The sequence below is a fragment of the Lissotriton vulgaris genome, chromosome 2_1 (assembly GCF_964263255.1).
Source record: "Lissotriton vulgaris chromosome 2_1, aLisVul1.2, whole genome shotgun sequence".
NCBI classification, from domain to species: domain Eukaryota; kingdom Metazoa; phylum Chordata; class Amphibia; order Caudata; family Salamandridae; genus Lissotriton; species Lissotriton vulgaris.
This window is the reverse complement of record NC_141687.1, coordinates 842,326,520-842,470,698: the sequence shown is the minus strand read 5'-3', so window position 1 is coordinate 842,470,698 and position 144,179 is coordinate 842,326,520. Positions and strand designations below refer to the sequence as shown.

The following is a 144,179-nucleotide window of genomic DNA, read 5'->3' as shown; positions in this document are numbered from 1 at the left end:
GTGTTCATGGGAATGGATATCTACCACAGTTTACGCTGCCTTGAAGCAAAGGCTTACAAATGGGAAACAGTGTTTACAACACTGACATTACATCGCGTTCCTTTTACAACGTGGTCATTACAACGGCCGCATTGTTAGAACGCGATACCTTTACATCGCAAGTCATTAGATTGACTTGCTGTAGGGGGCGCTCTAACCCAAGGAATAGTATAATTTACTATTACAACACCTTCCCTACTGCTGCGCAGGCTGGAATTAGAATAGTAAATTTTACTATTCCTAAGTCCAGCCCACCCCCTACAGCAAGTCGATCTGATGACTTACGATGTGCAGGTATAGCATTCTAATAACGCGTTTGTTGTAACGACCGCATTGTAATAGAACGCAATGTAATAGCATGTGTAGTAACATGCTATATTCCTTACAAAAATTAAGTTTTACGTGTTCATTACCAACAACATTGTACAAATTGTGGTTTCGTTCCACTTGCCCCTCTTCTAAAAGACAAAACAGTTCATGGTTAAGTTTGTCATGCCACAAATGTAACATCTCTTTCTCACATATTCTACCTCACAAAACTTATTCTTAATGAAACATTTAACTAAGATTTTAACTACATTTCTATTTTATTTTATGGGTTAGGCTTCTTGGGAAGATTGAAAACTATCCTTTCTACTGGATCAGGACATTTTATCATTGAAGTCTTCACTTATTCACATTACTAAGAACGTAGACCTTAAGCGTAGACCTTAAGTCAAGAAAAATTGAAAAGTAAAACTGCATCCTAAAGAATTTCTAACTTGACTTGCACATATGAAAGCCTAGTGCTCCTCTTTTGCCTTTATAAATGCGGCTTCTTGTTTTAGGCCTACACATTATTTCTACACGCTAATGGCACAAATTGCCATTTATTAAAAACACCCTATCAATATATAAATATATACCGAAAGGATTAAAACAGTCCAATTAGCAAAACCCCATGGGCAATGACGGGCACAGAAAAGGGTGGGGCGGGGAGGAAAAAGAGATGAGAAAGGGATATATAAATGAACCACAGGAATAAAAACAACACAATTGCAAGACATCATGCATCCTAATCAATAGTCAGTTACATGACAAGACATATTCCTTAAATCCTACTGAAGTTCATGGTGCTCTTATGGACAGCCACATCTAGTCTATTTCTACAAGGAATTCAGACAGAGGCAATTGCAAATTGTTCTTAAAGTAGACAGACAAATCCTCTCCATTCTCCAAAAACAGTTCAGTCCATTTAAAAATGGAGGCACACATGGTGATCCTTGTACATTCAAGTCTTTGTAGGATGAAAGAGAGAAAGATCCACTCCTCTCTCAGTCATCTTCGGCACATCCAGTGGTTGCCATCTGATATCATTGGTTGTGTGTTTTTCTCAATGTAGAGAGATGCCAAGGGGGCAGTAGATACCCCACAGAGAAGTCTGCTTCTATGTTGCCTAAGTTGTGTTTTTACCTGCTGGGCTGTCTCTCCAATATAGACTATGTACAGTAGACCACATTAGTAGTATCACAATTGGAAAAGTTTCTTAGTTAGAAAAGTGATAGCAAAATGTTCAAAAACGTTTGTATTGTTTGTAAATTGACAAACCACACACCCACTACACTCTAGTGTCCTCTCATAGGTGGAAGTCCCCATAGACGATTCAGGATATTAGCTATCAGTATTAATATTGGATACATTGGGGCCAGTTGTATGCACTAAATGATCTCAAATATTTTAACCTATTTTAAAAGAAAGCATTTGACATTCAGCAGTAAGTTGTTCTCTAGATACTGATTCTATAAGGGATCGCCCCATTCATAATAACAGTGGATTGCTCACTTTATCTTGAGTATTATAGCTCCACAGGCCATATCCTCCAAGTGAGTATACAAGTTCTTAATTGCACTAGGGTGTACATGTGTGTGTTTCTGTCAATACCCTTAAGAGTGGCTAATAATTCTCCTATTAATTAGGGACATGGAGGTAAATTCCTCAAATGCGCTCTGGGGACACATTGCCTTATGTTTGTATGAAATTGTTTTGTATGTGTTTCTATGGACATGTTGAAATGTAATATTTGAGACTAAACGTTTTTCCCTTATGCTTCATCTAATGCAGTGGTGGCCGTTGTTGACCTATCTATAGTATGTCATTGATTGCATCAGGTTATTTAATGTTCTAATTTAATACTACACTTTAGAATTGGACAGCACCCTTCAAAGTTAAATTCCCAATTTAAGGTAGATAACAAGTATGATATTTCAACATTTATTCAATTATATATGATAGCATCAAGATTGTTTTCCCAACAAATACACAAGCAAGAGAGTCTTTGTCTTCAATTTTCTGTCCTTTATTCAGTTTTTCTTTTTTTTTAATCGCTGAAAGCCAAATAGCTAGCGTAACGATATGGTCTTCTCGAACCAGAAGACCATATTGTTACGCTCTATCATGTGGTGTCTCTGGCTTACTTTTGCCTGAATAAAACCTATGTCAAAGTGATCTACAAATCCTTGCGAAATACTAAAATTGACATATGAGAAAAAGAAAAGTATATAAATTCTATTAACAACTGGACAATAAGCATGAACCATATGTGAACCTGATAACAATACGACCTATTCAGCCCTGAAGAAGTCCGGTAACGGACGGAACGCGTTGGCTATTTGGCTTTCAGCGATTTAAAAAAAAGAAAAACTGAATAAAGGACAGAAAATTGAAGACAAAGACTCTCTTGCTTGTGTATTTGTTGGGAAAACAACCTTGATGCTATCATATATAATTGAATAAATGTTGAAATATCATACTTGTTATCTACCTTAAATCGGGAATTTAACTTTGAAGGGTGTTGTCCAATTCTAAAGTGTAGTATGCCAAGGAAGTAGGGTTCTCTTACTTTCCCTATTAGGTACGTATAGGGATTACGTTCCTGGTTCTAGCACCTTCTACCTGGACATAGATACGGTACTCAAATAGTGGTGCAAACGTTTTGCCTTAATCCCCAAAAATTTGTTTTTTTGTCCTAATTTAATACCCTAATCAAATGATGACAATGGAAACCACTGTTACATTAATATTATGAAAAAAATGAAGCAGACATACCATGCTTACAAATGGCATTCTTGGTATTATGTATAGATAGTAGAATTGTGCATTCCTCCAGTGTTACTGCAAATAGCCCATGTCTGGAGGTGGATGGAAGGGGAGTCATGATTACATCAGAGATATTGTCTGCTTAACAGAGGGCAAGTGTGGCAGTCTTGAGAGATGGTTCAGAAAAAAGCAGCATCATATATATAGACGCCCTGTTCAGTTGGAATGTGTTGTGAAAAAAAGTCAAGTTTAAGTCAATCTGTGCTTGAGATAAAAGTCGCAAGAGTCCTCAACTTAGCTAATGGGACAGCCTGTTATGGATGACCGCACAAAGCGACTAGAATCTGTAAAGTTGTCAGCGTTAGATTTACACTACAAATTGCATATTAGATATTGCAACTCGCTGCACATATACTGCACTGTTTGCTTATGTTTATTTGTCAGAGTGTGTGGAGCCAGGAAATGTACGATTCACCGTCTTGTTATTTGTCATTTTCAAATTAAATACTGTAAAATAAATATCTGAACTAGAAAGTGTCCTCCGCACACAGCTTATCGTGTCGATATCCTTCTGAAATGAGCACAGCAGATGAATATATTAAACTATGTCCTTCATTGGAGAAAAGGGGGAAACATCATTTACTACAAAGGCATTACCACGCGTAACGTTTACTACGGCACACTTACCACGCAAACGTCTTTTCAATGCGGGTGCATTCCACGATCGTCATTACCATGCAAATTTAATTACTTCAGGATTTCGTTCCTTCGTCTTGCGTGTCGTGTAAGTAAAAGGTCCAATAAAAAAGGTGGCTTGGGGGGGATCTCCCCCCCACAAAAAACAAGCGGATATTAATAAATAAATTAGAAGAAAACTTAAAATAACGCTCTACAATGCCTCAAAACAAACAAGGAAAGAGCCTCACCAACAAGGAGATGTGTACGTCATAATAGAAGTCCTTTATCAGTTTTGATAGACGTGTTTTGACGCTTGTTTTCGTGGAAGGTGGAAGAAAGGGCTGATGGTGAAAGACGTACAGGGGTCAGATAAGAATCTAAACTTTGTTAATAAAGATATTATTTAAGCGCATTATGACAAAAAGAAATTTAAAATGTAAGGGAATCTGTTGTTTTTTATTGTTTAAAGCATCGATCTTTTCCTTCGTACTGCAGTTTTGAATAATTATGTAGCCTATCAGTACCATTATGTAAATGTCAATGGGACGTGAGATGTTTCGTAACGTTATTATTGCGGTGTAAAAACATGCGTTAAAAAATGCTGCTTGGTAAAGCCACATGCGAAGTAAAATTCGGGTAGTAATGCCATGCGTGGTAATTGTTAGCGTTGTAAGATCATATATTCGAGAAAATGTACCTAACAGAGGTCATCTTTTTAGGACTTTGTATAGTAAAATGGTAGTCATTCTGCCTTGCATAATGTTCCTAATGGTTTGGCCTTCAGCGCAACCAAAAGGGTTTCTTGCATATTAGATGCCACAAATGCATTTTGGAGCTCTAGGTAAAATATCATGATTAACACGGTGCTTCAGTCGATGTTCATCAACAAACAAACATGGTTGCATTTCCTGCACCCACATGAATGATTCTGCCAATTGTCAAGTCTGTGGATTCATGATCGTTTCTTAATTACACCAATCTGTTTTAGTTTGTTATTTTTCCAGGTACAATAACCTGTTTTATATAAATGTACAGGTGACATGGTACATGTTGAGTGCATTCTGTGTATGAGAGGAAGATGCTACATGTATCTTTCTTCTTTTCCAGAAAACCCTTTGTGGGGTCCAGTATTGTGGCTGGAGATCACTTCTTATTTACTGTGTGAAACTTGGGGGCATCTCTATAACAGAATGGCGGTGCGCGGTGTTACGCCACAATTGGTAACAACGTGCTCCGACGTTCTGGAAACGCAGAGATGCGTCATATTTACAATATTATGGTGTAGCCCTGTGTTTCCCCTAGTGCTGGCGCTACATTTAGCTGCCTAGTGCCAATGCAGGCACGCTTGCATCATCTTGCAAGGGTGCCTACGTGGCAGGGAGTGATTGTTCATGTGCAGGAAGGTGCTCCTTCCTGGACATGAACAATGACTGCTGGTGATTTGCTCTTTATATGTGTGCTGCAGAATTCAGCACACATAGAAACAGCAAAACCTAGGCAAAATGAATCATTTCTCCTCGTCACACCAGGTTAAGACCAGGCCTTCCCTGGCCTTATTTTTGGCACTGCCCCATATTTACGCCACCCTTGTAAATAGGGGGCAGCATCAAAAACCAATGGGTGTTGTGGTGGAACGCCCACTGCAACACCCAATGCCTTCCCCTTTCACGCTAAGTGCTGCGTGAAAGGGACATTATTTACAAGGTGGCATTAACCCACGCTTTGTAAATAAAGTGAAGGGGTTATGTGACGTTCTGGTGGTGATAAGCCCTTGTAAATATGCCACATAAGTTTGTAAACTACTCATGCCTTCTGCTTTTATTAAAAATAATTACCCAGGTCTCTGTTCTGTTCATCAACCCAGTTTTTTCAAAATAGCGTTAAAGGTGGAGAGCACAAAAGTGATTGGTATGTGTAGGAAATGTGTATTTTTTGCATGTTCTCCGCTGATTTAAATTTGTATGCACCTAGATTACTACCATTTGGAATCACTGGGAAGTGAGAGTCTGATGCCCAGTAGTCAGTGTATAAGTGGTATTTAACCTAAAACATGGTGACCGTTTTAAAAACAATGTGTATATTTGACGTTCATGTAAGTCCACTGTAATGTGCACATAAATGCGCAGGTTAGTACTTCATTTGTGCCAGTGCTTGCTGGTGGGCACTACCAGTGCTTATTTCACTGGGCTGGTCTCTTTGCCACCTCCGCTGCTATTCCTGTCCTGATCTTCAGTTGTCTTTGTTTATGGAGTAGTGGAAGACAGCAGGGTCAGTCCTTTATGATTTACTCTAAGGCCCTTAGCAATAGAAGAAGGACCACCAATATACCCATCCTTGACCATTCAGTGTATTGGCCGACATTTTTCTATTCCCACAAACTACAGTGAAAATCAAAAGAAGACTGCTGCTTTTCCTACTGGGCGGTGTGCATCATGTCTTCCCTCCAGGATGTTCAGAGAGGGGGCTTGTTGGTAGCCCACTGTTGAGACTTAAAATGGTTTGTGCCCACACCCATTTAGAAACTTATGCCTCCTCCTCTCCCTGCACCTGACTGCTCTGCTTGTAACTGTGCTCAGAAGATACAGTTGAAAAGAGCAAGAAAAAGAGAGCGGAAGGATCAGTGTGCTAGGCAGGTGCTGCCTCCTAAGAAACATTTTAAGGACATGAAGCATGGGTGTGATCATGTGAGTGAGGGTTAGCATCCTTTTTAATTAACGTCCAATAAAGGAAGAACAGAGCAGACAGAGACAGTAGTTTTCCCAAACCTGAAAGAGACAGGCCCATATTATGAGTCCCCTTCTAAACCTATGTTAGCATTGGCTGTTTCAGAAAACTTTCCAAGTCGGGCGTGCCTCCTGGCCCTGCCAGCCACACTTTTTCTGTATCCTAAAATTCAGCTTGCGGGCATCACTTTTCCAGAATGTTCTAAAAGCAGCTGACGCCCAGCCTCTGGGGTCAGGTGGGAGCATTGGACTCTTGCACTCTGTGTTGATGAAAACTTAAGGCAGACAAGTCGTGCAACCATTAGATAACTAAGTTTAGAAACGAAAGTGACATTTCCTTTGACATTACATGGATGCCAAAAGACTGCGTGGAATTATATCATTTGAAGGCACAAAAAGGGCATGCTGGTACGTGTAACCAATGGTAATAAATGAATCAAGTGAAAGACATTGAAGGTTTGGGACAGTGTATGTAGAAAACTGCAAAAGAATGATGGTAGTTGTGGACCTTGTGATTTCTGCACAGGAGCAGGCTGAATGCAGTGACCAAATCAGTAAATGTGAAGTACTGTACTTTCATTGGATTGACTATCACATGGAATTTTGGAAGTTTATACTGTGTACATGCAATACATCTGCACAGAATGTTTTTAAAGACCGACCCACTGTCACATTAAATACCTGGTGTAATGATTGGATACCTTGGTCCTTCCTCACTGTTTTGGAAGCTGGGATTAAATAAGATCAAACGAATGGTCACTCTCATTTACTGCTCTCTCTCTCTCTCCCTCTCTTTCTCTCCCTCTCTCTCTATATATATATGTATATGGTCCATCTCTTCATTTCGCCGCAAGGAATATATATATATATATATATATATATATATATATATGCAACAAGAAATCTCTGCCGATAGCGCAGAAAAGACGGGCCACACCAGGCTGCAGTTTGTATAATATGCCGGTTTATTCGGCAAGCAAAGGACAACACGTTTTCGATCGATCTATATATATATATATATATATATATATATATATATATATATATATATGTATATATATATATATATATATATATATATATATATATATATATATTAGAAAAAACAGAGGTTACAGGGATGCTACAGCTAGGCTCAGATTTCATTCGCACAAAACCATAGAAATTCAGCAGTTTATGAGTGTTAAACATACACACTTAGGTGCCACAAACGTTTATAGTTTGCTTACTACTGAGTGATTCAATTTTTAAACATAGATTGTGTGAGTGTCTGTGTAACTGTGTGTATCCATGTGTGAGTGGGTGTGTGTGTCTGTATGTGTGAGTGAGTGAGAGGGTAACTGGCTGTATTGGTGAATAAGGGTGTCTGTGAGTGTCTGTATAGGTGATTGGGTGGATGTGTCAGTGGCTGTATGAGGAAGTGAGTGGCTGTATGGATGAGTGAATGAGTGTATGGTTGAGTGACTGGGTATGTAAGTGGTATATGGATGAGTATGTGGGTATATGATAGACTGAAGAAGTGAGTGCGTTTCTGAGTGTCTGTATGGGTGAGTGAGTGCATAATTGGTGTAAGGGTGGGTGAGTGGGTGTGAGAGTGGTTGTATGAGTATGTGAGTGTGTGAGAGGCTGTATGGGTATGTGCTTGTCTCAGTGACTGCTTAAGTGAGCAAGTAAATGTGTTAGTATATTTATGAGTAGGTGTGTAAGGGTGTGAGTATCTGTATGGGTGAGTAAGTGGTTTTGTGTGTGGCAGTATGGGGGAGTGAGTGGGTATGAAATTAGCTGTACGGGTGAGTAAGTGGCTTTGTGAGTGGCTGTATGGGTGAGTGATTGGGTGTGTAATTAGCTGAATGGGTGAGAGAGTGGCTGTATGAGTGTTGTTTGGGTGTATGAATGGGTGTGTGAGTATCTGTAGGACTGGGTATGAGAGTGGCTGTTTTGGTGAGTGAGTGGGTGAATGAGTGGGTATATGGGTGAGTGAGAGGCTCCGCAAGTGGCTGTAAAAGCGAATACGTGAGGGTATGAGTAGCTGTATGTGTGAGTGTGTGGTTGAGTGAGTGTCTCAATGGGTATATAAGTACATAAGTATGGGTTTATATGTGTACTAGCGGCCCGTCCCGACGTTGTCCGGGTAAAAAAAGGCTAGGCAGCAATAGTTTCGGTATCATTGTACATTCGCCCCACATGATAAGAGACACATTTTGAAGCAGTGTCCCCAAAGGTCCGTTTTTCCGAATAGAGTATATTGAATCACTTTCAAGGGAAATTGTTAGAGGCAGTTCAAAGGTAGAATGTGCTGTTTTCCCAGCTGTTAGCAAAGTGGCAGCTATTCCAGATGAAGCAACAGCTAGAGCCAAATTCCCAGAAGATCGAACTTTGGCAAGTATGAGGTTGATTAGGTAAGTCTTTCCTGTGCCACCGGGGGCGTCTATGAACAATAGTTTGCCTTGCTTCTTTTCAACACTATCAACTATGGTGTTGTAGGCGAGTTGTTGATCGGGAACTAAGTTTGGCAAGTGTTGAGCAAGGTAGTTATTTAGCTCTGGAATATTGTGTGCGGTAGCAATGTTGTGGTATCCAGTTAGGTTAGTTCGGACTGCTGGCGGCAGGCTGAAATCTTGTAAGGACTTCTTGCTTAATAGATATAGTGTGTCTTCAATTTCTATAAGTCCTTAGTTTATGATTTCATTGTTGATAGCAGCCCGTGCCGACGTTGTCCGGGTATGAATTGCTGCCGGCCAGTAGTATATTGTTTTGTAGGATTTCGTTTTGATAGCATTTCTTATCTGTGACAGGCCTGTGAAACGCTCCGATTCACAGTGCATTGCTGATGCACTTAGGAGTGCGCGTTCAGTAGTGTGTGAACTCGAGTTTCCCTACTTTATAGTTCTTTGCAATATTATATAGCGCAAACTCGACAACATGGCATGAGCACAATTTATATTACAGAAGAACACATTCATTTGTGGTAGGCACGGGGAGACAAAGCGATTTGCCTGGAATCACAGGATGTTGAGCTGATGCCGAGATTCGAACGTAGCTCCCCAGCTCTAAAGTTCGCAATTTTAGAACTTGTGGCGGGAGGTTTGTCTAAAAGTGTATGTTGGTGCTGGCCATCAATGAGAGAGACCTGTGCATTTTTCAAATGGGTGGTGAAAAAATATGAGTATGTTGCTGGAGATGTGAGTCGCCGTGCCACCAATGTACTTACCGGGGGAGGGTAAACACCGATTATTCCGCAACTTTCTTTCCGCATACCATCACTCCGCATACTTTTATTACGAAAGTACCATGACTCCGCAATGCCATCATAACGCATGGCATTATATTTTATATGCTTTTACTACGCATACATTTACAACGAAATTCGTTGTCAATGCATGAATGGTAAAAGCATGTTTTTTTTTAATGTTTGGATAAGGTAAGTATGGGTATAGGGGTATATGTTTTGGGGTACTGAGGTATATGTTTTGGGGTGTTTTAAGGGTTCAGATATAGTTTTGGGTTATGGGGTACAGGGGTAGTTTTAGGGTTCAGGAATAGGTATGGGTTTTGGGGTACAGGGGTATTTTTAGGGTTCAGGGCTAGGTTTGGGTTTTGGGGTATAGGGGTATTTTTAGGGTTCAGGGGTAGGTTTGGGTTTTGGGGTACAGGGGTATTTTAAGGGTTCAGGGCTAGGTTTGGGTTTTGGGGTACAGGGGTATTTTTAGGGTTCAGGGCTAGGTTTGGGTTTTGGGGGTACAGGGGTATTTTAAGGGTTGAGATATAGTTTGGGGTTTTGGGGTATAGGGGTATTTTTAGGGTTCAGGGGCAGGTTTGGGTTTTGAGGTACAGGGGTATTTTAAGGGTTCAGGGCTAGGTTTGGGTTTTGGGGTACAGGGGTATTTTTAGGGTTCAGGGCTATGTTTGGGTTTTGGGGTACAGAGGTATTTTAGGGTTCAGGGGTAGGTTTAGGTTTTGGGGTACAGGGGTATTTTTAGGGTTCAGGGCTAGGTTTGGGTTTTGGGGTACAGGGGTATTTTTAGGGTTCAGGGGTAGGTTTGGGTTTTGGGGTACAGGGGTATTTTAAGGGTTCAGGGCTATGTTTGTGTTTTGGGGCACAGAGGTATTTTAGGGTTCAGGAGTAGGTTTGGGTTTTGGGGTACAGTGGTATTTTTAGGGTTCAGGGCTAGGTTTGGGTTTTGGGGTACAGGGGTATTTTTAGGGTTCAGGGGTAGGTTCGGGTTTTGGGGTTCAGGGGTATTTTAATGGTTCAGGGCTAAGTTTGGGTTTTGGGGTACAGGGGTATTTTTAGGGTTCAGGGCTAGGTTTGGGTTTTGGGGTACAGAGGTATTTTAGGGTTCAGTGGTAGGTTTGGGTTTTGGGGTACAGGGGTATTTTTAGGGTTCAGGGCTAGGTTTGGGTTTTGGGGTACAGGGGTATTTTAGGGTTCAGGGGTAGGTTTGGGTTTCGGGGTACAGTGGTATTTTTAGGGTTCAGGGCTCGGTTTGGGTTTTGGGGTACAGGGGTATTTTTAGGGTTCAGGGGTAGGCCTGGGTTTTGAGGTACAGGGGTATTTATAGGGTTCAGGGCTAGGTTTGGGTTTTGGAGTATAGGGGTATTTTTAGGGTTTAGGGATAGGTTTGGGTTTTGGGGTACAGGGTATATTTATAGGGTTAAGATGGGTTAGTGTTTAAGGGTGTTGGGGTATTTTAAGGAGTAAGGGTGGGTTATGATCATGGGGTGCAGGGGTATTTAAAGGGAGCAGGGTGGGATTAGCATACAATATGAGACATGGCATGAAGGGTGGAACGTACCACACGCCCCCAGTGTTTGTCACGCCCCCAGCACACGCCCCCAGCACACGCCCACAGCACAACGCAGACACGCCCACAAGGGACTACTTTGCTGGCACGGTTCTTTTACCTTTTAAATGTATATGGTGGGCGTCTGTATTGCCTATGTCCTTCTGCTGCAACTGCCCTTTCCAACGCTGTATTGGGTGTTGAGATTGGTGCTGTGGTTCCTGAGATTACCCGCCTCAAAGGTTTGGGCTCTCTCTTTATATTATTAGTATGGATGGCCCAGAGTATTGAATATCAATCCCGTAAACAGCCCGATAGCACTGGTTCTAATAGAGACCTTGGGCAAAGTGTGTGGCAATGGATATTTGCGATAATGGCTGGGTGGTTTGCTCATAAATAAAGAAGGACCAAAAACCTTAAACCTTCAGCTGATTTGAATTACTGAACACAGAAATTGAGAAACAGAAAGCAAAACGGAATGAACTGATGGTCATCCACTTCATTCTTTGAACAAGATATATTTGAAGAGAGTGGCGGTGGACATAAAACCCTTGTTAAAAAAATTGGATGTCAAAAATAAATTGAAACCATGGGAGAGATTTTCGAAAAAAGAGATAAACAAATGGTGGGAAGTCATCACCCTAAAAAAATATCTAGAGGCACAAAGAGTACCAAGAGGATTAAGAATCACTCTAATGCCTAGTCATCAAGATTCAAGCAATGAATTGTTACAGGAATGGAGTGAGCATATCTTGAACTTCTCATTGGGTCTAATGGTAATACTGGTCAAACATCGAAACTGCGCTTAACAAAATTAAAGAACAACTACATGATTTAGAAAAGAAATGGCCATAGTAGAGCTAAATCCGGAAATGAACAAATTTAAGGCAGAATTAGAAAAACAGATTGTAGGACATGAGGAATATGTTCAATTACGTAAGCGCGCTAAATTTCAGCGGGATAAGGAAGATTACGCTGAAGGGAGAATATTCATGTATGCTAGAAAATGTTATCTACTAAAACAGCAGGACAAATTGAGTAACATCACAAACATCTCAAATAGTATCTCCTCTTTACCTTCAACAGATGCCAGTGAAGGCGAGACAGACCCAATGGTGGGTACAAGTATGAAGAAGCTGCCGGCCCTCGTGGTGTCAGCGCCAGGGTTCAACAAGCATTTACAATGCAATAGGTCTTGCAGCATTAAAGTTTGAGTTATTGGCATTGTGTATGACAATGCCACTAGTTATAACTTTCGCAAATGTGACACCTATTGCATTTGTACTGCAATACGTGTTGAGAGTGGGCGAGTTAGTCAGTGAGTGAGCGAGTCAGTTAGTGAGTGAGAGAGAGTGGGTGAGTCGGTCAGTGAGAGTCTGGACAGTGAGTGAGTGAGTTAGTGAGTCAGAGAGTCAGTCAGTGAGAGTCTGGTAGTGACAGTGAGTGAGAGAGTGTCAGTGATAGTGAGAGAATCAGTGCGAGTGAGAGTCAGTGTGAGTGAGAGTCAGTGTGAGTGAGAGTGAGAGTTAGTGTGAGTGAGAGTGTCAGTGAGAGAGTGAGAGTGTGAGGGAGGGAGAGTGTGATAGTTAGTCACTCCTTAATTGAAGTTCTGGGATGGAAGTGTATTCTAAATTGAGAAAGTCAACTAGACAGACCTTTGTTTATGAGAACTGAACCAATCACATAATAACTCCGTGCTAAATCTGAGAAAAACGGGGGCAGAAGTAAACCTGCAGATTCCTCAAATAACTAGTTTATGTAATGGCCCCTCCCCATCCAGCAGACGTACGCTGACAGCCACCACGGAGAAACCTGCCCCCCAACCCCTTTCTAGGGGGTCTGTCTTTCCATGTCTGTTTGTTGGAATAAACAAGCACTATAAAATACCTTGCCGCGCGCTGCTGTGCCAATTCAGAGTAAAATCTCAGGGGCTGCATTTATCTATATTGCTTACAGCAGATGGACCTAAATAATGACGAGGTCTTGTTGTGTTTATTTTGTAGCGCCTTACACGCTAAAAATCTAAGTTTTCAGATTGACCTGCAACATTGTTTGGAAATAAAAAGGCAACAGCTGGGCTGTATGTTTGTACGATGCCAGTAGTGTAATTTAGACAGATGAAAGCAGAAATGCTACGGCTCTGTGGGTGTCTGGATCCGTGCCTACCCCATTTTTCAATGCAACAGAAGATCAGACACGCCCTTCCGCACAAAGACAGCAGACATTAATGAGAACATCCTTACTTGTAGGATGCGAGCAAGCTTCACAAAGTACCCCGGATGCGGCTGATTCATAAATTTGCAAAGCCCTGGGTCGCGCGTGACTCGAGTTACACCTCTAATAAACAGGTAATTCCAGATGTCGGTCCGTGACAAGCAAAACTGTGGGGACGAGCGAGCCGCAGCTGTGTGCAAGCCCTTCTCGAAGTTGTTAAAAAGAACATTCACCAGAATAATAAGCAGGGCGAGGGAGCAGGCACCGAAGAAGACGAGCCAGCTTCGTATGCATGTGTGGTGCATATTTGAGGCAGGTTTTTGTATGTAACGCGCCACGCCTTGCCGGATTCCGCCCCCAACCAATAGCCCCGCCCCGAAGTTATGACGTACGACGTGGACTGTGGCGCGCGAGGAGAGGGGATGCATAAACTGGTGTCCAGCGCAGCTTGTGTACGAGATGAGGGGAAAGACCGGACTGGCGGTAAGTGGGACGGGGGCGGTGCGCTTGTGTGTGTGCGACGGGGGAGCGTGTGTGTGTGTGCGCGACGGGGGTCTCTGTATGTGTGCGTGCGTGTATGTGCGCTCGTGTGTGTGTGTGTCTGTGTGTGCGCATGCGTGAAGGGGGAAGTGTGCCCGTGTATGTATGCGCTTCCCAGGAGACAGACACGGCGAGCGCGTTCGCCCGCGCTTGGCCTGCGCCGATCGCCTTTTGTGAGATGCGCATGGCCGGCACTGTCTCCTGGGAAGCAGAGTCAGCAACAAAAGATCTCTGGCGAGACACAGCGCTGACGCGCTGTGTTTTCGCTACGAGACCTAAAAAGGAAGACAGTCACAAGTGCATTTACATACAAGGCCCCCACGAATATTTAAAGATTGCCAATTTTCATTGAATACAGCGCCAGTAATATATTACAGTCCCTACTGCCAAATGCCTTATAGTGCCACTGCAAATAGCCATAGAAAAGAGCCAGATTTTAATCAAATGGCCTCAAAAAAGATTTCATTGCTAATCCAAAGGGAGCACCTAAATGGCAAAATTGCATTTTGCCAGAGTATCCACATCCCTTGCACTGGAGTTGATGGCATCACCAGGCTGTGGGGGATTGCTGAAAGTGCAAACATGCCCAACTTTTACAGTCTATTGGTTACTCTCTCCGTCATTTACGTACACACTCAAAACTACTCTTTCATCATCAAGCCTGTGCATGGATGTGAGTAAATTATGGGACATGATGAGAGCTTGATTTTTCTTCTATAGATTTATTACCAAATTAGATGCTTTTACATTGATTACGTCGAGATTCATAGATAATTGATGGCGTAAATTTCAACTACAAAGTTCAGTGTTCAATTCGGCCACAAGGTGGCAATAGAAAGCCAGGAATGTTGGATAGTTGGTTCGGAGAAAAGGTTGTTTCTTAATTGTATTTATTTTTGTGGTTTTGTGTAGAGTAGAAAACGCGCGAAGGTGATAGGGCCCTACAGGTATGCTACATGAGAAAAGAATAGCAGACGGCAGAGAAAACAATGGGAACAACGCACAACAGCAGAGAGTTCAAAATACCGATTTAATTGGGACAAGATCAGTTAGGGAAGTCGGGTTAAGAGAGAGTTGCAGTTGCCATTGTTTATCCTTGATAATACGAGAGACTGGACACAGTCCTAAGGTCGTTCAGCCGAGCAATAAATTGCTGAATCACCTAATGCAATTGCAGTGGTGAATAAGCCATCTTGGCCATTGCGTCAGATGCGGCCGGTCCATAGGAGCTGAGGGGCCAAGCCCCCCCTTCACCTTTTGCCCCTCATGAACAGTGTCTGTCAGGCTGGACAAAGGTCAGCCTGACAGACACTGTTCATTTTCAGCTCAGGCAGCCAGGAGCCGGACATGCGCTAATACGCAAGCTCCTGGCTGCCTGAGCTGAACTTTGCTGGGCTGAGGAAGTCACAGCTCCTGTGGGCATGACGACCTCTGCTCAGCAAAGGTCCCTGAGGCCCTCCCCTGAGTGACGAGGGGTAGCGTCACTGATTGCCTCACACCTGGGCGCTTCAGTTTTAAGCCCTGAAGCGCCCAGGGTTAAGTGTCAATCAGTGGCACTTCATCACAGTGTGGGGTGGGGTGGGGTCAGCAGTCTCACTGACCCTATCCCACTCTGTGATGACGTTGGGACTGCTGCCTTCCCTTAGGTCAGCCAATGAGGGAAGGCAGCAGTTCCAAGCCTCCTGGGACCTCCGAGACAGAGGTGTGTGTTTCTCTTTTAAATGTGTGGCGCGTGCATGCGTGTATGTATGAATGTTTGGTAAAGAGTGTTGTGAATGGATGTATGTGTGTGTGCTTGCGTGTGTTGTTGCTGTGAGTGTTATGTGCATTTGTGCGTCTGAGTTAGGGTGACCAACTGGCATTGGTGCAAATTCAGGACGGTGAGTGTAAAAATTCAGGACAAAGGGTCAAAATTCAGGACACAAATTCAGGACAGGAGGTCAAAATTCAGGACAAAACTTCAGGACAATTGGATAAGTTTTACAGACACATCAGAGGTCGCGCAATAGTATATAAGTAAGCCCAGCCATATCCAAACATATTCAACCATTTGCAAACCTATCCATCATGTATCCTTCCATCTATCCTTTCACTCATCCATCCTTTATCCATCCATCCATCCACCCTTTCACCCTAGCCATCTGTACACTCATCCATCCACTCTTCTACCCATCCATTCACTCATCCATCCAGCCATTTACCCTTTCACCCATCCAGCCATCCTTTCACTTACTCATCCATCCACCCTTTCAGTCATTCATCCTCCTCCCTTTCTCTCTCCATCGCCCCTTTCACTTAGCAGTCCTCCCTTCCATCCATCCTTCCACCCATCCATCTACTCATTCACTCATGAATCCATCCATTTACCCTATCACTCATCCATTTATCCTTTCACTCCTTCACTCATCTATTCATCCTTTAGTTCATCTACCATCCCTTTCACTCACTCATTCATCCTTACATCCACCCTTTCACTCATCTGTCCATCCATTCATCCTTGCACTTATCAATTCATCAATCCATCCATCATTTCACTCATCCATCCACCCACCCACATACTCATTCACCTTTTTACTCATCCATCCTTTCACTCATCCATCCACCCTTTTACCCATCCAGCTACTCTTCCACCCATACATCCAGCTATTTACCCTTTCTCCCTCCCATCCTTCCACCACTCACTCATCAATCCAACCATACTCTTTTATTATCCATCTATTCAATATTTATTCATCCATTCACCCTTTTTCTAATTCATCCAGCCATCCACCCATCCCTTCACTTACTCACTCGCCCACCTTTTCATATTAATTTTGAGCTGAGCCTTTTTGAGCTGCAGGAGCCATTCCTGGAATGGGACAGAAGCCACCCAGGCCAGAGACAGGATCCACCACAGGTGGGGGGGCGAGGGACAAGAGCCATCACTGGGGGGAGGGTGGGCAGGAGGGGGACCAGGATCCACCAGGGTGGGCACAGGGGTGGGCATGCGGTATTCTAGTATCATCTTTGTCTCTTCCAGGTTGGGGTAGGGCTCCTCACCCTCTCCTGGACAAGACAATGAGAAGTCATTCTCTCTTTCCAAAGTGTTACTTTTACACACCCCCACTGTGATGTACAGTACTTAAAGGAGATAATCCAAGAGGACTGATTTAACCGATTGTCCTCCATACTTTGTTAATCAGCGTGGGTGTGATTGTGCCATTTCTTTATTTTATTACATTAAAGACTTCATGTTTGAAGAATCGAGGTTTGTTTACAATTTAGTGACAGTAATTAAGCTGTGTGCTGTGAAGAGAACCACGTGCTGCCTCGGTGTAATCCAGACCGGTTGTAGGATGTTTGGGGCCCTGGGCAGAAAGGGAATGTCTTACACAAATTGCAGAGACATGACGCATTCATGGCTGTTTGCTTCTGAATAGATGCCCCCTGCTCCTGAAGCTTCACTCCCTCCCTCTCAGTCACCTTCAAGCACCTCTTAACAGCCCATCAAGGGCTGGAGGTGTGAGGGGTGGGGACTGCAGCTTCAAGAGCAGGGTGCATCTATTCAGATGGAAACAGCCCTGAATGCGTCAAGTCAAGAAGGGAGGTGGGTGGAAGCTGTGCCGGCTTTAGGGAGGTATGACCGGTGCCCGGTTAAAATTACGGACGAATGGCGTCCGTTAAAGAATCCTTCACGGACAACGGACAGATGGCCGAAATTACGGACTGTCCGTGAAATTTACGGACGGTTGGTCACCCTAGTCTGAGTGCGTGTCTCCCATCCGCCCCTCTCCCTCCAAAACTTACCGGCTGCCACTGCATTGCGTTGATTTGTATCTGTAGCTTAATGGGCAAAAATTGATGGACAGAGTACTCTGTTGCAAACGTGATTGAGTACACTGTTTGTCAAACTGACAGTCCGTTGCTCAATAGAGTCTGGCAGCCTATCACGTTTCTTATGGCATTGCACCCATTGGCTTTAACAACGCAAACTTTAGGCCGATGGCCAGATGTAGTTCAGTCCGTCGGTCTAAGTACATCAGACGGCCTGGCTGCCCTATTTACATTGGATGGTTTGACCTACTTTTCTCACTGTTCAGGACTGTTGGAAAGGCCTGAGGGTGATGACTTGAAAAATTAAACAAGTATTTGCAGTGCAATAGGTCTTGCATTTATGAAATTCTAGAAAATGTAAGACCTTTTGCATTGCAAATGGTTGTTTGCAGAAGCGCCTCATTGAGCGCTTTCAGTTTAACACCATGCGCGCGGGCCGTTTTCCGCTGTGCGCTGAGTTTTTGAAAAACCCGCGGTTCATGAGGAGCTCAGCTCGTCATGAGCGTATGACAGGCGTAACTCATGACGAGCTGAGCTCGTCATGAGCGTCGAAGGGGTTAATAGCAGCCACGCCCCTTTCCTTAGATGTGGCTTGTCTAAAGAAAGGGGAGCGACCTCCATTAACGTGATAGTGCAGCAGGGGGCGCTTTAACACACAAAAGTTAAATAACGAACAGGAAAAAAACATCATGTGGCCACGTTCACCGCCGCAAAGCACCCGCAAATAAACCAGAGGCATGGCCGCCACTGTGGAATGCCATGCTATGAGAAAAAAAAATAAAGCCTTACAAGATAGCATGGTGAATAGCATTTAACAAAATAGTGCTCGGAGGCTGTAATTAAAGCCTACCGAGCACCAACATGTTTAGCAGGGGTGTCCATGGAAGGTTACAAATGAAGACAAGGCAGTACTAAGGGGACTAACAAGTGTAATAACGAATTGGAAGGCATCATTCATCAAGGACAAGGACACGAGCCAATGAAAAATATGGGCGAAGAGTGGGCGTATCTTCAAGTTCCTACCTGAATACAGCATGCCTTGCAGAGCAACGCATGCGCTGCCCAGGCTCGACCTAAAAAGGAACCCTAAAACCTGGAAGAAAACGCCCAAGGGGTCTGGGTCATGGGTATTTTATTTTTCGAAAACAAACTTCTGCTTTGGGAGTTTGTTTTGGAGAAACAAAAAAGTTTGCTGAGCTGCTGCATGAACCATGGCAGCCGCTCAGCAAACTCCCAATGCCTTTCAGAGGAGGTGTTGTGGTGGCGACTGCTCTGAAGGTATAGACATCTCCAGGGGCATTGCTTGCTCATACGTGGGAAGCAGCGAATTTGGTGGTTTAAGAGCCAGTGTAAGGGGAAGGGAGTGCAGATTGTGAACAGTACATAACAGTGTATTCTGTACTATGACAATGTTTTAAAACTTTCAAGAGTGTGTGGGTGTTTTTTATCTGAGTTAGTATTTAAAAATACTACATGAAATCTGACAGACACCTTATCATACAGGACGGTAAGCTCCAGTACCCAATTATTTATTAAATAGTACAATTATTAGGTGGGTATGACGCCCCAAACACCCCTCCACACTCTAAATATGCTGGGCAGTAATACGTCAGTGTGGTAGAGAGTATGACCTCCTGATAGTGGGCTGCCCGCCAGAACTGTAAATAATTCCTTCAGAGACTCATTATGAATTGCCCAGAGAAGTATTCCTCTGGGGTGATGCCGCTCTGGCCAACTTAACAGTGTCCAGTCAACCCAGGCCCACTATTATCGAGTTCTCTAACTCTACACCCACTAGTTAAGGGCCCAGAGATACCAAATCTGGAGGCATCTTGAAAACTACTGGGGTTGTAGGCAACTGCTGTGCCTGAGCCCCACCTGCCTGCGTCCTTCAGCATGGGGGGAACAAAAGACACTCCCCCAGGTGAAGAAGAAAGATGCCTTTCATCCCGCCGTCCATGCCCCCAGTCACCCGTCCTAGAGAGAAAAGCTGAAGCCTCCATAACTCTTGCCACCCGCGCCAAGCAGGCAAGACATGTTTCCGTATTTTGGCCCGTTATTTCCTCCAGAAAGGAGGGATATACAGAAATTGATTCTGTATTAGGGTGGGCTACACTAAGAAATCCATTAGAGGCGACTGTATTCTGGTCACCTTCAGAGACCCGAACACAGCCGCATATATCTGTACCTGTGCTGCTGATGAAGATTTTGCTAGCACCATCCAACCATTACCCCTCTCATTTTTTTACCCCTCAAATTTGTACAACCTTGAGGACCACAGGTGGAGGTACCACCAGGAGCTGTTGAAGGGTTGGGTAAAACTGTCACAGGGAGAATAACAACTATCCGTCACACAGGGAAAGACCAACAGAGCAGTTCCCTACATACGGGGATGAGGCCGGCTGGGAAACTGTCACTAGAAGGAGGGGGGGAGGTGGTGGACACAGGAGGGGAATTCCAGGGCCACATAGAATACACTACCCCGCCTATTTATCTACCCATAACCGATACAGCAGTCTTGAAATGGTAGACTGACATGCGGTTGATGAGGGGAGTGCTACTCTAATAACTCCCATAAACGAGCCCAAAATTGTCACAGCTGCTGTTACTTATTCTGTAGCATCTGGCACAGTCGATCCCAGACTGGTCCCAAGCGTTACGCCTTCCTCTCCTTCCCCTGACAACAGACCCATGGGTACGTTCCCCGTCCCCACAAATCCACGGCTGCCCCACGAGTGTACTACTACCAACTCTGTTTCTATGGGCACGGCCTCCACCAAACCACTAGAAATAACAGTGATTTCTTGGAATGTGGCAGGCCTCGCTAGCAAAATAGACTGCACAGAATGGGGTACATACATCAGATCTAAAAATATAATTATTTTACAAGAAACTTGGGCGCGCGAGGAAATAGTATTCCCGGGTTTTGCCTCCTTCTTTAAAGCAGCTAAATGGGGGGGAAGGGGTAGGCCATCTGGGGGACTAACTACGTGGGTAGCCACGGACTTAGGTTGTCATGCTACTTACTTAGAGACCGCTTCTGATGATCTACTGGCTGTCTCACTTGAGTGGCCAGACTCATCGAAGTTGCTAGTAATAAATATCTATTCAAGGCCGGTTCCAATGCACAAAGAATCTGGCACAGTGGATGAGCTAGCTAAGCTCTTAGAAGGAATCCCAAGCGAACTTGCTTGCCTGGTAGGAGGCGATTTCAATGCTCAATACGAACCACTGCCTGGGCTACGTGATGGTCCTTCCCTGGAGGAAGATTCATGTTGGCTTATACCTGAGACGGTGGCACCACCCCCACGGGCCTGGACTCCTTTAGCCCTACAGATAATTGCCCTCACCCTCAACCTCGGTTTAAGGGCATGCAACGGTCGTACCAAATCAGATACACCAAGTACCCATACTTTTAATAAACCCGGCAGCGAATCCAGATTGGATTATATTATGGTCAAACTGTTTATGTGGCCAGCAATAGTCGACTTTAAAGTCACCCCAAGATTAGACAGTGACCACAATTCCCTGGAACTGACTTATTCCCTGCCTGGGAAAGAGGCAATAACTAATGGGTCGGACAAAGATAAAACGGGCCTCCTACTTGAAAACAATCGTAGGAAGGTCAAGTGGGAGAAACTGGCCAGCAACCCAGAAAGAATATCCCGGCTATATGAAAAGATAATCCCATTACTGGAGAATGCCTTTCAGCTAGGAACTAGGGTCTTAGACGATGCTACTAGAGGAGAGCTTGCACAAATACATGCAGGCATCATTACTACCCTAGAGCAGGACCTATTCTCATCTGCAAGGCAAAGGAATGGTCCCAAGCCGAAGACATCTTGGTACAATGCCGCTTGCAGGGAAGCCAAGGCCCACTTGCTACTTGCTATAAAGGAACATCATAACAAAGATGAAATCCGCGCCAGGAGAAGATCGTATAAAATCCTCCTGGAGAATGCAAGGGCAGAATGGGACCACGACTACTGGGAAAATCTCACTAACGCATTAACAAACAGAGATTCCCGTAAATTTTGGCGCATAGTGGCAAACGGCACGGAGGATTTATCCTCCGCAATAGAGCCCAATATAGCCCCTACGGTATGGCAGACCCACTTTGAGGCCCTGTACGCAGAGGGCGGGGGGGAACAGAACAGAGATGGTCCCACAATTTCATCCTGTCCTACTAGGGTTGTTTTCACCGAAAAAGAAGTGAGGGACGCCATTACAGGCCTAGCTGCCGGAAAAGCCCCAGGACTCGATGGGGTGCCCGGGGACCTGTTTAAGCAGGAACCTGGGATATGGGCACCCTATCTTACACTAATATTCAATGCCATTGCGGGGGGACTGGAGGTGCCCGATACTTGGAGGGGAGCAGAGGTGGTCCCAATTTATAACAAGCATTTACAATGCAATGGTTTCGCCTTTGGAAAAGTTAGAGTTATTGGTATTGCTCATGACTTTTTTTTTTTTACTTATAAATAAATGGCATTGTTATTTATATTGCCAACAGCTCACAGCCCACACAGCTCTCTCAGCCCACACAGCTCTCAGCCGACACAGCCCACACAGCTCTCAGCCCAACACAGCCCACACAGCTCTCAGCCCAACACAGCCCACACAGCTCTCAGCCCAACACAGCCCACACAGCTCTCAGCCCAACACAGCTCTCAGCTCTCTCCGCCCACACAGCTCTCAGCCCACACAGCCCACACAGCCCTCACAGCTCACAGCCCACACAGCTCTCTCAGCCCACACAGCTCTCAGCCGACACAGCCCACACAGCTCTCAGCCCAACACAGCCCACACAGCTCTCAGCCCAACACAGCCCACACAGCTCTCAGCCCAACACAGCCCACACAGCTCTCAGCCCAACACAGCTCTCAGCTCTCTCCGCCCACACAGCTCTCAGCCCACACAGCCCACACAGCCCTCACAGCTCTCAGCCCAACACAGCTCTCAGCTCTCTCAGCCTAGTGTACAGTGCCCCAGGACGACAGTAAGTCAAATGCATACATCCAAGGTTCTGCACCGTAGCGAAGATCCCGCTGATTGAGAATCTAAAAACGTTGAAGCCTAATCTGAATCACCTCAGAACAATGCAAGTACTTTGTGTAAACCTCATGTCTTCTACAACAGCCTTACTCATCAAGTCGAGGCTCACAATGGATCTTTATTATTGGCCATTTTAAAACTTCAAGCTGGCTCTAAAAGAGCCGAAGCTCTATACCCTTAATTTTGTCGATAAACTATTAATTAACACGTTGTCCAAGGACACAAAGTATCGCTCCTTAAAGACTTTGAACCACTAAGATGTGCACTAAACCAAGAGAACTTCAAATTGAGCGAGGCCAGGCGTGGGTGTATTCTAGTGGTAACACTGTAGTAAACACGGGTGGCTAAACTATGGGACTACGGCAATATTGTTTGTACAGAAAAAGTCGTTTAAAAAAATAACATTTTCAAGAAAAATTCCCGGCATAAATTGCGCCAGGGTTCGAAAGCAGAGAGGCATTTCGGTTAAGAAAGACGGTAACCGCGTAGAAACGCGGAGGGAAAACCCTGTTTCTTCGCCTCGCTTTTAACGAAACCCTCCTCCGGCAGACCTGCTAACGCGAGTCCGAGGATCCGGAGCTTTGTGCAGGCCTCACGTAGGCCGCGTTTCTCAGGCGACGTCGGCGCAGCGTTGACAAAATAGTGACCGTGTGGAGGTCACGGGTCTGTCAAAAATAAATATTTCCATTTACGTGGGGGGGAATGAGGCCGCTGGTCTACCGACAATCGTATCTTTTCCTTAACAGTTCAATATCTAGTAACTAAAATGGAGACTGCAAACATGCTCCTCAAACCAGATAAAACCAATGGGGGTAGTACACCGCGGCCACCGTCAAAAAGGGTTAAAAACGGCATTGAAGATCACATAACAAAACTGTTAATAATGCCCAACTGCCACACGTCTAAGGAGAAGGAAATGAAATCCTATGTACGACGGTTCATTTAAAATCACCACAAAATAAAGTACTACCGCCGTGGGTTTTCTTCATTTTGGTAAACTTGTGAGACCAGGGTGTTTACTACTATTAAATTAGGTACGGCCACCAATCACCAAAACAAAATATATGTCAATTCAAAAATATTTATAAAAACGTTCATTTTGTAAAATGTAAGCATAAAAACATGCGTCGCTAACAAACTACACACGGAACAGCACAGCGAGGTTGTTTAACATGGTGACAGATTTTAGGCAAGGCGGATGTACCATCCGCATGATTGCCGCAGCCCACAAAAACACACACATGCACGTTATTTTCTGAGGAAGAAGTGCCGGGAACACGTCGTAAACTGTTGTTTCAGACTGCGGAGGGTTAAGTAAACAAGCAGGGGAAAGACAGAAACAGCCACACCGGTGCAAATACTTACTCAATAGGGTGTTCCGGGTCATAGTAGTCCCCCATGTTCATCGGCCGCAGGGAGGACGAGGAGCTGCTGCTTCCGGGGGCCTGGACACATCCAGCATGGGAGAGAGGAAGAGGGAGGGGTGAAAGCAGAGCAGCTAAACACAGGAGACGAGCCACTTAACAACCACACGCACGCGAGGGGGTCACTATTAACGGCTGGCAGCGCTCACAGATTCTCGTCCATCCTTCCAGTTTAAAAAAAATGTAAAAGCAAGACTTTAGGACGTTTTCAAGCCATATTCCCGCTGATGCTGTTAACAGGGATGGTAAAGGGATCCTATCCTCCGTCTGTCTATGTAGGCCTCAGACCAGCTTCCCCTTTAGGAAAGAAAAATAAACACTTCCCATGCGAGCAGGTTCACAGCCAAACGATCGCTTTATTTTTCGCTTCTTTCTATTCCAGATAGTAATCCTCGTACGGAAGTAGCAGGTTTCCTAACGCCTCCGGTGGTACGGGCGCCGGTGAAAGGCTTGTCCCTTCCTGCAGCTTTCCCTTGGCTCAGCAGAGAGGTCCTCCTCCTCACCCTGCAGTGCACACAGAAACGGAAGTTGTAACAAGCACCTACGAGGACAGGGGGGGTGGTGGGAGAGGACACGGACGGCGGGAGGGGGCGGGAGAGGACACAGGGGGCGTGAGGGGGGAGGGGGGCGGGAGAGAACACGAACGGCGGGAGGGAGGCGGGAAACGTGCCGGGGAAAAACACTCACGATGCCCAGGACAGCAGCAAGCACGGCCCGGCCGGAGGAGACTCGGGGGCGTTCCCGGCTTTTGGCTGACGTATCATGACGTAGCCAAAAGCCAAAGAATCTCGGGAACGCCCCCGAGTCTCCTCCGGCCATGACGGACGCCTCTCTGTTCCAATGGCTAGCCTCCATTTATGGAGCTAGCCAATGGGACAGGGGGGCGTGTTCCAGAGTGCTTACTGTAATCAATAGATTTCTCTGGAGGCGGAGCCTAAAGGCTCCGTTCCCCAGCGAAACCTAAAAAGGGATCCCCCCTGCTCCCTTCCAACTATCGTCCTATCAGTCTAATCGACATATCCCAAAAATTGTTCGGTAGACTGATTCTGAACCGATTGCAGGCCTGGACCGAAGAAATGGAAATTTTGTCCCCTTACCAGGCAGGATTCAGGGAGGGTGTATCAACCATAGACCAAATCTTCAGGTTAAATCTCCTCTACTGGAGAACAGCTGTAATCGAGGGCGGCAGTCTATATACCATCTTTGTAGACCTACGCGCCGCCTTTGATTTGGTTCCCAGAGCGAGGCTATGGAGAGTCATGGAAGAATTGAATGTCCCTACTGACATCCTGACAATCCTGATGAGACTCCACCACAACAACTACGCTCGCGTAAGGTGTGGCAAAGGTGGCAAACTAACCGAAAGGTTCCCCGTTCGCAGAGGTGTGAGACAGGGTTGCGTGCTTGCACCGACCCTGTTCTGCATCTTTGTGAACGGGGTTGTTGCCCACCTAAACAGGATCCCCAACTCCGATGCCCCAAAATTGACCGGCAGCAGGGTGCCTGCAATCATGTTTGCGGATGACACCCTGCTGCTGTCTAAATCCCCCATGGGGATTCAGCGCATTTTGGACGGTTTTCTAGACTTTTGTTCTGATCGGGGATTGGAAATCAACCCCCAAAAAACTAAGTTCATGATTCTGAACCCCAACCCCCAGAATCGAGCCCCACCCAGGCTAGGCACAACACAACTGGAACGTGTACACAATATTGAATATTTGGGGATCACGTTAAACGAACATCTATCGTGGACGTCTCATCAGGCCAAAGTGACCATCAAACTAGCACAGTTGGCGGGTGGCACTATGCGTCTGGCGAACAAATCCTTTTTTCGTCCACTAACCCCAATCATCCACATATACAAAACTCAAGCACGGGCGGGTGTCACATATGGGGGTGAGCTCTGGGGTCACACTCATCTCCCAAAGTTACAGTCTACCGAAAATAAATTCCTAAGACAGGTCACTGCCCTCCCCCAGAGCACTCCATTACTCCCCCTCAGATTAGATCTGGGAGTAAGACCAATAACAGAGGAGCTAGGTCTTAAACCCCTAACCTTTTGGAGGCGTTTGTGGTGCAGCCCCGATCTCTTAAATTACAGAGAGGAACTCCAGGAATTCTTGCAGCTGCGGAATGCCATGAGGATCCCGTGGCTGACCTATGTCAAGGGAAGGCTCAAGGATTTGGGCTACCCGGAATTATGGACGGATCCTTTCAACTCCTGTACAAAGATTCCAAAGAAGGTACTCGCGAGAGCATACTACGAACTGATGCTCACAAGAGCTATCAACGACAGCCGTGAAGGATCCCTGACACACCTATTCCTGAAAGCGAAAGACTCTTACTGTCTTGAAAGTACTCTTGATGTGATCTCCCCTCGGCTAACGAGGAAACTATTCCTTCAATGGAGATACGGATGCCTCCCTCTAGCATTTTTTACAGCGTCTTGGTCTCCTTGCTCCACCGTAGCAACCTGCCCTGTCTGTGCTCATCCGAAGGAGGATGAAGTTCACGCTGTTTTCTTCTGTAAAGGCTACGAGAGGAGCAGGAAATGTTGGTTAGTCCCGTTACTCAGGAACTTGGGCTTCAGATCCTTCCAACCTGCCTATAGAGTCTTAAAGACAGATCTTTCTCCTACCGTAGTCTCTGCACTTTCCAAATTTTTAACCTCCCTGTGGTTTACACGTAGTCGCGCGCTGAAAAGACTTGTTTAACAGACCCCCTGAAAGATTTTAGCACATTACACTGTACCCTCTGTTCTCCTCTTAACGCATTTTAATGTTTTAACGATTGGATCACATCATGTTTAATACGTTTTTAACTGTGCATATATTGTCATGCATCTTTTATGATCTGTGATCGAAATAAAGATTTTTTGAAATGAAATGAAATGATTCTGTATTACCAGGTCTGCATGTCATTCCCCAGTCCAGGTTCAATCACTTGTAATTCCTTTTATCTCATGGTAAATTACTGCCAGATATCATTCATTCTGGGCTGGTATCTCCTGGGGGTGATGAAGAGGAACTCATAAAGGAGCCCTCGGTCTTTTGTGGCGATGGCACACCTCGATGTGGCACTGTCAATGATGGTAGGTTTACAGTCAGGAACACCAAGCATAACAATCCAGGAGTCAGGGGGTAGTGGCGCCTGAGATGATGAGATGAGCAGTAACTCCGTTTTTGCACGATTGAGTGTTATAGAGTGGGCCATCGTCCACTCTTGGACAGATTTTAACGTTTGAGTAAGATGTAGACATCTTTGGGGAACTCTTGAGATATACCTCTGTGTCATACACATAGCAATGATGTACAGCAACCCAAAGTTCTCAAGTATGACCCCAAGTGGGTCAATTTACAAACTGAAAAGAGTAATAGGTCAGAGCAGAGCCTCGTGGGACTCCTTGAGTTAAAGCAACCACATTTGAAAAACATGAGTCAATTTTAGTTTGATGCGACTGATTCGTCAAGTTAGAGGTGAACCAACTAAGGACAGTCATCAATGCCAGTGCATGCATTCCTTGAGAGTCTCTATCAGCATAAAGTAGCTCACTTTATCAATCACAGCAGAAAAGTTGAGAAGGACAAGAAAGCAAGAGTTGCCAGAGTCGAGGATGCTGAGTGTGTCATCAACTGCCTGTAGCATGGCAGTTTCCACACTGCTCCTGTGTCTGAACCAGGCTGGAGCTCACTGAAGTGGGTATTCGCTATGTTGTGAGTTGTAACGCAGCTCGCTGTACCTTTAGCGAGAAAGGGAAGATCTGACACAGAGCAAACGTTATTGAGGTCTGCCACATCCAAAGAAGGCTTTACTTAGAAGTAGGGTAACTTGAACAATCTTAAGGCAGTCAGTGAAAACTCCTTGACTAAGAGGATCACTAGGTCTCTTCAACGAGGCACAATCAAGTATAGCAAGTCTTTGGCAATGTTCCCCAGTGTGAGATCTGCTAAGTGGTTGGCTGATTTAGTCTTTATGATCATTTTTACAAATTCATCACCAAGACTGAGTCTAAGTGGTGCCACATCACCTTATATTTACAGGGAAACGTACCGTTCATTTGTGAGTCCAGCTCAGGTAATGACTACTTAATGGGTTTTGATTTTTGATCAAAGAACTTAGCAAACGATATGTAATAGCTGTATGCGGTTTTTGGCGTTGTGATTAAAAATGTTATATAAGTCTGCTGAAACATGGTTTAGGGATAATGTAAATTGAGTTGTACATTCGATTTTCCATTGAGATCGCCTCAACTCCACATACATAAAATAGAGGCTGTAGTAAATGTTTAACAGATGTGCATTTCCCTCCCTCCCTCTGCCATGGCCCTTGTGTCTGAAGTGCCCTGCATGTCATTGGCACAGCAAATATTTGCCTGTGGGTCAACGTTCTGACTGGGTTAGAAGCACAGCTGGGATAAAAGGCTGCTCTGATTCCAGAGATACCTGTACTGAGAGGGCTGCTGGGGGGCCCAATGAAAGGACACTTCCAAGGCAAGGGAATTCCCATGAAGATGCAGTTCTTACTACCCCTGCTAGCCCTCCTTGCTCCTCACTGCTCAGGTAGGCCTGCTTGTTTCACTGCTGCACCCAAAGCCCCTGTTGGTGGCTGATCTTGTCTGTTCTGCCTGCTAACTTCATCCTTCTGCGCCTGTCGTCCGCAGGATTCCCAGCCTGGATAAAGGACTATGACTCTTCTCTCTTCGAAGATGCCATCAATGCCTCCATAATGAAGGCGAACCGACAGTTGTACAGCCGCAACCTCTTTGGAGTGGTCAAGAGCTCCGTGAGAACAGTAGGTTTTATGACCTTTGACCAATATTGAGTGAGTTGAATGTTCACACTCATGGCCACTTCATTGAGTTGGGAAGTGATAGTGCTTGTGTCATCAAGGAGGATCCCCAGAACCCTTGCTTTTGGAGGGCTGCAAAGAGGTTAAGATATAGGCTTCATGTCATTTGAAGGGTACAGAGTCAGGTACTGTGTGAACCTGACGCAGTCTAGAGCAGAGGTCTTCAAACCTTTTTGATCCAAGCCCCCCTAAGCAAAACATTTTGCAGGGGGAGGCCTATCTTCATTGTGCTGCGTCACTCCTTACACCTGCTTCAAGCAGGCGTACGAATTTGATGCAGTGGCGTCCTAGAAATGGCGCAGTGAAATCTTGTAGATTTCACTGCGTCACTTCTACGAGGCTTTTTTTGCGTTGGAACGCCCACCCTGCATACATTATACCTGACGCAAGTATAATGTGATGCAGGGCTTTACAACCACTACATCTCCCTAGATGTGTCACTTTGTAAATGGGCCGCATTTTTACGCTGCTGCTGCGTCACAAAAGGGACGCAATGGTGGCGCAAAAATGACGCAAGGGACTTGTATATCTGCCCCTCTGTCTCTTTCAGAAAAAAAGGAACTTTTATGGGTTGTTCGCCTCTTTGCAGCAAGGATGCCTTAGGGCCTAGTACCAGCAATGAAAATGAGCCTCCATGCCTCTTTTTGAAAAGCGAAACCGTCAGAATTGTGATCAAATGGGCAACACACCCTTCTGGGCTCGAAAGCCACTGCACCTGCTTTACTAATGAGAAAGTTTCCTTTTAATTGATTTATACAAATATTTCCTGTAGGCACAATCTGCTTACCTATTACTAAATTGGAGTTTTTGAAAGCACCTATTTTAGCATAAACACTAAATCATTTTGTGGCAGCCTCTCTTATAAGCTGGAAACTGGATTTATGATTCTTTGGTTACAGCGTTTTCTGAATATGCCACATAATTCGTCATCCGATGTGTAATCTGCAGACCTTAACAAAAAGAAAATTGTTTGTTGCTCAAATGGAACAAAAGTTACTAAAACATGGTAATATGTGTTCTTGTGCAGTAGGAAGCCTGTCACAGAGGTTGACTGGTCATCTTTCAATTGCATATTACTATATTTGGATCTTTAACCGGTACTATCTTTGCCCAGGTAGTGCTACAATCACTAAAAGTTATATAAAAAAAATAATACTGTCACAAAATGTGCTGCCTTTGCTTTATAATTTGCCTTTTCCTGTTGTTTAATTCATTCAATCCTGCCTCATAAATTAGTCCTTTATTGCCACACATTCCAGTAACTCTGCTTATACTGTGCTTAATATAATGACTTTTATATTCACAAGGCTTGCTGTTACCTGTTAGAACGTCTTAGCACTGTAAATACACAATTCACTCTTCCCAACTGAGTTAACTAGGATTACCTTATGTGGCCATATAGTCTCATTGACAGACATTTGGAGCATTAACCAACTGAAATTTCATTACATAAAAGAGTACCCCTCTCACCAATATTTGAAATTGCTTTTTTTCCACTTAAATATTTGCGCATTATTTTATATGCCGTTGCCTACAGGTGAAAAAAACAACATACTTCATTTTAGCCGCCTCTTTGATCCTGCCACCACAGAGTTCTGGATTACGAGCGCCATGCTTGTTTTATGCAGTTGAAACGCTGGATGTAAATAAAGATGGCCTTTAATGGCAGCAAATAATCAAAGTCTGCCTATCCAGGCCATCTTCATTTAAAAATACTTAGAGGTATTTGAACCCCCCTGGGAACACAGCTACGCCCCCACACCCTGGGGGGAGGGGGAGGAGGGTTGCGCCTCACAGTTTGAAGAACTTGGTCTAGAGGGATGCTAAGTGGCAGCCACGGCCCGTGGAGGGAGTTACGGTGGGGCAGGAAGGTGGGAAGGCGGAGGGACAGGGTGGAGATTGCTAAAAACCGGCATATGGATAATTGCAGGTAAATAAACAATTTAATTAATAAAACGAATTTCGTAGCTCGCACTGCATTGCATTTTGCGATGCAAGGCGCGCTACGAAATTCGTTTTATTAATTAAATTGTTTACTTACCTGCAATTATACATATGCCGGTTTTTAGCAACCTCCACCTTGCCCCTGCCCCTCCCCCTCCCCGCCTTCCTGCCCACCGTAACTCCCTCCACGGGCCGTGGCTGCTAAGTGGGACGCCCTTCACCCAAAAAGCATTATTTGATAAAAAGCCAAGTCTTGACACACACCTTCCAAAATTTAGTAATGGTAACAAATCCTCAATTGACGTAAGTGTAGGGGTTTGTACAGTGGTTGAAGTGGGGACAAAAAAGTAGGGGAACTGTGGGCCGAGACTCAGGGGGCGGGAATAAGCAGAGGATTGGATTAGTGGGCGGAGTCGGAGGTGTGGCTAGAAATAGCAAAACATACCAATTTTTAGTGCTTCTGGCATTTCACTGACCAGTTACAGCTTATAACGTTATTTAATTCAAACAATCGATAAACATGTTTATTTTAGGTTTAATATATAAGTTGTTTATTTTTAATTCATTTACAATGTGGGACATGTTTCCAATCACAGAATATTCCAAATACGCTTATAAGTGGAATCATAAGTCATTTGTCTCCGAGCCATGCAGTTTCTTTCATTGGCACTTCTCCTCCCTTTTTCTAACCATTTCTGATCACTTTTCTCACCGCTGCATTTGCATGTTACACTGGGATTAATGAGGTGAAATCTTTCCAGAGACTGTTAGTATGTGTTGAAAACTTGCTCCTTTGGTATGCATGCAAATCCTGCATTGCAAATCCCTGGTGAGTTGCATCAGTACTACTGGAACAAGGCCAATGGAGGCACCAATGGGTGAGGTGGACTGGACTCAAGGGTCTGTGACCTCTGTGACAAAGTCACTGCTGCTCTAGGGTGTGCTGCTTTGTAGGCCTGTCTGCAAGACTGGAGGTGAACTTAAGTATGGATTGTGGTGGACAGGGCTTCAAGGTTAACCAACACTGGGCACCGGTAGGGTTCACCTGCTGGTACTAAGAGACCAGTTCTTCTAAGGTCTATCTTGGGAATGTGCTCCCTCAGGGGGTGGTCTGGTGGACTGGTCATGAAGGCTGAACCAGGTCCCCCAGCTCAAAATTCGGTGGCTCTGGCCATAGTGCCACATCCTCTCCCCCACTGAACACCCTTCTGCCCCACTGAATGAAACTCACACTGTCTTCAGCTACAACCCAATTCGACCCCATTATAAAAACACTTAGGAACTCTCTATCATATTGAACTCCAAAAATACTCTAGTGTCTCAGTTACAATTCCAGAAGCAAAGCAAGATAATTAAATTAGGTTAATAGAATTTTGGGTACGTAAAGGACACACAACTTAAATGCTGACATTTTAGTTTCCAGTTCTGATGTAATTGTCACAGGGCACCATGCCACACCAGCTCTCTGGAAAGTTGACCTGTGTGTAAAACAGTTTTGTCCCTTTGTTCTTGTTTGTGACCTATCTCATGCAATAAATTGGATGACACTGCTTGGATTAAGTATACTAGGACCCAAAAGACCCCACTCATCTCGCTAATCGCACTGAACTAAATTGTTTGTTGACCAGAAACACACCTAGCCTTAATGACTCCGGATTATGAATTACTGGTGGCAAGGACATTATAGGATCTAAAAGCATGGGTTTTTATTGGTCCACGGGTAAAATGCATGCCCAAATACTCCACTGTACACTCGCAGAAAAAGTACAATTTTATATACATTACATTTTTAACTAGGACCATTAAATGTCATAGATTCTGAGGGATTGATTTTAATGACAGAAGCACTAAAGGAGGGATGAATGGAGTGCAGGAATTAAAGGAGAGGCAGGAACAAAAGGAGAAGAAAGAAATGAAAAAAAGGAACTGAAAGAAGTAAAATGCAAAGTGAAGAAACAGAACAAATGTGAAAAGGAAAGAAAGAAAACGAAGCAATAAAAAACTGAAAGTGAGAATGAAGCAAAGGAATCAAAAAAATTAACAAAGAGAAAGTATAAAGAGAAGATTGAAGTAGACAATGAAAGAAAGAACCATATAAACAAACAAGACAGGAGCGGAATAGGCAGAATGGAGACCATAAAAGAAGTAGGATGAAAGAAACAAAGGAAATGAATGAAAAAGAAAACTGAAAAAAGAAAGCAAATAGAAAGGGACAGAAAGGAAGGAGGAGATGAAGAAAGAATGAAAAACTCAGGCAAATAAAGAATAGAAAAACGCATCAGTGTGTGTGCTAGGAAGCATTTGCTTGTTTTCAGGCTTCTTACCAGGCGGCAGCTAGACACTTCTTTTAACACGAGGGTATGCTGCTTCTGCTCTGTACCTTTTGGAGGATTCCCATAACCGGATGTAGGTGGAGAGAGGGAGAGAGAGAGAGAGAAAAAAAATACTCCTGAACTCCACCGACGGGCAAGCTCCTACAAGACATCCTGAGAGCTACTGGTGGGTAGTTCTCTGCAACTTAAATCCCTGTACAGACGAAACCGAATCTAAATTTGGCAAATTCACCTAAACCTCTGAGTGTAGATTTACTACTACCTAAACAAACCAATTGTGCCTTGTTCTTTTCTAGTACTATGATTTTTTAGTTTAAATGAAAGCACTTTAACAAGTTTGACTTATGCGTATTTGGTACTTTAGAGGCTTTCTGTTAGGTGTTTTAGTAAATGGCAATTGGAGTCTTACCTTTAATAAAACCTTTCTGCTTTTATTCAACATTTTGTAGTGCAGGAAGTGCTTGCTACAAAAGAATAATCTGTGGTTTTTGGACTATGAATGCCAGGTTACTGAAATCAACTCAGTGACACACTTTCATCCTTCTGAGACTGATAAAATGGATGATCAACCTGCTGGAATGCAAACTGCTGCAGTTTCACATATATGTCTGCAGGGGTGTCAGTACGGGCACACATGTCCACCTACTTAAAACTGAATATTACATGTTTGAGATAGAATGATTGATGCTTTTTAGCTCATGTAAGAAGAATGCAATCTTTCTTTTGCTCAGATTTTTTAGATTGCGCTGCTCACTATCAGTGCTCTTGCAGGTCAACAAAAAAAACACAATATTCAAATGTATGTTCAAGGGCGTCAGTATACTTCTTTCTGTCAGCTCCTTGTCGCTGTATTTTATTTGCCATTTGATTCTATCGATCAAGAAATTGTTGAAGGGCACCTCTATTGTTTATTTGTAACCAAAGGTTTGACATGTATGGATTTTAAGTGCCCGCAGTGAGCCTGGCATGGGTGGTGCCGCCATCTGCACTGGCCTCTGAGTAGGGCACTACGCATTGGGAAAAAATAACAAAAAAACAGCAGATAGGTGGTGTCTGTCAGGCTGCTTGACACCAAAGCCTCCTTATGTGACCATTGTCACAGGTCACAGTGGGGGCAGGCAGGCAGGCAGCGTCCTCACAAATGAGGTGTGAATCACCGCTCATGGCAGCAGCAGGGCCATCAGAGATAGCCGACACTGATGGCCCTTTCAGTCTTACTTTGCAGGCCCCTAGACACAGCGGGGAAGGGGAGGAGGTCGGGCGCACTGCAGAGGCCTTCCTTAATATGCACGTTGCACCAATAAAAGTGTCATTTAAAAGTACGGCTATTCCTACAGTACGCTTTTTCAAAACCAAGAAGTAGGGGAAAGGACTAAGATCATTTTTAAAAGTAGGGGCACACCGTGCCCTTCCGTTCCCGCCCACTTTATACACTGGGTTTGTACTAATAACATAGGGACTGATTTAGAATTTGTCCCAGTAGTACTCCTTCACAAACGTGACGAATATCCCTCCCAACTTTTACAAGTGCATTTGGATATATTGCACTTGTAATAAGGCAAACGGCACATCTGTTCCATTTGGGATGCAGTACCCGCCTGTCTAACTCCTTAGTATTCAGGGACCTACCAACTGGTGTATCCATATCAGTTTCTGCTGAGATATGAGAATAGGTCAAAGTGGCACCATGTCTCTTCTGATTTACATGTACCCCACAGCTCTTGTTTAATCTAGGACTAAACATACCATAGTGTTTTTGATCAAGTGCTAGCTGACCCACACTCCATCATACAGGCCACCTGAGACATATCTACCTGATAGTCCAAGCAGCAGCTCATTGATTGAGGACCAGGACACCGTAGGGGAGTGGCACCGCACACCAAAGAGGTTTATGACAACACATGAGGGACACTATAGGATAGAGGCCACACCAGTCACTTCGAAGATCTGCATTGACGGCTAGGCCACTCGGGACAGCACAGCAACAGACACCGACTGCGCCAGAGATTCCCTCCTGCACACACAGACACAAGGGCCACCTATAATAGGGGCACTGAACATTCAGGGTACCCCTGTGCCCTGTGAGGTGTCTCCTTTAACTCCAGGTAGAAGCCTTCACCATATCTCGTCAGAAACTGATGCTGCATACATCACTGGCGGGTTACTAAACACAAATCTGTTAGTGCAAAGTTCTACGCTTACATCAAGAGAGGAATTGTAACCATTACCCAAGTTCGCAAGGTGTGTGCCTAAATGGGGCTCTATATGAAATAACTGTGCAGCTGATCACCAGGTTCTCATTTTTGGCACCATTCATGCATGGGAAACATTCCTTCATCCATTGGAAACCAAGGTCCAAGCAAGAGCTGATATTGGCACATTGCCAGAACCCTTCTCCATGGAATACGGATGTGAGTTTCACCAACATACATTTGGAAGCTCAGCTTAAAGCTTTTCAAAGAACCTCGCCTGGAGGTATACCTAGATATTGAAAATAAGACATGGGAGGCCTGATCTTTGAGGACACTTGGTTCCCACGAGGTGGATTTCGGATTTTACAGACTTGAGTCTAACATTTTGGCTGCAGTTGGTGAGAAATGAGTGGTTCCAGTACAGCAGAGAACCTGATCTGCATGGCTAGTGTTATTACCTCTCCAGCAGAATTGGACGGTCAAGTATAAGAGCCCTTATCTGAGCCGAGGAAATGTTGGTGTCCCTCAGAGGCGGAATCCAGACCTATTGTTGTAGAAGAGGTGGTTTAGGGCCAGTCACTATTGGTGTTTTCTCATCACCGCCATTTCTCTGATTTTGCAGGGGGGGGAGGCACAGGTTGGTGATGGGCTAATAGATGACTAGTGTTTCAGGGTCGATTTACAAAAAGGGGGTGGTGATGAACAGATTGTCTGAGTTAAACAGACCACTCTTACCCAGTCCAAAGATCAGGGCTTGATCCATCACCGTTATTTATCTCACTGCCCCATCCCAGCTCAGAACCTGGCTATATGCAAATCAGTCTGTCCCTGGCCCAGTGCATCATGGGAACAGGGCAGACTAAACTACCAAGCCAATTCTTCACCAGAAAGGAGACAAGCTACCGGGGACCGGTTTCTGGCATTTCAGCCTTCTTCGGCCCGGCTTGCTTGAATCCTGATGGAGCAGTGAGAAAGGGACTCATGTCTGAGTATACCCTGCCACACCTATAGTGGCCAAAAACGATTTACAAAAAGGGGGTGGTGATGAACAGATTGTCTGAGTTAAACAGACCACTCTTACCCAGTCCAAAGATCAGGGCTTGATCCATCACCGTTATTTATCTCACTGCCCCATCCCAGCTCAGAACCTGGCTATATGCAAATCAGTCTGTCCCTGGCCCAGTGCATCATGGGAACAGGGCAGACTAAACTACCAAGCCAATTCTTCACCAGAAAGGAGACAAGCTACCGGGGACCGGTTTCTGGCATTTCAGCCTTCTTCGGCCCGGCTTGCTTGAATCCTGATGGAGCAGTGAGAAAGGGACTCATGTCTGAGTATACCCTGCCACACCTATAGTGGCCAAAAACGATTTACAAAAAGGGGGTGGTGATGAACAGATTGTCTGAGTTAAACAGACCACTCTTACCCAGTCCAAAGATCAGGGCTTGATCCATCACCGTTATTTATCTCACTGCCCCATCCCAGCTCAGAACCTGGCTATATGCAAATCAGTCTGTCCCTGGCCCAGTGCATCATGGGAACAGGGCAGACTAAACTACCAAGCCAATTCTCATTGCACCATCAGGATTCAGGCAAACCGGGCCGAAGACGGCTGTAATGCCAGAAACCGGTCCCCGGGAGCTTGTTTCCTTCCCAGTGTAAGAATGGGCTTTTGTAGTTTGGTTTGCCCTGTTCCCATCATGCACTGGGACAGGAACAGACTAATTTGCATACAGCCAGGTTCTGAAACTGGGATGGTGCAGTGAGCTAAAAAACGGTGTTGGATCTAGCCCTGATCTCTTGACTGGGTGAGAGCTTTCTGTTTAATTCAGAGACTCTGTACCTCACCACCCCTTGTTGTAAATATTTTTGTCCACCCTAAGCGTGGAAGGGTATTCTCAGATGTGAGACCCTTGCTCATTGCACCATCAGGATTCAGGCAAACCGGGCTGAAGACGGCTGTAATGCCAGAAACCGGTCCCCGGGAGCTTGTTTCCTTCCCAGTGTAAGAATGGGCTTTTGTAGTTTGGTTTGCCCTGTTCCCATCATGCACTGGGACAGGAACAGACTAATTTGCATACAGCCAGGTTCTGAAACTGGGATGGTGCAGTGAGCTAAAAAACGGTGTTGGATCTAGCCCTGATCTCTTGACTGGGTGAGAGCTTTCTGTTTAATTCAGAGACTCTGTACCTCACCACCCCTTGTTGTAAATATTAGTGTTTCAGGGTCAGCAGATGTTTTTCAGAAGTGCAGTGACGGTGTTGAAATGGGAAGAATTCCAGCCTGAAGAGAAATATTAATCCATTGCAAGGGGAAGGGGTGGGGGGTGTTTGAGGGAAGTGGCTGTGCAGAGGTCCAGGGATTTGGGAACTTTCATTTTGTGGGTCAGATTTAAGACCTCAGAAGTTTCCAAGGGTGTGACGGGGATAAAGTGGATTGTAATGAAGTAAGTGAAATGGGAGATTAGGGAATCAGTTGCCCGGCAATTGATGATGGGTTTACAGGCTTTTAGCCTACAGGACCTCAAAATGCATCTATTTACGATATGAGGCTGAAAAATACGACTTCTGATGTAAACGGATGCTTTATCACCTACAGGAATGAGCAAGCTATCCAATCGAAGAGATTCTTTGCAGGTCAAGAAATATTAACTTTGCAAATTTGAGGCAAAATAAACAATTTTAATAGAAGCACCTGTTTGAACCAGGTCAAAAATGTGAGCCATGGCTCCCGGTTGAGCCATTTTAAAATCTGATTCACCATGAAGTTGTAGGGGGTCGGTTCCATTAATACCGAAGACACTGTGGTATATTTATTAATATATATTCGACGTAAGGAATGGGAAAGCAAATTCGCATGTTAGATTGTAAAACTGTAAGTTTGGTGATTCAATGTACACTTGTTTACAACCATTCGTTCTATTTGATTGAAAAATAAATGACTTATAGTGTAGGATAAATCATCTCCAGCTTGTTCAGAATAGACAAGAAAATAACAAAAAACAGACTCGACCCTGAGGGACGTTCTCATTCACCTCTGTGGCAGTGGCCCAAGGATTTACATCCAATACGCCTTTTAATCTACTATCTGCTTTCAGGAAAGTATGTTACGTGTATTTGTAAAGCACCCTATCACCTGCGAGGGTATACTGGCAGTGAGCAGGTGTGGGTGCCCAGCTCTACCTAGGCAGGTTAGTTAAATAAAATAAATAAAAACTTCTTGCGGAATTCAAGAAGAGATAAGGAGGCTCTCATGTAGAGTGGGAGCCTGTTCCATGCTTTAGGAGTGATGCAAGAAAAAGCCTGTCCTGCTGATCTGGCTCTGCATATGTGTGGGATCTGTGCAAATAGAAGCCCTGAGGCGGGGAAGTGTCTGGGTAGTGGTTCAAAGAGATGCAACTGTTCAGGTAGGTGGGGCCTGAATTGTATAGTGCCTTGAATGCGTGTTTGAGGAGTCTGAATTGAGTAAATTTGTGTATTCGGAGCCAGTGGAGCTCCCTGATGTGTGGTGTGATGTGAGGTCTGTGTGGGAGGTTGAGGATGAGCCTCACTGTCGAGTAGTCTTCTAGTGTGTTGCTTGGTGATTTTGACAAAGAGAATAGCTAATTATCATTCTGCCTGTGTTTTGGAGGGAGAATGATGCGTGATAAACAAGAGACTTGTGAGTCTGCACAAGGTTCACTCTGCAACTGAACAAGACACTGCTAATATTTTCCTATGCTCATAGGTGGACTTCCAGTTCGATGACATCATCATTCTGGTCTTGGACTTGAACATTCAAGAAACGACCTGTACAAAAGCTTCTAAGCAGGATCCAGCTACCTGTGAGTTCCAGAGGGGGCCCTATGCGGTAAATATCATCCCATTTGTTTAATATCACATTGTTTTTGCACTCTCTCTCCTTGAGTTTCTTCTTTTGCACCGTGGTAATATTTGCACAGAAGATGAATTTGGAAAAGTCATATCTTTGAACAGCTGGCGGTGGAAGATTTCATATCTGGTCATGTTCCTTTAAATTGCTATACATTAGGCCCCATCATCTCCCATGGCACTTTATAAAGTTAAGGGGCTTAATTATGAGATGCTTGTGCTACCAGAGTGTCACTTTTTATAATGTTCCGGCAACGCAAGACTCCTAATCATATCTTTGAGGTGATGCAAAGCCACTTCTCGTGGCTTCATAGATATGGAGTAAGACAAAGCAGCGCAAATCACTACCTTGCCTTAGTCTCCATCAAGGAGATGCTCCAAGGTCGTTGTGGTGAGTTTTCCAATGCAACGCCTATAGATTTTGATGCTGTCCAAAGATTTACTCAATCACAGAAACCTGGGACAGCGACAAAATCTTATGCCTCCCCAGGGCAGGCATAACAAGAAAAATATTTTTATTGCTCCTCGTTTTTTGCTTTTTCTATGTGTGCTTCATTCTGCAGCACACATAGAAAGAGGAACAAGCTTCTCAGGGTGGTTTCTGTGCAGGAAGGCACCTTCCTGCACAAAAACAATCCTGGATGCAACTGCCTACATTGGCGCTAGGCAGCAAATTATGCACCAGTGCAGGGAGCAAGGACAGGAATTTCATAAATTGCACATTTCATAAACACGGTTCATCCCTGCACTTTCACATTGGTGTAGGGTAGCACAGCAAGAAGACCATCTGCACTGCCCTACGCCAATTCCTCATAAACGAGACCCTGAGTTCTGCAACAACACGCATTTTCTAGGATCAATTAGCAAGTTTCCTTGTTTATAATTCTTCGAAAATGTTGTCTGTCACATTTATTTAACCCCTTCCATGCGGCCGCGATTCCCCTGGTGTGCTGTAAACAACACGAACAGGGGCGGGCCGTGACGAACCCCAGCTGTCATCAGCACACGAGCACCGTAGTGCATGACGGCTGGGGTTCGTCATCAGCATGGAAGGGGTTAAACAATTATCTGGAGCAAATAAGCACTTTTAACCTGTGTTGGCAAGCAGACCAGTGGCAACTGATGGCCTTTTAAGGTTGGCAGTGATCGGTCAAACAAAGTATAGCAGTCCGATATGCAAGAGAGATCAGGGAATAGGATGGGGACTACCGCAAAACACATCCTGCGATACTTGGCCCAAAGCAGGCATCTCGTGGCATATTTTCACATTACATGCCTGAAATTTTAGGAAAATAGATGGAATGTGTGTATGATTCAGCACAATTTCCCAACAAACTTGCTAGAATGATACAGCTATCGATAACTTCAGAAAATCGTTAATGCAGTTTAAATTCTTCAAAATGTTGATAGAAACGTCCTTCAATACGTTATTTCTCTTCCTTTCGTTTTTCTTATATGTCCCTTCCAAGTAGATTTTCAGTCATATTGTAGGCAGGCAATCTACTTGTGAAGGTCAGACTCTGGAAAGTGAAGGTTACATATATGCCACAATCAGAGGTTCTAGTTAGAAGAACGAGGCAAACATTATTTGCATTTGCTTTGGTTACATAGAACTTATTAAGTAAACTCAGATTACACTAGTCAGACAACACAACTAAAAGTGATGTAAAAAGATTCATCAATACAGATAGTGACATATCTCCACATGGGTCATGGAATAACAGTTACACGTACAAGTTCCCTTCGTACCAAGGATCAGCAGTAGGTTTCCTTGAAGTACCTGCTATGTGATTTTAACTCCTCTGTGTGTCTGTTGCATGATATTGACTCCTCTTTGTATCTGTTGCTTGATGTTGACTTCTGTATATTTTTCCTTAATATTGACTCGTCTGAGTATCTGTCACCTGCCTGCTGTTGATTTATCTGCATGTTCTCTCATTTTTCTATCATTGCACAGAAAGTGGCTTACTGCAGGAGCTGGGTACAGGTGTCAGAAGAAAAGGTCCAGGGAGCCCGTGTGCAGTGTCAACCTGAAGACTCCAGTTCAGAGTCCTCAAGCAGTGAAGAGGTGCATACTGGGGGAGCTAGAGTGGCTGCCAACACTTCCTAGTTGCAACCGTTCGCATCCAATAAACATCAAGCTAGTTCCCGTAACGCTTCAGCCATCAGATGGCAGAATTCCTAAATATCGATATCTGTAAATTTTGATATTTCTCCAAAACTACTGAATGGATTTACACCAAATAAACAAAAGCCTGATTTCTAGACCAAGACCCTTCTCCCAGCCAAATTTGGGGTAATTCTGTTCACCCGTTCAACCTGCAGCCTTGTCTAAAGTTTCCTATGGAACTTGCATGGAGAAAACAAGTTATGGGACCCCTTTTTTTCTCAGCCCCCCTTGATAAATCACCCCCAAACTTTCAACATAGGAGCTGATATGAACAAAGAATTAGTTTGGAAAATTTCATGAAGATTCATCAAACAACGCCAAAGTTATAAGCAAAACAAAAAATGCTCTTCCTAGGGAAACTTGGTCTTAACTATAACTACCTACACACACACACACATATATATATATATATATATATATACATATATATATATATATATATATATATATATATATATATATATATATATATATATATATGTATATTTTATTTGGAAACCTTTGTATATCGAGTCCCATACAAAGAAGCACTCGCACTCTAGGATCGTGGTCACAACAGATTGTTATATTTGTTTTAATGGCAACGCATTCCGACCACAAGGTCTTTTTCAAAATTGTATTTATATACCACTTACTACCCATGACAGGTGTTGATATAACCAAGATGTGGAGTTAACAGCAGTAAATCTGTTCTTACCAATATGTACCTATATACTTATACTAAATGATATTAAGATAGCCGGTATTCTGGATATGATATTTAAACTCAATATTTTGTACCTCCTAGCTACTGGGGACAGTTTTAAAATGAAGAGTTTTCACCCATTTGTCTTTTTTTGTGGCAGATGTTTTGGGGAAGGCAGGACCTCAACAGACAAAGGAGTAACACAATGTTTACTTGTAAGTAGTGATTCCACAACCTCTCTTCACTATTGATCTGATTCTAAGTGTCAATGTACTCACATTTAGCTCTGCTTCTACACCTAGGTGTAGCTCTTCACTTTTTTCCAAGTGGATATTTACACCTAGATGAATACTTTAAAGTCTCCATCTCATAAAATGAGAGGGTGGATGCTTTATAGACCTTTTTACCACCATTAATGTACTATTAGTAACTATTTGTAACTTTCTGTCTATTTGTGGAGATCTCTGCCACCAGGGTGGAGATCTTGGTTTAGGAAACTGTAGGAAAATGATTAAAGTCCATTATAAAAATTAGCAAAATAGAAATGAAAATAAACTTAAATTAATGTACTTGGAGCTAATAAAAAAAAATACAACATATTACCGCCACATATTTATTTTAGATTATGTTTTAAAGTTATATAATTCTATTTAGACAGATTAACTTTTAAACAATAATGTAATAATAAAATCATCCACTCTCACTAATAAGTGTATTTAATTTGCAACAAACTGATTTAGTTCTTGGTGGACGGGTTACTCCATCACAACAGTGACAGATAACCCGTCCACTGAAATATATATCCGATAGGATATCATGGGGTTTATATTTCGGATGATGGAATATCCATCACCATTGTGATTGAGTAACTCTTCCGCTGAGATCTAATAAGGCCCTCAAATAAAAGTTACATTTTTAATTTATTGTGTACAGTTTTAGATTTTAGGAAATAAGTTACAAAGTTGAAGCCTTTTTAAAAGAATTGTAATATTAAGTGTATACTTTTTTTTATAAATTCTCAATATATAGGCTTATTGTGTGATCATTAAAAAATGTACATTATTTATAACATAACTCTAGAATTTCTTTAATTAATTTACCAGAAATCTCAATGAGGTTTTAGTTTAATTCCTTGCCTCCAATGATTTCACTGGAAGTGTGTTGCAGCACCAGCATTTGGCCATGAGAATTGCTTGATTTGTTCCAAGACTGGGCTGGAGAATTTTAATTGTTTTGAAACTATTAGTGCTGTAGCAGATTCAGAAGTGTATTTTGTAAACTGCAATAATCTTAATGTTTTATAGGTGTGTGTTTTGTGTTAGCAGGTCTTTCTCATTTTGTAGAAATTCTTCCACATTTTCCCACTATTTCCCCGGCCCCTCTGACTTTAATTAGTTAAATGTATACCTATGTGTACGGAAATCTCTGCCACTGGAGTGGAGATCTCCGCACAGTTAATCTAGGAGACATGGGAAGCTCCACCCGTAGGTTTCTGAAATACATTTTTAAGTGAGTAAAAAGTACAAATAGAGTGCTAGGTACTCCAAAATACAAATTGTGAATTGGGTTCTACAGTATTCTCAGAAAGTCCATGAGATGTGTGGTTAAAAGGGGGTGAGGAAGGGGGGTGTTCTAGTAGACAGATTTATCCAGCTCATCCAGACGTCGTGTTAAGCCCAAATATCAATTTCTCATCTCTGAGAGGACAAAATAACTCACTCATACCAGCTACGAGACCTTTATACCTAAATCCTGACCTACAGCACGTGCTGATATTCCAGTATTAGGAATCACCATACAAAACTCAAGATGAGCCATGTAATTTATTCCTCTCCTGCAGCACTCCAAGCGCTCCTTCTACTGGACTCACCGCTTAGGACCGGCCCGCCACTTTATTCTTGTATCTCCTTCTATTCCACCGCTGTGGTTCCTGCACAGTTTTAGCCTCGCACCCAAAACACAGACCCACTCCTGACCTCACGTGTATGGAAAATGGCATTTTGTATTTCATTTAAGTGGTTATTAGAGTGGGATAAATCAGGTATAACTCTCATACCCTTGACCTCAACCTCAAACCCAGCCATTTCTCTGGCATCCCATTCTCTCTTGGGCACCACCCTGCTCTTGCCCAAAAGAAAGTAACTTCCACAGTTCACCCCAAATCTCCAACGCTGACGTGGGCTGTCACTTTCACTTCCGATCTCCAGTGCTGACGTGGATTTTTCATGCCCTGTTGGAAATCTATCCCTATTAAGGCTTTCAACGTGGCTTCCCCGCTACCGCCCACACTCTGAATATGCCAGGTTGTGTCAGCAGTGCATAGGACCCACAAAGGGTGTTGTGAAACTTCCAACCTCTATATATTTTAGTGCCACCTGTAATGTATTAACTGAGTTCCTCGGGCATTATGGCTGCGCCCAGGTGCGCAATGGGATATACTAAATATCTAGGCCCTTATTTATGAGGCCTTGCGTCGGTTTTGCGCCGCCGGTGCGTCACTTTTTGTGACGCACCAGCGGCGTAAAAAATGCGCCTTGTTGCGCCATATTTAAAAAGTGATGCATCTAGGTAGATGCGTCACTTTTTAAACCCCTGCGCCACATTATACCTGCGTCAGGTATAATGTATGCAGAGGGGGCGTTCCCCCGCAAAAAGCCTAGTAATAGTGACGCAGTGAAATCTATGAGATTTCACTGCATCACTTTTAGGAAGCTGTTGCGTCAAAATCTTGCGCCTTTCTCACAGCAGCCGTAAGACTGACGCAAGCCTTTTCACATGGGGCTTTCCCCATGTGAAAGGACGCATTGCTGGGGTTGCGTCACTTTTGTGACACACACAAGCAATGCGTCACTTTTGAGCTTACAGATACGTCAGAAATACTGACGTATCTGTAAGTCTTTGCGACATGATGCGTCATACATTAAATATGGCGCATCATTGGTGTCGCAAGGAGTGCGCAGTGAAAAGTGACGCATCGCTGTTTTCACGCAGCGATGCATCACTTTTCATAAATGAGGCCCTTAACTTTTTAGAAGGTCATAGTACTTTGATCAGTTACTGATTGCTCCTTAACTTTTTTCTTGTGGAAAGATATTGGAAGCCATCCCTTTTTGGTAGAAACACACCTTCATGATAATGATATGGGATGGGGTTGAACGTGGAGTAAAACATTATTGGGAGAAAGAAGACCCGACGCCACAGATCACAAAGATAAGTTGGTCTATCTCTGTGAATACAGGAATCAGGTTTGACAAAATTGTTCGATGTGTAACACCACAGTACATTAATCTGCTACCGACAGGTCATCAGTTTACTTTTGGAAAGATCGGCAATTGAGCAGAACTATTTTTTGGCCCATTTATTAACTTTTGGTGTGTTTGAGATACAGGATTTTGTTTCCTAACATAGTGTGGCCAAATTGCATGTATGTGAAATGCTCTGTATAGCTATGTCGTACTCCGGACAGATCAGGAAAGGGCATCAAGGCCTGACCCCTCCATACATGTTCTATCCCAATTAGTTCCCATCTTGAGAAACCTGTAAGGCCCCCAACCTTCCTCAGCAAATCACTGTGCCACAGTGGGGTCTGATCTGTCAATTTACCTTGCCACCCTAGAAAGTGTGTGGACTCTGTACAGACCTAACAAACACCTGTGTTTGAGATGGCAGAGTCCTTTCTCTTTGTTGCTGATAGAGGATAGCTTTGTATCATCCTTCGTCGATCGTAATCCTGTCTGAGCGGTAGGCAGGTTCCTGTTGGTCTGAGAAGACCCAATCATTAACCACTATTAATTGCACCGCCCATTAAGACAGTTGGATATCAGGTACTCTCAGACCTCCCTCATAGACTCTCCTCTGTAGTTTACACATCGCAATTCTGGAGGTAGAGCCATTCCAGAGGAGTGTACAGAACTGTTCCATCCTCTTGAACATCTCCGATGGAATTTGGAATGGAGTGTTTTGCAATATATAAAATAGTCGCAGGAGGGTCATCATGTTATACAGTGATGCCCTTCCCATCAACTAAAGTGGTAAAATGTGTGATGCCCTTCCCATCAACTAAAGTAGTGAAATTTGTGTGAGTCCCGATGAATATGTACACCTAAATACCTAAAATCGTCCAGCACCACTGGCACCACCAAGTTCAATGGAAGTTGTGGCACACCTCCTGCTAGAGGGAAAACCACTGACTTAGACCAGTTTATCCGGTAACCCGAGTAGTTACCGTACTGATCAAATAATTGCAGTAGTCTACCTACGAACCGATATGGTTGGGTCACATACAACAAGACGTCTGCATAAAGAGATATGGATTTCTCCCATCCTCCAGCTGTCATCAACCCCCTGATCTATGGGTTCTGGTATACCCACACTGCCAGTGGTTTGAGGGCTACTGCAAACATCATTGGTGAAAGAGGAAACCTTGTTGCATCCCCCTATGCAGGAGAAAACCCCGGACTCCACTGCATTTACTCTGACTCTTGCCAGGGGAGATTGGCATAGGAGCCTGACCCATCTTCAATAGTTTGGGCCACTCAAAATGCCCCCTCCAAGTCGAGTGGCTCCGTCAGATGTAACAATCCATGTAGGAGTCTGAGGTTCAGACAAGTGCTCCTGTGCGGCATGAAGCCTGACTGATCCGGGTGTATCAGTGAGGTGATTAACCCTCGTAGTATAGTCGACAGGGCCTTGGCGAGCACCTATGCTTCTATATTGAGAAGAGATGTTGGTCTATGGGAGCTACATTGTGTTGGCAGTTTGCCCGTCTTGTGGAGAACCACAATTGTGGCAAGTGACTTGTCTCTTGGCAGGCAGCCCTCATTGCATGCCGCTTGAAACATGTCTAACATAGGCTTAGCCACTCCAGACGCACAGATCTTATATAACACGACAGGCAGACCATTAGGGCACACCACCTCCACAGACTGCAAATCTCAAAGGGCAGCTGTCACTTCCTCCTCTGTTAGATCGGTATCCAATGTATCCCTTTCATCTTGTGTGAGTGTTCACAGGTTAATATTTTTTAGAAAAGCGTACAGTCAGTGTCAGTCCTAGGCACTGCGGAGGTGTATATATCTTCGTAATAGGTACAATATGCCTCTGCTATGGCTGCGTTGGTCCTCTGCAGCATTCACTCTTTATCAATTACCTTAAGTACCTATGATCTGGCCTGATCTCGTTGTTTTAATCAGCCCAACAACTTGACAGCCTTATCTTCTAAGTTGCAGAGACAACTCTGTGTTGCATGTGCACAGTTTCTTGCCATGTTCTAGCCAAGGGCGTGAAGGACATCTTGTTAAAGTTGCAAATGATGGCCCAAACCCTCTGTCCTGTCGTCCACCACACTACCTTCCAGCTCCAGCACCTCTTTCTAGATGGCTTCACATTCAAGCTTTTGCTCTTCTTCTTTTCCCCCTATTAGGGCCAAAACTTGGCCCCTCAATACTATTTTGAAGGCTTGCAAAAGATCACAGGTGGAGGCCACCGAGCTCTGGTTTTCTTGAGAATAAAGAGCAGCCCTGTTTCTAATTTTGTCCCTCATGCTTTTGCATTGGAAGTACTAGATATCGATCATGGGGACCAGAGGAGACTCCCTGGTTAGACACTTCAGCAGAATCCCAGTTGGGGAATGGTCAGAGATGCCTCTTGTATAATTTGTTACATTTTGAAAGAATCTAGCAGTCAGTGTGTGTGTAAAAAAATAATCAAGTCAGGAAAAGCTTGTTTGTGTGGAGGAAAAGTGTGTAAACTGGTGTGAGGTGGGGCTGTATTTCCTCCATATATATAATGGCCCATCACTTCCACCGAGAAGGATAATGGGCCCTTTCCTCCCTAGGCACAGCACCGCTTAAGTTATCTATCTCTGGCTCCATAACATTGTTCATGTCTCCACCAAGAACCAGTGTTCCAGTGGGCAAGGCTAGGAGAAGAGTGTCTGGAAGTGTGCCAGCGTGAAGACGCAGTAGGATTTAGAGGGAGCAAAGGTTAACTGTTCAGCCATCCCACGTAACAGTAACTGGAACATATCTATCTTATGGTTCATTCCATGTACCCTGTACAGTAAAGGGCACTGACTGGTTTTGACAATATTCCCACTCCTCTTGAATCTATGGTGTAGCCAGCAGCGGCTCCTCCCCTGCATTTTGAGCAGTGGAAAAAGGAAAAAGAAAATCAAAATAACAAAATGTTATTATTATTTTTTTTCTGTTGTCAGGCTGGTTTATGGGGCGTCCGGGGCTTGGCTGTGTCACAACCAGCAAGGAGAGGAGTGGTGGGCACTTAAGTGCGCATGATGGTTTGCCAGGCTGTCTTGGACCGGCCAAACAGTCATGAACCCCACCAGGCTGTAATACAGAGCCTGGTGAGGAAAATGCAGACTCCCACTTCCTGTCTGAGCCCCAAACCATGTCTCTCAGAACAATCTCAACGCTGCATTGCAGCATTGCAGCGTTGTGATTGGCCTAGGCGAGCCTGGGTGTGCTTCCTGCTTCAAGCAGGAACAGAAGAGGACGACGCAAGGTGGTGGTCCAGCAGCAAGGTAAGCCATTCTTTATTTATCCCCCCCACCCCCCGCCCACGACCCACCTGTGATACTCAGTGGAAGCTGCCACTGAGTATAGCTTGAATGCGCTATCAACGTGTAGCCAAACCTTTCAAGGGTCCTGTATATTGCATGCCTTTAAGGTGAATTTTGTAGAGCAGAACTACATCCCGGGCTTGCTGCCGAAACATTTGTAGGACTAATGTACATTTAGTCTTCTGTCCCAACCCATTAACATTCCACGTCCACATATTAAGATCTCTTTGTGAGTGTTGTGCAAGTGTGACTTAGATGGTGTGTAGGTGAGACCATGTCTCCCAGAGAGAGCACCCATGAGCCGTACCAGTCATTTAGAGCCCCAGAGCGCCATCCCTCCACTTCCACACCTCCCACAGGTATCTATTTGTGCTGATGCATCCATGCAGCAAAAAGAAACAAACATACAAAGCATTTCTTATAAACCCCCGTAACACCCCACTTCCTGCTGTCCTGCATTGTGAGCCTATACATGCCCACCCCCCAACTTACAGAATGCCTGCCACCCTTTACGTAACATATTTTTGACAGTGGGAGGGCATCTCACCACAATTTATGAATGAATGAACAACATAACTAGATAATAACTATGATCAGGACTCCTGTAGGAGACCTGATACCAGTGCCAAATACATGACTCCATCTTTATCAAGGGCAGATCATACCTCATTCGCAAATTCTCCAAAGGAGCTTGAAATGGGACAGTCAACAAAGCGTCTCCAGATATTCATCAATCAAGGTACATGAATCAACAATATAAGACACATACGGTGTCTGCTCACGTGTCCACAAAATGATCTGGACATTGCTGTCTCTCAGAGGAAGCTTGTCATTGTGGTGTTGCCCCTGGCCTCGAATCACAGGCTCCTCTAGTCTTAGCACCTTTTCGATCCACCAGTAGCCAACACTCTACCCCGCTCTAAGCTTCTTATGGGAAGGGCAATTGCCACGTCTTGCAATACGCAATAACACGAAGTTTAGCTGGACAGTTCTTCATATACTTGATGTCATTGTCTCGTAGGGCTCTCTTTACTGCCTCGAACCTCCGTCTCTGTCTTTTTACCGATAAGGTGAAATCTGGAAAGAACCAGATATTCGCATTGTCCATGCATGGGTTCCTGTTGACTCGTACAGCCTGAAGGATTGCATTGCGGTCCCTGTAATTGAATATCCTGATGATTATTGTGTGTGGGTGCACCCGGTTTCAGTCGAGGGACCAGCGCCTTACGCACCTGTTCATTTTAGAAAAACTTTGAATAGTATCATGCTGCAGAGTGTGTTAAGAATTAAATCCTCTAGGAACAGGTCCACACTTGGTCCCTCGGTTCCCTCAGGGACCCCACAACCCTGATGTCATTCCTTCTGGATCAGCCCTCTTGGTCAACAATCTTGCTGGTGAGGATGGCATTGTTTTTTGTCAACATTTGAACTTGCTCCTCCAACCTTTTAGTTGTAGATTGTAGACCATTACTTTATTGGCTATGTTTCGGACATCTGCCTGCGGTAGATTGAAATCTGCCAAGAATGTGTCTAGTTTTGTCTCAAGCGTGCCCCTGAGGTCCCCTATTGTTGCCATTATTTCTCACAGGGTAGGTTCTTCCGTGGATTGATGGTCCTTCCTTTGCTTTGGGATGTTCCTCCTGGGGTGGCCATAGCAACAGCGTATTTATCAAGCTTATTTGATTACGTGGGCTTGGACCTATGATTTCTGACCATGTCCTTAACAGGCTTGACCACCTGTGAGTCCTGTTATTTGTCCCCAGGGTTCCACAGCATCCACTGGCTCTACTATAGAGACAGTCACTCGATCACTTGACAGCCAGTTTCATTTGCCCCAACTCTGGGCCGCACAGCAAGAACAGCTTGGCCCCTCAACCCACTGAGGCCTCCTCAGGCTTGAACGCTGTTAGACACTGGGCCTTTACAGTCACGGGGAGGCATTCAGCACAGGGCATCCCTCTCAATTGCCATTTCACCAGAAGGGTCTTTGGCCATATATTTTGTCCCTGGGGACCTGTCTCTTTGGGTCACTCGGTCTTCTGAGCTCAATTCTGTCTCATTAGTTCCATTTAAAAACCATACTGCCCATTGTGGGCCCAAATGGTTTTTGGGGCGCCCATGCTTCTACATACAGAACGAGTCCAGGAACAGCAGGGGTAGGCCTCTCCTGTATTGATGCCTGTAACTGCTTGCGGGGTCTCATCACTGCCCAGGCCTGTGTATACTTTGTCGGTCTTCTGCAATTGGGCACACAGCAGTGGCACTTTTGCCTGCACAATTTTCACCCTCTGTTCACCTGTTTGGGGAGGGCCATCACCTGTCTTCACTCCCCCAATGCTCCTCATTAGCCTTGAATGATGTCGAGAAGGCCACAGCGGGGAGCTGGCTGGCCTACTGCCCCCGGGCTGTAGTCCTCACTGAGCTGCAATTGAGCACAAGAACTCAACGCAGTTATAGGTACGCCTAAGCTCCCTCAGTAGGCCGCCAGTTCTTACCCCCCTCTGGAGGTACATTGGGGGATGCCGCTAATGAGGCTGCTCCCTCTTTTGGGCTATGCCAGTGTGCCCGGTCCTGCTCCACGCCTTTCTTTGCTCCGACCGCCAGTTTTTCCACCAGCCTACCGCTCTCTGCCAGGTGGCGTAGCGTGTCCCTGGAGGCCTCTCCCTCATTTGCAAAAAACACAGTTGATGGACAGAATGCAGAACAATGTCTTACATTCACCCCAGTACAAAGATCTGGGCCTAAATCCATCATTTTTTTGCACTCCCCAGCACCTTAGGTCAGACAATGGCTATATGCAAATCAGCCTTGACCCTGTGCCTCATGGGAACAGTCCAGCCCGAACTACCAAGCCATGTCTTTCCTAGACCGGAATCAAGCATCCAAGGACCGGTTTCTGGATATCGGCCTTCTTCAGCCTGGATAGCTTGACTCCAGTGATGTGGAGAGCCTGGGACTCACGTCTGAGCATACCCAGCCCACTCGGGGGGAAAATAGCAAAAAACACAGTTGATGGACAGAATGCAGAACAATGTCATACATTCACCCCAGTACAAAGATCTGGGCCTAAATCCATCGTTTTTTTGCACTCCACACTACCCTAGGTCAGACACTGGCTATATGCAAATTAGCCTTGACCCTGTGCCTCATGGGAACAGTCCAAGCTGAACTACGAAGCCATGTCTTTCCTAGACCGGAATCAAGCATCCAAGGACCGGTTTCTGGCTATCAGCCTTCTTCAGCCTGGAGAGCTTGACTCCAGTGAAGTGGATAGCCTGGGACTCACGTCTGAGCATACCCAGCCCACTCGGGGGGAAAATTGCAAAAAACACAGTTGATGGACAGAATGCAGAACAATGTCTTACATTCACCCCAGTACAAAGATCTGGGCCTAAAACTTTTCCCATGAGGCACAGGGTCAAGGCTGATTTGCATATAGCCATTGTCTGACCTAGGGTGGTGTGGAGTGCAAAAAAACGATGGATTTAGGCCCAGATCTTTGTACTGGGGTGAATGTAAGACATTGTTCTGCATTCTGTCCATCAACTGTGTTTTTTGCAATTTTCACCCGAGTGGGCTGGGTATGCTCAGACGTGAAAAGGAGACAGAACCTCTAGGGGGGCCTATATTTCTTTCAACATTGAATATATCCAAATGATTAGTCAAAAGATGCCAAAGAGAGATCTTTGAAATATTATTCAAACATGGAAAATTTTTATTAGACTATTTTGTCATTTTTTAAAAATTTTTAAAGACTCTTATATATAAAAATACATTTCATTATCACTGCGCAAATCAACATTTTTACATGCATTTGGTGATAGTCCTATCATTCAAAATGCCCTCTAGTAGCAATTGATCCTATTGATCAGGAACACAGAAACACACATTCATCACACAGTATCAATATACAATAATGGACATACCTAACATAAACAACTAAGCAAAATTGTACAAGACATTGACTGACATAAGTGATAGCTCTAAGGTGTATTTAAGAGGGTACGTATAGGAACCTAGATGGAGTGGTTCTGTTGGTTATGATGTACTTGACCAAAACGTATCCAAGACAGGGATGTTGGGCCGACGTACGTTTCGGTGGAAAGCCACCTTCCTCAGGGCCAGAGACAAAAGACTGACAGACAAGTGGTACAAAATCTTAAAAATGTGAGGGCAACATACAAAATTCTGAAAAACAGAGAATGGGAAAAATATAAGTATCATGATCTCTTTTACTTTTTACATTTTTACATCTTAGTTTTTAATCTATGGCATCATATATATACACATATTTGCTTTACAAATTTAGGAGTTTGCTGAAAACTCATAGCTAGCTAGACATCTTGCTAAGTAATGTTTAGGTAGACCAGAAAACGTTGTGAATCCACATAGTGAGGAGATAGAAAGAGAAGTCTAAACCGTTGAGCCCAGTAGGTCTAGTGCACCTAGAGTGACTGGCAGAGTGCCTAAAGCATGCAGTGCTTTTAAGGTCTGTGGTAATGTGCTGTTACCCCTATTTGAGAAATATATATATATATAGGGGTTACCTATGATTTGAAGAGTCTGCATATGTGGATGTTTATGATTCTAGCTGGACTCTTTGGAATATGTGCTGAAAAGTTAGAATGCAGAGAGTTTCTGTAGTTTTATGGTACAAAAAGGAGTTATATTGATAATGCTGGTGTTATTGGTTGTCAATTACCTTGAGCCACCCGGGGGATTTCTCAGGGCAGAGAGGTAGTTTCTGTATAAATGCAAATGTGAAGGTGAGCAGTAGGCTAAAGCCGAGCTTAAAATGAATTTATAGTAAGTGGTGGGTAGTTTTTACTGTCAATACATCGTGTACTTCCTAACAGGTAATGCAACCACCACTTACTATAAATTCATTTTAAGCTCGGCTTTAGCCTACTGCTCACCTTCACATTTGCATTTATACAGAAACTACCTCTCTGCCCTGAGAAATCCCCCGGGTGGCTCAAAAAATAAGGAAACCCCAAGGCATGAGCCTCTCTTTCTAAGGTAATTGACAACCAATAACACCAGCATTATCAATATAACTCCTTTTTGTACCATAAAACTACAGAAACTCTCTGCATTCTAACTTTTCAGCACATATTCCAAAGAGTCCAGCTAGAATCGTAAACATCCACATATGCAGACTCTTCAAATCATAGGTAACCCCTATATATATATATATATTTCTCAAATAGGGGTAACAGCACATTACCACAGACCTTAAAAGCACTGCATGCTTTAGGCACTCTGCCAGTCACTCTAGGTGCACTAGACCTACTGGGCTCAACGGTTTAGACTTCTCTTTCTATCTCCTCACTATGTGGATTCACAACGTTTTCTGGTCTACCTAAACATTACTTAGCAAGATGTCTAGCTAGCTATGAGTTTTCAGCAAACTCCTAAATTTGTAAAGCAAATATGTGTATATATATGATGCCATAGATTAAAAACTAAGATGTAAAAATGTAAAAAGTAAAAGAGATCATGATACTTATATTTTTCCCATTCTCTGTTTTTCAGAATTTTGTATGTTGCCCTCACATTTTTAAGATTTTGTACCACTTGTCTGTCAATCTTTTGTCTCTGGCCCTGAGGAAGGTGGCTTTCCACCGAAACGTACGTCGGCCCAACATCCCTGTCTTGGATACGTTTTGGTCAAGTACATCATAACCAACAGAACCACTCCATCTAGGTTCCTATACGTACCCTCTTAAATACACCTTAGAGCTATCACTTATGTCAGTCAATGTCTTGTACAATTTTGCTTAGTTGTTTATGTTAGGTATGTCCATTATTGTATATTGATACTGTGTGATGAATGTGTGTTTCTGTGTTCCTGATCAATAGGATCAATTGCTACTAGAGGGCATTTTGAATGATAGGACTATCACCAAATGCATGTAAAAATGTTGATTTGCGCAGTGATAATGAAATGTATTTTTATATATGAGTCTTTAAAAATTTTTAAAAAATGACAAAATAGTCTAATAAAATTTTTCCATGTTTGAATAATATTTCAAAGATCTCTCTTTGGCATCTTTTGACTAATCATTTGGATATATTCAATGTTGAAAGAAATATAGGCCCCCCTAGAGGTTCTGTCTCCTTTTTGCTTGGTTTGTCTCCCCCCTCTGGGCCTCAAAATATTTGGGAGAACTCTCTCTTCTCATATGCTCAGACGTGAGTCCCAGGCTCTCCACATCACTGGAGTCAAGCTATCCAGGCTGAAGAAGGCTGATAGCCAGAAACCGGTTCTTGGATGCTTGATTCCGGTCTAGGAAAGACATGGCTTGGTAGTTCGGGCAGGACTGTTCCCATTAGGCACAGGGTCAAGGCTGATTTGCATATAGCCATTGTCTGACCTAGGGAGGTGTGGAGTGCAAAAAAACGATGGATTTAGGCCCAGATCTTTGTACTGGGGTGAATGTAAGACATTGTTCTCCATTCTGTCCATCAACTGTGCTTTTTGCAATTTTCACCCCGAGTGGGCTGGGTATGCTCAGACGTGAGTCTCAGGCTCTCCACATCACTGGAGTCAAGCTATCCAGGCTGAAGAAGGCTGATAGCCAGAAACCGGTCCTTGGATGCTTGATTCCGGTCTAGGAAAGACATGGCTTGGTAGTTCGGGCTGGACTGTTCCCATGAGGCACAGGGTCAAGGCTGATTTGCATATAGCCATTGTCTGACCTAGGGTGGTGTGGAGTGTAAATAAACGATGGATTTAGGCCCAGATCTTTGTACTGGGGTGAATGTAAGACATTGTTCTGCATTCTGTCCATCAACTGTGTTTTTTGCAATTTTCACCCCGAGTGGGCTGGGTATGCTCAGACGTGAGTGCCAGGCTCTCTACATCACTGGAGTCAAGCTATCCAGGCTGAAGAAGGCTGATAGCCAGAAACCGATCCTTGGATGCTTGATTCCGGTCTAGGAAAGACATGGCTTGGTAGTTCGGGCTGGACTGTTCCCATGAGGCACAGGGTCAAGGCTGATTTGCATATAGCCGTTGTCTGACCTAAGGTGCTGTGGAGTGCAAAACAATGATGGATTTAGGCCCAGATCTTTGCACTGGGGTGAATGTAAGACATTGTTCTGCATTCTGTCCATCAACTGTGTTTTTTGCAATTTTCACACTGAGTGGGCTAGGTATGCTCAGACGTGAGTCCCAGGCTCTCCACATCACTGGAGTCAAGCTATCCAGGCTGAAGAAGGCTGATAGCCAGAAACCGGTCCTTGGATGCTTGATTCCGGTCTAGGAAAGACATGGCTTGGTAGTTCGGGCTGGACTGTTCCCATGAGGCACAGGGTCAAGGCTGATTTGCATATAGCCATTGTCTGACCTAGGGTGGTGTGGAGTGCAAAAAAACGATGGATTTAGGCCTAGATCTTTGTACTGGAGTGAATGTAAGACATTGTTCTGCATTCTGTCCATCAACTGTGTTTTTTGCAATTTTCACCCCAATTGGGCTGGGTATGCTCAGACATGAGTCCCAGGCTCTCCACATCACTGGAGTCAAGCTATCCAGGCTGAAGAAGGTTGACAGCCAGAAACCGGTCCTTGGATGCTTGATTCTGGTCTAGGAAAGACATGGCTTGGTAGTTCGGGCTGGACTGTTCCCATGAGGCACAGGGTCAAGGCTGATTTGCATATAGCCATTGTCTGACCTAGGGTGATGTGGAGTGCAAAAAAGCGATGGATTTAGGCCCAGATCTTTGTACTGGGGTGAATGTAAGACAGTGGTCTTCAAACTTTTGGATGCCGAGACCCCCCTGTCAAAATTTTCAAACGTAAGGACCCCCTCCTGACAAAAATGTCTAAACCTCTAGGTTATGAGGAATGTGAGGACCAAATTATGCGACAGGCTTGACTAAATTGTGTGAGTAGAAAATGTAAATAATGTTCTGTGATGCTGCGTATTTTGGGGTAGCATTGCTTTAATATTTAGAATTTTGTCAAACACAGTAATACTGAGGAAAGATTTCCCCCCATCAGTACCAGTTTATAACCAAAATACAGCAATTAACATCAGAAAGATGTCTATTCAACCTCTGTGAAGGGCCTCCCAATCCGCAGGAATACGTGCTGCCACATTAGAAGCTCACCTGGCCATGGCCGGGAGCAGCAAGGGTGCATTTAAACCGTTGCGGTCTTGTACAGAGTTAAACAGTTTACCCATGCCCCTTTCCTCTCAACCCCTTCCTTCCATCCCTCTCTTCTCTCCTCTCTCAACCCAGGAGCCCTCTCTCACATTCCATGCAGATGGTTATTAGCCCCAGGACACCTTTTGGTAACAGTAGCGCACTAAAAATGTAAATAATAGGCAGAAGCAGGGGATCCACTAGACCCGAACTTCGGGGGAGTTGTTAACACTCCCAGCCAGGGCTTGTCCAAGCACTGGTCGCACACGGTGCAAAAGTCTTTCCACCTTCTCCATGAATTCCCTCACTACCACTCACCAACAATACACCTCATCTCTCTATAGCACCTGTCTGACAAACATTTCATTTTTTTATAGCGTTACTCATAGTTTACTCACACTCAGTTCTGTGATGTGCATGGTACATCTTCTTTGTACCAGGCACTTTAACCTTCTGCACTGTGTGCGTGACAAGAGTGCCCATGTGACTGCATGGTGAGCAATGCAACAGTGTGAGAGTAGGGTAAAAGGAGTGACTGCAGGGTGAGTGAGGTGACCATATGAATTTGGGTTCGGCTGTAAGTTCAGAGTGGGACGAATTAGTGCATGGTTAGTGATGGCCTTGTTTGAGTGAGCTACAGATTGAGCAGTAAGGGGGGGGACAGGTGAGTGGAGTGTCACATGAGTGCAGGGTGAGAAGTGTGCTTGTGTGACTGCAGGGTGAGGTACAGAGTGAACAATGCAAGCAAATTCTTAGTGCAAAGTGATCACTGTGAGAGCAGGGTGAGCGGGTGAATGGCGTGAGTTCATGGTGATCACTGTGAGTACATTATGATCACTGAGAGTTCAGGGTGAGCGGGTGAATGGTGTGAGTGCATGGTGATAGGCGTGAGTGCATGGTGATCAGTTTGTTTGCATGGTGATCAGTGTGAGTGCATTGTGATCACTGTGAGTAAATTATGATCACTGAGAGTGCAGGGTGAGCGGGTGAATGGTGTGAGTGCATGGTGATTAGTGTGAGTGCAGGGTGAGCGGGTGAAGGATGTGAGTGCATTGTGATCAGTGTGAGTGCATTGTGATCAGTGTGAGTGCATGGTGATCAGTGTGAGTGCATTGTGATCACTGTAGGTGCAGGGTGAATGTTGTGAGTGCATGGTGTGAGTGCATGGTGATCAGTGTGAGTGCATGGTGATCAGTGTGAGTGCACTGTGATCAGTGTGAGTGCATTGTGATCACTGTGAGTGCAGGGTGAACTGGTGAATGGTGTGAGTGCATGGTGATTGGTGTGAGTGCATGGTGATTGGTGTGAGTGCATGGTGATTGGTGTGAGTGCATGGTGATCAGTGTGAGTGCATGGTGATCAGTGTGAGTGCATGGTGATCAGTGTGAGTGCATGGTGATCAGTGTGAGTGCATTATGATCACCGAGAGTGCAGGGTGAACGTGAAAGTGAAGGTGAGAATGAGAAGTGAGTAGTTTGAAAGCAGGGTGCATTCCCAGAAACTTGAAGCGTAGGGTTTCAGATATAAGTTAAACTATTACTATAATGGCATTAATCAGGGTTCGAGGGTGGAGGAAATCAATAATGTGCTGATCCTGTAACAAACTTCCAGTCTAATGATTAGGGTTACCAGCTCATTATTTTGATGGCCCAGAAATAAGCAGTCACCTACAGCTGTATTTTTTGCACTTATCTGTGAATACTTAGAACAGTAAATATAAATAGAAAGCCCTTTTAATTGTGTTGTAGGGATGCCTCAATGATCAATGACTAATAATTAAAGAGAATAAAGACAGAAAAGTCACATAACTAATTAATACCTACTTATTTATTTATAACTCAATTTAGTGTCAAGAGCAGGTCTCTGCAGGATCTTTAAACAATACATAGGCATTTTTCTTTTGGCAACACAACTTTATATTTCTTTTCATTAAATGCATTCTCACACTACAGCAGTAAGTGTAAAAATACAAATGTAAGGATTAGGCAGAGTGGGGGCCCAGGGGGTACTGAAACCATAAAAAAACGAAGCTTTGGTAATCAGTTAACAAAGGCATGTAAATATGCTAATGGTCTTAAATGACCTGTGAAAAACTCGGGCCGGAGAGAAGACTCCAGACACTGCCCAGCCGAGGCCCCAGGAGCGCGAGCTGCACTGCAGCAGCCCGGGCTGAGACACAGGATGGGGGAAGAGGGGGGCTGAAGCCCTGGAGGCCAGGGCAGAAGTGACACTGTGAAGGCGCGACCCCCTTTGCATTGCTCCACGGCCCCCCTGGGGGTCGCGCCCCACAGTTTGAAGACCCCTGATGTAAGACATTGTTCTGCATTCTGTCCATCAACTGTGTTTTTTGCAATTTTCACCCCGAGTGGGCTGGGTATGCTCAGACGTGAGTCCCAGGCTCTCCACATCACTGGAGTAAAGCTATCCAGGCTGAAGAAACCGGTCCTTGGATGCTTGATTCCGGTCTAGGAAAGACATGGCTTGGTAGTTTGGGCTGGACTGTTTCCATGAGGCACAAGGTCAAGGCTGATTTGCATATAGCCATTGTCTGACCTAGGGTGGTGTGGAGTGCAAAAAAAGATGGATTTAGGCCCAGATCTTTGTACTGGGGTTAATGTAAGACATTGTTCTGCATTCTGTCCATCAACTGTGTTTTTTGCAACTCTCCCTCATTTGCCCTCACATTTGGAATGACTCCGGACAGGTCCCTGCCAAGGACTGTTTGCTCTCGCTGTGATCATCATTGTTGGGCTTCTTCCCTCCTCAATGCTCGCCTCTCTCCTCTCGAGGCCTTAAAGTCTGAGGAGATCCCGGTCCATTCTCCGAGCATCGGGACCGCTATGATCCCGGCTCTAGAGGTGCTTGTAGTCACTGCTGTTCTTCTTTCTCAGGGGATTTTGACGGATGTTTAAGGATTAAGCCACTGGCAACTGTGGAGCTGTTTCAATGTGCCGCCATCTTAGTTCGCCGTTGGCCACGCCCCCGGCACACAATAGTTTTATACTGACTATATTTTTTCCACAATACTATGATAGCACTAGAGGGCTGCCATTTCACATATAAAACTGTCAGGTTGTGATTTCTAGGCCATTGTTGCAATTTTATTACATTTGAAGTCAGGCCCTAAACCCCAGTACACCCACAACCATATTACTAGTTGCTCCAGGTCCAAAGAAGATTGCAAAATATTCAGCCAGGCAGATCCATACTAAGACTGGCGCTCCTTTTCATCACTGAACCACATTAAGTCCCCTCCTCCACTGCCGACATATGGCCAAGCCTCACCATCTTCATAGTCGTAATTAGAAACTGCCTTTCGGTTATAGAATTGCCATGTTAAACTAACATGCCTCCAATATAATAATGCAGTATGTGCATGGTGTTTACTGCCACAAGTATGCAGTTCTGAAGAATTATAATCACAAGTGTTATTGTGACGGCTTCTTGATGGAGTGTGTAAGGATACAATTCATCCTAATGCACTTGTAATAAGTGGGATGTGATATCTGTCACATTTGTGATGGAGAACCTGCCTGCCAATGTCTAAATCAGGTCCTACCACTTTTCTCAGGGCTCTCTGACTCCCATTCCAGCTTAGTTTACCCTCCCTATCGCCTCTCTGTCAATCATCTGTCTTGTTTTCGGTCTCACTACCCTTCTCCCATTACTCTTCCTTTTAATCTCCCTCAGTCGGATGTATGACGTTACAACGCAGGCTATTACAACGCCTGACTTTACAACACGGTTTTTACATCGCATACCTTTACAACGCATAGCGCTTAGAGGTGCTGGATAGTGAAAAGTTTAATTTTCTATTCCAACTCCAGTCCCCGTGGACACTAGGGAAGGTGTTGGATAGAAAATTAAACGTATTCCCTATCCTACAGCGCCCCCCAGCGCAATGCGTTGCAATGGTTTGCGTTGTAATGACCGCGTTGTAATGGTAGTGCGTTGTAAAAGTTTTGTTGTAAAGGCTGTTTACCCCCTCAGTCTCACCCCAGCCTACCCCGTCTCACCACCACATTCCACAGCATCCCATTCCACCCTCGCACTCTAGAGTTTTTCTTACAGTTAAGTAACTCCTTTTACTTATCACAAATGTTTTTCTTTACTGATGTTGTCTATTTTAATCCTACTGCGAATGTTATTTTCTTAAACATAACCCAATAACAACTCTCACTCACAGAACTCCACACTTCACTACAACAAACCTTCAACAAAGGGATTTAACAGTTGGACAGAGGACCAATTGCTGTATTTTTCTTTTTGTAAAAACAGAGACTTTGCCAAGAAGAATCCATAATCTCATTTTTCTTTGCCTTGCAGCCAGAACCACCAGCCAGACCTATCCAGCTGGGAAAAAGAGCAAAAAGAGCCAAAGAACAGTGGGAAAATCCCAGAACCGATACGAGTTTGAATAACTTAATTCAGGTAGTGTAATCCTTTCGTGTTTTAGCAGAATATCGTGTTTTAAATACCTCCCTATAAAAAGAAAGTAGACAGAACTTCTACTACTGCAATATCACCAAGGTGAGTGCATATAGATAAGTATAGATTTGGTATTTTTAACTCCACATAAATTTACTTGGCAGTATATTTCTGGAAGGCGCATGGATGTGGAGTAAATCTGCACTTACCTATATTTAGTTACCTTCAAAATATTGTACTGGCAGATAATCGGGTGTCATATTTCTGTAGGTTGATGTTCTGACGTATGACCATTCTTTCAAAGTTGAAGTCTCTCTTAGTCAGACTGAGATTAAGGGCATAGTTACAACTTTAATGGTCCTCCAGTGGGGCCGCCACTGCGCCGTCCGCTGGAGGGCCACCAAGTCCGTGGTGCACCCGTCCACCAAAATATACGATTGTAGCCCAGTGTGGACGGTTGGTGCAGCAGCAGTCTGATGGTGGTGGTCTGTTAGGCTCATGGGAGAGCCTAACATGCGCAGATTGCATGTTCCTGCATGGTGTGGCACGCATGTCACACCATGCAGAAACTGGGGGTGAAACCAGGGGGGCACAACATGTGCCCTCCTGCATGCACCCTCTGGCCCAGGCGAGGCAGGGTGGCCTGTTAGGGCCTGCTTAGTTGCGTCTCCCTCACTCTTTTCATGGCGGGCTCACCGCAATAAAAAGAGTGGTAGAAAGCCAACTTGCAATACGCTTGATGGTGCAGCAGCGGCACTACCAGCATATTGTTGCTTCTGACCAATGCGCAACCTCAGCAGGATCTCCAGAAGACGTAGCTGTCCTGTCTCGCTCCAACCACCACACTTATAATACCACAGGCTGGCCCGAAGTGGTGTTGTGGTCAGACCACCAATGCGAATACAGCGGTCCTATGGACTGCCATACTCATAATAAGACCCATAAACTAATAGTCTGTCTCACCAACAGACTAGCTTCCAAACAGGAATAGTATTCCGAAATCAGAAGGCACAATGAAACACAAACTTTACATTGCCTTAAAACAAGACTGGGAAGCACAGCCATGTATCTGGTGATCTGTGGTGTCCTTCTCACTGCAGAACTAGTGAATGTGGACATCATTTTGGTGTTGGTTGATAAGAATCATACTCGATTTTGCTTTCATTTAAAAGTTTAAAGAATCTCATGCCATGTACCTAACGTAACCTATAGAATCTTCTCATTCATGCCAGTTCATGGACCACTAGGAAGAGCATCACTTTTCATTGCCTACTCTTTGATGCAGGATGGTCTGTTCACTGTCTCATATCAAACCAGGTGTTTATATAGAGTAAAACTGGCAACCAGAATGCTGAGAAGTGGGGTGGGTTTTAGGGAACGATTTAGATATTGTGTACAAAAGAATGATTAGAGGATGTCCAAGGCTCATGCTAGATTAGGCATTGGGCAAGGTCTTGGGAGGATGGGCTTTATGAGCAATCGGTTGGACCTGGCCCTTTTTGCAGGGTTATCCTGAAACTATGTGCCTTCCTCTGACTATTTTTCTGACCTTCTTTTTGCTATCTTTAGGGCTCTGGACACTTTACCACTGCTATTCGGTGCTAAAGTGCATGTGCTTTCACCTCTGAACAAGGTATGATTAATTTACACCTCTTTGGCATATTTGATTTATTTGTAAGTCAATTTTAAAGTGGCATTTCATAAACCCAGGGCCTGTAAATTGCGATTCTCCTATTACCATGACCAGAGAATCTGGATTTCATTAAAGACACGGAGGCTCACATTATGCATACAACTTTTAATGCGTCTCCAAGCAGCCGCAAACATCATAATAGAAAGGTTCCATTGAGAACATTCAAAACAGATAAACTCCAAGAGCCATCAGAAGACTGCCTCTTTTAAATGCGGCTCTGAGCAGATAAGTAACCCTTACTTCTTACTCTTCTCAGTGTTAGTTTACTATTATATTCTCTTATAGAAGGAGTTTCAGGGTGATTATCATTTCCCCACCTCCTCCTTCCCTTTCCTTTCCATACTGATTTCCAATTTACGGAAATCCCCTTTTCCCCCTTTTTCCCTCCTTTCTTAGGTCGGATTGGCGCTGTTTAGTAATCTCTTACTTGGGGAATTTGATTCACTTCGGTTTATATATATAAATAACCTTTCCCTTTCAGCCACGTAAGTATTTACACTCTATATGTACCTTTACTTCTAGATTTATTTCGAGACTTACTCTTATTATCTCTTCAGTTATCGCGACCTTCACGACGTTATTCCGAGGTTTTTATGCGTTTTCGCCTTTGCCATATGTTTTTATCCCCGTTAATCCATGCCGCTCGAGCCCCGTCGCGAGGCATGGAGGAAAGACCCTTAGGAGCAGCAACGTCGCGTACGCGCGTTGCTAAGGCTCTTTCTTCCCTTTACACCTCACGTCACGGTTGCTAGGCTTCGCCCGATCGCGTATGTGAGACGACGAGTCCGTTGCTCCTTCAACTGCGCTTCCACTCGTAAAAAAACGAAGATACTTTAATTTCCCGTTTTGGCAGAAATCATTTACTCCCGTTTTGGCAGAAATCATCTACCCATCCTGACATCATTAGCAATATCGCTTAAAATCTTTTGCCTGGGTCTACAACACTCCCAGCCTTACTACTAAAAACACATTTCCCCTATTTATTTAATTATAATAATTAAGAGAGGAAACATGTCTGATTCAGACTCCGAGGGTGCCTCTGCCCCTACCCCTGGTGCTGTATATGACACAAGTACTGTTACACATGACAAGACGCATTCACATCTGCGCAATCCTATGGAATCAGCTTTATCTTCTAAGAGGACCATCTCTCCTGATGAAGATGAATTTGTCAATGGTCATTTTCAAGATTCATATGAATCTAAAGGGGGTAAAAAAACCAAAAAGATTAAAAATGTACAAGACTTACCCCCTCTAAGCACTATGGGAGGTCCCCGCACCTCGCTATATATGGGAGGTCCTCGCACCTCAAACCAGATGGGTGCCCTCCGGGGCACAACATATCATGGTGTCCATCGCGGCACAACATATCATGGTGTCCACCGCGGCACAACATATTATGGTGTCCAACGCGGCACAAGATATTCTGGTGTCCCTAGCGGCACACAAAAACAAAGTGCTAATGACCCTAATATCCTCAATGATTTTGGAGATGATAACTCCGATAGCACCCCTGACGAATATGTACTAGATTTGAATGACGATTATGATGAAGATCTCTTTAATCCCCCAGAATCTTCTTCTTCTTCCATTCCCAAAGATATAGTTCTTGATCCTCTCGGAGAAGAGATGTTTTCACCCCTTAATCTTACACACCCAAGGAGCTCTCAATGGTGGCCCCACGATCACGTGGCTAAATTTATTGACAAATGGTTGAGGTTTCCTCTCGAGCGCAATACTCGTAATATCCTAAGAGCCGAGTGCGCAAGACCCACTATTGGCGATAAAGTTTGCCAGACTCCTAATTTGGACCCTGAATTAATTAAGTTTCTTTTCAAGCTTGGACGAGACCCCCGAAAAGGGATGGAGAGGTCTCTTAAAGGTTGTCAAGACCGTGTCCTAGATATCCTTGGCCCCCTAGCAAGGATTATAGATGCCGCAGAGGAGAGCCATCTTAATGGAACTCCACTCGACACTAATTTGATAAGAGGTCTTAGTCAAAGAGCCCTAATTCTCCTCGGAAATGCCAATTCAGGCTTGAATGCTGAAAGACGGAGAGTTGTCCTAACTAGGATTAATCCAAAGCTTTCGGATTTGGCTGACAAAGAAACATCTCTAAATCCAAAAGGCCTTCTATTTGGGGAAGAACTCATTAAAAATCTCGGAAAATATGTTTCCATGTTTACAGCCTTGGACAAGGCGCAACAGAATATGCGTAAGGTTTTTAACAACAACCTTTTTGGACGGGCCGGAACCAGGGGCCGCTCTTCCGGCCGATATAATCAAAGGTCCAATTCAAGATCAAGAGGTTTTGGAAGAGGCTCTCAACAATCCAACTCATAACCCAGGGCCTGTAAATTAAATGCTACTGTCCACCCTGCAGCACTGATTGTACCACCCACAGAAATAGCCTTTCAGTCCTCTCTCTGGCCTGCAACCGCAGGGTCTGTGTGTGCAGTGTACTGCCACTTCAACTTGGCTTTTAAAACTATTTGCCAAGCCGTAACCTCCTCTTATATTAAACATAGATCACCCCAAAGGTAGGCCCTAGGTAGTCCGAACGGCAGGGTGCTGTGTAAGTAAAAGGTAGGCTATATGCTTTTATGTGTGGCATGTCCTGGTAGTGACAAACAGCCTATTTCATTTTTCACCTCTGTGAGGCCTACTCCGCTCATAGGCTCGCATTGGGAATTCCCTTCTATATTTTTAAGTGATCATTTCTGATCAGAAAGGAGTGGCCTTTCCATGTTTGCTATGTTTAAAATAGTGGTGCTAAATCCGACTTACTGGTGTGGTTCGAATTTACATTACTATTTTAGAAATGGCACTTTTAGAAAGAGTACATTTCTCCGTACTTATGACTGTTTGTGCTTGCAGCCTGCCTCCAATACACATCAGGGCTGGGTGACAGCTACAATTTATTCATACTTTCCAGACAGCCATAACACAAGAAGGGCTGTGTGTGACAGGGGATACATCTGCATTAATCTGCATACTGATAGTCTTCCTCAGCTGGGAGAGGGAGAGCCCAGGTCATCAGTGGTCAGTGCAGGTAAGCGGGGCGGGTGGGGGATGTCGACAGCCAACAGAATAGGGAAAATTAAATAAATAAGTTGTCTGTCAACATCCCCACTGCCCCGCCCACTGTGCTTACCTGCACCGACTGCTGCTGTTATAGGTTGTGTTCTGCCCTCACAAAATGGGCTGATTAACCCCCTACTGCTTATCTGGAGCCAGGGCTGGGTTGAAAGGGATTCTTGCACACGTCTAAGAGTTACTGTGAAATCACCCCATGATCAAAGACATTTTTGAGTGTAAGTATTGGGGCTCTGACTCCAAGTTTGTAGACACTTCTGGATCTTCAGCTGGACCTCTGTCATAAGAACTGCTGTGCTAATCAAAGAACTCAACTGGACTGCTTTTCTGGAAGGACTGCTGCCTGTGTGTTGCCCTACTGCCTGATGCTCTCTGACTGCTGAAGGAGAGCTGAGGTTTACGTTCCATCCAAAGCGCTTGTTTAGCTTGCCTCCTGTTCTTCAAGAGTCTTCCTGCAATCCTGCTGTTGCTATTGGACTCTGCTGTCTATGGCTCCTGCCTTTGCTTGAGGTTCCCTCTCCAGTTCTGGGCTTCAAAAGGGGGTGGAACAGCTGTTTTTGCTACAAAATCGAAGCAATGACGACGTTGTGGTGATCGGAACCGATGCCTTACCTTTGATGAGGACACAGGTACTCATCATCGACATCGCCTCGACGGAGTGCGCAGCTCAACCTCGACGCATGCCGACGCTGTTAGCTGATCGCCAACATTGCTTTGACAGACTGTGCTGCTTGACCTAAATGGACAACGTGGGTTGACATGGATGCAGCACCTGTACCGAAAAGGGGTTAGACACTGAAGTTTCTATCAACGGTGTGGGTTGGCACTGACAATTATTTGCCTCCATCTGCGGGTCGACAACAACATGGCGCCTCCTCGACTGCTTGTCTCGAGTCTTTGATGTCCACATTTTGCTCCATCCAAGGTACTTTGTCAGGGGGACCTCTCTAAGTCCTGAAGCTGGCTTGCCCTCGATTGCAGTTCGCCTGAACTTTGGAGTTGCACCGGTTCCTTTGCGGCCTCAACTAACCATTTAGTGATCCATGCTTCCAAGCACTTTATTGCACTTATTCTTCTAAAATTCAATATCTCGACTTCTGGTTAATAAATGTTTGTCATTTTAGTCTTGTTTTGATTATAATTAAGGCCCTCGGTTTTACGTTTAAACAGGTTTTTACATATAAATGCAGACAGATTTTTTTTTCCTTTGTCTGCATTTATAAATATAAACAGCAAAATACTGACAAACCAGATTCAAACAATCCTGCAGAGCAGCCAAGCTCCTGCCCCGGTTTGCTTATCTTTTGCATAGAGGAATGCAGCTGCCCTTGGCACATGAAAGGTGCCTTACTAAGGAAGCAGACTCTGGTCACTGCATTTGGCACTCTCTCCCTGTAGCCATTCATCAGGAGTGGACCACAGTGGGGAGCCTGGTGTAGCCATCCTCATCCAGCGCGCTCTCCCTGTGGGGAGTGCATTGCTTTATAGCAGAGTTCTTCAATCTGTGGGGGGCGCCCCCCTAGGGGGGCGCAACACCATCTCTGGGGGGGGGGGGGGCGCGAACTCCACTGTAAGAGCTAAACTTTCATCTTGCTCTTTTAAAATAGTGCGAACCTAAACTTTCCCTCTTTTCTGTCTATTGCCAGTATCATCTATCATCATCACGCACGTGCGTGCACACAACTCCCGGGCTTTGTCTTACATGCCATCACTTGTCTTAGTTAGTGGCCAGCTGCAGCAACCTCAGTGGGTTCATTTAGCTGCTGAGATCCCTGCAGACAATAGGTTTAACTTCCGGGTAAATTAATTAAGCGGTAACTCCTTTGATCAAAACGTGTACTGCTGAAATTGTTTAACAACTGCTGTTTGAAGTGCCACAAGATCGTAAATCTGTCGAAGCTAGTGCTATATGACCAAACTCCCTGAATCCCCTTTGAGCGCTATACATCCTAATCAAGTGCGACCAGCAGCATGGAGATTAAAGTCACATGGGCTCTTAGCTCCTCCCCTAGCTTCCTATAAATTAAATTCTATTTGGACTTGGCCGATAATAACCTTGATTGACCGCCGACCAGGCCCTTTCTGTTGACTGGAGACACCTAAAAGTCTTCAATTTCATATTGTATTTATTGCTTGTCTCGTCAAATATTAAACTCTATTGTTTTTGTTATTTTTCAATTGTATTGTGCACAATCTGCCATCAGTAGCTCATTGTGTGTCTTTCCGGTTGCCCTGTGGTAACTTTTCAGACCCTTCTGTTACAGACTAGATTCTGATTAGACTTGTGGTGTAATTTTCAGGTCTGGCCTAGACACTGTCATTAGAGTCCCTCAATCTGCTACTAATGGAATTGCTGACATACGCCCATTTATTTATTTATTAGTAAAAGGCTGACCATCTACAGGTGGTGCGCGAAATTGCTCAATGAAATAAAAAAAATTTACAATTTCCTTAAACCTGTGACATTGAAAATACATTTCATACAGGAAACTTCTTGGGGTGTCGCAAATAAAAAATGGTCACGAGGTCAGACCTTGCGTTCAAAAGTCACTGAGTTACCAGCAAGGGGACTGGTTCCAAGAGAAAATGTCTCCCCAGTCCCCAGGCAAGTTCTCTGCGTGAACATTATCTGCTCATAGCCTTTCCCAGGCAAAGCGTGTGGAATTTATCACCTTGCATCTACTTCACAACACCAAAGGGGACTCGCAGGATTGGTCATGCTTACTCTGTTGTTTGGAAATCTCTATAACATGAGCCCCCAAACTGGCCAGGGATTTATTTAAAACAACTAACGACATAAAATTAAACAAGCATTTGCAATGCAATAGGTCTTGCATTTGTGAGAGTTAGTTATTGGTGCTGTAAATGATAATTTATGTCACACATATGTTTTGGTTTGGAGTGGAGTGGCTGTATGTGGTGTGGAGTAGAAATATGTGGGTTGGATTGTAACTGTTAGTTGTGGAATTGTGTGGTGTGGATTGGATTGGTGTAGTGGAATTATTTGGCATTGTGTGCAGTGGAATTATGTGGATAGTAATTATATGCTATTGAGTACTGGCATAATTTGGAGTGGAATTGTGTGTTATGGAGTGTAATTAAGTGGAATGGTATGTTGTGTTGTGGAATGGTATGTTGTGGAGTGGTATGTTGTGGAATTTAATTATGTGGTATGCTGATGCATTTTGTGGCATGATGTGAAATTCTGTAGTGTGGATGTATGAGATATGTTGTGTAATTGTGTTGTTGAATTATGTGGTGTGTTGTGTGTGTGTGTGGCTCTGTGTGGGTGGCTCTGTATGTGTGTGTGGGTGGCTTTGTGTGTGTTGCTCTGTGTGGGTGTAAATGCAATCGGTCATGCATTTGGGAGTGATTAAGCTATTGGCAAATGCCATTTATTTAACGATTAAGCTATTGGCAATGTAAATGACAATGCCATTTATTTATGATAAAAAAAAAAAAATCATGAGCAATGCCAATAGCTCTACCTTTAATAATGCAGAGACCATTGCATTGTAAATGCTTGTTTAAATAAATGAGCTAGCCTTTCCTTCCTTGCTTGCTATGGAAAGAAAGCTATTTACCTGAATTGAGGGTAATTGCTTTGGAGGTGAATGGGCTGCTCCAGATAACACTGTCCCATTATGACTCAACTGCATACGTAAATCCCTAGTAAAAATAATTTGCACACACTTTATCTTGGAAAAATTTGATTTGGAATGGTTAATAAGCCTCTGTCATTTAACCACACCCACTCACAAACGTGCAGTTTACTAAACACTCTTACTCTGTTTAACAATATTTTCCGGGTATGGCGTGGATATGCGGATGCGGATGGCAGTCGATTATGTAGTGTACCAGATTCCAAAAATTTCTGTCAAGTGGTGGAGGGGCCCGACATCTAAAAAAATTCAGCTGGGGGGGCTCAACCTAAAAAAGTTTGAAGACCTCTGCTTTATAGGGTGTGCATTTTCACAGCCCTGTTGTTCTTCAGGTACCGCAGCGGGGGTGGTTAATGTCTCTGTTACATTGCTACAGCACAGCATGTGAATCTATTCACAAGACTGCACAGCTTATGCTGAACCATCCACTGCACATTAAATGTAATTGGTGTGCACGGTGTGGTGCTTTGCAACTTTGATGGCCATCTAGGATGAGGGTGGATGGCAGTTTCAGGAGTGTTTTCTGGTGTCACTAAAAAGCACACCCACATTTACATTGAGGTCGTTGCATCGGCAAAGCATCATGTTATTCTAGACATATCACTTCATTTCCATATGCTTGTAAACAATGCATATGACAAGATGAAATTCAGCTGGCACTCAGGGAAAGTGCTCCAAGACATTTGGGTCGATTTTCATTGTTCTGCGTGTTCGCTCCGGGTGAAAATGTCCCTATGTTGAAACAATGCGTTTCGCACACTAATCTTACCCCTCAAAAAATATGAACACTCACCTTAGGTCTTAGTAATTTATAAACAGAGATTTATCATATTGTATGCTGGAAAGTAATGATCTCTTCCGCTAAAAGAAAAATAGACGAAAATTCTGCCAAAAAGGATTCCTATGCAGGTCTAAATCCCAGCAAAGTTTTTCTGCAATGAAAAAGCAGAATGGGTTGCTCCCTCAAAGACATAGATTGACATTTGACCTCTGTTTTTGAATTCACAGGAAATGTGACTAGATAAGAAAAGGATTAAAAAGCCTGTTTACAGAAAAGGAGTTATATCCTTCCCTCTGGTCCCTATGGTGTACAGCCCCACAGTAAAGGTTTCTTAATGCAAGTTACTCAAGGTCTGTTCAGGCCTGTGTTTACTTCAAATTATTTTGTCAAAGATTTCAGATTATTGTATTGTGTTTACCTAATTTGACATACATTTATATATATATATATATATATATATATATATATATATATATACATATATACATATATATATATATACACCAACCTCCGTTCTCCTGTCGCAATCGCCTTAGCTCTCGATCGCGCTGGAAACAGACACGGACCAAACAGTGAGATGCTGGTTTTCAGAGTATATTCAGCTGTCGCCATAACGTTTCGGCACAAAGCCTTGATCACATGACAGCGTAACCACATTTTCAAAGCGTATTTAAAGTGCACAGTGCAGTATAGTGATTGGTTCATTTAAAATTACCAACATTAGGCATTAACATAGTAGGCGGACTATACTTTTAAAATAGTACGATATTTACACCCATTCACAGCGACATTTGTAATTATTGCATTTTGCCGACCATTCTATAATATCGGGATAAATCCCTAAATATTGACATAAAATACTGGGTTGAATCCCTGTATGTAAACAATGAAGCATTGATACATCCCTTAATGTAAACATAAAATCCTGGGTTAAATCCCTGAATGTAAACATTGGAACATTTGTCAAATTGTCAGCAACAGTATATAGTTTGTGAATATGTCCTATTTAGTACTACTTTATTTCCTACTGATTATACACCAACCCGTGTAAAGTGCTCCTGTGTGTAATAAAGAAGTGAATCGAAAACAATATACAAGGACTGAGCTGTTTTTGCATAATTCCTTTTAAATTATTTCTTATTCCTTATTTTCTAGGCTGTACCCAGTTTCTAAAAATTTCTCCCTCGATTTAACACTGTATGGTTATACCAATTTACTCAAAACTTGTTTTCTTGCTACGCCTTTTATGTACATAGGTATACAGTTCTCCCATTCTCTTTGTTTTTCCTCAGGTTATCAAACAATGTTCTTAGTATACATGATATATTCCTACTACATATACTCCTGTATGTGTTCTGATTTGTACCACCAACGATTAGGTCACATCTTACATGCCAAATTCCTTCTTCATAATTCATTCTATTTACAATATTATACACCATTTTTATATATACAAAAATATATATTTATGTACATATGTGTTTAAAACAATCCTTAAAATTCTCATATAAGACCATTTTCTCATCTCATTTCATATATATACACCCTATTTACACAGTATCCACTATTTTCAATTCAAAACAGCATTTACTCCATTTCTTTCTCGTTGGTTATTTATGTAAGCATGTGTACAAATCTTCAGTCACGTTGAGCCCTATTGGCTGTTTGCTGTTGAATTTGAGTATGTAGTTCGTCTCCATTTTACGCAGTTTATTTTCCCTATTGCCTCCCCTCCTACTTGCAGTCACAGCATCTACCACATAGTATTTTAGCTCTTTGTTGTTGCTTTGGTGGTGTCTTTTAAAATGCCTCGCCACGGGATAGGTGTTATCCTGTGTGGTTATGGCCCTCAAATGTTGCAAGATTCTTTTATGAACGGGGAGCTTTGTGCTCCCCACATATTGCAATTTACAAGGGCACTCCAGGACGTAAACGGCGTAATCCGTTTTGCATGTTAAGACCTTAGTGATACGATGTTCTTGTTCACTAAATCCGTCCTTGTATGTTTTCTTATTGACCGCATGAACACAGGCCTTGCAGGTCTTACATTTGTAAAAACCATGATTATTTTGGTACCAAGAGCTGCTGTCAAGAATTTCTGGACAAGTAACCACCACTCTTTGCCTCATGTTTGGTGCTTTGCTGAAAGTTAGGGAAGCTTTTTTAGGGAGACTCTGACCTATTATGGGATCACTACTGACTATTGGCCAGTTTTTGTTTATGATTTTACGCACTTCCTGGTGCTGATTACAGTACCCCATTATTATTCGGAATGGTTCTGCTTGTTTGGTGCAGGTGGTGTTTACAGTGGGTCGAGTATCTGATGCCTCAGCCGAGACATCTTTGATACCCAATAACTCCATACGGTCCTTGACCATGGATTTTTGGATCGCTTGTTTGATGGTCCCTTTTCTATACCCTCGTTCCAGAAATCGCAGAGTGCAAGCATCTTGAGCTTTCTGTAGCTCATCCAGTTCACTACATAGCCTGCGGATTCTTAGCATCTCACCATACGGAATACTCCGTATAAGATGGGCTGGGAGAGTGCTGCCGGCATGTAGGATTGTGTTTCCTGCAGTTGTTTTACGGAATAATCTGCTCGCTAACTTGTTACCTTGGGTATATATTTCTATATCCAAAAAGGGGACATGTGTCTGGCTCATTGTACATGTGAACTTGATATTTAAGTCGTTCATGTTTAAGCTTTCAATGAATTTTTCAGCCTCCCCTTGTGACCCTCTCCACACCACAAACAAATCGTCAATGAAACGATACCATGCCACAACTTTTTCTGTCATTTCTCTCTCAAAGTTGGCCCTGAGGACCAGTTCCTCCCAAGCCCCCATGTGTAAACATGCTACGCTTGGTGAAAAACTGGCCCCCATCGCCACACCCTCACATTGACGATATATCAGATTGTTAAATATGAAAACATTGTGTTCCAAACAATAGGTCAACATTGTTATTAACATTTCAGTGTGTTCTTTAAACTCATCAGATCTCCTGGATAAATAGTACTTTACCGCATTTATACAATCCAAGTGTATTATACTTGTATATAAGGCACTTACATCTAGTGCTAACAACCAATCTCCCGGTTGCCAGTCAATGTCGCGCATTTTGCAAAGGAAATCACTCGAGTCCCGGACATATGACTCCAAGTTCTTCACAAAGGTCTGTAAAAATTGGTCGATATAAACCGACGTATTCTCCAGCAACCCCCCTATTGCATTGATGATGGGTCTGCCCGGGGGATTTTTTTGGTCTTTGTGCACCTTTGGGATGAAATATATGCATGGCATTATGGGATGGTCCACCTTCAAGTACTGGTATTCAGCTTCAGATATAAGTTTTTTTCTTTTCCATCGTGTTAACCAGCTGTGATATTCAGTCTGCCATCCCTTTACTGTTGTCATATTGACCCTCTCATAGTGTTCACGGTTGTTAAGTTGCATGAATGCCTCTTTTTCATACATTTCCTTTGTAAGCAAGACCACATTGCCTCCCTTATCACTGGGTCGTACTACAATGTTTTTGTCTTTGTTCAATTTAGTTACAAGATTCTCATATTCCTTTGTTTGTTCGTTGTTTCTGTAATGGCCTTTGCTTATGCGCTTTTGTAATTCTTTTAGGTCATTAGTTACATTTTCATGAAAAATATCTATTCCATCACGAGGCAGAATAGGGCAAAAGGTCGATGGCGGTTTCAACGTTGTTAATCCTGTAACCCCCTGTGTTTTGTTTGTTCCTTCAAATATGTTTGGCATGGGTGGTCGTACTTCCTCACCCTCCGTGTCCCACAACTCAGCTAAATCCTGCGAGAGCGTACCTTGCTCCTCCTCCTGATCGGATTCCACGGCAGTTTTCTTTTGCTTGTGATATTTTTTAAGCTTGAGTTTTCTTACCGCTTTGTAAATGTCCGTTCGTGCTTTAGCATAGTTAAGGTTTGTTTTCGGAGCAAAGGATAGCCCAAGTTGTAGAATTTTTTCCTCTTTCTGTGTAAGTTCCATTTTGGTAAGATTAATTATAGTATTATTTTGCGGGGTTACTGCTTTTTGGTCCATTTCCCCCGACCTTTCCACGATGTCTGATTTGAGTTTCCTCCGTTGCCTTGCCCTCCACCTTTTCCTTGCGTTGTAGTTCTTCCTCCTTCGTTGTAGTTTTTTCGCGTCCCAGGTCTTAGTGATTGCAGTCTGTCCTGGCATGATGTGAAATTCTGTAGTGTGGATGTATGAGATATGTTGTGTAATTGTGTTGTTGAATTATGTGGTTTGTTGTTGTGTGTGTGTGTGGCTCTGTGTGGGTGGCTCTGTATGTGTGTGTGGGTGGCTTTGTGTGTGTTGCTCTGTGTGGGTGTAAATGCAATCAGTCATGCATTTGGGAGTGATTAAGCTATTGGCAAATGCCATTTATTTAACGATTAAGCTATTGGCAATGTAAATGACAATGCCATTTATTATGAGCAATGCCAATAGCTCTACCTTTAATAATGCAGAGACCATTGCATTGTAAATGCTTGTTTAAATAAATGAGCTAGCCTTTCCTTCCTTGCTTGCTCTGGAAAGAAAGCTATTTACCTGAATTGAGGGTAATTGCTTTGGAGGTGAATGGGCTGCTCCAGATAACACTGTCCCATTATGACTCAACTGCATACGTAAATCCCTAGTAAAAATAATTTGCACACACTTTATCTTGGAAAAATTTGATTTGGAATGGTTAATAAGCCTCTGTCATTTAACCACACCCACTCACAAACGTGCAGTTTACTAAACACTCTTACTCTGTTTAACAATATTTTCCGGGTATGGCGTGGATATGCGGATGCGGATGGCAGTCGATTATGTAGTGTACCAGATTCCAAAAATTTCTGTCAAGTGGTGGAGGGGCCCGACATCTAAAAAAATTCAGCTGGGGGGGCTCAACCTAAAAAAGTTTGAAGACCTCTGCTTTATAGGGTGTGCATTTTCACAGCCCTGTTGCTCTTCAGGTACCGCAGCGGGGGTGGTTAATGTCTCTGTTACATTGCTACAGCACAGCATGAGAATCTATTCACAAGACTGCACAGCTTATGCTGAACCATCCACTGCACATTAAATGTAATTGGCGTGCACGGTGTGGTGCTTTGCAACTTTGATGGCCATCTAGGATGAGGGTGGATGGCAGTTTCAGGAGTGTTTTCTGGTGTCACTAAAAAGCACACCCACATTTACATTGAGGTCGTTGCATCGGCAAAGCATCATGTGATTCTAGACATATCACTTCGTTTCCATATGCTTGTAAACAATGCATATGACAAGATGAAATTCAGCTGGCACTCAGGGAAAGTGCTCCAAGACATTTGGGTCGATTTTCATTGTTCTGCGTGTTCGCTCCGGGTGAAAATGTCCCTATGTTGAAACAATGCGTTTCGCACACTCATCTTACCCCTCAAAAAATATGAACACTCACCTTAGGTCTTAGTAATTTATAAACAGAGATTTGTCATATTGTATGCTGGAAAGTAATGATCTCTTCCGTTAAAAGAAAAATAGACGAAAATTCTGCCAAACAGGATTCTTATGCAGGTCTAAATCCCAGCAAAGTTTTTCTGCAATGAAAAAACAGAATGGGTTGCTCCCTCAAAGACATAGATTGACATTTGACCTCTATTTTTGAATTCACAGGAAATGTGACTAGATAAGAAAAGGATTAAAAAGCCTGTTTACAGAAAAGGAGTTATATCCTTCCCTCTGGTCCCTATGGTGTACAGCCCCACAGTAAAGGTTTCTTAATGCAAGTTACTCAAGGTCTGTTCAGGCCTGTGTTTACTTCAAATTATTTTGTCAAAGATTTCAGATTATTGTATTGTGTTTACCTAATTTGACATACAGTTATATATATATATATATATATATATATATATACACACACACACATACAAAAATATATCTAAAACTATAACACCTGAGTGCAAGTGTTTAGTGTCTGTTTAAATAAATGTGAAAAAATACTAGCTGCAGTGTCATCTTTTGCTTGCAACAAAAATGTGGATAAATACAGATAAAATTACCCAAAAATAAATATGGATAAATACAGACGGAAATGTTAAAAAAATAAATACCGTAAAACCCGGAGCCCTGTTTATAATATAATAATCTATTTTTATAAACCGGTGCGGAATCACTTTTTCTGGTGAATTCATTGTGTTACTGTGTGTGTGTTGCACAAATGCTCTGATGATAAGCCTGCATGCTCTGCGCCAAGCTACCAGAGGGTGAGCAGAGGTAATCTTTGGTGTGTAACTGACCTGCCCTGACTAGGGTGGCATGTTCTGCCTGTCTTTGGTGCATACCCCGGCCAACCAGAAACCCCATTTCTAACACGATGAAGTAGATGGTTCTTGGAAAGGAGCATTTTGGGAATTTGCGATTCGCTATAGAAACTTGGTGAGTCTGATGAGAGGGCCAGGTTTCACATGTGCACACGGAGCATAGATTCAAACCTGCATTCAAGTTTTTTTGTTTTTGTAGTATTGAAGCTTGTCCGGTGAGGCTCTGGTTCACGATGATGGGTTGATCATCATAGACTTTCTGTTTAACTCCTAGATACAATTGTGAGTTGGGCATCTCAGCTCTGAAAGTGATGCACCAGGTCATAAAGATTGTGGTTGGTGGCAGAGACAACCATGGAAATGTATCAAAGTAATTGTGTTGTTCGTTTGATTAGAAGAGTAGGGTATTGTAGAATGGCATCAATGGTGTGAAAGTGGTATCAGGGATATTAGTGGTTAGGGCATTGAAAGGACTTGACTTGGACGGTGGCCTTTAAGTTTAATTTAAACACATATAACATTGCAGGGAAAAGTTGTACCATGCCATCTAACTCTTCTTTGTGACTTATTGATGTAAAGGCTGAGTGATATTGCACAAGTTGTGGACATGGGCGTGAATGTTGCTAGATTCATGACTTAGAGTCATGAAGAGTGTGTGAATGGTTGATTTTGTTGGTGATGATAAGAGAAACTTCAAGTTTGGTGGGATTGCATTTCAGGTAGGGGCTGAACATGCAAATCTGAAAGACCGAGAGAGCAATATTTGTGTCTCAATCTGATGTCGTTGATAACAATTTCTCATATATTTGGGGGCTGTTGACATTACCGGTGCATGATCAGCAGTGAGGACCCCAAGGGCTATAGGTAACGCACCCCCAAAATGGACAGTTGAATGAGCAATAAAAATTACTTTAACTTATGTTTTTAATTTGTGACATGTAGTGTGAGTTCAAAGACAGATGTCAGATGTCAGGCTATGCCTTCTGACAATTTGCTGCATATTCTTTTAACATGGAGATTGGTGTTTACATTTCCTTTTCTGATTGCAGTGAGATGATTTTGTATAGTGAACTAAGTGGCAATCATGCTAGTGTGAAAGGAAATGCTGCAGGATGTAATTTCTTTCTAACACACAAGAAAATTGAAATACTTATAAATGAACTGTAAAAATATTTTAATACATGTCAGAAGTTAGGAAAGCACAAATGAAGTGATTTGGTAATTCTGTAGTGTTAGTAGAATCAAAATGAATCAAGGCACTTAAATTAGTGATGCACAAATAGCAAATATTCATTGAAACACAATTGCCACACAATATAGTTTGCAAACCTATGTCTGTACAAAGTTAACGGCCATCTATGTTTTTCAAACATACTTTATTGATTTTCTTTTTTTCCGTTGCATCCATGATCACAATTTATACATTACGCTGTAATTAAGCAATGTATCATACATTTGTTGGTTACATTTATATTACAGCTGGCAGCTTAACTGAAATTGTTATAGCTATATCAGGCATACATATATTTCTTCCATGAATTACAACATTTTCCAGTAACCAGATTGACACTTAAATTATAACAATTACTCATCCCCCCTGTCCCCTCCACCCGTTCTGGCTACTCTGGTCCAATCACGATTGCATTGCTGCATCTTGGTCCCCTCTGTGCTATGACCACAGTACTAGTGAGCGTACTATCTGATTGTGCGTCCTGCCTGTACCTGCGCTGGGCTCTATCACTCAGTGTTACGTCAAGTCAATGTGTATCTGCTATACATTAGGGGTGCTAGGTAGGGGATCGAGTTCTATGGCTTTGAAGGCCTCCAGCATGACATCCCATTCCATTGAGATCTGGTTCTTGTGCAGCCCTTGGACCTCCTCTCGCTGTAGAGCTGCGCTCTCAGCTCCACCCCAGCGCACCACCTCATTGTGCCTGGTGTATACAGTTGGGGGTTTTACCGACTTCCATTTCATTGTTATTGACCTTTAGGCAATAAGTAGAGCCTGGTCTAAAAATCGGAGCTGCACTTTCTGTGAGTCGATGCATTTGTGAAGCCCTAATAAGCATCCTGTGACTTTTTCCCCAATTTGGAGGTGTGTTATGTTTCACTACACTTCCTCCCAGTACCCTATAAGGCATGGACAAGACCATAACATGTCTAAGTCTGCTCCTTCTGTCTTGCATCGGGGGCAGTAGTGCCGTGTGTTCGGGAACATCTGCTGTAGACTGTGTGGTGTTAGGTAGGCCCTGTGTAGAACCATGTATTGTATGAACTTAAATTTTGCATTAGGGTATTCTAAAATGCTGGCCCATTCCTTGTCGGATATCTCCTTTTCTATGTCCCCAGACCATTTGTCTTGCAAGTCATTGAGGGACACCGCAGCCTGTGCCTGGATACCAGTATACAGACATTTGATGAGATGACGTCCTTCACCCATTAAGTACATTGCCTGCACTAATTCATGTGTTGGGGGTTCTTTCCTGTTAGGAGCCCAGTGTTTCTTCACATATTGTATTATGACAGAGTGCATCATATATAAGTGGTTTGTACCCTAATCTCTTGTGAGAAATTCTCATGGTCTAGTAGGATTTTATTGCAGAATAGTTCCCCTACAGTATCGTCCCCTTCTTCAGGCCAGAATTCTGCGTCTCATGGTCTGTTCTTTGGGCAGTGGGATCCCTAACAGTGGGATGTTATTTGCGTATGGAAGACAGTGGATCGTGTACTGTATTGCTTTTTTCCAGTATACAAGCGCTATCCTTAATAGCGAGTGCGCTTTTTGGGGGATCTTGCTTTTGGGCAAGTTAATGGCCATCTAAATGGAAAATGTTCTGTCAGTATATGAAAATTCGCTATCACGCCATGCTTTAGTAATGTATTAGCGCCAATGTACTCCAAAATTAACCGCTCTCCTGTTCAATGGATGTGGCTCTTTAGTTAAACTTGTTCTATGTGTGACGCTTGGGCTTTTCGAAGTCCCTATGAGTTTAGTGATGAAACAATGATGGCAACACACCCACTCTAAAAATTGTTCCAGTTCCACCACCAAGAGCTCCTTGAAAAGGGGGAAAATCGGCCTACATGATTTTTCTTTAGTTACCCACATGTATTTTATGGAAATTCTGTGCAAATTTGGATAATCTGTTTTATGTGTCCAAACGAGATCTTCAATTCAGGTAAAAATTTGTGGTGAGATTCATATGCTCCTGTTGAAAGCAGCCTTATTACATTTCTGTATGTCTTGCAAAGGCGGACTGTCCCCCTGCAGACAATTGCATGTGTCTTTAGTATTTTTAAATATTTTGCAGTGAAGCGATGGAGTGCAGAACAAATCATGTCACTGCAAGCTTTTTGGTTGTTGTTTTAATATCTTATTAGGACAAACCCACAGGGATCAGCACATACTTCCTCCCAGTACTTCATTTGAGCACCTAGCTCACTGGCCTTCGGTGGCCGGGCAGTTCGGGCTGAACTGTTCCATGGAGAGCACAGTAAAAACAGATTTCTGGGGTGGTGTTGTGAGCAAACAAATGATGGATTAAACCCAGATCTGTGACTGCGGATGAATGTTTGATTTGTTCTGCATTCCGTCCATCACCTGTTCTTTTTCCTTTTGTCACTCTAAGGTGAAGGGTATGTCCTGACATGGGTCCCTTGTTCACTGTGCCGCTGGACTCAAGCTAGCCTGCCTGATGAGCGGTGATACACCGAAACCAGTCCCAGGATGCTTGTTTCTGGTCCAGGGAGGACCTGTCTAGGCAGCTTGGGCTGAACTGTTCCCTGGTGAGCAGGGTCATGACTGATTTGCATATGGATGGGTCCAAACTGGGATGGTGAGCAAAATAAGATGGATTAAACCAAGATCTGCGACTGGGGGTGAATGTTTTATTTATTCAGCATCCTGTCCATCATCTGTTCTTTTTTATTTTGTTGCCCTGGGTGGGAAGAGAATGCCTAGTCGTGGGTCCCGTGCTCACTGTGCCACTGGATTCAAGTTGGCATGGCAGTTCGGGCTGGACTGTTCCGATGGGGAGCAGCGTCAAGAATGATTTCTATATATGGCTGGGTCTAAACTGAGGTGGAGAGCAAAAAAATCATGGATTAAACCCGGATTTGTGACGGGTGTCGTGTCCCACCACAGTAATACAAGGACACGACTGGTATGTACTTGAACTCTTTATTCTTGCTGCTTCACAGGTCCCCGTCCCTACTCTAACTGACCCCTTCCTGTCTTGTCCCCACCTCTTCCCCTCTGCTCACCTAGCTCCGCCCACCCCAACTACTGGACTGTCAACTCTATCACATCTCCCCCTTTCTTAACAAAATAGCAGTGAAGGTGAAACTTAGTCCATTTCCACAATTAGTCTCTTGGGAGGCTGCACTTGACGTCTGGGTCGAGCCGGCGTAGACACAATGTTCTCGACTACTGGTTCTCGCACCATGGAGGGCGCGGAGTCGGGTGCACCAGCCCCCGGATCATCCTGATCTTCAGATGTGGAAGCTGCTGGAGGGCAGTCATGTTTTTCAGGAGGGCATTTCTTAAAGTGAGATGCATTGCGGGTGACCCGCCGATTTTCTGATTCAGCGGTCACCATGGTGCCCTTTTGTTGCACAATCGTGAGGGGCTCGTCCTTGAAGCGGCAATCGGTCTTCTGGCGCTGTTCTTGTTTGACAAAAACCTTATTGCCTTCCTTGAGGGAGGGTGACCGTGCCCTCCGTTTGTGGTCAGCATGTCCCTTCATCTTCTCCTTGTGATACTGATCCGTCACAGCCATGTCTTTGAGCTGCTGATCTGAGAGGGGTTTCTTCAAGGCTCCTTCCCAAGTTGGGATCCGGTTTCTCATTGTCCTCCCAAGCATGAGAGTGGCAGGGCATATGCCCGTCGTGGAATGAGGAGTGGTTCGGTAGGCACAAAGGACTTCGTTCAGTGCCGACTGTAGATCCTTCTTCTCGGCTGTGGCCTGTTGGAAGGTTTTCTTGATGGTGGACATGAACCTTTCAGCGGTGCCGTTGGCTTGTGGCCAGAGTGGTGTGACTCTGCGGTGCTGGAAATCCATTTGTTTCGCGAAGTCGCCAAACTCATGCCCATTGAATGGGGGCCCATTGTCTGTTTTGATGATTTTTGGGACACCCCAGGTTGCGAAGACTTCCTCAAGTACCCTGAGGGTGCAGGTGGCACTAGTGGAAGAGATAAACTGAGCTACCGGGAACCGGGAGTATTCATCCACAATGACAATTATGTACTTCCCTGATTGCAGGGGCCCATAGAAATCCATTGCGACTTCTTGCCACACCCCGTCAGGCAATGGGGTCATCTGTAGTGGTGCAGGCGGATTGTTGTGGCTGGTCAGTTGACAGGGGTGGCAGTCTTTCAGAGTGTCCTCGACCATCTGGTCTAAAGCTGGAAACCAGACACGCTCTCTTAGTGCTCTCTTGGTGGACACAACCCCTCGATGACCCTCATGCGCTAGGTCGACTACTCCTTGTCTCAAGATGGCTGGGATGACTATCCGGTGATCTCTTAGAAGGAGGCCGTCCTCGGTTATTGAGATTCGTCAGAGACGTGTCGGAAGGCCTGGAGCTCCTTCTTGGCGTCCGGATTCTCTTCTTCGTCTTGTGGGTGATGTCTCCACCTGTTGGATTGTATGCGTTTCATTACAATCTGTAGAGTGGCGTCTTGGTTGGTTGCTTCCCTGATGGTATGCATGGGTATGTCTGGTGGGCGAGCGTGACCAGCCACGAAGTGAATGTATTCCTCCGCAATGGAAGGAGTTGTCTCTGCAGAGTCCCGGGGGTGGCGGGACATGTAATCAGCAGGGTTCTCCCCTTTCCCCGGTTTGTGGACAATTGTAAATGTGTACTCCTGCAGGCGGAGGCCCCACCGCTCGATCCTGGGGGGCATCTTGCACTTCGGATTGCCATAAATCGTGACGAGCGCTTGGTGGTCAGTTATGAGCGTAAAGTGTTTCCCATAGATGAAGATGTGAAAATGCTCGCACGCCCACACGACGGCCAGGCTCTCCTTTTCGGGCTGGGAATACTTCCTTTCTGGGTCGGTGAGGCTTCGGCTGGCGTATGCGATGATTCTCCGTTGTTCTGAGTCGTCATCATACTGGGCCAGAATCGCCCCTTGGCCCACCGGACTGGCGTCTACAGTGATCTCTGTTTTTCTTCTGGGATTGAAGTATGAAAGGCAATCAGATGATTCCACGGCATGTTTGATGTCCCTGAAGGCGCGCTCGCATTCCGGAGTCCAGTCAAAAGGCTGGTTAGCCTTCGGGAGGAGCCTCAGTGGGTGGCTTATTGTGGCATAGTCCCGAATGTAGCGAGCGCAATAGCTTGCCATTCCGAGAAAGGAACGCAGATCGTTCACGTCGGCCGGGCTCTTGGTGTTGTTGAGCACAGCTACCTTGTCGGGGTCTGGTTTCATACCACTCGATGAGAAGATGTGACCGAAGAATTTCAGTTTTGACTGATGAAACTCGCATTTGTTTTTGTTGAGAGTTAAGTTTGCGTCCATTAGAGCATGGCAAACAAGGTCAAGGGCAATGTCGTGCTCTCGGAGATCCGTACCATACACCAGAATGTCATCACTGTAGTTAAGGGAATTCGGAATGTGGTGGATGATCAAGCGTATCGCCTCTTGGAAGATTTCGGCGGCTGAGGAGACGCCAAAGCTGAGTCGTTTATAGCGGAAGAGACCAAGGTGGGTGGCAAAGGTGGTGATGGGACGAGAGCTGTCGTCCAGCTCGAGCTGATGATAGCCCTTGTTGAGGTCCAATTTGGAAAATACCGTGGCTCCATTGAGTGCCGTAATCATGTCGCTCAGGTGTGGACCGGGGTGTCTCTCCCTTTCAATCGCCGTGTTCGGCAGGCGCATGTCCACACAGAGACGGACCTTGTCTGGAGTCCCTTTCTTGGGGACAATAACAACCGGGGACACCCAGGGAGTGGGCCCTTCGGTGCGTTCGATGATATCAGCGTCCAATAGGTCCTGGAGTTCATGGGCCACAGCGGATTGCAGATGGAAGGGCACTCGTCGCGGATGTTGAGCAACTGGCTTGACTCGTTCATTGATGTGCAGATGCACTTGCCGGCCCTTCAGTTTGCCTAGGCCCTGGAACAGGGATGGAAATTTCAAGGCATAGTTGGAACTGTCATTCACATTGAATAGGATATGCACCAGGCGCAGGCGTTCAGCCGTGGGGAGGCTCAATAGGCAATCAGCATCGGGCCCTTTGATGACGTGGATGACTGCTGGGACAGTGATGCTGCCATGTGTGAGGGTAGTGTCGAACTTGCCTAAGCACGGGAGTGGCTTTCTTGACATCCAGGTGTACACCCGGATGGGTGCAAAGCGTAGATGAGGCTTGGGAATCATTCGATCGTGTTCAGCCACCGAGATGTAGTTGAGGGATGCACCACTGTCCATTACGAATTTTGCTGCATGGTTACCCACCATGATGTCGAGCCGTGGGTAGCGCTTGAGCTGATCGTTGTCAGCGATGTTGATATATTCTGTAGTGTAGGAAGATCGCCTGGATGATGAAGATCTGGAGTCTCTTGAGGGAGAGCGACGATCCCATCTGGAACGTCTAGATTCGTGACTGGAGTGAGAAGACGCAGGGGACCGAGCAGGTTCGTCCTGGACGGCTCTGACATGGTGCCGTTTGGTTTCAGGTCTCGAGGGTCTTTGTTGGCTGGCACGCCGGTCATTGCTGCCACGTTTCTCTCTGTGGTAATCGCTGCACATAGCTTCAAAATGATTGGATCGTCCACATTTTCGGCAGCGTTGGCCCATAGCAGGGCAAGAGTCAATGTGAGGGTAGTCATACCCGCACCTGAAACACCGTCTTGTGCGTTCAGGTCGTCGATCTCTCCTCTCCGAATCCTTTGGTCGGTGGTCCATTCGACGTCTGAGTGAGAATTTGGATCTGCGTGATCTGTCACGCGGGTTGCCTCTGTAGTCCTGTCTTCCATGTCGTCGGTCGGAGACACGGTTGGCATGTTCGCGGCTAGTGCTAGGCTTGACTTCGATATCCGCCGCATTTTCTTTGGCTTGGTCATACAGCCGGGAGTTCTCTTCAATTTCGGCCAGCTCTTGTGGTTTCCTCAGCAGTCGTCGTCTCAACGACTCTGAGTGGCACCCAGAGATTATTTGGGACTTGATGGCTGCATCCGGTGATAAATTTGTAAAGTCGCAGTATTGGGACTGACGTCGCAGTCGGTGTATGAAGGAGGTTAGTGGCTCATCTTTGTCCTGGCGCTGTTGGTGGAACTTGTGTCGCTCGTAGTCAACATTTCTTTTGTGCAAGAAACGGTTGTTCAATACATCTCTCACTTTGGCATAGGTGTCGCCATCGTCGGTTGGGATTTCTCGCACTATTTTGCTGATCTCACGCCATCCTAGATTGCGAAGGGTTATTATTTTGTCCTTGTCTGTCTCGATTCTAGAACCTTCAATATAGTCCTCAAAATCCTCCAGCCATTCCTGCCATTTTAGGCCCATGCTACTTCCTGTCGTGATTATTAAGGGTTCCGGCGCTCGCAGGTGCGTGCCTTTGACTTCCTTTTGCGCAGGAGGGTTTTGTGCGTTTTGCGCGGGAGGGTTGGACATCTTGGCGGTGGGCCTTCAGTTCTTGCGCTTGACTCTGGTCGCGGTTGCTGATGTCTGCTTCCACCACCTTTCACTGTAGCCACCAATGCTTGTTTGTTCCTTGTTACTGGCACTCACTTGACAATGATTGCTTGATGGCCAAAATTCAATACATTAAATTGGCGCTGCCGGTGCTTGTTTGGGTTTTCGCCTGACTTAAAGATGGCCGCCCTCTATTTAGATAGGGTCTGTCTCTGATGCTGCCTGACTTTAAGATGTCCGCCCCCTTCTGTAAAGCACGAGGTTTCCTCTCTCTCTCTCTGTGGGCACACGCGCGTTGCTGCGCTGTTGGGCTCACATGTGCAAGCAGTTGCCGGTTACCGTCTTTCAGGTAGGCTTGAGTTGTGAGGCGTTTGGCTGGCTGGCTGCTCAGCGCGGACTCCTCATCACGCGCGCGCCGACCTGGCATTAATTTTCGCGCGTCAGGCGGCAAACTGCTTCCCTCGCCTGCGCAGCGTCTCGCAGTGAGCTGGGGCAATGTCGGAGTGGGCTCCCGACTTTCACTCACGGTTCGGCGGGTCTGGCGGGTCTCGCGCATCCAGCGCGACCGGCTCCCTTCTCCCGGCGCTCGCACTCGGCGCTCTGCCTTTGATCCTGGCGGGCTTCACGCGTCCAGCGCGATCGGCTCTCTCTCTTGGCGCTTTCACCTGGCGCACTGTCCGCTTCTCTCGGCTCTCTCCGAGGGCCGCCTGGTCACTCTCAGACTTCTCCTGGTCACGTCTGGGTTTCTTCCGTGACGCCTCAGGATCGCGGTTGCAGCGGAGCTCTGGGCGCTCCACGCTGCGGGACGGGGCTCGTTCTGGTGGGTCTACTGCCTGATCCCACCCTCGTCGCCAGCTGTCGTGTCCCACCACAGTAATACACGGACACGACTGGTATGTACTTGAACTCTTTATTCTTGCTGCTTCACAGGTCCCCGTCCCTACTCTAACTGACCCCTTCCTGTCTTGTCCCCACCTCTTCCCCTCTGCCCACCTAGCTCCGCCCACCCCAACTACTGGACTGTCAACTCTATCACAACGGGGTGAATGTTTGATTTGTTCAGCATTCTGTCCATCGTGTGTTCTTCTTCCTTTTGTTGCCCTAAGTGGAAAAGGTATGCCCAGACGTGGGTCCAGTGCTCATTGTGCTAATGGATTCTAGCCTGACTGATGAGCTATGATACTCTGAAACCGGTCCCAGGAGGCTGGTTTCCGGCCCAGGGAGTACCTGACCTTGCATTTGGGTCTGGAATGTTCCAGTTGGGAGCATGGTCAAGACTGATTTGCATATGGCTGGGTCCAAATTGGGGTGGTGTGGTGAGAAAAACAATAATGGATTAAACCCAGATTTGGGAGTGTGTGGTATCATAGTCTATGGCAAACCACAACAGGTCCATGTAAGCTGGTAAGTAAGATGGTTTATTCTTTACACCCCATGACTGTCTTGTAAGGTTCAAGCATGAGCAACCATGTACCCTTACGAAGACATCACAAGGTGAATGTTTGATTTGGTCAGAATTCCATCCATCATCCGTTCTTTTCCATTTAACCTTCTAAAAGTGGCATTTTCAGACCTCCAATTTAAAACAACAACTTCACTAAAAGATGTGTTTTTAAATTGTGAGTCCAGAGACAGACAACTCCAAATTTATATCAGCTCCTAATTAGAAGATACACTTGTAAAATATTACAAAGCAGCTGCAAAGTGATCCACAGGGAGAGCTAGATCATGTTGTAGTGTAAAACGAATTTAGCATATTTTCACTACCAGGACGTGTAAAACTTATAACCACATGTCCTACCTTTCAAATACGCTGCACCTTGCCCGTGGAGCTACCTAGGGCATACTTTACGGGTGCCTCACGTGTAATAAAAGGGAAGATTTGGGCCTGGAAAGTAGGTGTGCTTGACAGTTCGACATAGTACTTTAAAACTCCTCTCACAGGCTCTGCAGTGGCAGGCCTGGGACACGTTTGAAGGGATACTTATGTGTCTAGGACAATCAGTGCTGCAGGCCCACTAGTAGCATTTGATTTACAGGTATTGGGCACACATGGTGCACTGTACTAGGGACTTACTAGTAAATCAAATATGCCAATTATGGAGAAACCAATTACCACCATACTTTAGACATAGAGTTCTAAGACCAGCACACCAAAAACAGGAGGTCAGAAGCAAAAAGACAGGGGAAAACCAGGCTAAAAGAAGCCAGGTCTAAAAGGCCATATCATCCATTTTGTGGACTGCTCACATAAAAAGGAAGCAGGCCTCTTTGTGATAAACAAGTCTTCCTGCTCCTAAACCCAAAGCAACCAAGTGACACTCAACTCCATGGAGCTACTGAAATGCTACTGAAAACAAGGATTTTTATTGATGAAATCTTGAGCTGTCCAATCTGTCTGTCTGATCTGTCCAATTTACCGACACCGCCCCCTTGGGTGACTTCAATCTCACAGACAGCCCGAGTTCACAAAAACAAAAGGCACCCTACTTAACCTCACCATCACACTCAACCGGCACGTCACCCAGCGAACACACACCACATCTTCACTCTTGTTTTTTCAATATCACCGACAATGCAATGTAATCCACTCATAATCCTGGACTAGTCTGTCCACCACACCATATATATCTTCCTGTACCAACAAACCACGATCAACCCAAAGTCCAAACTTTCAATTCCTTCAAAGACTTCTCCATCTACAATCTAATGCATGAGCCAAGTTTAATGGAAGCATCCTTCTAAACTACATTAATGTGAGCATCCACACTCTAAAGAAAACATCTAAGTGCAAGGCAAAATCTTTAGCATACTGGTACTCTAAAGGCCTCACTGACAACAAATGCTCCATTAACTGATAGAAAAGAAAATGAAAGAAAAATAGAAATCCTGATGACTTCAGGATACTTGAATGTCTCTGTGCAACACACAGATAGCTCATCACATCAACTAAAGCAGAGTACTATAAAAACACCATTATCGAAGCCACCAACAAATGCATAATATTTTTTAAGGTAATCAGGCACTCCATCAACCAACTGCCTCCCCCATCTATCCCACAATCTGCAAACATGTTTAATGCCATCAGCCTCTTCTTCAGTGAAAAAATAAACATCTTACAGTACTGCAACACCAATCTTGCTACTCATCTTATGCATAGAATCCCACAATGGTCATCCTTTAAAGCTTTGTCTCTCACAGATCTCGCCTATAAATTCAACACCCTCAAACCAATTCCTATGAAGATGAAGTCTAATGCTTGTGCTTCAACAAAGTATTCTCCGGGGAAGCTTTCTCGCCATGTGAACACTCCCTTGACTCAAGGTATCTTCCCAGATGTTCTCAAGATAGGCTAGATTCACCCACCACTAAAGAAACGTACATTAGACCCTGTTGACCTCATCAAATACTGACTCATCACTCACCTACCCTTCATTGGCAAGATAAGTGCAAAAGCAGTCTGGACTCTACTCCAGGATCACATCAATGCTAACCATCTCTTGCATTACTACTAATGTGGCTTCATATTAGACTGTAGCATATTAAACCACTGCCTACACATCATATGCAATATCCTTAGACCAAAGATGCTGGACCTCCCAACTGCCTTCAACACACCTTTACAGTCGACCATCCAACTCTCATTCATTCCCTGGAGTTTTTAATAGAATTCACTAGCAATGTCCTTCACTGATTCTCCTCCAACCTCCCCAATAAACAACATTTTCTTATTATGGGTGCCTCAATGTCCCAAAGAAACCTACCATGGTTACATACTGTCTCCTGTCATATTCAGCTTCTACAGGGAACCTCTTGGTGTTCTACTCAAAGATAAAAACATCTAGATTCACCAATATGCTAATGATACACAACTCTACCTAAAAAACTATTTTGATGAGACACTCAATGCCTCAGATACTGTAGGCACCTCATCCAGACCGGGATGTCCAAACACTACTCGAAGCTTAACCCAACCTAGACAGAATCCCTCTTATTTGCAAAGAAACAACAAATAGTACAATCCTGGTTCATTTGTCATGAATCTTGATGGTTTAAATTATTTACTTTCACCAAATGCCAGGTCACTTGGATTCACCTTGGGCACCAATCTCAGCCTCAAAGGGTGCATTTTCAAAACCGCAGAGGGCACCAGTTCTTTCTTAGAAAGAAAATTATACTGTTTCTCCCTGAAAGCAACTTCAGAAGTGCTGTTCAGACTCTGTTGCTGTCACGAATCTATGACAAAATCTCGAATACAAAAATATTGAGATACAAAATTATCGCAACAAAAATATTGATGGCAAAAATATCGGGATCCTATCCCTAACAAGGTAACTACAAAAATATCGGAAAAAATATATAGAATGTCAAAAATATTGTTTTTTGTAAAATATCGTTTTTTAATAAAATAAAAATGTAATATTAACAAAATAATACTTATAAATGTAATAAACATATTTAAAAATATATTATATTATTTAACATTAATACATAATGTAATACAAATTAATAATAATAAAGATATAATACATAGTATATTTTTCATTAATAATAACTCTAAATTAATTATTTTAATACCTTATAAATAAATAAAAATATAATATATTACAAATTTATATACATAAAATATTAATATAAATAACAACATAAAACTAATAAAAAAACTAAATACATTTTAGATAGCGAATGAGTAAAAATTACTATTCCCACTCCAGAGAGTGCAACGGTAGGGAAAGTGTTGGATAGCGTAGGGGTAACAATTACTATTCCCACTCTAGAGAGTGCAACAGTAGGGAAAGTGTTGGATAGCGTAGGGGTAACAATTACTATTCCCACTCCAGAGAGTGCAACAGTAGGGAAAGTGTTGGATAGCGTAGGGGTAAAAATTACTATTCCAACTCCAGGGAGTGCAACAGTAGGGAAAGTGTTGGATAGCGTAGGGGTAACAATTACTATTCTAACTCCAGAGAGTGCAACAGTAGGGAAAGTGTTGGATAGCGTAGGGGTAACAATTACTATTCCAACTCCAGAGAGTGCAACAGTAGGGAAAGTGTTGGATAGCGTAGGGGTAACAAGTACTATTCCCACTCCAGAGAGTGCAACAGTAGTAAAAGTGTTGGATGGCGTAGGGTTAAAATTACTATTCCAACTCCAGAGAGTGCAACAGTAGGGAAAGTGTTGGATAGCGTAGGGGTAAAAATTACTATTTCCACTCCAGAGAGTGCAACAGTACGGAAAGTGTTGGATAGCGTAGGGGTAACAATTACTATTCCCACTCCAGAGAGTGCAACAATAGGGAAAGTGTTGGATAGCGTAGGGGTTAAAATAACATACTTATAAATAAAAGCTTTTTTTTAATAATAAAAATATGAACTATTAAAGAAATATAAATCATTTACAATACCTATACATAATTAATAAAAACATGATTAGCAAAATATATTTAACCCCAAAAAATTATTAAAATACCATTTTATAATATTTAATTACCAATTAATAATTAATTAACAATTATATAATTAACAAAACAATTAATTTAAATACATTATTACTTAATTACATTTAAATTACTTCCCACCATATTCCCCTATAAACCCACAACCCAGAACAGAACACATTTATCAATTAATGAATTAATTAAAATTAATTACCAATTATTTAAAATTAATTAGCAATTAATTAAAATTGATTTATGATTTCTACTAATTAATAATTAAGTCTACATAATTAAATTACTTCCCACCCTATTTCCCTATAAACCCACAACTCGCTACAGAACATATTTATCAATTAATCAATTAATTAAAATGAATTACCAATTAATTAAATTTAATTACCAGTTATTTAACATTACTTATTAATAACTACGAATTAATAATTAATTTAACATAATTAAATTACTTCCCACCCTATTCCCCTATAAACCCATAACCCGCTACAGAACATATTTATCAAATAATCAATTAATTAAAATTAATTAAAAATAATTACCTATTATTTAAAATTAATTAATAATTACTACTAATTCATAATTAATTAACATAATTAAATTACTTCCCACCCTATTCCCCTATAAACCCACAACCCGCTACAGTACTGAAATACAAAATTTAATTAAATTACATTTTAAAAAAAATTAAAAACATAATAAATACAATATAATATACACAAAAATTATTACAAAATCGATATTAGTAACATCGAAATTTTTTACATTGATATTACTGACATCGATATTTAAAACTTCGATATTACTAATATCGATATTAAAAGTGTCAATATTACTTACATTCTATATTATGTCCCTTCGATATTTAAACTTCGATATAATTGTATATCGAAATGTAAATCTCGATATTTTGTCTGTGCACCGCTGTCACATCTGGATGGTGGTAGCACCTCGCTCAATTGCCTTCCAACTCTACACTGGCTCCCCTTAAGGGCAACTACACTCTGCAGCACATCTCAGCCAGGACAGGAAGCAACATGATCGCATCAACCCAGCCCGATAGAAACCCTTAAGCTGTGTCGCCAGGATGCACTTTCTTCAAAACCAGGTGCATCACGTACAAAGCCATCATGATCAGCCCCTTACCTTGCACACAAGCTCACCATTTCTGGTGTCTCTTTGCACACCATCACAATGGAAACTGAGAGGTGTGAAAACGAAAAAACACACCTCTTTAAAGAACTCTACATCACAGTCTGGAAACAATCTAATACCCAACTACCTCTCTTATCACTTATCAACTGAATGTTTGCCTTTTATCCTGCACAGTGCTCCTCTGTTCTTTCAGCTAGAATTGCATATATACATGCATCCAGCTTTTTGGGAAGGCTTTGTGGGCAAGAATTGAGAACCAGAATATGAAATAAAACACATAAAGAAGCGAGGCACCAAGACTCCTTCTCTGGCTCTCTTGGCACACACTCGTGTATCCTGAGGGCAACTCAATATGCTCTTGGTCCATTTTTCATGCACTCCAGGATCACAGTGTCCAGACAATGCTTTGGCTAGGTGCTCCCATCCCCAATTACTTCTTCTGTTCATCTGGAGGTTTTACAGGGGGAATCTGGGCCATCTGTGGCTGGACCTGTTCACTTTCAGCCATTACTCTTTCTTCTCAGCATTTTTCTAAATAGACAAGGTGAAGGGCTGAAAGGAGATGGATTCACACATAATTCTGTGGCCCCGGGGAGTTGCTTTTCATTCCCCTGTCTCCTCTACTTCCCAGAGGTCTTCGCAAAATTAGAAAGTGAGTACAGTGGCTCCAAGTTGGTCTTGGTTACCCTGCTACACCTATTGAAGCTATCTTGCAATATTCATGTGATATTTCGAGCAGCCCTGATGAAGTACCATGTTTGTCATGTCACAAAACACGTCTGGGATGAACACAGATTGATGACTGTTTGGAAGGAAATGGGGGTGCCAAAGCTAAGGTGAGCAGGAAGGGGATATTATATTGAAAGGGAGGAAAAGGAGAGCAAGGAAGAAAAAATGACAAGCCGAAAAAGGAAGGGATAGAAAGAAAGTTTAAGACAGTGGATGGTGAAAAGGGAATTGAGAGGGGAATGAATTTTGTTAGGAGAAAGGAAGGATGAACTAGAGCAACAGGTGGGAAGTAAATAAGGAAGGAAGAAACTGGTGGGTACAGGGAGATGAAGACGAAGAAGCATCAGACGCAGGGCTCTGTCTTGTCCAGCATGCCTTCCTTGGGGGTTTAACTCCCATTGCCTGAGCTTTCACCATGATAAACCTTGCACCTCCACACCACATTCTCATTTCTCTTCAGTCCACCTCTACAGTGTGCTATCCTAGGCTGCAGCGCAAAGGGCACAGACAATTCTCTCTCTTACATTCTAGGACCATCTGAGTCAGCACCAGATTTACAGTGATGTTCCTTTGATTTTAGGAAGATGCAGCAGCCATGCCGGATTGCAGCAAGACGTGAGAGGCCGGCATCGATGAACGGAGAACAAGGCGCTAATAAGGCTTTATTCAACAAAGTGTGGGCTTCTTTGACTGCGATATTTACTTAACCTCATATCTTCACCTATGAATTAGAAATGTTCCAGTCATGGGGGCATGTTGTATGAAGCAAGCAAATCAAACAATATAATTCTATGGCCACTCTTCAGGCAGAGTCCCCAGATGACCTAGTGTACAGTAACATAAAATACTCATATACTTGGTTTAGGGTACAACAAAAAGCCCCAGGACAAGTCGCCTAACATGTAAGAGACTGTGAGCACTGCTGTGAATGCACCAAATTAAAGAGTGAGAGGGGCCACAACAGGAACTGTGTTCCCAAGCCCCCCTCCCACACAGAAAACCCCCAAACTCTGTTGAGTATAGGAAATATTGCGCCAACGTCTGCATGCTACTTTTACGGAAGACGAAAGGCTCAAAACATACCCTGAAATGACAGAGATCAAAACACCAGTAGTTATTTCCTCTACTTAAGATACAAATAAGCCTTGAAAAAGCCTTGGGTACCCAAGTCACTTCTGTTGAAACATGTGTTGCCTGTCTAGAAACATTTGAAGATGTAACATAAAAGCACCGAACTAGAAGTTCTAAACAAGAAGAATAAAAGTTTGTTTGAAAAACAGTCACTTTTAGAAATGTCTGATGATTTTCTACCCAATGCTATAAATATTGTGTATTTATGTACTGCTGCAAACTAACAAGCCAAATAGTCTATACTGTGGTATGATCTGCATATGCTATCTGATTTACTAAAATACTGGACACTTTCTGCTTGAAACCCTACCCACTCTATCACAACCTATGAGCAGTGACTGCACCATATATCCAAAACACACAGGGGGATCACTGTGCCCACTTACCCAGGTAGGCATTTAATGTAATAAACATTTGTGGTCCATGGCACACACCCAAATCTTAGCATTCTGCATCACACTGCAAGTGCATGCTATGGTAACAGAATATTCATTGCATTTGTGTTACTATAGCTGATCGGATAGATATATATCTTCAAGGTATGTAGATGGCCAGTTAGTTTGAAGTAAACCTTTAATTACGTATATATGTTCCCCTTCTTGATATTTTGGTCGCAGATAGTTTTTGCCATATTATGGTAGCATAAGGCCAGGGTGGCTGACTCTGGAACACCGGGGCTCACCGTTTGATCCCCGGCACCGGCGGCAGGTTTGCCTAGAACCATGTAACTCTGGGCAATAGCTAGCTTAATCTTCCCGACGGACCACTGCACCTAGGGGTAGTATAATAAAAATAAAAAAACTCGACTGAAGTACAATCTGTCATGCACCACTCACAAAGACGGCATTTGAACATGGTTGCCTGGCTCCTGGCCATGCCTGCTAGCTAGTCAACTGGTTATTCTGGGTCTGGAAGGGGTTGTTGGGGAGACCTGGTCATCCTGGGGATCTTTCCAAGTACCACACCCATGAAGATCTGATAAACTCTCAGTGATGCCGACCGGGGCGGGCAGCTCAGAAAAGTTCCACCCTTAGTGGCAGAGGCGTAACAGTGCAGCACTGTGCAGATCAGCCGTGCTCCACCCTAGTCACAGACTGGGTTGCACAGAGACATGTTTCTGAAAAGGTTGGACAGTGCAGATTCAACCTAAGAGGGTGAATCAAATGCCTAAAGCTGGCCTATGTGAGTAAAGCTGTTCAATGCTGTACTTATGACCATTGTGCCACCACAGTTTGCTTCACCTTTGTCAGTTATGACCAGTTACAGCCTGTGCTTACAGGCAAAGGGACCCAGCCCCCCTTTTTTTGCAGATATGAAGAATGTCTGTCAGGTGAGCAAAGGTCAGCTTGACAGACACACTTTATGTTCAGGTCAGGCAGCCAGGCGCTAGACATGTGCTGAATGCACAGGCTCCTTGTGGCCTGGGTGAACTTCACTGGGCTGAAGATGTCACAGATTCTGCAGGTGTGATCTGTTTAGCCTGGCAAAGTGCTTGGAGAAAGTACCCCTCAAGATGAGGGGGGCCGTCACTGATAGACCTGGGCCTAGGCGCTTCATTTTTAAACCCTGAAATGCCAGAGTGGGGTGGGGTGAGCAAGCCTCACTGATACTGCGACTGAAAGTCAGCCAATGAGAGGAGGAAGAAGTCCCAGCCCTCCTGAAACCTCTGAGGCTTCTCTCCAAAGACCCTGCAGGTAAGTTTTAAGTTTTGTAATATTTGGTGCATGCATGTGTGTTTGTATGAATTTATGGGTATTTGTGAGTGCGTGTTGTGAATGTGTGTGTGTGCATGTGTAAATGCATGGATATGAGTTTGTGTATGTGTGCCTCGCCCGACCCCTCCCTGCTCAAATTACCAGCCACCACTGATTATGACTAAGCAAGGCTGAGTCAGTGAGAATATTATGCAAACATAATCTGATCTGGCTGCTCCACTGGGATATTTCATGTAAGAGTGTAGGTTCCAGCCACATTATGGCTTCAAGCTACATCTACTGTGGAATGCCTGTCTAACACTTACTCTTAGGCACATTTTCAGAACAACACTGCCTGGAGCATTGTTTCATTTAAGATGCCTTCTGTGTCTTACCTTATCAGACCACCTAGCTTTTGAAGGCACAAGTGGCATTCTGGACGTCCCTACCTCTTACAGTTGCAGGCCGGCTTGCCATCTCAAAGATGGTAATGCTTCCATGGCTGCTGTACTTATTTACGAACTTTCCAGTACGGTTTCCAGCCACTATTTTTCAAACCCTGTAACGTTATTGACCAGTTTCATCTGGGGTACAGGCCGCCGTCGGTTGAGTTTAAAGAAATTACAGCTCCCATCTAATGCTGGAGGATTAGAAACACCCGACTTCTATACCTACTGCCTTGCCGCACAACTCCAATGGTTGTCATATTGGTTGGCTGGACGAAATTTTGGTGAAATTGCACATACTCCGCAAATGCTTGCACAGGGTAGGTTACAAAGCTTGCTGTGTCCGAACATTGTGCCCTACCCCTACATCTCATATACTGCTCAGAAAAGCTCTAGAGTACTGGAGAAGGGCGCTGCGATATACAGCAGATGTTCCAGAATACGCACCCAATATACCAGTATTAGGCATCCCCACTAACACTGGACATGGACAGTTGGAACCTTGGACGCAAGCCGGGCTGGACACGGTGGGCAACCTATTTGGGGATGGAACATTGTTGACGCATTCTGATTTTGCTAATGAACGCGGCATACCAGAAACGCTGTTTCTAACTCATGCTACCTAACAGCTTATGTTAAGAAAAAGTGGACTGCTCATGGAACAGAACCCCCAACAAATGAACTCGTTCATCTAATGTATCTCATGGGAGCATGTAACCACCTAAGGCGCTGGTTTTGTCATGGTTTACGTAAACACCAACTGTCCCCATTGACTGCAGTGTGCAGTAAATGGGACCATGCCCTTAATAGACCTCTAATAGACAAGGAATGGGCGGCCATACTGGAATATCCGAAACGTGTGTCCCTAAATACTTGATTTAAGTTTATCCAATATATGGTAACCCAGCGAGCATATTTCACACCACATAGCATTAACATCTTATATCCTGACGCCAATGTACTATGTCCCAGATGCTCTGACCAAGATGCCGACTTATTACATATGCAGCAAACTACGAAGGTATTCGGAGAAGATAGCACAACTGTTGACAGAGATACTGGGCAACATGGGGCTTTACACACTAGAAATTTGTATTCTTGGGCTATATAAACAACAGAAAGGTCGAGAGATTCATGCTAAATTTATTGCGATTGACCGCTAAAGCAGCAGGCAAGAAGCTAAATAGCCTGAAGACAGGTAGAGGAGAGGGCGGTTTACCCAGCCCGATCACGCTGGGGCACATTGCGCGCTAGGGAGGTGAAACCCCTCAAAGAGATGTCTGGCCTTTTGCCTGTCCATAAGATGGCGCCCAAGGTCCTTCCAGTCAAATCACAGTGACCCCAGCACGGAGAGGGACACCTGAATTCACGCACCATATTAACCGGGGGAATCCATATTCTAGTGTGCTCAAAAGAACCGCGTGCCACACTTGGAGGTAGTGGGTGTGCCTGGACCCTGGTTCTCCCACAAATTCCTAACGACGGCGCTCCTCTCCCTCCTCTGACCCTGTGGCTCCAGAGCAGAGGGTTGTGGGGTGCGACACAGAACTCCCCATATACCACCCAAAAAAGAGCAGCCCAACAAGGTCTCCATCTACTTCGGGGCACCCAAAGCAGGAGGGGTGCAGGAGGAAGAGGGCACCCTGGAGACGGGGGAAATGGTGCTCTCCTGGGAGTACCTCCATGCGACCCTGAAGGACTTCAAAAGGGAGCTCAGAGTGGACATAAAGGTGAACATAGGAGCCTAGCCTGGAAGGACAAAGTGGTTAAATGGGGACGAGCGGAAAGCGTGGCCATTCGCACTGAAGAACTACAGAACTACGGAAAATTCCCATAACCATGAGCTGGGACACTATATTGGAATCTTTTAAGGCAACTGATGCCCTCACTCCTAGAAATGTATAGGCCTGATTGTATCTAGTATTGAATAGGTTTGGAATGTATGCATAGTTGAGTTTCCTGTATTACTCTGTATGGTGTCTCTCATTAGGACTTGTTGGATAGCAGAAACTCTGTCAAAAGGACACGTTCCAATGTACCCTGTTCCTAGGATGTCTTGCCTTTCTTTCTTCCTTTTTTCTTTTGCTAATCATGGAACCGTCAGCGGGGAGGGTGGGGGGATTGTTTTTGAGTTTTTTAGTTGTATTAAAAAATGTCTACATTGTAATCCTGCGCACAAACGGAGTTAGGTCCTACGGGGCTGAGGGAGGGCTGGACCATTTAATCAGAACATACATAGAAAATGCCCCCTTCTCACACTACATATAATAATCCATTAGGAGACAAAAAGCGTTGTTTTGCTCTTGTTATAACTTTTGTCTATATAGGAATGTGAATAATGAAATAACCTAATGTATTTGTTGAATTTTTGAAATGTATTTTTGTACATGTTTGTTTGGATGTAACTTGAATGTTTTTTCTTTAATTGTCGTTATGATGTTCTCTGTGAGCTCGAAATGCTTTTTACTAACTGAATAAGATTGAATTGTGTATCCTTGGTTCTGCCTTTCAAGAACTTTAAGAGCAATTAAGCCTCTATTATACCATAAGTGAAAGGTATAAATAAATGTACCAGACCAGATTCCATGAATTTTTTTATTTGGTCTTTGTTCTGAATCATTATATGTAGTGTGAGAAGGGGGCATTTTCTATGTATGTTCTGATTACATTGTAATCCTGGCACTACGCAAGCGGAACTGAAACATAATGGTTGTTATGGGAGTGCACGGACGATCGTTGTACTGGATGACACGGACTGCACAGTCGCCTGGGTTACCATTCTAATGTAAACTGTCACATTGTTTCGCTTATATGATTACTTATCTTTTCCTGCTGAATAACTGTACTATTTGCTGCTATGTGGAAAATAAATACAATGTGCTTAAAAAAAAAACCAGACCACCTAGCTTCAAAGGTGAAACAATATGTCTCCCCCACCAGCCATAATGCTGGGAACATGGACTAAGGAAGAAATCTGAGATTCCAAATATCCCTTGATTCTTCCTTAGGGGCTTCCTGAAGGGGGCCCGCCTTCGACACTAAGGCTGCACTAGTTCAATGTAGAAACTGGTTGGCATGCACCAGTGCCATGGTACATTTTGATTATCCTCATCACAGGTTACGAGGAATAAAAGATTTCATATCTCAGGTTAACAGATGACTCCACAGCACAATGGTCCAGGAGAGAGGGAGAGAGAGAGAGATGGAGGGGGAGAGGGAGAAGGAGAGGGAAGGGTCGAGGGAGATGGAGGGGGAAAGGGAAGGTGGAGAGAGAGATCCGGTGTCTGAATTTCAGCATTTGAAAACAGATACATTCAAATCAATAACGCTTCCCTGCTTCTCCAAATTGTGTGATCCTAAGAAAATATTTTATTTGACAGAGCCTTTATTATCTTTCATGAGAGGACTTTTAAATACTCAAGTTAAGGATGTTGCTCCACCTATACTAAGACTCTAGGCCATGGTTTGGGTTTACATGACTATTGCCATGCCTCTTAGTTCACTAATGGCATTGTCTTTGGGGGGCAAGTCATTAATATTTCTTAACTACATGTTAAAAACTATCACTTCTAATAAATGACTGACTACACAGTCATATAATCTGACATACTACGGTGAAACACTTCTGCAGGTTAAAGAAATAAAAATATTTGAATTTTTAAAGTGTATTACATGTTTAGCCCCTTTGCTGTGGCCGCGATTGAAAAAACTATTGTGTGTTTCATGAACACTGCCAGTGCACAGGTCAGTCCCCACGGCCTCGCTTTGTAGGTGGATGCTTGGATTGCGCATGTGTGAGGGGTGTAGTTCATCTACGGTCCCTTCACACAGGCACAATTCATTTGATTTAGCAGTCATACTGTGCATTCCTCAGGTAGCACAGTATATCTGCTACAATATGGCTGTCAGGGTGGACATCAGTGCATCCCTGAGGCCAGTGAGAAGCGACACAGAGCAGCAGGGGCAGGATCCTCAGCTCTGTCTCAGTTTCATGTAGTGCAGTGGTCCCAGTCCCTTCAAGAAGCTGTCAGAGGGTTTGAGGAGGGCCTTCCTCTAAAACGTGCCCCTGCTGCTCTCCCTGGCTCCTCGTTGGGAATCATGGCTTGCCAGTCCCAATATTCAGCACCAGATTCCTGCTCTGCTGCTGCCATGGAGCCTCTGAGTGGCTAGCAAAGGAAGCAAGGCAAGTAAAAAAGTTGATCTAATTATGTATGTGTTTGTGAGTGGGTTTGGGAGGGACTGAAAGGGAATGGGATTGAGTGACCGTGTGGGAACATTTGAGTTTGAGAGTGGGTATGAGGGAGTGAGTGAAGAAGTGTGAGTGCGTTGGAGTGAGTGATTGGAGATTGTGAAAAGAAGTGGAAGGGAGCCAGGGGTGCAGATATCAATGGTGCAACAGGAGCGATTGCACCGGGGCCCAGAGTCAGTGAGCGTGAAATGGTGAGTGTGTGTAATTGTGCTTTTCAGTGAGAAAGGAACCAGTGAGTATGAGTATATTTGTGTGTGAGTAACAGTGAGTGGGAGTGATTATGAGTGAAAATGAGGATCTGAGAAAATGTGAATTAGAGTTAGCTATGGGGTAGAGAGTAAATGTGAGAGGGAGTGAGTATGCGTGATGCAAAATTTGAAAAAAATGGGGTGAGCCCCTGGCAGGTTTACACCTGCACCACTTTCGAAAATAGCCAGCTGGCACTGAGTAATTAAAGAACATATCACACAAAGAATTCACTAATGTTTTGTAATACACTTGTCTAATCTAGATAATTGACCAGATCTAGCAATACACTAAACATCCTCTGCGAGGTAATAACCAGGTCGGTTGACACAGTGACACATACAATTTAAGAAAGAACACAAAAAAATGGGACACAAAACTAATAAATGATTCTACAGTGACCTTGAGTCCTTGAAAAGACAAGTTAGAAGATTAGAATGACAGTCGGTTTTTGACAACAATAAAACCTTGTGCAAAATGAATGTAAGGGGCTATCAAAAGGCAGTGGAATGCCAAAAGATAACCTTTTATAACAGATGCATGCAATTTTCAAGCAACAAAATAAGAGAATTCTTCCAAATGTACAAGGAGGTCACTTTTCTCACTCAAATAAAAAATGCAATTACCCCATCTCTAGAACTTTTGACAAGCTATCAAACAGGAGATTGCCAACCAAACCCAAAACCATCCAGTTAACATGAATAATTAAATAATAGATATTTCTGCCTTGTAAGCCTTTTACTCAATATCTGAGGAGATGCTCAGTTTCATTAAAACCTTATGTGGCCCTGTTGAGACCTATCCAGCAAGTTCCGTTAAACATTACATCAACACCCAACACCCAACAGCTGGCACTAAATGATGTTAGAATACCTCCTTAAAACATGACGTAGTTCCCAACAGATTAAAAACGTTGGCTGAAAAACCCAAAAGCTGGTATAAATGACTCAGCAAACCATTGACCCATCACTGATCTATCTCCCTTTGAAGCAAACATGTTGGAGAAAATTGTAACCTGACAACGTCAACTGCATAGTGAAGGGGCCACTCTTATGAATAACCGCACAATGCGACTTTAGACCCACCAAAAGCATTGATTCTACCTTGATTATCCTGGAGAGCTTCTCAGAGCATTAGAAAAGAGTAACATTGTGGCTCTAATACTATTGGAGGATTTGCGGACATTTCAACGCAGAGCAAACACGGATACACTCTTGATTCCGGTGTTTTCCCCACAATTATTCCCCTTTTTGGTTTTTTATTGTTTTTTATTGGGGAGGGGGATGGAACCCTGTGTCCCCACTCTCCTCCAAACTCTGCCTAAGGGCATTTCACCATCTCCAATTCCAACGCTTTTTTATTACTTAGTCGGCAATAAAAACACGACACATAGTCTGCATACACTATTAGAACTGCCTAATGTGTAGCACACCCAAGGTTACAATATTCTGATGCACAGACTAAAAAATTACATTGGAATAAACGTCTCAGCTCTGGCCTGAATTAAACAATTTCTTCACAATCATACTGAACAGATCAGTCTGGGGAAGTTTACTCTGGATACCCGTCCCACTACAAGTGGGGTCAACAGGGGTTTGTCTTTATCGCTGTGGCTACTTACTGCTTATGTCCATCCCTTGCCAGATATCATTGCAAACGCAGGATTCCATTCTAGAGTTTTGCTGGCCACACTGAGCCAAACTGAGAACCTGGTCAGATCCTAAGACACTCTCGCCCGCTCAAGAAACCCTCCAACAGCCACGCCAACAAGAGATCCACCTGGTTCACCAACGATTTCCAGACCTCTAAACGCGCATGCCGGAAACTGGAGAAGACATGGCTCCACGAACCCACATTGGACAATCACTCAGACCACAAGGACGCCACCCGCAGATACCACCAACTCATCAGATTAGCCAGGAGATCCTCCTTCAAAGACTGCTTGGATAACAACGCACACAACAGCAAAGAGCTCTTCAGCATCTTAAAGGAACTCTCCACCCCAGCGCCAACGACATCCCGCCCTCACAAGAACTGTGCGACTCACTAGCCATCTTCTTCCACTGCAAGATCGCTGACATCCGCGACAGCTTCAACTCCACGACTGCCCCGACTACCCCAGACTCCACCTGCCCTGTGAACACCACCAGCCCCAACCGCCTGACCTCCTAGTCCAACATCAATGACGACGAGACACGCAAGGTCAGGAACTCCATCCACTCAGGTGTTCCGTCTGACCCGTGCCCACACCAAGAATTCAACAAAGCAGACGCAGCCATCGCACCCCAACTACGGAAGGTCATCAACATTTCCTTTCAAACAGCGACATTCCCGGAAAGCTGGAAGCACGACGAAATCAACGCCCTCCTAAAGAAGCCCAAAGCAGACTCCAAGGACCTCAAAAACTTCCGGCCCATCTCCCTGCTCCCGTTCCCAGCAAAGGTCATTGAGAAAATCGTCAACATGCAACTGGTCCGCCACCTGGAAGACAACAACATCTTGGACCCATCCCAGTCCGGATTCAGACGAAACCACAGCACTGAGACAGCCCTCATCGCCGCCACAGATGACATCAGGCGCCAACTAGACAACAGCGAAACATCAGGCCTCATCCTCCTGGACCTGTCAGCCACCTTCGACACGGTCTGCCATCGCACTCTAAAGACACTCCTCCTAGAATCTGGAATTCAAGAGAAGGCTCTTGACTGGACCACGTCCTTCCTCTCCGGCAGAACCCAGACCGTCCGTCTCCCACCCTTCCGATCCGAAGCCACCGACATCATCTGCGGCGTCCCCCAGGGCTCATCCCTCAGCCCAACGCTGTTCAATGTCTACACGCCCCCCTCACACAAGTGGCCCGCCATCACGACCTCAACATCATCTCGTACGTTGACGACACCCAGCTCATCCTCTCCCTCACCAAGGACCCACACACCGCCAAAACCAACCTCCACGAGGGAATGAAGGCCGTCCCCGACTGGATGAGGAGCAGCCGTCTGAAGCTGAACTCCGACAAGACGGAGGTCCTCATCCTCGGACCAACCCCCTCAGCCTGTGAGGACTCCTGGTGGCCGACCACACTGGGAACAGCACCAACACCCACCGACCATGCACGCAATCTAGGATTCATCCTCAACTCCTCCCTCTCCATGTCTAAGCAGGTCAACGCCGTCTCCTCCTCCTGCTACAACACCCTCCGCATGCTCCGCAGGATCTACAAGTGGATTCCGACCGAAACAAGAAGAACAGTGACACAGGCCCTCGTCAGCAGCAGACTGGACTACGGCAACACACTATACGCAGGAATTCCAGCCAAACACCTACGATGACTACACCGCGTCCAAAAGGCCTCCGTCCGACTGATCGTCAACGTCCCCCGCCGCAGCCACATCACCCCCCACCTGAGAGACCTACACTCGCCCCCCTACGACAAGAGGATCACCCTCAAGCTCCTCACCCACGCGCACAAAGCACTCCACAACGCCGGACCAGCCTACCTGAACAGCAGACTCTGCTTCCACACCCCACCCACCAGCTCTGCTCCGCCAGCCTCCCCGCTGTCCCCTGCATCCAACGAACGACCTCCGGTGGCAGATCCTTCTTCTACCTCGCCGCCAAGACCTGGAAAACCCTCGCTACCCACATACGGCAGACCCAAGACCTACTCGCCTTCAGAAGACTCCTCAAGACCTGGCTCTTCGAGCAGTAACAGCACCCCCCTCTCCCCTCAGCACCTTGGGACCCTCACGGGTAAGTAGCGCGCTTTACAAGTACTCTGATTGATTGATTGATTGATTGATTGATTGATTGATTGATTGATAAGAGAACAATGTCAACAGAACAGACATCACCTCACGCCTCATTTCTATTCAAGAGGGAATGTCATCTTGTAATTTATACCTTAACAGATCTAAACATGAAGTTCTCGTCTTCGGCAACTTCGATCTGAGCCACCTGCCATTCAAATGGCCCAACCCATTGGGAGAACATTTATTACCCGTATTCAAAGCAATAAAACTGGGTATAGTCTTTGATCATTTTTCCTGAAGTGAAGGCAGTGTGAGGGATTTAAGACTTCCACCTCAATATACTTATCAAAGTGACCACTATTCGGCTTTGGTCACTAAGTAGGCATCGTTATCGAACTGGTATTGTCTCGGCTAAACTATTGTGATACTACGTATATCATTTATAGCATGTACATCGGCCTTCTCAAACAGGACCTATTGCAACTCCTGTTAGTCCAGAACGGAGCTGTGTGACTAGCAACTGGTCTAAACAGAGCGCAGCACATTACCCTAACCCTTGCCAACCTTCACTGACTTCCCATCAAACACTTCCCATGGAGCATACAGATCCCAGGGCCCAAAATACTTGTTGAAACAGTTCTCAAACTACAAGCTTCATGATGGCTTAGGTCTACAACAGGAGTAGGACGGCACCACTCGGCAAAATAGGCTTGACAGGAAAATGCTGGAAATTTGTGGATCTTCATCGTGGAATATCTGTACCCTTAACCCGGCAGTGGTAAAAGAAAGCAGAAACAGTGGTTCATTCACAGATGCATCCATACCTAAAGATCAGTGAATGGTACTCTGAGAAGTCATCATATTCATCCAAATTCATCTGACAATGATGGGATCAATAAGTAATAACCCACAAAATTACTCCCATATTACATAAAACATCCATGATTAGCATTGGCGAAGGTATAACTATCACTGATAGAGACATCTGGTGCGTGAAGGGTTTAAAAACAAGAGAGATGGGGTTACGATTGTGGGCGCCAGTGGCCAGATGGAGAACTATAAGGATGAGTGGTCAGGGGAATGAGAGCTAATATAAGTACTGGTTAAGATTTAAAATGACTTAACTATGAAAGTTCTTTTCCCATTGGATTTCATGTTTTATTTATACATGTTTATAATTGGTTTAGGTTTGCTATTTTTCGCTATATTGTATGTTCAAATCTGGAAACAAATGGATTTTGTTTTGTATAATGTATACACGTACTCTCAATAAAAAAAAAAAAGAGAAGTCATCATATTCATCCAAATTCATCTGACAATGATGGGATCAATAAGTAATAACCCCCAAAATTACTCCCATATTATATAAACACATCCATGATTAGCATTGGCGAAGGTATAACTATCACTGATAGAGACATCTGGTGCGTGAAGTGAAAGAGTGGTGCAGTGCATGTGAGTAGTGACAATGCTGATAATTATAACATGAAAGTAAAGAACCAAAATGCGACGCCTGTTGAACACGAAAATTTCATAAGGAGATGATAATTGGGTCTTGTTGGCTAGCAGTGTAAGAATTCATCTAAAGACCCAAGTCAAAGTTCAATAATGTTGACTTTAAGTCCCCTAGTCACAGTTTAAGTAGATCTTCATCAGGACTAATTGTATGCACCTCTATCCCTGTTGGAGAAAAAATTATTATACAAATGTAAGGCCATGGTGAATGATTATATGAAAAGGGCAATGAATACCCACAGCTAACACCTTTCAGGAAAAGCACTGAAGAACAGATTTAAATAGGGCAATATATATGAGGAAAATCACCACTATTTTGAATTTGTGGTATTTAAATTAACCACAGCTCAGCGCACTGATTTACATCGCCAATAAGAGACCAGTCACCAGCAGCAGGACCACTTCAAATTCGGAAAGGAACTGAAAGCCATCTTTTACCACCAAGTCTTGCTAGAAGATGTACTTTAAGACCTTCCTGATCTTTGTTAAGGACCCTAGGTGTCTGGTTTCCCCTCCTTTGCTCCATCTTGACTTAAGGACTTCTCCTTCCATTGTAAAGACTTTTCTCCTTCTTTCGACTCTTTCTCGTTCTGGAATGACCCGCTTCAGCTGCAAATCTAACCCAATCTCACTTCCATCACGGCCTATCTTTGACTGTGGTACCTTGCATTTCTCCTTCTTTTCCACTCCGCTCCCTCCCCACCGCCCCTGTAGTTCATCACTTTAAATTGGCTCTCCTCCCTTTATTGCTTTATAAATCCCCTTTAAGTAAATAAATAAATAAACTACAGCCCTTATAATTGACTAGACACTAACCTCGGGCTCCATAGAGTAACATGCTACCCACCTGCAGAATGCCCCAGCCCCTCATAGGGTTGTGGGCACTTTGTAAATTCCAGCACTATACCAAACCTTCTCACTAATGAACCTGATAAAACCTTTTCTATGTGAAATAAATATATGTGCTCAGTGGAAGTGGGGTTCTTGGAACCCTGTGTCTCCGACTGTCAAGGACTTGGCAGAGAGACTTCACATGTGAGAAAATATTGGTATGGATACACACACAAGCTGCAGAGATGACTGTGTGAATTCACAATGATGTTAAGCCATGGATTCGGCATAGTCAGGGCAGTCACTCATGACCATGAAAATCATCCTAAAAAATAGCCAGGCAACCAACTAGTCTCTGCCTCTTAAACTCAGTTTTGAGCCTATTGTTGTCATAAATCAAAACCTAGAGAAATTTTCCAAATTGTGAAACACCTTACCAAACTGCCACCTAGCCTGCTTGAGAACAAATCCACAGAACACTGCAACAACATGGCAGATTTCTTCCTCCAAAAGATTAACAAAATCTATGAATCCTTTACCCCCCTGTCCACCACCCCCCGACTCAGACCAATTCTACCCTAACACCCCCTGTATCCCAACCTCCTCCCGCACTGGACCACTCCCCCCCCCCCTCAATCTGGCGACCCTAGAATCCGTGGCTCGGAAAGTCAAATCAGGCTCCCCTGACGACCCAGCCCCACCAGACGTTGTCATGTCAGCTTCGCAAGTCACTCTGCCCATCATAATGGACCTCCTAAACTCTCCCATCACCGCCGGCATAGTCCCGCCGGAATGGAAACGAGCCATGGTCCGAGCCCTGCTAAAAACACCTAGCCTGGACCCCTCAGACCTCAGCAATTATCGGCCAATCTCTCTATTGCCCTGGCTAAGCAAAATCCTAGAGAGACACATCAACGGCCAACTCGTCGCCTACCTTGAAAACCATCTCTTGTTAGACCCCACCCAAACAGGCTTCAGACCTAAGCATGGAACCGAAACCGCGCTCCTCATGGTAACAGAGGAATCCAGAACCATCCTGGACCAAGGAGGATCAGTGGCAATGATCCTCCTTGACCTAAGCGCGGCTTTCGACACGGTCACCCATGACATCTTGCCTGACCGGATGTCGAATATTGGCATAAAAGACAAAGCATGGCTATGGTTCCAGTCCTTCCTGAAGGACAGATCCTTTAGGGTATTTGACGGTGAGGCAATATCTACTAGCAGACTATTAAGATGCGGAGTACCACAAGGCTCCTCATTAAGCCCGGCGCTCTTCAACATTTATATGAGGCCACTGGCTGATGTTGTCCATCAGTTTGGAGTTAAGATCATTTCCTACGCTGACGACACTCAGCTGGTGGTCTCATTGGCGCAGGAAGCTGACATGCCTAAGACAGCAAGGCTCAGAAAATGTCTAGAGGAGGTAAAGAGCTGGATGTCCTCCTCTTCACTCAAAATGAACGGGGACAAAACAGAGCTAATGCTTCTGGGCCCGGCCGACCCTAGATCTTTTAACGCTCTATGGCTACCCTGCCTGGGCACCTCCCCGGCCCCCAAGGACAACATCAAGAGCCTTGGGGTATGGCTGGACAGATCCCTCTCCTTTGACATCCAAGCCACCAAACTCTCAGCTACCTGTTTCAGCCTCCTTAAGATGCTAAGGAAGATCCTCCATCTTTTACCCATGGAAGCCAAACAGGTAGCCATCCAGGGCCTGATTCAGTCCCGCCTGGACTTCAACAACGCCCTTTACCTCGCTGCCCCAGAATATACACTGCGGAGACTTCAAACTGTGCAGAATTGTGCAGCCCGCACACTACTTCAGCTCCCTCGCCGACAATCTGTCAGAACCGGTCTGATCAAATTACACTGGCTACCAGTCCGCCAAAGAATCCACTTCAAAGCTATGTGTATCGCGCACCAGGCCTTCTGGAAAACAGGCCCCCTCATCACCCGTAACCTAGTCTCCCACTACCAACCTACTAGGAAGCATCGATCAAACCAGGCCTTTCTGGCCACAACACCCAGAATAAAGAAGGCCAGAACCGGCGGCAGGACCCTCTCCCACAATGCCTCCAAGACCTGGAACACCCTGCACCTCCATCTGAGAGCCAACCCCAACCTCTCCTCATTCCGGAAACAGCTCAAAACTTTCCTCTTCAACTCCCCCCAGTAATTGCTCCATCATCCCCCCGATCCCACCTCTCCCCTCTGTTGGTTCTTAGCGCTTGGACGCCCCCGGGCAGCAATCGCGCTCTACAAATCCACATACAAATACAAATACAAATAAGCGACCTGGCATAGGATATTATGCTACCTACCACCCTGGTCATATTGAATGCACCAAAACACTCTATTTGCCCAGGTGCTCTAAGTTGTGGGTGAGCAGCTCATGGCTTTTGCCATCAGATGGTTTCTGAAGCTGTCCAGCTCCACCCCAACCTTAGGCACACAAGTGGCATTCCAGAGATTTTGCTGCATCCCAAAGTAGCCAGAATGTTTAGAGGAAAACTCCTCAGACAGCAGGATCCGCCTGGGGGTGCAGAGTAAAGTACTGGCAGTCATCCAGGAGCGGTCTGCTATCACAGTATCTGTGCAAAATCCTCTGCTCATTTATTTCCCCCTACAAACTCTGTGGCACTCTACTGTATCCCACGTCACTCTAAGCCACTCCACAACAATTCACTTCACACAACACTATGCCACTAAACTCTGTCATTCAATCTGCTCCACTCAAAACCACTCTACTCTACCCTACTCCACAGCACTCCAGTCTAGAGCGCACACTTCTCAACACTACCACACTCGACTCTGCAACACTTTACACCACTCGACTCTACGCCACTCTATTCCACTTTATGCCACTTCATGTCACTCTACGCCACTCTATGTCACACCACTCTTCTTCAATCTACACCACCCACTCCACGCCACTTGACTCCACTCTACCCTACTCCACTCCACTCTTTAACAATCTACTACACTATACTCCACTCAGCGCCACAACATCCTTTGTTACTATTTTTCACTCTATGCCACTCCACTCTGACACTCTATCCCACTCCCATCACGACACTCTACTCCATTCTATGCCACTTTATGCCCCTCCACTCTATGCCACTCCACTCTATGCCACTCTACTGTATGACACTCCATTCTACGATATTTCACTTTATGACACTCCACTCCTCTCCTTTCTGTGACACTGAACTCCACTCCACGCCACTCCACTCCATGCCACTCCACTCTACGACACTCTACTCCACTATACAACACTTCACTCTATGCCACTCCACTCTGTAAAACTCTTCTTCTCTCTATTGCCACTCTACTCCACTCTACTCTATGCCTCTTGAATCTACGACACTCTACTCCACTCTACCGCACTCCATACCACTCCAAGACTCTACTTCACTCTACACCACTCCACTCTATGCCATTCCACTCTATGACAATCTACACCACTCTACTCTACTCCACTCTAAGACTCTCTACTCCACTCTAAGCCACTCGACTCTATGGAAGTATACAACACTCCATTCTATGACACTCTACACCATGCCATGACACTACACCATCCCAGTCGACCACACTCCATTCCACTCTGCGCCAATTCACTCTATGACACTATTCCACTCTACGCCACTCCACACTATGACACTCCACTCCACAACACTTTATGCCACTTTTAGCCATGCTGAACAGCAGCCATACTGGTGTAAAACATGGCTAATAACAGATTGGCAAATTCAGTAGCTCTTGCATAGACGAGAACTATTGGCTTTACAAATACTTGTTTTACTCTTTTGCACAGGAGTAGGCATTTTTGTAGCTTTTTTCAGTGCTTGAATCCCAGCATCAAATATAGTGGCTTTGCAATGCTTGTTTCTACTTTTTATTTAACACCGAAAAGTTTATTTACCACTGGCTTGCGATGGATCAGGTATCAACCTGATTATCAGTTGCACTCCTCATGGCTCCACACTGAGGTGTGCCAAGATGTGGGGATCAAGGTTCGGAAGAAAATTCCAGTTGTGCTCTGTCTAGCAAACTGTGCAGGATATTCTCTCCTCTGCATCTCCATGCGTACCACTAATTGTGCCATGAGCCATTTGCCCCCTAAAGGGATTACAATATGCATCCTCAGAGCCTTATTTACAATATTTTGATGCACGGCAGCGCAGCAAGACTTCATGCTGCGCTGTCGTGCATTTGTGCAGGAAGGGACACCTTTCTGCACAAAAACAATCCCAAGACGTGTTTTCCTCTTTCGATGCATGCTGCAGGATACAGCACACATAGAAAAAGGAAAAACAAGGAAAAATAAAGGTATTTCTTCTCGTTGTGCCTCCCTTACACCACCTCCCCCGGGGAGGCATTGGAATCTGACTCATTCTCATGTCTACTAAAAACTTGTAAATTTGGAAATGCATCATGGATGTTGGGTGGGAACACCCACAGCAACACCCACTGAACGCCCATTTCACAGAGAGTAATGCGTGAAAGGGAGCCAGATTTGCAAGGCCATTTAAAGCCGCCCAGGGTGGCTTTACGTCACGATGTAAATATGGGCAGGCACAGTGCGCCACCGATGTCTCAAAAAAAGTAATGCACCAGCGGTGCAAGGGGCTTCTAAATAAGCCCCTCAATCTGGTGCTCAGTACATAAGGCCTACAACATACTTGACAAGTCAAGCAAACTCCACTGCCAAAAAAGACCCACTCAATAACATCCAGGATGGATAGTGACAGACACAAAAATCTGGAAAAACATACCAAAGCAAGTGTCAAGAAGGGAAAACAGAACACACCGAACAAAGCATGTGTCCTCAGGCAAAATACATGGTCAGTTGACAACCTGTAATGGTTCAGAAAAGGTTTTGTTATGCACCTAGTTATGTGCGAGTGCCAGTGTTGCATAGACAGGATATTAAGGTCGTCTTCTCTCAGCAACAGGATTGGAGCTCGAGTTTTATTAGCACCGGCATGCGGTTTAGTAGTCAGTAGAATGCCATTCTAACCCCTCCTCAGGAATAGTATGCACATTATAAATACACTTACCATACCCTGTGCATCTACCTGCACCATAAAGTTGCATGGAGAAATGTCTTCAAATTAGAAATATACAAGTTCACAGGTGTATCTAAGCAAATGATCACACACACATTACACTTGGGTCTTAGGTTTTGCCAGCATATCTAATCACATTACAATTAGTGGGCAAAAAGAGCGATGTAAACAAATCATGGTCTGGGAATTTGTGAGGACAATTTGACTCGTTAATTTGGTCTGGCAGACATTTTGCAAGTATAATGGCAAAATAAATTGCACCATGCAAGTAATTGAACAAATAGCAGGGCAAAAATGAGACAAGAGGAATCTTTGTTCACAACAACTGTAATGATGATTCAATAATTCTTTACACTTTTACTTGTAAAGTTGCCCTTGAAAAGAACCCCTGAGCCCTGGCCTGGGTACCAAAACGAATATATTGATGGAATACTCTGAAAAAAGCAAAAACGTGATGAGTCCGATTCTTAAAGTAATATCAGTCGCTGATGCCACAACAAACTCCCTTTTTCAGCTTACTGTGCCTTTGGAGTTTGGACAGAGCCCAACCTTATGGGTCAACCTTGATCCTATTCAGCGTGGCTTAGCCGAGCAGCAAGATGGCCACTCTCTACGTGTGCTCTGGCGGCCAAGTTTATAATCCGACATTTATCCTGACAATACGGAGCGATCCCTCACCAAATCTTACTGCATCCGCTGGAGTTCAAACCGGTGGTCCCCTTTCTGTAACACCTTGGAGACGACGTCGCTTTACAGCTGGGGGCTACTCGTCTGCACTCGGGCACTGAGGGCCTGATCAGGGTGAGGCCACGTCCCTACCGAGAGCGCGCATCCGAGTGGCGACGGAGAAAATAGATCGACGGGCCCCACCTCCTACCCACCTTCGAGTTCAGATCGCCGGGTCCGGCCTGGCCGCTGCTGGCGGACGAGGCAGGCGGACTGTTGTGACCACATGTACGTGTCCCCCCTGAGACACCGTTTCTGTTAATGCTTTGTTGTGTCTCTGCGCGGACACCATACCTGCGGTGAGGTCACCAGCTGTGAACTGTCACATTTGACAGTTGATAGCTGATGACCAAACTGACTGGAACTACGAAGGCTCTGATCCATGTAGGAGCCAGTGTTGGCGTTTCATAATAAAAAACTAATTTTACTCGCATAAGCTTCGAGAGTTCATGTCAAAGTGGCAACGAGTGCCAAAACACAGAACCCACGGAATTTAAAAGAAAATTCTGAAAAAAGGCAGTCAGTCGTGATAAAGACAGAAGACTTTCCAGTGCAGAAGAAATAGGCAAACAGAAACAGATAACAAATTGAGGAAACACCTTCACTAAAAGAACAAGCACTGGCGTTGCCAATAGGTCTCGCAGTAGGAAAGTTTGAGCTATTGGTTGTGTAAATGACAAAGCCCTTTATGTATTCTAAATGATAACAACAGTGAAAGGCATTGTTATTTGTCATTGTAATAGTTCCACCTGTCGTACTGCGCGATCTATTGGCAACGTGAGTGTTGTTCGTGTGTGAGTGGCGTTGTGTGTGTGAGTGGCGTTGCGTGTGTGAGTGGCGTTGCGTGTGTGAGTGGCGTTGCGTGTGTGAGTGGCGTTGCGTGTGTGAGTGGTGTTGCGTGTGTGAGTGGCGTTGCTTGTGTGAGAGGTGTTGCCTGTGTGTGAGGCGTTGGCTGTGTGATTTGTGTTGCCTGTGTGAGTGGTGTTGCCTGTGTGAGTGGCGTTGGCTGTGTGAGTGTTGTTCGCAGTGTGAGTGGCGTTGCATGTGTGAGTGGCGTTGCATGTGGCAGTGGCGTTGCATGTGTGCGTAGTTGAGTGGCGTTGCGTAGTTGAGTGATGTTGCGTTGTTTAGTGGCATTGCATGTGTGAGTGGTGTTGCATGTGTGAGTGGCGTTGCATGTGTGAGTGTCGTTGCGTAGTTGAGTGTCGTTGCGTAGTTGAGTGGCGTTGCGTAGTTGAGTGGCATTGCGTAGTTGAGTGGCGTTGGGTAGTTGAGTGTCTTTTAGTAGATGAGTGGCGTTGCGTAGATGAGGGTGAGGTGTTGAGGGTGGGTAAGGATGAGTGAGAGTGAGGGTGAGTGAGGTGTTGAGGGTGAGTGAGGAGTTGAGGGTGAGTGAGGTGTTGAGGGTGAGTGATGGTGAGGTGTTGAGGGTGAGGTGTTGAGGGTGATTGAGGTGTTGAGTGTGAGTGAGGGTGAGTGCGGGTGAGGAGTTGAGGTGGAGGCGTTGAGGGTGAGTGAGGGTGAGTGTGAGGTATTGTCATTGAGTGTGAGTGAGTGTGAGTGAGGGGGTGTGAGGGTGATGGGGTGTGAGGGTGAGGGTGTGTGAGCGTGAGGGTGTGTGAGTCTGAGTGTGAGTTATTGTCATTGAGTGTGAGTGAGTGTGAGTGAGGGGGTGTGAGGCTGATGGGGTGTGAGGGTGAGGGGGTGTGAGTGTGTGATTGTGAGGGTGAGGAGTTGAGGGTGAGTGCGTGTGAGGGTGAGTGAGGGTGACTGTGGAGTTGAGGGTGAGTGAGGTGTTGAGGGTGAGTGAGGTGTTGAGGGTGAGTGAGGTGTTGAGGGTGATTGAGGTGTTGAGGGTGAGTGAGAGTGAGTGAGCGTGAGGGTGAGTGAGGGTGAGTGTGAGTTTGGGTGAGGTGTTGAGGGTGGGTGAGGGTGAGGGTGAGGCGTTGAGGGTGAGTGAGGATGAGTGAGGGTGAGTGAGGAGTTGAGGGTGAGTGAGGGTGAGTGAGGGTGTGTGAGGGTGAGGGTGAGTGAGGGTGAGTGAGGGTGAGTGAGAGTGAGTGAGAGTGAGTGTGAGTGAGGGTGAGTGAGGGTGAGTGAGGTGTTGAGGGTGAGGTGTTGAGGGTGAGGTGTTGAGGGTGAGGTTTTTTGTGTGAGGTGTTGAGGGTGAGGTGTTGAGGGTGAGTAGTTGAGGGTGAGTGAGGGTGAGTGAGTGAGGGTGAGGTGTTGAGGGTGAGTGAGTGAGGATGAGGAGTTGAGGGTGAGTGAGGGTGAGGTTTTGATAGTGAGGAGTTGAGGGTGAGGTGTTGAGGGTGAATGAGTTGAGGGTGAGTGAGGGTGAGTGAGTGTGTGGTGTTGAGGGTGAGTGAGGATGAGTGAGAGTGAGGGTGAGTGAGGAGTTGAGGGTGAGGCGTTGAGGGTGAGGCGTTGATGGTGAGTGAGGGTGAGGATGAGTGAGGGTGAGTGAGTGTCAGTGAGGGTGAGGTGTTGAGGGTGAGTGAGGATGAGTGAGAGTGATGGTGAGTTAGGGGTTGAGGGTGAGTGAGGTGTTGAGGGTGAGTGAGGAGTTGAGGGTGAGTGATTGTAAGGGTGAGTGAGGGTGAGGGTGGGTGAGGTGTTGAGGGAGAGGTGTTGAGGGTGAGTGAGGTGTTGAGGGTGAGTGAGGGTGAGTGAGGGTGGGTGTGGGTGGGGTGTTGAGGGAGTGAGTGTGAGTGTGTGAGGGGTGATGTTGAGGGTGAGGGTGGGAGTGTTAGGGGGTGTGAGGGTGTGAGGATGAGTGATGTTGTTTGCGTCTGAGAGTGTGTGAAGTGTCGTGAGTGTGAGAGTGTTGTGATGAGTTTTAGGGGAGCGTGTTTGTGTGAGGGTAAGGTGTTTGAGGATGAGGGGGTGTGTGTGTGTGAGGGTGATTGAGGGTGTGTGAGGTGTTGTTATTCAGAGTGTGTCTGAAGGTGTTTGACGGTGTGTGAGGGTGAGGGTGTGTGAGGGTGATTTTGAGTCATTGGGATTGAGTGGGGGTGTGAGGGTGATGGTGTGTGAGGGTGAGGGGGTGTGAGTGTGTGAGTGTGAGGGTGAGTAAGTGTGTGTGAGGTTGAAGGTGTGTGATGGTGTATGAGAGAGATGTTGTGTTAGCGTTATTGAGCGTGTGTGAAGGAGTGTGATAGTTTTGGTGTGTGAGGGTGATGTTATGAGTGTGTGTATTTTAATCTTAATTAAGTAATGTGTTGTTTTTAACAAAAGGTGTCAGATGTTCCCTTTGTATTCGTTCTGTCTTATGTGTATATTTGTATGTAATGTAAGTGTGTATGTTTTGTACTAACTGTGTGTTCTGTTTTTAACGTGTTTGTGGAGTCCCTTTTTTGTTTTGTTTTTCAAAATGGCCGACGTTTTGCGTCACGTCGACGTCGGCTCTGTTTAGCGGTCTAGTTTTTTTTTGAGTTGTGTGTGTTTTTTGTTTACGTTTTTTTTTAGCCAATCGGAGCGCGACGTTTTTGACGTAGCGTTCCGATTTGCATACGTCAACGGTGGAATTCCCCAGAACTCGAGAATGTTGGTGCGCGGAAGGCGTGTTCTTGTTCCTGTGGTGTTGCTGCGTCGTTTGACAGGTAAGAATGTAATCCTAATTTTTTTTTAATGTAATGTAATGTAGTATATATACTATGTTTAAGTTAAAGACTTGCGAAATGTTTTTATTTCGATCGTAATATTTGTAAATGTTTGTAATGTAACGTAAAGTATATTTTTTTATTGGCGATATGTAATGTATATGTTTTGTTCAACTGTAATGTAATGTTTTTTTTTGTTTTTTTGTTAATTCGACGTACAAAAGATTTTTTTGAAATTTGAAGTGCTAAATTTGTTGTAATATATTGATGTAAGTTGTGTCTGCATTATGTTTTAGTGTGATGCTGAAGTAGTCGGATAATATGTTATTGACGTACTTGATGTATGAAATGAAAATTTGTGTCTTTGCTGACTTTAGTATTCGTAGCAATGTATGAATTACATGTACAGTGATGTAATGTATTTTTTGTTTGCTTTTTGTGAAAGAATAGTTCTATTTTCGTAAGATCTTTCTTATATTAGAACAAATTAAGTGTGAATAACTGCTATTGTGGTATGCGTATGGCTTTTTGTGTAAGTGTCGACTATTGTGTTTAATCCGTCCCATTTTCCGGATGAATCGTTCTTGTTTATTGCCCTCAGAAAAAGTTGACTGTTTCCGAATAGTTGTATTTTTGTAAAATAGTTTTATATTAGATGCAATTCTGTGTGAAGAATTGCTATAGTTGTATGCGTACGGTTTTTAGTGTAAGAGTTGACTATTGTCTTTAATCCGTCCCATTCTCCGGATGAATAGTGCTCGTTTATTGCCCCACGAAAAAGTTGGCTGTTTCACTTTTGTCTTTGTACATCCTCATCCTCGCTTCCTGGCACATATTTGTATTTGTTTCCTTTGTGTAATATTGTTGTAATATTGTACGAATTAGATTTTCTTTTTGGGCCGAAGCCTGATTACCATCCTTGCATCCTTTTAGGTCAATTTTTTGAAGTATTTTTTGTGTCTAACGTATCTGATGCAGTACTCCGTCGACCCCCTTGTTTTCCGTTGTGAAAATTTTTTATGTGTATGAAAAAGGCCTAATATTCCTAAAATTGCAGAGTGGGTGAATGATGCATATTGTGTGAATGGTGGAGATTGGGTGAATGATGCAGAGTGGGTGAATGAAGCAGATTGGATGAATGATGGAGAGTGGGTGAATGATGGAGAGTGGGTGAATGATGGAGAGTGGGTGAATGATGGAGAGTGGATGAATGATGGGGAGTTGGTGAATGATAAAGAGTGGGTGAATGATGCAGACTTTGTGAGTGATGGATAGTGGGTGAATGATGGATAGTGGGTGAATGATGGAGAGGCAGAGTGCTGTAGCGTTTTTGAGGGTCAGTGTGGGTAACTGAGGGTGAGTCGTTGAGGGTGAGTGAGTGTAATGTTGAGTGAAGGTGAGGGTGAGGTGTTGAAGGTGATTGAGGGTGAGGATGAGGTGTTGAGGGTGAGTGATAGTGAGGGTGAGTGAGGGAGGGTCATTGAGGGTGAGGTGTTGAGGGTGAGTGGGGGATGTGTTGAGAGTGACTGAGGGTGAGGTGTTAAGGGTGAGTGAGTGTGAGGTGTTGAGGGTGAGTGAGGATGAGTGAGGGTGAGTGAGGTGTTAAGGATGAGGTGTTGAGGGTGAGTGAGGGTGATGTTGAGTGTAGATGAGGGTGATGTGTTGAGTGTGAGTGAGGGGTCGGGTAAGGTGTTGTGGGTGAGTGAGGGTAAGGTGTTGAGGGTGAGTGAAGGTAAGGTGTTGAGTGTGAGTGAGGGTGAGATGTTGATGGTGGGTGTGGGTGAGGAGTTGAGGGTGAGTGAGGATGAGGGGTGAATGAGTTTTTGAGGGTGAGGTGTTGAGGGTGAGTCATGTTGAGGGTGAGTTAGTGTTAAGGGATGATGGTGTGAGGGTGAAGGTGAATGATGGTGGGCGAGTGTGAGTGTGTGAGACTTATTGAGAATGTGTGTGGGTGTGTGAGGATGTGTTATTGTTTGTGAGGGCGGGTGTGTGTGAGGGTGGGGGTGTGTGAGTGTGGGAGCATGTGAGGGTGTGTTTTTGTGCTCATGAAGGTGAGTGTGGGTGAGGGTGGGTGAGGGTGAATGTGGGTGAGGTGTTGAGTGAGAGTGAGCGTGAGTGAAGTTGAGGGTGATAGTGAGTGTAGGTGAGTGTGAAGTGTTGAGGGTGAGTGAGGGTGAGGGTAAGGTGTTGTGGGTGAGTGAGGGTGAGGTGTTGTGGGTGAGTGAGCGTGAGGTGTTGAGGGTGATTGAGGTTGAGGGTGATTGCGGGTGAGATGTTGAGGGTGAGTGTGTCTGACTGATGTTGAGGCCTTGAGGTTGAGTGAGGGTGAGTGATGGTGAGGGTGAGTGAGGGTGTGTAATTGTGGTTGAGGTGTTGAGGGTGAAGTTAGTGAGGGTGAGTTGTTGAGGGTGAGGGTCTGAGGGTGAATGAGTGTGAAGTGTTGAGGGTGAGTGAGGGTGAGGGTAAGGTGTTGTGGGTGAGTGAGGGTGAGGTGTTGAGGGTGAGTGTGCGTGAGGTGTTGAGGGTGATTGAGGTTGAGGGTGATTGCGGGTGAGATGTTGAGGGTGAGTGTGTCTGACTGAGGTTGAGGCCTTGAGGTTGAGTGAGGGTGAGTGATGGTGAGGGTGAGTGAGGGTGTGTAATTGTGGTTGAGGTGTTGAGGGTGAAGTTAGTGAGGGTGAGTTGTTGAGGGTGAGGGTCTGAGGGTGAATGAGGGTGAGGTGTTGAGGGTGAGTGAGGGTGAGGTAGTGAGGTCGCACTCTAATGTTTATTTTTTCTCTGACTTGGCTTTTGCTTGTGTTTTTTGGACCTGTATGTGACTTGTTTCGCTGCTATGCATTTTTTTTTGTTTGTTGATTGTTGTAGTTAAAATTATTATGTATGCACTGTTTCTGTTCTCTTTGTGTTTTTGTTTTTTATATTTTCTAAATTTCAGTGAATGAGCTGCTACGATCGACAGGTAATGACAATTTTATTTTCATATTCTTAAAGAGTGTATTTGTGAGTTCTTATACTTTTGTTTATGAATGTGCTTATTGTGAAGGTAATGTCATTATTGTTTTAGGTCTTGTTTTGCTCGCATTTACCTTCTGTCTGTCTCCTTTCATTAGAGTGTGTTTTGGATTTTATCAATGGCTGCTATTTCGGTTTATTTGTTGCCATGGATTGAGTTCCGTTTTGCCGTACGTGTTTTTCGGTCGCACTTGGCTTGTGTTTAGTAATTTTCTCTTCCACGGCATCCCTGAAGTCCATTACTGCAGCACGCAGCAATCGCACATTATTAACATTCGGCACCCCCACAGTACCATTGAGCAATATCAGATCATCACTCTTGCCCACTAGAGCCGTATTTAGCACAACCCCAGTGTCATTTAGATATAGTACTGCAGTACTGTACAGCAGCAAAGCATGCTTGTTTTGCTGTAATTGTGTGTGCAACGTACAAAAAGTTGGCCTAAAGCGTGGACTTCCGGCTGGTGGTGTGTGTGACTGTTGAAAGCGTGGACTGATGCCTGTTTGTGTGCGTGTATGCATGGTGAATGCATGCACTGATGACTGATGTGTGTGTACGCCTGGTGAAAGTGCCCATTGCTATCTATTGGTGTGTGTGCCTGTTAAAAGCGCACATGTTTTGATTGTATGACATTTGGCTGCTGAGTAATGCTGTAGTGGTAATGAGTGGTGCTGTGGTGGTAAATGTTTGTGTGTGGTTGTAGTGTGATAGTGTGTTCTTGTTGAATGATGCTGTTTTGGTGGTGTAGAGTGATGTTGGTGTGTTGCTGAGTGATGTTAGTGTGGTGCTTAGTAATGCTGTTGTTGTGATGTGTTGTTCTGTGCTAGTGATGAGTGGTGCTGTGTTGGTGTTTAATAATTACCAGCACAGCATAACTCAGCACAACAACAGTTGCACTTCTCCCAACAATGGCATCACTGATGTCCACGAATGCAACATGCAGCAATACCACTTTATCATTCAGCACCCCCACAGTACCATTGAGCAACAATACAGCATCACTCTGCACCACCACAGCCCTATTTAGCTCACGAACAGTCTCATTCATACATACTACAGCAGTACTGATGACAGTTGTGTATGTAGGCCTGGTGAAAGAGTCCATTGATAGCTGTGTGTGTGTGTGCTTCTTAAAAGCGTCCTTTTTTTTATTGTATGACGTTTGTCTGCTGAGTAATGCTGTAGTGGTGATGATTGTTGCTGTTGTGGTAAGTGTTTGTGTGTAGTTGTAGTGTGATAGTGTGTTGTTGTTGAATGATGCTGTTGTGGTGGTGCAGAGTGATGTTGGTGTGTTGCTGAGTGATGTTAGTGTGGTGCTTAGTAATGCTGTTGTTGTGATGTGTTGTTCTGTGCTAGTGATGAGTGGTGCTGTGTTGGTGTTTAATAATTACCAGCACAGCATAACTCAGCACCGCAACAGTTGCACTTCTCCCAACAACGCCATCACTGATGTCCACGAATGCAACACGCAGCAATACCACTTTATCTTTCTGCACCCCCACAGTACCATTGAGCAACAACACAGCATCACCCTGCACTACCACATCCGTATTTCGGACACCAACAGTCTCATTTATACATACTACTGCAGTACTGATGACTGTTATGTGTGTATGCCTGGTGAAAGTGCCTATTGATAGCTGTTGTTGTGTGTGTGACTGTTAAAAGCGTTCATGTTTTTATTGTATGACCTTTGTCTGCTGAGTCATGCTGTAGTGGTGATGAGTGGTGCTGTGGTGGTAAGTGTTTGTGTGTTGTTGTAGTGTGATAGTGTGTTGATGGTGAGTGAGTGTGAGGTGTTGAGGGTGAGTGGATGATGGTGTGAGGGTGACGGTGTGAGGGTGAGGGTGAGTGATTGTTGGCGAGGGTGAGGCTATGAGGCTTATTGAGAACGTGAGTGGGTGTGCGAGGATGTGTGAGAGTGTGTGAGTGTGGATGTGTGTGAGGGTGGGGGTGTGTGAGCGTGTGGGCATGTGAGTGTGTGGTCGAGGTCATGAGGTTGAGTGAGGGTGTGTGAGGGTGTGAGGGTGAGTGAGGATGTGTGATGTTGAGGGTGTGAAGGTGTGTGAAGGTGGGGGTGGGTGAGGGTGCCTGAGTGTGAATGAGGGTGAAGCGTTGAGGGTGAGTGAGGGTGAGGTGTTGAGGCTGAGGGTGAGGGGCTGAGGGTGAGTGAGGGTGAGGTGTTGAGTGTGATTGAGGTTGAGGCGTTGAGGGTGAGTGAGGGTGAGGTGTTGAGTGTGATTGAGGATGAGTGAGAGTGAGGGTGAGTGCGGGGTTGAGGGGGAGGTGTTGAGGGTGAGTGAAGTGGTGCTGTGGTCGTAAGTGTTTGTGTGTTGTTGTAGTGTGATAGTGTGTTGAGGGTGAGTGAGTATGAGGGTGAGTGAGGGTGAGGTGTTGAAGTTTAGGTGTTGAGGGTGAGTGAGGATGAGTGAGGATGAGGTGTTGAGGGTGAGTGATGTTGAGGAGTTGAAGGTGAGTGAAGGTGAGGGGCTGAGGGTGAGTGAGGTGTTGAGGGTGAGGTGTTGAGGGTGATTGAGGATGAGTGAGAGTGAGGGTGAGTGATGTGTTGAGGGTGAGGTGTTGAGGGTGAGTGAGGGTGAGGTGTTGAGGGTGAGTGAGGGTGAGGTGTTGAGGCTGAGGGTGAGGGGCTGAGGGTGAGTGTGGGTGAGGCGTTGAGGGTGAGTGAGGGTGAGGTGTTGAGGGTGATTGAGGATGAGTGAGAGTGAGGGTGAGTGAGGGGTTAAGGGTGAGGTGTTGAGGGTGAGTGAAGTGTTGCAGTGGTGTTAAGTGTTTGTGTGTTGTTGTAGTGTGATAGTGTGTTGAGGGTGAGTGAGTATGAGGGTGAGTGAGGGTGAGGTGTTGAAGTTTAGGTGTTGAGGGTGAGTGAGGGTGAGTGAGGATGAGTGAGGGTGAGGTGTTGAGGGTGAGTGATGTTGAGGAATTGAAGGTGAGTGAAGGTGAGGGGCTGAGGGTGAGTGAGGTGTTGAGGGTGAGGTGTTGAGGGTGATTGAGGATGAGCGAGAGTGAGGGTGAGTGATGTGTTGAGGGTGAGGTGTTGAGGGTGAGTGAGGGTGAGGTGTTGAGGGTGAGTGAGGGTGAGGTGTTGAGGCTGAGGGTGAGGGGCTGAGGGTGAGTGTGGGTGAGGCGTTGAGGGTGAGTGAGGGTGAGGTGTTGAAGGTGATTGAGGATGAGTGAGGGTGAGGTGTTGAGGGTGAGTGCTGTTGAGGAATTGAAGGTGAGTGAAGGTGAGGGGCTGAGGGTGAGTGAGGTGTTGAGGGTGAGGTGTTGAGGGTGATTGAGGATGAGCGAGAGTGAGGGTGAGTGATGTGTTGAGGGTGAGGTGTTGAGGGTGAGTGAGGGTGAGGTGTTGAGGGTGAGTGAGGGTGAGGTGTTGAGGCTGAGGGTGAGGGGCTGAGGGTGAGTGTGGGTGAGGCGTTGAGGGTGAGTGAGGGTGAGGTGTTGAAGGTGATTGAGGATGAGTGAGAGTGAGGGTGAGTGAGGGGTTAAGGGTGAGGTGTTGAGGGTGAGTGAAGTGTTGCTGTGGTGGTAAGTGTTTGTGTGTTGTTGTAGTGTGATAGTGTGTTGAGGGTGAGTGAGTATGAGGGTGAGTGAGGGTGAGGTGTTGAAGTTTAGGTGTTGAGGGTGAGTGTGGGTGAGTGAGGATGAGTGAGGGTGAGGTGTTGAGGGTGAGTGATGTTGAGGAATTGAAGGTGAGTGAAGGTGAGGGGCTGAGGGTGAGTGAGGTGTTGAGGGTGAGGTGTTGAGGGTGATTGAGGATGAGTGAGAGTGAGGGTGAGTGATGTGTTGAGGGTGAGGTGTTGAGGGTGAGTGAGGGTGAGGTGTTGAGGGTGAGTGAGGGTGAGGTGTTGAGGCTGAGGGTGAGGGGCTGAGGGTGAGTGTGGGTGAGGCGTTGAGGGTGAGTGATGGTGAGGTGTTGAGGGTGATTGAGGATGAGTGAGAGTGAGGGTGAGTGAGGGGTTAAGGGTGAGGTGTTGAGGGTGAGTGAAGTGTTGCTGTGGTGGTAAGTGTTTGTGTGTGGTTGTAGTGTGATAGTGTGTTGACGGTGAGTGAGGGTGAGGTGTTGAGGGTGAGGTGTTGAGGGTGAGTGAGGGTGAGTGAGGATGAGTTAGGGTGAGGTGTTGAGTGTGCAGTGTGGGTGTATGCCTATTGAAAGCGTGCATTGATAGCTGTTGGTGTGTGTTCTTGGTGAAAGCGTACATGTTCTGTTTGTGTGACGTTTGTCTGCTGAATAATGGTGTTGTTGTTATGAGTGGTGCTGTGTCGTTGTAGAGTGATAGTTTGTTGATGGTGAATGATGCTGTTGTGGTGGTGGAGAGTGATGCTGGTGTGTTGGTGAGTGATGTTAGTGTGGTGCTGATTAAAGCATTTGTGATGATGAGTGGTGCTGCGTTGTTGATGAGTGGTGCTGTGTTGGTGTTAACTTATTACCACCACAGCATAAATCAGGCCCACAACAGTAGCACTTCTGACAACAGCATCACTGAGCACCAGCAATGCAACACGCAGCAACAGAACATTATCACTCTGCCCCCCCACAGTACTATTGAGCAACCACACAGCATTACTCTTGTATAGTTATTGTCTTTTTAAAAATGTAACAGCAACAGCTATTGTTCTGTATGTAGTATTGGCTCATTGAACATTCTTTTAAAAAAATTTACCCACCCAGAACGAAAATGACCATGCTACAGGATATGTTCAAAATATTATCTTTATTTTCAGTAAACACAAATCAATAATTATTTATTTCACATTGTCAAAAAATTGTAATTGTGAGGATTTTAACTTAATCACTTAAATCTTCCTCCGACTTTTCTTTAACAATTTTAGTAATTTTGCCATTGCAAAATATAACCTCACATGTTTGAGGCAAATAATGAAGTAGTGCTTCACCAATGTCATCCACCTCTTCGTCCAACATAAACCATTGTATAAGTGTTTGATTTTGTACATCCATCGATTGAAAAATATCTGTGTTGGTTATTTTTGTTGTTAAGGTGCTCCAATCTCCGTTTGTGCTTTCCACGCCATATATTTCGACGTCAATATTATCTTGTGGTGGTGTTGTTACCTGTTGTAGTAAATAAAAACATAGTTTATTTTTTTTTCCCCAAAAAGGTTACAGTGTGTCTCAGAGAGAGTGTTGTACAGAGGCAGTTGTACAGAGGCAGTTGTACAGAGGCAGTTGTAGAGAGAGGCAGTTGTAGAGGGAGGCAGTTGTAGAGAGAGGCAGTTGTAGAGAGAGGCAGTTGGAGAGAGAGGCTGCTATAGAGAGGCAGTTGTAGAGAGAGGCAGATGTAGAGAGAGGCTGCTGTAGAGAGAGGCTGCTGTAGAGAGAGGCTGCTGTAGAGAGAGGCTGCTGTAGAGAGAGGCTGCTGTAGAGAGAGGCTGCTGTAGAGAGAGGCTGCTGTACAGAGAGGCTGCTGTACAGAGAGGCTGCTGTACAGGGAGTCTGCTGTACAGAGAGGATGCTGTAGAGAGAGGCAGTTGTAGAGAGAGGCAGTTGTAGAGAGAGGCAGTTGTGGAGAGAGGCAGTTGTAGAGCGAGGCAGTTGTATAGCGAGGCAGTTGTAGAGCGAGGCAGTTGTAGAGCGAGGCAGTTGTAGAGAGAGCGTGTTGTAGAGAGAGCGTGTTGTAGAGAGAGCGTGTTGTAGAGAGAGCGTGTTGTAGAGAGAGCGTGTTGTAGAGAGAGCGTGTTGTAGAGAGAGCGTGTTGTAGAGAGAGCGTGTTGTAGAGAGAGCGTGTTGATGAGAGAGGGTGTTGTAGAGAGAGGGTGTTGTAGAGAGAGAGTGTTGATGAGAGAGAGTGTTGATGAGAGAGGGTGTTGTAGAGAGAGGGTGTTGTAGAGAGAGGGTGTTGTAGAGAGAGGGTGTTGTAGAAAGAGGGTGTTGTAGAGAGAGGGTGTTGTAGAGAGAGGGTGTTGTAGAGAGAGGGTGTTGTAGAAAGAGAGTGTTGATGAGAGAGGGTGTTGATGAGAGAGGGTGTTGATGAGAGAGGGTGTTGATGAGAGAGGGTGTTGATGAGAGAGGGTGTTGTAGAGAGAGGGTGTTGTAGAGAGAGCGTGTTGATGAGAGAGGGTGTTGATGAGAGAGGGTGTTGATGAGAGAGGGTGTTGTAGAGAGAGGGTGTTGTAGAGAGAGCGTGTTGATGAGAGAGGGTGTTGATGAGAGAGGGTGTTGATGAGAGAGGGTGTTGTAGAGAGAGGGTGTTGTAGAGAGAGCGTGTTGTAGAGAGAGGGTGTTGTAGAGAGAGGGTGTTGTAGAGAGAGGGTGTTGTAGAGAGAGGGTGTTGTAGAGAGAGGGTGTTGTAGAGAGAGTGTGTTGTAGAGATAGGCTCGTTTTAGAGAGAGGCTGTTTTAGAGAGAGAGTGTAGAGAGTGTTGTAGAGAGAGCGTGAGTGTGTGTCTGTGTGTTGAAGTGATAGAGTAAGGGGTGCGTGAGAGAGCGTGTGTTCCTTACTTTTAATTTGCTGTGCCTTGTCGTGTTCAATATTTTCTGTCCATTAAATTCATGTACTGTGACATGAGTTAACATGACATATTCTCCAATGTTTATTGAGAAATCAGTAGCCTCTCTCCATAATGTGACTTTTATGTCATCAGTGGCATCTTTTAATGTAATTGATTTTATTGCCGTATGTTGTCCATTAATGAGTACAAGTTTACTTTCCTCTTCCTAAAAATAAATAATAGTGTTAAAAATGTAAAAGCACAGAAGTAATACGTAATAATTTTCCAAGCATTGAAGACATAATTATTAAGGGCTATTGCTCTTTTCCAATGTACGGTGTTGTTCCCAAGTATGTTAAAAAATCTTTAACTCTGATGTCTCAGTTTGGCGCTCTTCTTAAAACACCTATCAACTTTACTTTTAGAAATGCAGTGTATCTTTAGCTCACCTATTTACACATTGTTAATTCTTCTTATTTGGCTGCTGTACAGATCATTTATGATCGATAGAACCCCTCAGAAACATACCACCATATGTAATGTGTTACAGAGACCACACACAGAACTGCAGCCACTCTAAATGAAAGAACATGTAAGCATCAAATAGTACACATACACACAAAGACACACACACTGATAAAGGGAAAATAAATATTGTCAATGGCATAGACAACACGACACACACAAAAGGACAACTCAAGCAGCGAGACCAACAGTAGAAATCACCACAACTTACTTCTGAAATGGTCCCACACACTGTCATAAGACTTCTCAAAGATGCCCGCTTTATTTCTTTTATTGGCGAAGCAGATGGTGCAGGAGGCTGCAAAATGTTTTCCGCTTCTTGAATTAGTTCTTGAGTTATAGTCATTGCTGGAAATTTTGTTACTTTTGTTTGCTTAGTAATCAGAATTGTGTTGTTTTTAATTATAAAATTGCGTATAAGTAGTCCACAAGTTTTTTGTGTCTGCTGATATAAACTTTCCTGGTAGCACGTAGCTTTGATTGTTCCAGTTTTGTCTGCCAGAGCCAAATGAAAAAGTACTTTATTTTCTTGTTTTGCGTTTTTGTAATTAGTTTTGCTTGAGCACTTGATCACATTAACTCTTATGGGTTTTTCATATGGCTTGTTGTCATTTGTGGTAATGTTAGCGATTTCTTCAATAGTCAACATCTGAAATAGAAATATAGGTTACAACAAATGTTAAATACAAATCCATAGTGCTTTATGATCACTGTAATAGCATTCTAATATACCATAACTTTGAAGTATGTAATTGGTATATATATGATCTAAGATAGATTGGTAGTCTGTTGTGTAAGTATCTATAAGTTGTGTACATTGCAACTTACTCTCAAAGAACCCAATGAGTTTGTTAGTTTGCGAATTGCTTTGAGAGACATCCACATTGAAATCTCCCATAATGATGAATTTGTGTGCTGGATAAAAATTAGTGATACTGGTAATAATTTCTAAAAGATCTGTAATAAGTTTCTGTGGTGGTTTGTAGACTATAATAATAAGGTAATCTGTGTCCTGAATCTGTAATGTAAAATGTAAAATGTCTATCCCTTGGTGTGTTTCATAAATAGGTAATATCCTAAGCTCTTTCTTGTAGTAGAGTATCATCCCATGGTTAGTGTTGTATGTATGAAATTTATCAAATATCATGTGATCATATTGTTCTACATTAAAATCATTTGCAGTTGAGTTCCTTGTTGTGTTGATCTCAGTTAAGCAAATAATGTCTGCTTGCATTATGTTACTATCAGCTATCATTGATGTGAAATGCTTCTGAAGTGATCGTATATTGTGTGTTATAATATTGAAATGTGTTTTGTATGTATCTAATTGTGGTATTGTGATTTCAAGTTGCATTTCGGTCCTTAATCTTTCCATTTCCTCATTAACTTTTGGGTGTACTATAATTTTAGTATCATCAAAATTCTTCACGTATATGTTCTGTATACATTTAGCTCTGCTTATAGCAACATAATGTAAATGATGAATTTTGCTGTTATTAAAGTGTATATAAAGTGGCTCAATAGTGTCCCCTTGTGTGCGATGTATAGTACGTGCTGATGCTTGTCGTAAAGGAAATTGTTTGCGTATAACAGTAATAAATTTCTTAGTGTATTGAAAATGCCTAGCTATAGCATGTATTGGTGTCCATGACTTTTCTATTTGTGAATGATATAAATGCTTATATTCTTGCCTTGCTTTTTGCCCAACACTAATATTGTCAAATGATACCCAGACTAGAAATGGAGTATTGTTAATAATGTCAACAAATTGGACTATACCAGTTGCGCCATTTGTTAAACCTTAATTTACATCCACATTGCAAGTTAAATCATAACGGAGCTGTAAAGCAATGTGTAATGTATGTGCAAGTCCCATAGTTTTTGTTGGATCCTTAGGCAATTGCTTTATTATAGTTTTTTTTGACATTTTCTGAAACATCTGAACTCACAGTATCGTTAGCTACTGTTATATACACTGGATAATCCTTGCTATGTTTATCCAAAACAATTCTGTTAATTTCATTAACTTCAACATTTGTAGACATAATGTATGGGATTGTTTCTAAGAGACTCTCATCAGGTGGCATTTCTCTTTGCTTAATTATTTGAACATCTTCTTTAGTATGCTTCCCTTCTCTTAATCTGTTTAGTAGTTCTGCAAATTGTAGATCTTCTTTTTGACGCATAATCTTCGTTAATTCAAAGAGTTTAAAATGTTCTTTCCATAAATTAATACTTAAAGGGCCATACAAATTATTAGAATCCTGAAAAATGTATCTGTCACAAACAGGTTTCAATTGGTAGAAGTCACCAATAGCTATAATAGAAACTCCTCCAAATGGTTCATTTGACGACTTTATTTCTTGTAGTCTGTTATGTATAAAATTAAACATTTTTTGACCCACCATCGAAATTTCATCTATAATCAGAACTTTAACATGCATCATTTGCATTTGAAGTGAAGTTCTATTTTCATGACTTAGTGGTTTATAATTAAAACTTTGTGAGACAGGAATTTTGAAAGTACTATGCAATGTTTGGCCTTGAATATTATGTGCTGCTTTGCCTGTTGGAGCAGTAAGTAAGACATGTATATTATCTGTATTTTCCCCTGCCTTTGTATTATAGTAGCGTAGTAATGTTTGATGTAGTGCAGTTATTAGAAAGCTTTTACCAACACCAGCCCCTCCAGTGCAGAAAGTATAGCATGGAGTACTTTTCGTTTTTAACAAATTCAAGTGATGGTAAACAAAATTGAGTTGTTGAGCAGTTAAGTTGTGCATTATCTGTTTGTATTTATCATCAGGTAGAATGGAGTTAGTTAAGCTTGTTTCTTCAGTTATTGTTCTAATTCCTAAATCTAATGACAAATCATATAGATGTTGATTTTCTTTATTATTCCCTTCATCACCTAAATTTTCTGTTGGTATTAATTGTGGTGATAGAGGAGGGGATATAATATTTTCATTCGACTCTTCATTCGTAATATTTCTAACTTCACCGTGATTATGGTTATATATTTTAACTTGTGAATCAACTACCTTTTTTACTAGTAGATACCTTTCAAAGTAAGTATCCTTGTTAGCTATAATTTTATGTTCTTCTCTCCATGGATAGTGCAACATTAATAGTTCTCTATAATATTCTTCTGGCTCTTTGTCTTTGTTAAATCTGCGAAAGCGTATAATTTTTCGCCGTTTGCGCTTACTTAAAGCATACTTGCTATTTATATTCTGCATACCTACATCCTCCTCTGTACATTCTATTTCAATTTCTTCCTCATCTGAGCTGTAAAAGTTTCTTTCAGCAAGTAAATCTTCTGAGTCATTTATTTCTCTGGTATATTTTTTTTTGCTGGAGTAATTAAAATTTGAGGCATAATCAGCTAAAGTACACATTTCTAATGTTTTGGGTCTCTTGCAGTACTTAGCAATAATATTTTCACATTGAATGTCAGTCGAATTTTCTGGCAATGAATTAATAGTTTCCATATCGCGCATTAAATAAGTTCTTTTTTCTGGTGGGCTAGTATTAATAAATACAAATGCCCGTGAACTTTTCCGTAATGGTATCTGAAGAATGAGATATGCTGCTTCTTGAGCACTAATTTCTGTGCAATTGAGGAATTTGTTCCCTATGTGTTTAAGTTGTTCTTTGACATTACTATTGTTTTTCACTTCTTTAGCAGCTTGTGCAATAAGTTTGCTAATTCCTCTTTGCGATTTGCTAATATATGAAATAATATAGACTGCACAAGCATAAGCATCTAGTACAAACTGCAAGTCTATGTTTGCTCGCCAAGCTTTTAAAATCGTACTATTGTAGTTATTAATGAAGCATTCATCTGGTGTTCTTTTTAAAAAAATTGTTGGCTTTTCTAAACTAGTTTGTATCGAAGTGATATATTCTTTATTATCCATCTTAATAACACCTAAGAAATCATCAAAAGAAAGTGTGCTAAAAGTAGCATTATTCATAGCTTCATGGATACGTTTTAGATTATCTTTCCATTGCCTATCTGTGCCTTCAAGTGTCAATGGCTCTAATATGAGAGTTTTTGACATAGGATATTTTGGGTATTGATATTTACATGTTCTTTTTTGTTTGCGGCGGCAATTTTTAGTGTGCCCATGCCTTTGTAAATTTATTAAAGGCTGTAAAACAGTGTCATGTGACTTATTACATTGAATATATTGCTCAATAAACTCATTGACATCTTCTAATGGCGACACACCATAGAGGGGTGCATTTTTTACCCATAGTAATGCATGTATATGTGGAGAACCTCTCTGTTGGAATTCTACTCTGTAAAAGTAGTCAACTATTTCCCCAATTGGATTAGTCCCGTTCATCAAAACACAATTAAACAATTTCCTCACTTGATAGTCAAACTGTCTAGCACATGTAATAGGATCTTCTTGTATTAATCGACATTTAGTTTCCCAAGACATGTTATTGAATTCCTCTTCTGTGCATTCATTTAAGTTTTTAACTCTCAATAATATATTTATTAAATGGTGCCATTTTGTTTCAGCAGCAGATAAAGTCAAGAAAAAAGTTGGTATTCCAAGTTGTCTTATCATAGCAAAAAGATCTCTTTTACAACTTTCCCAATAAGGAGGTGAACTGCGTATAGTTTTCAAAACTTTATAACCTTCATTAAACTGGAACAAATTTTCAATATTATATTTTATATCTTTAGCAGTAATATTCTTACCATCTGTATATTTTTTCCGTATGGAAATATTAATTTTCCCTTGAATTTGCTTAATATGTAATTTTTTAAGTTTAAAGAAAACATTAGTCATACTTTTAGCTACTCTTCTATCATGACTTCTTAATTCCCATTGGCAAATAGTACTATAATGTACCGGTATATGTCTTTCCTTATTGTTTGGCCTTCGTTCTCCACAATAAATTGTAGGGAAAGCCAAAAATTCTGAATCTTTATCCTCATATAAACCTCTTGGTGTATTATATTCAGCTGGAGCTAAACTTAAAACATTTACCCTATTTGAGGTAATTGTTTCATTTGTTAACATAGTATCTAAATTTCCAGCTTCCATGTTCTCAGATGTATCTGAAGAATAGCTTGTGTCGGAATTATCATTTACATTGTTGATTTCTGGAGGTATATACTGCCATTCGGGGTTAATTGTCACACCATATTCATTAAACATGACACTATTGGTTGCTAGCCATGTAGCTGCCTTTTTAACTGTGTTTGGGCGAATATTTTCATAATGCGTGTGCGATCTATACATTAGTTTCCTTTTTAATTTTACTGGGATGGTCATGGCATCATTCATTTGCCTTGGTAAAATTGTAACTGTTGTCATTACATCTGCAGGTACATTAACAACAGCACCTGATAATGATTTTTGAAATCCGCGTGGTAAACTACGAATTTGTAAAAAAGGTATCCTAGGAGAAACTAATCTTTCTTCTAAATCGTATAATTCTAATTCAATTGGTACATTTGGAAATGACATGCCATTTAGGACTGAACATGGTGGTATTTTATCTTTTCTGATGTAAGCATAGCAAGTCATACAAATTAAATTTGTTTTCTTGCTACTAATGTTACACCTTTTAAACATTTCTGTTTCACAAACAGTGCGAGTATTTTTAATTGTTTGTTTATGCCACAACTGGTTGCAAATCGTACAAACATACTCTGGTCCATGCAATATTTCACGATGGAATTTATTAATAATTAAATGGATTTGTTTATTACCTTTGCGTTTTTCTCCCACCGTTAACATTACATTTGTTGGGTTTTTTTCAACACCTTTATTTCCAAGATTTTCAATGGGTCCTTGTGCATCACTTCTATTTTTCCTTTTTTTCAGACTATGTTCTGAAAGGCTAAAGTAATCAAAGTTGATTTGACAGTGTTTATTTGTCTCCAGAATAGAAGTACTTGTTTGTAGCAAATGAGTTTCCTTACTAGTATTGCTATTATTCACCTTACTTTGAGTGGCTAAAGCGTCCATAGAAAGTAAACTCGCTTTATTTGCTTTTCTTTTTCGTCCCAGAGGTAAACTTACAGTTGGTCTGTTTGGTTGAAGTACTTTATTCCCAACATTGTCAATGGTTCCTAGTGCAACAGTAGTATTTTCACTATTTTTTGCACTATGTTCAGAAAGTGTCAAGTTTGCTTTTTTTATTAGAGACTGTTTGTTTGTCCCCATAATAGAAATACTTGTTCCTGCCAAATGATTTTTCTTACTCGTATTTCTAATACTGCAATTACTTACAGTACCTAAAGGCTCGGAAGAAAGCAAACTCCCTTCAAAAATCGAATTGTCAATAACTTGAGTAGTATGTCCAAAGATTTTAGTAACTGGAGTTAAAAGACTATTTTTCTTGTGCACTCGAAGTGCTCTTTGGAATGTTTGCTTCAAAATTTCTTTTACATCTATTGGTGTTAATTCAAATGGTATGCAATCCTGCGGAGAATTTCTAAATTTTTTGGCTAGATTAATTACATATTCCATAAGTGCTTCAAAAGTTGGAAATTCTAGAGTTACACAGGTTCCATTTGAATGTGGCATGCCTTCATTGTCCCTGCTATGTGAATCAAATACATAGTATGTTTGCCTATTTTTAAAAATAGAAATGACATATACACTCATACAAAGTAGTACCCCACAGTACTTAGAAATCCCTAAATGCAATGCACTGTTAATATCTGGATAGTTTTCATCAAAACGTTTAAGGACATTACCATAGAAAGGGTTGCGTAGAGTAAGTGAATAAAACCTATTATTGTGCTCTATATATTTTGGCAAATCATCAGGATGCATAAGTGTTTCATTGTTAAAAGAATGCATTTGTAGATACAAAGCATCTCCAAGGTCCATGATATAATGTAGATCGTTGGAGTTCCATGTATTAACTGGTTTGCATACATTGTGCAAAATAGCAAAAGTACTATTTGGTAAGCATTGCTTCCCTTTAGATGTACTATTAAATCTTGTATTGCCTTGATGGTAACTGGCTTTTAAACATCTATGCATGTTTTTTTTTACTCCCTTTACTTTATTCCTCTAAAGTCTATTCACAGAAGTAAGTCAAATTACTTATGTAATAACTATTTATAGTTGTTTCCAACCAAGAATATTATTTACCTTAATTTGTGGGTGATTGTACCTCAATGGATGAATCTGAAATAAGAGTAATATGAATTGTCAGAATATTATTTACATGAAATGACACGTCAAATCCTAAACAAAAACAGGAAATGCAATAGTAGTTTGTAAAGTTTGTATACTTTTGTGTGAGAGTGTGACAGAGGGCATGATAATAGATATTGTGTGTGTGTGTGTGCCTTCTTTTAGTTTTATGAGCAACTTTGTAGTGTGAAAGTGTGTGATGTGTAGAGTGTATGCTTGTTGCCCTGCATACTGAGTACAGTTTGTGAAGTAGAGAAAAAATGAATGTAGTGAGATAAACATTTCTATGTTTTGTATGAAATGAGTGTTGATAGAAAATTCTAAGAAGTAGTGTGAAAAATAATGGAAGCATGAAAGTTAGTGAGCCAGTTAAAGTAATTGGTATTTTTTTTGTTAATGTATTATTATGAACACATCATTCTGACAAAGGAAAGTTGTGAGGGAGTATAGTAAGCGGCAAAGTGTGTGCGCTTTGGCATGCGCGAGAAATGATTAATGTGAAAGTGAAATTGATAACTCAGTTTCCCTATAAAATAGTCACTATGAGCATCCTCCACCCCCCAAAAGTAAAGAGTGACAGTATTTTACGTTGTTATTCCGAATACCTGAGTCTCATAATGCCAGGTAAAAGTGGGAGTCAACTGTTGTAAGAAAGTTGATGAAAGCATCTGCTATTCTAAATAACAATTAGCATGAGGCTTGTTATAGTTGTAAAATAGGAGGAAAAAAACAGTAATGTTAATGTAATAAACGTTCCTGATAAGTAGCAAAGTGTTGTAAGCTTTGTGTGCCAAAGGATGGAGCAGTGGAGTAGCAAGGAAATGTTGTGCAGGGAGGGGACAATATGTATAATTAGTGTGAGCTACATATGCAGAGGTAGGAGTTGACTTTGATAGACATTCTGTGCATTTATGGGACCTGTGCTGTGTTTGAGTAACATATGGTTCAAATTAGTGTCCCCTGTTTGTTACCATAAGGAGGGCTCATCAGAATTGGAAGGGTAGGCTGTGCAGGCATGGCCTTCTTATTTGTACAAAGCATTGGCACTTTAGTATTGAATTAGCAGGTCAAATAGTTCAAGAGATGTGGCAAATGGGTGTGAGATGCCCATACCCGAACAAAATGCGTGAGCAGCCGAGTTGGCTCACGAGTGTGCATGCATTTGACTGTGTGTTGATATGTAGTGTAAATTTGTAGTGATGTGTGGCCAATTTGTGTATGTATTGTTTTTGTTAGTAATTGTTATGCAACTGTGCTTTATAGATGTGGCAAAGTAGTTCGATGTGTGTGTACCTTAGGAGGACCCAGCGGAATAGGCTCTAGATGTAGTTAAAAAATAATTTGGAATGAAGGGTGTGCTGTATAATAATAGGTATAGCTGTAGGAATTATAGTCTAAAAAGCCGTGTGTTCAAACGAATTTTTTTAGCTCTAAAAATTCTTAATGTAAATGTTGTGAATTGGTGCAAACTGTATTTTTAATTTAAAAAATGGATGGAATAGCGTAGTATGAAAAATGTGCTGGGCATGTAATGTACAAATGTGCTTTAAATCCCAGTTTCCCATGTTTGTTGTGTAAATTAGCACGACCCAACGTTAGAATGTCCAAATACCAATTGACATGCATGTAATAGATTGCCTAAAAAAATGTGTATTTTCCCAAGAGAGTCTGTGGGCTGGTTGTGCGTGTAGACGTGCGTAAGTAAAAGTCGAAGGTGTGTTTGAAGAACGTGGTGATGAATGAGAGCAAAGCTATGGTGTGCGTGTTTCCGTGTAAGAGAGACTGTGAGTGTGGGGGTGTGTTTGGGATAGAGAATTTGTGTGTTGCTTGTGTTTTAGTGTTTATTTACGCTAGTGAAACACATAAAAATTTTGATAAGTGAATGAGACAGAATGTAAGGCAGGATGGGTGTGTATGCTTGCAAGATGCACGTCTAAATGTTGTGAACGTGTGCGTGTTTGCGTGCGTGTATGGAAAAGAGAGAGTCTGTAAGCTGTTTGTGCATGTTACCGGGCATGCGTGTAATAAGATAAGGAAGAGGCACTCACGTGTGCGTGTTGGCGTGCGTGTTTTTTTTTGTGGGTGGGGGGGGATGTTTGGAGAGCGAATTTGTGTGTTTGTTGTGTTTTTGGGCGTATTTACGCAAGTGAAACGCAGAAACATGTGGATGAGTGAATGAGACAAAAGGTAAGGCAGGGTGGTTGGGTATGCTTGCAAGATGGACGTGTAAAAGTCGTGAAAGTGTGCGTGTTTCCGTGGATGAATGGAAAAGAGCTAGAGTCTGAGGGCTGTGTGTTACTGTCGTGCGTGTGGACGTGCCTGATTGGGATAGGATAAGCAAGAGCCACGACCAGAAAGATAATTTTGGTGGACTGTTTGTGCATGTTGCCTTGCGTGCTGAATGGAACAGAGAGATGATTATGTGTGCCTTGCGTGCTGAATGTAACAGAGAGATGATTATGTGTAATAGTTCCAGCAATTGAAAGACAGGGTTGTATGTTTAAAAGTGGGAAAAAATTGTACGTCAGAATATGAAAGGCAGAAAAGTGGAGATGAATGAATGAGACACAAGGCAGGGGGCGTTTGCTTGGAATAAGAACGTGTAAATGTGTTCAAAGTGTGCGTGTTCCTGTGCCTGAATGCAAAAGAGAAAGACTGTGGTCTGTTTGTGCGTGTTGGCGGTCGTTATTGGGATAGGATAAGAAAGAGCCACGAACAGAGATGTTTTTTCGTGTATGTGTCCCAGCTGGTGAAAAAGTAGAAATTTCTTTGATTGTATGCATTCTTGATGGCGGTGTGACTGCACCTTCTGCACGAACGGAAATCGTGCCTCTGAAAGAGTGTGTGCAATGGAGAGGGGAGAGGCATGGTGAGCTGTGCTTGGTGTTTACTTAGAAGGACCCTGTAGGGCGTTGTAGGTGACAGGGCAAGTCACCACAATAAATATATAGAAAAGAAATGAGCGTCCCCCATTATTTCCTGTTAAAAGGAAGACAAACATGTGTCTAAAATGTGCTGGAGGGAGAGGTGGGGGTAGGAAGCGACAGTAGCAGGGGGAGTTTGCTTAAAAATAGAAAGTCTGTGGTCTGTTTGTGCGTGTTGGCGGTCGTGATTGGGATAGGATAAGAAAGACACGAACAGAGATGTTTTTTTCGTGTATGTGTCCCAACTATTGAAAAACTGGAAATCTATTTGATTGTATGCATTCATGATGCGGGTGTGAGTGCACCTGCTGCACGAACGGAAATCGTGCCTCTGAAAGAGTGTGTGCAAGGGAGAGGGGAGAGGCATGGTGAGCTTTTTGTAAGTGTTTACTGAGAGTGTTTGTTCTTTGACAGCGTAATTGCGTGAGTAAAAGGCTGAAAGGTGCAAATGAATGAATGAATGAGACAGAAGTGAAGACGGGGCGATAAGGTAAGGCAGGGTGGGTATGCTTGCAAGATGTACGTCTAAATGTAGTGAAGGTGTGCGTTTTTCCGTGGATGAATGGAAATGAGATGTAGTCTAAGGGCTGTTAGTGCATGTCGTGCGTGTGGACGTGATTGATTGCCATAGAATAAGCAAGAGACACGAACATGGTGCAAATGATGTCAAAATGGCATTTAATATGAACGATTAATTGTAATGAAGTCCGCAAACGTTTTGCTGTGGCCCCCTCCCCACCTTACAGAGGTGAAGATAAAAATGAAAATCAAAGTTGTGGTGCATGGATGTGAACGATTCTAGAGTGTTTGTTCTTTTACTGCGTATTTGCGCAAGTAAAAGCCTTAAAGGTGCAAATGAATGAATGAGACAGAAGTGAAGACAGGGGGCGATAAGGTAAGGTAGGGTGGGTATGCTTGCAAGATGCACGTGTAAATGTTGTCAACGTGTAAGTTTTTCCGTGGATGACTGGAAAAGAGATGTAGTGTAAGGGCTGTTATTGCCTGTCGTGCGTGTGGACGTGATTGATTGGCATAGGATAATCAAGAGACACAAACATGGTCCAAATGAATTGAAAATGGCAGTTAATATGAGCCATGAATGTAACTGCTAAACACATTTGTAAGATATTGCGAAGTGGTGTGAGATACGTGTCCTAAATGAGTGAGCAGCGGAGTAGTCCAAAAAGTGTGTGCAATCGTGTGACGCTTATGTGGTATGTCATGTTGATCATAGAGACAGCTAGAGGGAGTATATAGTGGCCTTTAAAAATACCCTTATTTCACTAAGCGTTTCCGTAAGACAGATAATTCTATGACAACAGTAACATGCAGATGTACTCACCTAAATTATTGTTTGTTGAAGATCACAAGTGGTACAGAATGATTAGCAAACAGTCTGTGTTGTATCTGTAAAAGAAAAATTATAATTTAGTCACATGTATTACGTCCGTCTTTAATGCTCATTAGAGTACGATTGATAGTTTTTGGGTGAGGTCAATGAAACAAATGTGTTGGTTAATATTTTTGTGGATCTGGCAATGTAGTTATAGGAACCATAAGAAGGAGGGTAAGATCGAATAAGAAAGTATTCATGAGCTGAAGTGAGCAAAGTAAAGGCGAAAATGAATGGTAAGAGTGTGCTGTTAAAGGGACGGAAAAGAGTGAACGCTGAAAAAATATCTGTTTAGAAAGTGGAGAGATACAGGGGAGAATGTGTAGAGGTAGAAAGCTTGAAGATGAGAGGAGAAAGAGATAAGGAAATGTAGAGACGACCAAGTAATTTAAACTTGTAAGGAAAAGTCAAGTGTAGTACGAAAAAAAGTACAAATGCACTTACATTCCAAAGTAGTCGCGTAGTGTCTTTGAATCTGTAGTCTTCGTTGCAAATACAGCGTCGTTCCGTGGGTCACTGTTGTGTTTCTGGAGACGAAAAAGGCTATGGCTCACAATGAGCCTTTCGTGATCTTAAATAGGCCGAAGTGGAGAAGTTTCCTGGTAAGGTGTTTGGAAGTGGACAAAGGATGAAAGGTACATCCCCTTCCCTTGGCCCCGGGAGATGTCTCCAGAGATAATGTGTGTAACTCCCAAGTGTGAAAATGTGAATGTGTATGTAGATGTAGGTTCGATTGTGGCGCCACTACCGACTTTCGTGTCTCCTTGAGACACCACTTGTTAATGTGCGTGTCTTCCCGCACGCAGCAAGGAAGAAGCATTCAGAAAAAAAGTAACGTAAATCCGAGGAAAGCTTATATTTATCCATATATTTTTAAAACTAAACAAAGTATAAAGCAATGAAGGGTGTAAAAGGTACGTGGGTATAAAGATAATGTCAAAATATTGCGGCGTTGGAGTCCTAAATGTGACGTTAAGAATTCGTGCTCATTATTTCACAATAAATGCTAGTGAAGTAAAAGAGCACTTGGCACACTAAGATGTCAAACATATTGTAACTGTGTAATCTATCCATCAGTTGTGTGTGATAGAAAAGGATGTATAGTGTTTGTGTGTATGCATGTGCTAAGCATATACTGAGGGCTAGTGTTCTATGTAGATTGTTAAGAACTGCACAAAAACTTCCCGACTGAGGCCTGTGTGCACTGACAGGGAGGGCTGTTTGGACTGAATGATGGTTGTGTGCACTGTGAGTTATGTCTGTGTGCAGATAGTGTCTGCAGTAGGAACGGATATCGTACTGTATGCAGTGTGTTTGAAGGATGTGTGCATTGTTAGTGAGGCCTGTGTGCAGTGTGAGTGACGCCTGTGTGCAGGTGGATTTAGAGTTGATAAAAGTCTCAGAATGAGTTCTGTGTGCACTGACAGTGAGGTCTGTGTGGACTGATTGATGGTTGTGTGCACTGTACGTTATGTCTGTGTGCAGATATTGATTGCAGTACGCACTGATAGCGTACTGTATGCAGTGTGTTTGAAGGATGTGTGCATTGTTAGTGAGGGCTGTCTGTAGTGTGAATGACGCTTGTGTGCAAGTTTTTTACTGTTGCGTGCACTGAGTGAGTGCTGGGTGCACTGTAAGTTCTGTCTGTGTGCAGTAAGTATGTGCAGTACGCACTGATAGCGTACTGTATGCATTGTGTTAGAAGTCTGTGTAAAGTGTTATTGAGGGCTGTGTGCACTTTGAGTGAGGCCTGTGTGCAGTGTGAGTAAGTGCTGTGAGCAGTGACTGAGAGGTGCTTGCACTGAGTAACGCACTTGCTTACATTTTTCTTTTGATGGTAATGCGTTAGTGATATGTTTAGAATTAGTGTGCCCTGTGTGTTTGCGAAAGGAGTGAGCAGCGGAGTCTGAAAGGTAGTGTGTGCAGGCATGGAATTATTATATGTACAAAGCATAGGCGCTTTCGTTTCGTATTTGCAGGTCAAATCCTTCAAGAGATGTGGCAAAGTGGTATGAGCTCCCTGTGCCTAATGAGTGAGTAGCCGAATCGGATCACGATTGTGTAGATGCATGTCACTAATGTGTGTTGAGAAGTAGTGTACATTTAGTGTGATGTATGTCCAAGTTGTGTATAGTTTGGCAAACATTGTCAATTTCGATGACACAGACTTTTATATATGTGTCGCAGTGTTGTGATCTGTGCGTGCATTAGGAGGGAGCAGCAGAATTGGCTCAATATACTGTGTGGATCAAAGGTAGTGACGAAGGGTGTGCTATTTAAGAGCACGTACAGCTGTAGTTAGTATATAGTATTGAAGATGCATGTTCTAAATAATGTGTTTTTCGTCAAATGCGTCACTTATTAAAGTGTTGTGAGTTCTGTGTAAAAAGAAAGGATGGAAGAGCGTAGTAGGAAGGATGGGCTATGGAGTCATGGGACAAATGTGTTAAAACTGGCGTGTAATATTGTCTGAAAATTTGCACTCCAAATAATTTTCAAGATGTGGCGAAGTGGTGTGATCTGCCTGTGCAAAGTGAGTGAGCAGCAGGGTTGGTTTTCGAGGGTGTGCATTTATGTGACGAATGTGTGTTGTGAATGAGACTAAGGTTAAGACAAGGTGGGATAAGGTAAGTAAGGATGGATATGCTTGCAAGATGCACGTGTAAATGTTGTGAACGTGTGCGTGTTTCCGTGGATGAATGTGAAAAGACAGAGTCTGAGGGCTGTGTGTTAGTTACTGTGGTGCGTGTGGACGGCCCTGATCCGCACACGTAAAATATCGTGTTATGATGGTCGATTTGTTGTGGGTGAATGCCCTAAGCAGGCCCTTAGGGATGTTGCTATGCATGTTTTGTGTGTAACTTTGCACTATAAAACGTAAGTATAAAAACAATAAGACCATTGTACGTGCATGTCATCGAATGTGTAAAAGAACGTGCCGCTTGACACATTGTTTCTAAAGTTGCTTCCCTTGCTTTATGGTTTGTCTGAAAAAAAAGGCGCCTTTCGGTCTCTTTAGTTAACATTTGCATTTCCCCGCGGATGGCCGACAACAGATTACAATCTTTACGACTCGGCTGAAAGCAATTCAGTCTCCTGGGGTGGTTAGGCCACAGACGTTTGACTCTGGCCCCCTCCCCACCTTACAGAGGTGAAAAGAAAGAAGAAAAAAAAAAATTTGTCGTGCATGAAAGAGAGAGTCTAGCCTGTTTGTTTTAGTGCGTATTTGCGCGAGTAAAAGGACGAAAGGTGCAGATGAATGAATAATGATTAAGTTAAGACAGGGATGGATAAGCTAAGGCAGGGTGGGTATGCTTGCAAGATGCACGTGTAAATGTTGTGAACGTGTGCATGTTTCCGTGGATGAAAGGAAAAGAAATAGAGTGTGATGGCTGTGTGTTACTGCCGTGTGTGTGGACGGGCCTGATTGGGATAGAATAAGCAAGAGGCACGAGCAGAAAGCTGTTTTTGGAGGACTGTTTGTGCATGTTGCCTTGCGTGCTGAATGCAACAGAGAGATGTTTTGATGTTATTGTTTCATCAATAGAAAGACACGGTGTTATGCTTAAAATGAAAAAAAGTGCACGTCTGAATAAGAAAGTCATAAATGTGTAGATGAATGAATAAATGAGACTGAAGGAAGGGGGTGTTTGTTTGCAAGAAGCACGTGTAAATGTGGTCAAGGTGTACGTGTTTCTGTGCGTGAATGCAAAAGAGAAAGTCTGTTATTGTGCATGTTGTCGTTCGTGATTGGGATAGGATAACAAAGACACGAACAGAGATGTATTATTCGTGTATGTGTCCCAGCCATTTAAATATTGTAAATTAATTTGATAGTATGGATTGCTGAGTCCGGTGTCACTGCACCTGCTGCACGAACGGAAAGCGTGTCTCTGAAAGAGTGTGTGCAAGGGAGAGGGGAGAGGCATGGTGAGCTGTGCTTGGTGTTTACTCAGAAGGAACATGTAGGGCGTTGTAGGTGACAGGCCAAGTCAGCATAAGATATATATTCCAAAGAAATGCGCGTCCAACATTATTTACTGTGAAAATAAAGACAAAGATGTGTCATAAATGTGCTAGACGTAGAGGTATTGTTCGGAAGAGACAGTAGCAGGGGGATTTTGTTTACAAGATGCACGTGTAAATGTCGATGCTACAGATTTTTTCCTATATGTGTCGGCGTGTTGTGATCTGTGCGTGCATTAGGAGGGAGCTGCCGAATTGGATCAATATACTGTGTAGATAAAAGGTAGTGACGAAGGGTGTGCTATTTAAGAGCACATACATCTGTAGTTACTATATAGTATTGAAGACGTGTGTCGTTCTTTTGAGTGAGTGCTGGGTGCACTGTAAGTTCTGTCTGTGTGCAGTAAGTGTGTGCAGTACGCACTGATAGCGTACTGTATGCAGTGTGTTTTCTGAAGTCTGTGTAAAGTGTTAGTGAGGGCTGTGTGCACTTTGAGTGAGGCCTGTGTGCAGTGTGAGTAATTGCTGTGATCAGTGACTGAGAGGTGCTTTCACTGAGTAACGCACTTGCTTACAGTTTTATTTTGATTGAAATGCGTTAGTGATATGTTTAGAATGAGTGTGCCCTGTGTGTTTGCAAAAGGAGTGAGCTGCGGATTCTGAAAGGTAGTGTGTGCAGGCATGGAATTATTATATGTACAAAGCATAGGCACTTTCGTTTCATATTTGCAGGTCAAATCCTTCAAGAGATGTGGCAAAGTGGTATGAGCTCCCTGTACCTAATGAGTGAGTAGCCGAATCGGATCACGATTGTGTAGATGCATGTCACTAATGTGTGTTGAGAAGTAGTGTACATTTAGTGTGATGTATGGCCAAGTTGTGTATAGTTTGGCAAACATTGTCAATTCCGATGACACAGACTTTTATATATGTGTCGCAGTGTTGTGATCTGTGCGTGCATTAGGAGGGAGCAGCAGAATTGGCTCAATATACTGTGTGGATAAAAAGTAGTGACGAAGGGTGTGCTATTTAAGAGCACGTACAGCTGTAGTTGGTATATAGTATTGAAGATGCATGTTATAAATAATTTGTTTGTCGTCAAATGCCTCACTTATTGAAAGTGTTGTGAGTTGTATGTAAAACGAAAGGATGGAATAGCGTAGTAGGAAGGATGGCCTATGGAGTCATGGGACAAATGTATCTAAAATGCCGTGTAATATTTCCTGTTATTTTTCACGCAAAATATTTGCCAAGATGTTGCGAAGTTGTGTGATCTGCATGTGCAAACTGAGTGAGCAGCAGTGTTGTTTTTCGAGGGTGTGCATTTATGTGACGAATGTGTGTTGTGAATGAGACTGAAGTTAAGACAGGGTGGAATAAGGTAAGGAAGGGTGGGTATGCTTGCAAGATGCACGTGTAAATGTTGTGAACGTGAAAGTTTCCACTATGAAACGTAAGTATAAAAAAATAATAAACAACAATAAGACCATTGTACGTGCATGTCATCGACAGTGTAAAAGAACGTGCCGCTTGTTTCTAAAGTTGCTTCCCTTGCTTTATGGTTTGGCGGAAAAAAAAGGCGCCTTTCGGTCTCTGTAGTTAACATTTGCATTTCCCCGCGGATGGCCTACAACAGATTACAATCTTTACGACTCTGCTGAAAGCAATTTAGTCTCCTGGGGTGGTTAGGCCCCAGACGTTAGACTCTGGCCCCCTCCCCACCTTACAGAGGGGAAAAGAAAGTCGTGTATGAAAGTGAAAGAGTCTACCCTGTTTGTCTTAGTGCGTATTTGCGCGAGTAAAAGGACGAAAGGGCCAGATGAATGAAAAGACTGAAGTTAAGACAGGGAGGGATAAGCTAAGGCAGGGTGGGTATGCTTGCAAGATGCACGTGTAAATGTTGTGAACGTGTGCATGTTTCCGTGGATGAAAGGAAAAGAGATAGAGTGTGATGGCTGTGGTGTACGTGTTTCTGTGCGTGAATGCAAAAGAGAAAGTCTGTTGTCTGTTTGTGCATGTTGTCGTCCGTGATTGGGATAGGATAACAAAGAGACACGAACAGAGATGTATTATTCGTGTATGTGTCCCAGCCATTTAAATATTGTAAAATAATTTGATAGTATGGATTGCTGAGTCCGGTGTCACTGCACCTGCTGCACGAACGGAAAGCGTGTCTCTGAAAGAGTGTGTGCAAGGGAGAGGGGAGAGGCATGGTGAGTTGTGCTTGGTGTTTACTCAGAAGTAACATGTAGGGCGTTGTAGGTGACAGGCCAAGTCAGCATAAGATATATATTCCAAAGAAATGCGCGTCCAACATTATTTACTGTGAAAATAAATACAAAGATGTGTCAGAAATGTGCTGCAGGTAGAGGTGTGGTTCGGAAGAGACAGTA

General features: G+C 43.7%; 2 protein-coding genes across 3 annotated transcripts; one reads left to right on the top strand and one right to left on the bottom strand.

Moving 5' to 3' along the window:
• Positions 1-28,745: 28,745 nt before the first annotated feature.
• On the top strand, positions 28,746-94,342 carry SPP2 (secreted phosphoprotein 2). 2 transcript variants are annotated; one of them, XM_086956291.1, is made up of 7 exons: positions 28,746-28,904; positions 29,006-29,127; positions 39,390-39,512; positions 41,490-41,600; positions 42,548-42,602; positions 61,442-61,546; positions 93,640-94,342. In XM_086956291.1, exons 1-6 carry the CDS (start codon positions 28,817-28,819, stop codon positions 61,534-61,536), a joined length of 594 nt encoding a protein of 197 aa, XP_086812417.1. In that variant the 5' UTR covers positions 28,746-28,816; the 3' UTR covers positions 61,537-61,546; positions 93,640-94,342. The 2 variants fall into 2 exon arrangements, with proteins under 2 accessions (XP_086812417.1, XP_086812416.1); XM_086956290.1 differs by having other exon boundaries at positions 28,747-28,904; positions 29,006-29,136.
• Positions 94,343-124,140: 29,798 nt separating this feature from the next.
• LOC147731269 (uncharacterized) lies at positions 124,141-127,028 on the bottom strand. The gene is made up of 3 exons (XM_086954173.1): positions 126,537-127,028; positions 125,811-126,026; positions 124,141-124,425 (listed from the first exon to the last, which is right to left on the bottom strand). Exons 1-3 carry the CDS (start codon positions 126,972-126,974, stop codon positions 124,141-124,143), a joined length of 939 nt encoding a protein of 312 aa, XP_086810299.1. The 5' UTR covers positions 126,975-127,028.
• Between the last annotated feature and the right edge of the window lie 17,151 nt (positions 127,029-144,179).

Coding starts and splice junctions, on each gene's coding strand:
- SPP2 (XM_086956290.1), top strand. CDS start 28,817: ATGAAAGGACACTTCCAAGGCAAGGGAATTCCCATGAAGATGCAGTTC. Junction 29,137..39,389: donor TCAAGAGCTCCGTGAGAACA/GTAGGTTTTATG, acceptor CTATGCTCATAG/GTGGACTTCCAGTTCGATGA. Junction 41,601..42,547: donor AGTCCTCAAGCAGTGAAGAG/GTGCATACTGGG, acceptor TTTTTGTGGCAG/ATGTTTTGGGGAAGGCAGGA.
- LOC147731269 (XM_086954173.1), bottom strand. CDS start 126,974: ATGTTGACTATTGAAGAAATCGCTAACATTACCACAAATGACAACAAG. Junction 126,027..126,536: donor TGTGTGGGACCATTTCAGAA/GTAAGTTGTGGT, acceptor ATTTATTTTTAG/GAAGAGGAAAGTAAACTTGT. Junction 124,426..125,810: donor CAAGGCACAGCAAATTAAAA/GTAAGGAACACA, acceptor TTACTACAACAG/GTAACAACACCACCACAAGA.